The sequence below is a fragment of the Indicator indicator genome, chromosome 13, assembly GCF_027791375.1.
Source record: "Indicator indicator isolate 239-I01 chromosome 13, UM_Iind_1.1, whole genome shotgun sequence".
NCBI lineage: Eukaryota > Metazoa > Chordata > Aves > Piciformes > Indicatoridae > Indicator > Indicator indicator.
The window spans coordinates 20,937,748-21,081,926 of NC_072022.1; the positions used below are offsets into that span (position 1 = coordinate 20,937,748).

Sequence of the window (144,179 nt, forward strand, 5' to 3'; positions counted from 1 at the left end):
TGTGAAGTTCTTCGTGCTCTTAAATACTTGTAACACCAGGCCTTAATTTATTATTAATTTAATCTAATCTAAAACTCATTTGATAAGAGCCATGCTGACTTCAGTATCTTTTTCGTAAGGACCTAAACAAGAAAAAGTTAAAAACTGATTTATGTTTAGTACTTTATTCAGTGAACAAAAGCAGCAAAATGAAAGAAATACTTTTCCAACATTAAGTTAAAGAATTTTATGAAGAACATTTAAAAAGAATAGGTAAAGCTAAACACAAACACAGTGTGCCCCACAAACACATGCCCCAACAGACCTTGCATTACAGAAATTCAGACATTAGGGAAGAACAAGCCTCTTGAAAAATCCCATCTCTGTCCTGTGGAATCCACTCGATTCAAGGTAATCTCTCAGGTTATTGTTACATGTTGCAGTACTTCTCAATAAGGGCTAAACTGTGTCTTCAGGTTGCAGAAGGGCTGTCACGCCATGTTACTGTCATGGCAGTTAGCTAATTCTATGAAAAGAGATTTTTTTCAGTTTTGGCTTTGTCTCTTCCTGCCATGGTTCATATGAACTAAGCTTGGGTGCAGTGTTCATGATTTTCTGTACTGACCACTCTGAAGCTGTCCTCGATTTCAAAACCATACTTTTCAGCAGGATTCAAGGTATCCAGGCATTTAGCGTCTCAAGACTTAGATATACTTAATATCAAGTATACATACTTATATATACTTAATATCAAGACAGTTCTTAATTTTACTGTTTCAGAACACCAGCACAACTGGACACTTCACAGGACAAGCCTGATTCTCCTCTCCAAATACCACTTTAACTCCTCACACTGCATCTAAGCTTAGCTCTGATTTTCAGTGAAACAAAAGTGAGACATGATCCAGAACCCTTTCTCTAAAAAACATATATATAAACTCTGGACATCCATCACGAAGAATGGCTTTCTGAAGTCTTAATTTCCTTGTGGTGTGTGCAGTCACACCGGTCATGTAGAACAAATACAGAAGCTTTCTTAATAGCTCCCAGCTCAGCAGGAGATAAGAGAACAAAAATCAGATCTTGAACCTTTGTCCTTCAAACTACTAGTTTGCCACCACTGTGAGTTTTACCAGAAAATGTTCTGCTTTCCTAAACCTCAGCTGCCAAAAGTCTGCAGTAGGTAGAGTAAGCTTTCATGGGAAAAAACAACTGTCTGGGATACTGTTACAAACTGTGATTTAACCCTTACAGGTTCTTTTGCTAGTACGTCTATAATATTGTAGAAAAGGCCAGATTTGTCGACACCTGCTGGGAAGCAAAAGCTCCCCAAAGGGGATCGCAACCTCTAGCAGGAAAACCTCACAAGCGTGGAAATGGTCCCGTACGGAAATGCCTGTAAAACTGCTCCCCTGAGCCTTCACCTTCCCCAGGTTTCCGTGGCTGCTCAGCGAAAAGTCTTCTGCCTCCTTTGCGAATCCATCCTGAAAAGCCCAAGGGCTTTTTCCATCTCGCCTCTCTGCGCGCTTGCCTGCCCTCGACAAGCACCGCGGAACCCCTGCGAGCCTGACGTAGCAGGGAAAGGTTGTTCCACCGCACGTGTTCACACCGAGCCCTCGCCAAGCGTTCGCAATTGGGGTATTTAAGAACATTCAGTTTTCCCGACAGAAAAGCGGGCGCGGGGTGACCACGGGTCCCGGGGTAAGAAGGAGATGGGGTGAAGGAGAGGGGGTGTGTGAAGAAATCGGGCAGAACCGCGGGCGGCCCGCGCTCCTCAGAGGGCGGCAAGACCCCACCGCACCTGGCAACTCCCACAGCAGCGCCTCGTCTCGCCCCAACCCGCAGTAACACGGAGGACAGCGGGGCACCATTCCCCTCCCTCGGGCCGAGTCCTCCCCCCGCACCCCCATGCGGCTCCCCCGACCTGGGCTGCGTGGGACGACATTCGCGCCGCAGCCCCAACCACCGCGCTGCGGTCGCCGGCCGCGCCCGGGGAAACCCGGCCGGGATAGGAGCCGCCCCCGGTGCAGGCTCCCGCCCGTCGCGCCGCTGCCGCGCAGCGTCGGCACCCCGCGCGGGGGATGAGCCGCACTGCGCATGAGCGGGAGGCGGCGGAAGGGCCCGTGAGGAGCCGGGAGCTGCTGCCGCCGGAGGAAGCCGTTGCCGCTGCCGCCGCCCTCAGTCTCCGCCTGAGCCGGGAGGGAAGAGGCCTGCACAGCCCTCAACATGGTGAGTGTCCTGTCGGGTCGCCTTGTGGCCCGGCTCGGCCTCTCGGGGCCGGCCCGGCACGGCGGCGCCGCAGGGGCAGCTGGGGCCTAGTCGTGGCAGGCTGGGGTGTCCGGGAGGGGCAAAAGGGCCAGTCCCGGGGACCCCCGCCATCCGAGGCGTGATGTCCTGGGGCCATGGGCTCCTCCGTTCTCCTACCGAGCATGGTGTGTGGGGCCCGTGAAGGGTGGTGCGGCTGGCCGGGGCCGCCGGCCGCGGGGCAGACAGGCAGGAGGCTGTTCTTGTGTAGGGGCGAGCGCCGGGGCCTAGGTGGGGAACGCTGAGATCCCACAGAGGCCTTCGGCCCGCGGGGGTCTGTCTGGCCTCCTCACGATGAGGAGGTGCTGTCTTGCACTTTGTATGAGTGGTCAGGCACCTTTGTACGGGACAGGCGTAACAGAGGTGTTCCGTGGGCAGCTTGGTCTGTGCCCTGTGCAGGGTCAGCAGCAGCTGTAACTAGAGAGAGTGCAGGGGGCTGCCAGAAACCAGGGGCTACTTGAAGTTTTTGTTGGGATTTCAGGCGGCTCAGGGCCAATTAAGTGCCGTCAGTTCACTGGGAAACTTGGATATGTTGATCTTTCATGAATTGGGCTTATGTTGGAGTAAATCTGGTCTTGGTAAGGCTCCTATTCATGTAAGTGTTGTAAAGGAGGACCTATCTGTCTGGCATTTTCTCCATGATGGTTTTTTTCCTTATATCTGAGGATTTGCTGTGCACTGAGTTCAGCTGACTTTATCCCTTCTAGAGGGACGCAGCACTGGTTGGAACAAAATTTGCCCTTTTTTTGTGCACCTGAACAAATGAAAAAGGCATTCTTTAGCCTTAAATGAGGAGAGTCTTTACTGGTCTCTTGCACAGTGTTGCAAGCACCCAGGGCAACATGTTTGTAGTCATACTTCCAGGCCTTCTCGATACAAAAGTTGTACAGCTTTAGCTACAGCTCTACAATTTGAAGCTGTACTTCTACATAGCAGCTATATTGCTTTAGGAAGGGTGGGAGGGAGTCTAAGATCTGCTGGTGTAGAAATGTTGGTATATAGATATCTTATACCCGTGGTTAATATTATTCTGGAAAGCAGTGTTAAAAGCATATTAAAAAAAAAAATCACCTTTAACTGATGGAGTTATATTGGCATAAAAATGTATTCAGGATTTAAATTAGTGGTGCTTTATGCAGACCTCTCATAAACTTATCACTATGTTACTAGCATAATTTTTATTTGAATACTTTTAAGTGGATCTTCACTTCAATTTTTTTTTTATGGGTGGTTAAAACTAAACTCTGGGTGAAGCTCAGACTGTAGATGTGTAATCTGCAGTTCCAGGACTGTTTGAAGTAGCACTTTGGCAGTAACATTACACAACTTTATAAAAAGACTTTTTTCCGTAAAAATCAGCTAGGGCTGCCACGCAGTATATCTAGTGTAGGTATGCAAAATAAATATACATGCATATATGTGCATACATATGTTCTTGGCTGGCTGAGTGGTTAGAAATTTAAATTGAACAATACCATAGTAAGTGTCAGCGTAACATAAATAATGAGGCACGTTATTGTGAGAATAGCTTTTTGTGAGAAACAGCAGAATCTTCCTTGCTTAGTTTTCTTGGAAATGCTCAACTGAAGAACTAGCAGATGCAGCCTGTGAACAAAACTCTACTGATGGCTTGGGAGTTACTAGATTGGAGAGAGTATCTGAATACTCTATAGTCATGGCCCCAAGCGTAGTTGTTAGGCTCCATGCAAACAACTCTTTTCCAGGTTGTGCTCTAGCACTCAGGTGAAAGGATGACATAGACACTGAAGTGGGACGAAATGACAGGCTGCAGCTTTTGTAAGAAGTAAATACAGGTTTGAATTGTTTCGGGCACCCAGTATAGGATTCTGTACCTATGCCTTTAGCATGTCAAAATCTAGGGGAGGTTTATGTTGGATATTAGGAAAAGTTTCGTTGCTGAAAGAGTGGTCAAGCATTGGAATAGACAACCCAGGGAAGTGATGGAATGACTGTCTCTGGAAGGGTTCCAAAAATATGTAGGCACTTAATGGCCACAGTGGCGTAAGGGTGACGGTTGGATTTGATTATCTTAAAGGTCTTTTCCAACTGAAATGGTTATGTGATTATACATGATATATGCCCCCTGTTTAGATAAGGGAAAGAATAGGGAGACTTCTTCACAGAGATCTGAAGATGGCGATCCAGAAACACAGGATTCAACATCCCATTTTCCTGCTTGTATGCACTACTGCTCTGGCAAGTACTTCAGTGGCTATGGCAGGTTCTTGGGGCCGGGTTGGTTGTCCAGCACAGCAAATGCTACAGTAGAGGCTCCTGCAGCTGGGGCCTGGCTCCTGCTCACTCACATTGCACTGCCAGTAAGAGCATTTCTGGCATTGACTCTCAGGCAGTGGTTTAAGGACAAAGGTTTCCAGGCTTTGAACTGTCTTTGTCTGATACCTGGAAGGGAGGCCATTACAGCAGCCTGTTATGCTCAGTGGCCATTTAGCTAGCTTGAAAAGTGTTTTCTATCCAGTGCTCAGGTACACCACCCTGGCACCGTTCCTTGGATCGCTGATAGCAATCTGCCTTTCTTATGCTTTCGTTTGAGCTGAGCAGCAGCTATAGAAGTGGTCTCCTTCACCTTATCTGTTAGTATATTACTGCTTCATCTCATCACAAGGACAAGTAGTGTGCCTGTAAATCAAGACAGAGCAGCAGACTGGTCCATTACACTCTAAGCCATCTTCTCTGAGGAGAAGAGCTACTTACCTGTATTATTCTGAATGACTTAATGAATCTAGGACTTTGTGTAATAAGACAAGCGTGTGAGTAGCCATATCTTTATCCAGAACTAATTGCTAACTAGATCTCTACTTACACTATTACGTTATCCAGTTTGAGTTCTCTGAGGAATATTTCTATGGTGATAAATATGTAATTTATTACTGCAAACCTCAGGTGACAGGAAGTCATAAAAATTTAGTGTTACAAGAATTTCACGTCTGACGCCGTCTTCTGTAATGTTATTGTACTTCATGACATTGTTATGTGGTGTTTAACTCAATAAGCTGTTGTGCAAGGCTGTTTGGTATGGTGGGTATTCATGCTTGTAGCAGTTTGTTGATATTAAATGGTTTGGGGTTTGGTTCTCCTATAGTAAATCTTGCAGATTCTTGGCGTTAGGACGGAGTAGTCTGAGTGCTAGACAAGATGGTGCATGATCTTGTTTCCTTTCCTAGTGTGCTAGAGAACCCTTTGAACTTACACTGTAAAATCACTTTTAACTAGAGCCATGAAAACATTATTCAGGAATATGAACTACTCTGAGAACAAGGTGTGAAATTTATTATGTAGCTCTTGATATTTTACTCATGTTTCATGGTGCCAATGCAAATATAAGGTATGAATGCAGCTTCTAATGGCTGAATAGAGCTTCTGCTTCAGACCAGAGCTAAGAGTCATAAACAACTGACAGCTTTATTTTGTCCTTTTTTAATTGGAAGAGCTTAATTTTGGTGCTTCCTTCACCTCTAAAGTTAACATGAATTATCTTAAAAAAACCCTACTGCAACTGCTTCGTTCTTCTGAGTAACTATATATTCTACAAAGGACTTTCAGCCCACGTGCAAGTGCTAAAATGATTTTATCCACTAAAAGAACATTAGGAGTGTAAAAAGCAACTTTGATTTTATGTTGCTTAGATTTTTTTTTTTTTCCCCCTCCTGGATTTTATATCTCAACAGACCTTTCACGTTTCGGAGTTTTATTCTGTTTCACTGCAGACGAGTGGATTCACAGTTTGAAACAGAAGCTTAAGAATGAACTGGCAATTGTACTTAGTGTGCCCTCTTTTCAAGAAACTGTTGTGGAAAATAAAATACAGCTGCAGAGCGTGTTTGTTTACATTACACAGAAACAGTGGCTATTTGCTTTAATTGTTTTTGTCTTTACCTTGAATTTTACGAGTTTTTTTTTTGGTGGTATGTATGCATGCCATCACAGTTAGTGGATTAAAATCTAATTCGGTGTGTTCATAGGCTTCTATTGTTTTGATTAACTTCTGTTTTCTTATTTTAAAAAAATGGCCACGATTTTGCCTTCTAAACTTTAACTGTGTATTTTTTGCATACAAGCAGTAAAGAAGATTATGTGCAGGTGTCTTATCCATTCTTTTAATGGATACAGCCTAGTGTGGAATGATTCAAACATTGTAATGGAGCAGCATTCTCTTGACCATTAGTTTCACACAAAGGTACAACGAAACAGACAGTAAAGATCTCTGAGGTTATTGCATGTGAAACCCCTTCTGTGTGCAGGCTGAAGTCACTCTGTATGAACTGATGTCACTGGGGTCCTTTGAAAGTGTGAGGATGCTTCCTGCAGCTGGATCTCTTGCTCGAGTTTAAGTACAGCTAGCGTAAAAGCCAGATGTCACAGTGTTCAAATTCCTCTAGTTAGCAGTGAAACTAGCAGGAACCAGATCATCTCTAATCAGTTGCTGGGAAGGGAAAGGTGAAAAGCAGTTATTCATTACTCTGCAGTGATGAGTAGAAAAGAAAGTGAACTAGTTCTTTGGGAACCATAAAGAGTTTTGGGCAGTGATACTTCCAACTGACTGTGCACTGCTTGTCTAACTGGCAGCTGCATATAACCTTTGAGCAAGGTCCAAGAGCAGGGTTTTGGTTGGAATCCTCAGCTCTCTGCTCCAGGCAGTGAGGGATGAAGGTTGTTACTGTTTCTCATGGGCATTATTCAAGAGAGTGGAACCCTCATATGGTTATCAGCTCTGCAGAAAATGTTGATGACCAGTATGCAGAGCTGATCTTTGAATCTGAGGCGACTAAACGTTGAATGTGGAAGATAAGGGAAAACCACCATGAAGTCCAAGTTGGCAGATCATTTTTAGCACTTTTTATCCCTACATTGGGAAAGCTTACTCCCCTAATCAGGGAGAATGTCATTCTGAGGCCAAGAAAAAAAAAATATTTAGGGAAAAAAGCCCATGTTGCCTTTTTTGTTTCTTTTGTTTGTCTGGCTTGTTGTTTGGGTTTTTTTGTGTGATTATGTGTGTGTTTGTTTGAATTAAATTTTCAAGCTTTCACTGAAGTATCTCATCAAAGATGGGCTAATGAAATAGAAATATCAAATTTGGTACTTCATAGGGAGACACAAATTTTCATTTAAAAATCAATGTTATAGCACCAGATGCTCATTGCAATGATGTAATTGTTGTAGTTTTATGAATCCATATAGTGTAGCTTTTAATTTGGAGAAGTTATTCTCTGTTCTAAAAGTAAGGTTTTTTCCTTTTATCCAAGGGTTAAGACTTACTAGAGAATCTGTTGCATTTGTTTTTAATTTATTTTCCATTGGTTTTCACTTGTATATTTTATCAAGACAAGTATCTGTTAAATAAAATTCTATCTTCCTTTTTAACTTGTGTTAAAGTTGGGCTATTTTAAATGGATTGCATTGCATTACAGGTCATGCAATTGCAGTGTAAGGTATTTGTTGCCTGATGACTAGAGGATTAAAGGTTGTAGGGTGCTCTGGCTTCTGTATTGCACACTTAAAACAATAATAGACTGTTAGAGCTTGGCTTCTAGAAATAGCCCTTAAAAGTGCAGAAGGCTTGGAACCTGCTAGTGCTTGAAGTGTGGGTTTTTAATGTGATGAAAGAAGAGCTATAATAGGATAATAAAAACTCAGCAGTAATTTCATCTCTTGCTGTCCTGTAGTAGGCCTTCAAAGAGTTGTCCAGTCACTTTGGATGTAGAGTGTCTCCCCCATGTTGGCAAGGTTCTGTGGAAACATTCATCAAATATAAAGAAAGGGCTTTGGCATTTCTTCACTTAAAAAAAAAACACATATTTGACCAGTAAAAATGGAGTTATTGCAGAAAAAGATTGTCTGAACAGTGTGATTTACTGCAGCTTCTGCATTACCAAGTGCTATATTGATGAGTGCTATTAGCTGCTTGACTCTTGACAAATTCAATGTACTGTTTAAAAAGGTTTTACATTGTTACTGTCACTTAGTCCCAAGCATAGAAGTTTTCATGTGATTTTTTTTTTTTCCATCTGATAAACTGCCTTCTTTTATGTGATAAGACACAAAACACTATGATTTGTGGGCTTGGGCATCCATCCTGAAGTAAACCTGTTCCTTGACTTTATGTTGTATGTCATTGCTTTTAGAGTTTACTCTTGTAGGAGTAGGGCAGACCAAAGCCACTTAAGGTTTTATAGAATACTCACTAAGAAAGGGCTATGCATACTTATGTGTTCATGTTTAAACAAACCAAACAAAGCTCCTAATGATTAAAGGCATCAGTTTTGTCAGAAAAAAAAAAAGGGCAAAGCTAAGTTCACAAATGTGACTGCCCTACAGTGCCCCTGAGTCTGTGGTGATGCAGCAGTAAAAATGAGTGAAAATCCATTAGTAATTTCTGGAAGTTGTTCCACCTGGCTTTGTCAGTGATTTTTGTAGAAATTTGAGCTCAGTGTTGTAGGGTGCTGGATGTCTGCTGGTGAACTCGAAGCACGCACAAATTGTCAGCAACAAGGCTTTGCAGAACCTGCCCTAATGGCTTGACTTTCACCTGGAACCACTTATGAAGATCTGACTTTCAGAAACATGTTTGTAGCAGAAGATCTAATATTCAAAAGACAGTTGTAACTTTAAATGTAGTATAGCCTAACTAACATCAGTGTTTAAGTCTGCAGCTTGTACTAAAGTTTTGGCTTTAGCGAAGTGGTGTATAAAGAGCATTGTTTTGGTTTGAGGGTTTATTTATTTATTTAAAGAATCTTAAAGGATATTCATCTGTTTAATATATTATGTGGGATAATATCAGTTTAAGTCAAATGTGATGCCCTCGTATATGTTTTTTAAAAATGTGTAACTGAGGCTGACAGCTTAACTACCATTACAAATAATGGTGTTCATGTTCACTGCCACAAGCAGCAGAAAACTTTGATTTTGACTTTTAGGGCTGGTGAATTTGTGTTCTGTAGCATTAGTTCTTTTTTTTTTCTAATGACAATGTGATTGGACACTAATTGTCCTTTGGAATGAAGAGTTTGATCCCATGCTGCTCCAAAACCGTTTGTTCTTTGGCTGAGGAGAGTTTATTAGGTTTAGAGACTTCTTTGGCCTTTTTCCCCCCCCATATTCCCTGAGAAGGAGCCCTGCACATGGAAAATAGAATATAGAAGTTTTGATTGGAATGCAAAGTAATCTACAAATGAAATATACACCACATAAGAAATCCAGTCCTGACTTAAAAGTCAGAACTATGTTGTAACATTAGGAGTCTTTTTTGCTTTGAATGTATTGAATAAACTGTAGACCTGAATTTGGATTTTGTGTAGGAGCTGTGCGTGTGGTTACTTTCTTGTCATCATCACTAATACCTTTGAAATAATGAGCGTGCTTCTCCTCATTGAAATATCCTTGGGTATCCCTCTACGCTGATAAATTACTGGCAGCAAGTTCTCCATTCAGTTTTGCACTAGAGCAGAGAGGGCTGTCTCTCAGTCTGGGTAAGAGGCCTGAAATTCCAAGCTCTCACCTTGGCTATTCACTCCCCTGCCTGCCTCTGGCAAAATTACTTTTTTTTTTTTTTTTTTAAACCTTCAGTTGCTGCACCTGTGAAATGGAGACAATGCCTCCTCACAGGAATGTTTTGCAACTTATGTAGGTGGAGTTCAAAGTGAAAAAAAATCTCTAAAAGAAAATGGAAGAAAAAAATAAAAGCCTTTTAAGCTATTTTTGAGTTTATCTCCCTGAAATGGATGACCCAGCCTGGAGCCTCGCTGCCACAGGAGGCACATGGAGAGATCCTGTTCCTGGCAGCATGGTCTCCCCTGCACTAGCTGGCATGTCTGTTAGTTTGGTCAGCTGGGGCTAAATGACTGCCAGCCTCTCCTTCAGGGATGGTGATTAAACCAGCTGTCCTGTTGCATCTGTTAAATCAGTCTGTCAAATATTTTGATAGCCATGGGCTCCATTTAGGCATCTCAACTGTTCTTTTTTTGTAGGTGTAGCATTGCATCTCCTTTATTAAGAGGAGAATGTGGGGGTTTTGTTCATTTTAAAAAACCAATTGGTTTAAATAAAACTATGTCCCCAACTTACAGCTGTATATGAATTTGCTATGACCTTCAGCTCTCTTTCCAAAGGTGCAGTAAGAACACCCATTTTCTATTGCTTTGCTAGCATGATTTTTGTGATTATTTAACTCAGTTTTGTTAAAAGGTTTGGTATGGTATTTGGTATGTAGAATGAAGGTACTTTAAATAAAAATTATTTTAAAAATTTTAAGTTATTGATTTAAAAATATCTTACTAATACTGATGGTTTGGTGCCTTTTTTCTCCCCCCCCCCCCAGTTAAACATACCTAGTTACAGTATTGTCTGCTTTTTACTAGAACAAGTTGAAATCATCACAGAAGGATAAAGTGCGTCAGTTTATGGTCTTCACACAATCTAGTGAAAAGACAGCAGTGAGCTGTCTGTCTCAAAATGACTGGAAGTTAGATGTTGCAACAGACAACTTTTTCCAAAATCCTGAACTGTATATACGAGAGAGTGTTAAAGGATCATTGGACAGAAAGAAGTTAGAACAGTTATATAACAGATACAAAGGTGAGTACCCTGAATTTTAAGGCTTATTTCCTAGTTGCGTGTATATGTTCTTAATTATAGTGTAGCACTGCAACTGTGCTCCTCTGCTGGCAAATCTTAACCCAGTCTTTCAGATTTGTTTTTGTGTTTACTAACAAAACAAGTTAGAAGAGGAATGTAAGTAGGTTTCTTTGTGTGCTCTAAATACATGTACGTTTCTATGAGAGTAGGGCCTGGAAGTAGAGTTGAGTGTGCAGTGAGTAACTGTAATGGTTAACATGGGGTTTAGGGTGTTGTTTTGGGGAAAGCATATCAGGATTTGCTCCTGGAAGGCTGCATTCTAAGGATGGATTTTACCTTATTTTTATTCACCTTCTGCTTATTATCAGGTAGCTAAAAACCAAACAGAAAAGAAAAAGTCTCTTCATCTGTTACATCGTCGGTGTTGAACTGATGATGTCCTACCACAAATAGTAAAATGGATTCAGTACAGTAGAACAAATTGCGTTTTAGCACTTAAAGGAAATAAATCTGAGTGCTACGTTTTCTGTCAGATTTCACATGTGTATATAATCCAAATACCATTTTCCTGAGGTCTTTGTTGGCTTACGTTAGTAGATCTTTGTTAGTGCACTTGAAATGTGAGCATCTCACTTCCAGACCAGATGTTGATTCCTTTCACGGAAAGAGGAGTGTGCCTGGCTGACTTGGAATCGGTAATGGGGCAACGTAACTTTCCTCTTGGAGGTTACCATGTCCAATTTCATGCATGCTGGTGATGCCAGAAAATGCATAAAACTAATGCTGATTTAGTAGTTGATGGGCAGATTTGAATATTTTATCAGTCCAGCTTGCAAATGGACATTGCAGAATTGTTTATAATGGTGCACAGATCACAGTCTTACCAAAGATGCCAATAATTAAGTGTGTTGGTGGGAAAAGGACCACTGTTCTCTGTACAGAATGAGTCAGAATGTCATGTGTATTATTAGACAGAAAACAAATGTTTGTGGTGCTTTTGTCTCTCAATGAAAATAACATAATCTGCATTGTGTGGGAGGCTTTATTGTAGTAACTGCCTCAATTGTTAAAGCCTAACCATTGAAAATACTAATTTAATTTTGTTTTCAAAATATCCACTTAAAAGGGCTGATCCCCAAAATGGCTTTGTTAAAATGTTTGCCTATCTTAAATACACTTGTTGTATAAATGAGGTCTTCCAGAAATCTGCTTTTCTTGATACTTACTTTTATATCTTAAAGATCCTCAAGATGAAAATAAAATTGGTATAGATGGCATACAGCAGTTTTGTGATGATTTAGCTCTTGACCCAGCCAGCATTACTGTACTCATCATTGCATGGAAATTCCGAGCTGCAACACAGTGTGAATTTTCAAAGCTGGAGTTCATGGATGGAATGACTGAGCTGGGGTAAGTGTGTAGTAAGTGTTAGACACTGACATTGCAATCCAGTGCCAGAAACTGGAATGTATGTTGAAACAGCCCTGTTTTGGGGAATTGCAATCACCTCATCCTTTTAATGCTTCAGAGACTTTTCAGAGTCTAGTGTTGCTTGTCTGTTTCTAAAACCATATCTTTCTGTGTGCCAGATGCTTAATGACTAAGAAGAGGGAGGCAAATTTGAGTGCCACTTGCTCTGGCTGATTTCAGTTAGTTGCCATAGAGCTACTCTGATAGGTAAGACAAGGATGTCCAGATGCAGTCTGGCATACCTGGGCTTTTCTCTGCCTGGTGACAATGTAGTGGTCTTCATCACATTTGTCTGAAATCTCATGGATTTTAGAATTTGATGTATCAGGTAGTTTGTGCAAGCATCAACGTAAAAGAGGTGACAACAAAGAAATGAAATTGTTGTGTAGGTGCTGATTAATTAAAAACTTCCTGAATTTTGTTTTCATAATTGTACTGTGTAAATTGTATAAGTTCTTGTTAAAGTTATAATGCATATTTTGTAGCAAAATGAATGATACACAAATGAACATGCTTTTTTAAAATGCAGATGCGACAGCATAGAAAAACTGAAGGCCCAGATTCCTAAAATGGAACAAGAATTGAAAGAGCCAGGAAGATTTAAGGATTTTTATCAATTTACTTTCAACTTTGCAAAGAATCCAGGACAGAAAGGTTTAGGTATGTATTCTGAATTGTTTGTTTGTTTGTAAATGTGGGAAGTGACTGATTAAAGCAGTATTATTGTGATCCAATGAATCTGAAAGATAACCACCCTTAGGAATAGAAACATATTTCTGTTGTGAAGGACAGATGTCAATTTAAGGTGTTCAATCTGAGAGAAAAATCTGCATCATTAATACAGACAACAAAATTGAATGAGAGAGGGTTTACTCTTTTACTAATTGTATGCAACCCTAAGTAAGCACAGTGGATTATGTTCTTAGGTTAAAGGCATGGTGATACCACTTAGAATTTGCAGCACTGAACAGCTTGCTTGAATTTTCACTTTTAGGATGAACTTAAGCTGTAAAACTGGTTTCCCTGTAAGCACACTGGTACAATCTGTTATAACATCTAAAATGCTTGCAAATGTCTTGGCAAAATAGAGTTGGAAGAGTACAAATGGAATTCTGTATTGTGGGCTGGATGCCTGTTGTTGTGCCATTGGTAATAGGTGCCTAGGTGCCTTTTTGCAGCCTTTATTGGTTTTTCCACAGCTCACTGAATGTTTTGTTGCTTTTTTTTCATTATGTCAGAGCACTTTGGTTGATTGTGCTTTGGATTAGTGCAGCAGGTGAAATACAAGAATCAGTTATTGAAAATAACGACAGAACACCACCGCAGTTCTGATGAAACAGGCTGCCCAGGGGAGTTGTGGAGTCTTCCTCTGGAGATATTCAAGACCCATCTGGATGTGTTCCAGTGTGATCTGATATAGGTGATCCTGCTGGCAAGGGGGTTGGACAAAAGAATCTTTTGAGGTCCCTTCCAGCTCCTAACATTCTGTGATTCTGGGAACATGCTGAACAAACTGTAGATATCTTTAGTCAAAATAGCAAAAATAATAGAACAAAAATTTCTTTCAAGAAATTGCATTAGTTAACCAGAATGTATATTCATTTATATACAGTATAGTTGAGAAATTAGCCATAACCAGTGCATTATGACTCTGTTAATTTCTCAAAAGTAGAAGAGTTAACTTAAGAAGAAATAAAATATTGAATGGCCACTAAATTCTTCTGTGGCAACTTGTGAATTAATTTTTCTCAGCAATGGAAATGCCTTAAACAGACTGCCACAGACCAGCTTTGCATTCTTATGCTGTGAAAAGATGAGCATTCTGCTCTGGTTTTATTGTCTTTTATATGTGGATCGACCTCTGACTTAAAATATTTAAAAATAAATAAGCAGAAGCTTATTAATTCATTTTGTTTTTTAGGTTGTTACAATAAAGAAAATGTCAACAGTTACTGAATGGTGAGAAGGTAGAAGTTAGGTCATGGAGAATGTCAATGTGGAATCAGTTCTGCAGTGTGAATGATTGCAGGATTTAGTTTGGAGGGTTTTTTATGGTTCCTATTGTAACATTGTAGCGTTTAACAAAAATCTTCAAACAGTTTTACAAAAGGAATATTTTGCAGAATCTCTGTAAGGTGGTAAAAGTGAAATAACAAATTACAGTGATACCATAATTACACGATCATTTTTAATTAATTTTCTCAAAGCTTCACAATAACAGAACTGTTTGATGGAGTATTTGCCTCCTTGTTTTCTTCTCCATATTTCTAAGGTATAAGGAAAAGTTGCATTATTTTTCTGAATATCTTCCCCCTCCCCTCCAAAAAACATATCTTCTTGGGCATCCCAGATAGAACAGACTTCAGTAAAAACAGAAAACTAAGTCCCTTGCTGTATTTCTCATTCATCTAGAAGCTGCTTTACCCAGGTTATGCTCTAGCAAAGTATAGTTTTCTCAATTCCATATAGGATATATGTAGTATAAGAGTTGGTTAGATTTTCGTTTGTGTTTTTGACTTTGGGTCTGGAAATGATGTAGAACTGGTCTTAGAATCTGGATGCTTCCCAGTCCTTTTGATTGCAGTAAATACACAATTCTAGGCATGAATTTACAATAGGGCAGAATAATTCTGGTAAACCCTGAAGCAAAAAAATATTGGGAGAAGTTCAGGACAGAAAAGTAAGTGCTCCTAGTTAGGCAATTAATTTTGGAGTTTCTAAGTAGCTGCTTGTAAGAACTTGCAAATTGATTTTAATGTATATTGGCTTAATCTTCCAAACATTGTGTAGCAGTTCAGGCACAATTCTGGAAACACATTTCCTCTGCATAATTCCTTACTGCTGTGGATGTCTTAAGTTCTTGTGATATTTACATGTCATTTGGGAATACCTTTCGACTGATGTTCATCTCAAACACTGTTTGCTTCTCTTGCATCTCTCTGGACAAAACTCAGAATGGAGCATATATTTTCTGACTTTCATATTTGATCCATGAGGACCTTTCTGAGCGTCCTTTCTAAAAGGATATCTTGTGTGATTTCATAAAACTTCTTTTAAAACACATAGTTAGTCCTAAGGCCTTCGTGCTTTTACATGTTGTGACTTACATAATGAATTTGAGGTAGCTGCTTCCTGAGACCTTTTTTCAAAGGGTTTGGTCACCCACAAGAATAATCCCCAGGTCCTACAAGTGTGTCCAAGTGCACAGTTTGTGTATAAACTGCTGTAAATATGCAGCGAATTGGTAACTATGCATTTTCATGTGTGCCTGCTATTAATGCATCCCAGGTAAATAAAACTTACTTTTCTAATCTGTTTCCTCGAGGAAATCAGATCAGCTTAATCTGAAGTTTGTATCTGATCAGGTTTAGAAGACTGCACTTGTAAGCTGAAGTGCATACTTTTTTTGTATCTGAATCCTCTGTCGAAGAGTGATACCTAAGCTTAACACTCTTGAACAAGTTGTCATTTTCACATACAGCTTATTTACTGAGGAGTGGTGACAGAACTATAAAATGTCTCTGCTTCTCAAAACCCCTTTGCAACTGCTGGAAAATCCTCCACAAATTTTGTTCTTTGGTCCCATCACTGTTTTCCCTCCAGCAATGCAGAGTTCTTGCTTTGTTTTGCTTGGAGTTGATTGCACCTCTAAGATTTTGTTGTCTGGGGGAAGGGAGTGGTTTTATTGGGTCGTAGGTTTTTGTTTTTTTTTTTTTTCCCTTTCTCCTGAGGTGCAGTTATGTGCTGCTTCTCTCTGCTCTCACAAGATGTTTGTTGTTGAATGACATTTTGCTATACTGCAGAATTTGAGAGGAGGTCACTTAACTAAGCATTTTGGGGTCACTGTGTGTACTCCATGCTGGATCCTGAACTCTGTAAGGTCACTGTTAGCATTTTGCTGTCCAGTACAGAGGTCCTTGGTAGCTCGTGGTAATGGAGACAACGCTAGGGAGAGATTTGGAACTCAGAGACATGGCTTTCTGTGATCAGCTAACACATTGCCATATGCCACTAATAAAGAGTCAATGCATGTCAGTTTAGCCTTTGGCAGATAGCAGGGGGCCACTTGCTCTCTCCCTACATGCTGGACTAACCAGTCTGTTCTAACTGCAGCACTGCAACAGCACCCAGCACCTGCTGCTGACAGCAGCATACAGTTGCCTGACAAGGCATTAAGCTGTCCTCCTTCCTCAAGGGTGTTTTCCTGAGAAACAGATTCAAACCAAGCAAGAACTTAATGGGAGTCTTTGGAAGGAAAACAAAACCTGAAACAAACCCAAGAAATGCACACTAAACCAACCAAAAACACCCCTCAAAACTTCACCCAACTGAAGAAAGACCAACGACTAACAAACCGACTATCAACCATCTGCTTGTGCAGTACTTAAAAAGAGTTTTTCAAAAGGAAACCTTCTTAATAAAATGAGCACTTGCCAAAATCGTTACAAAACTAGCACCTGTATCAAGGTTGCTTCAAAAATGAAATCCTAAAATGCTAGCTTTGTATAAATTGTGTTTTATATATAAAAAAAATACAGCAGATCTTGCTACAAAATTCTCCAGATTTTCAGATCAATAGCATTCTAAGACAAATATTTCACTACATTTTAACTAAAGGATTGTTAGCAAAGGACGTGAAATATCTTTGAGTTTTGGATACTGTAGAAACTAAGATGGGCAATTTTCAACTCTATATTTGAGTGATGATACTAAAATCTACAAAATACTTGCATGGAACTTGGTTTCTGGTTGCCTTTATGGATCCATGAGTATGTTTACATTAGCTTAATCTTTTCACCTTTATGAATATATGGTTCACCTAGTGTTAGATACCTGTGGAGTTGCTGTGTTTGAACTGTAATCTCTAAAAGTAATATATTTTAATATTACAGATTTAGAAATGGCCATTGCCTACTGGAATTTAGTACTTAATGGAAGATTTAAATTTCTAGACTTGTGGAACAAATTTTTGTTGGTAAGTTAAAATCTTTACATAAACTGGACTGCAGCATTTCAAAAGTTGGAAGGTTAAATGTGTTTAAATTTATGGAGTAGATGAAATAGACTATTTTGACCCAGATACTGCACGCCATAATGTGTATAAGAGAAACTTGTTTTGGGGCTATGGACGTGTCCAAGACAGTAAAACCAAATGTCTATAAGAGTCTTATTTATTTCATTAAAATATAAATTTTCCACCCTCCAAACAGGAACATCATAAAAGATCTATTCCTAAGGATACCTGGAACCTTCTTCTAGACTTTAGTACAATGATAGCAGATGATATGTCTAACTATGATGAGGAAGGTAAACATTTCCATTTTCTTTCATTAACTTCTGTGTTTTATGCTACATTTATTACTGTGTATCTGCTTTGGCACAGCTGGCTAATAGCAGCTTAATTAGAATGTCACTGGTGATCGAAAGCTCAGCGAGAGCTGCTCTAGTGCATGTTGTTGTCATCTGCTTGGTACTGCACCTTTCAAAGAGAAATGCTGAAACTGTCTTAAATCCATTTCCATTCTTTTCGTCTGTCTGAGCTCAAGTGCTGATTCTTTATTGGACAAACCCCAGTATTTGTCTGTTTAAAAACCACAGGTGTTCTCTCAGTGCAGTTCTTGACATCTTCAACTAAGTAATTGATTTCATGGCCGGTACAATTCTTTGTAGGGTCCCTTGGTTATTGGATTTCTTAGCTGAGAATGTTTTTGGTTGCTTCCTTTTGTGAAAGGTGGACATGGAGTAATATGAAAATGAAGCTGGCAGCGTAGAGGAATTGCTAGGCATAAGCAATAATCTATCCAATGTGTTTCTTGTAAACTTCTGTATTGATCTTTCCTCTTCCAGTCCATCTGTAGCCAAGAACAGCTAATTATCTTCAGTTGTTGGCAGCAGATCAGTTCAGTGAGTGGAGGAAACTCTAAACTCCTGATACTTCCAGAGCGGAGGGAAGCAAACTTCTACAACTTTAATAATTAAGGACAGTTCTTATTCCCTTATCATCAGGCTGCCCACAAGAAATAAACGCAGTTTAGAAAGATGAAAGGCAGAAAACATGATTTAATGATAATTTAAGGGCAGAAAACATGATTTAACGATAATTTAAGGGAGGAAGGAAAAACCAACTCGGCCCAAAATTGTTTTTAACCTTCATGTACCATCATGCACCTGACTGGGGACTTCTTTGGATTTGTCTGCCTGTAATATGTAAACCACTGATGTACGTTTTGACTATCTCTTGGTGAGGAATGAAGGATTCTTATCTAGTGTTGCAGATTAAGCCTTCTAGGGCCTTGTGCTGTGTTGGTGGTGAGCGGAGCACACGGTGCTATTTGGGTAGCACCGAGGATGCTGAGCACTGCATTCATGTGAACTCAGAGGGTGAGCAGTAAATGCTGTACTGTGTTAAGATATGGTGCTGCTCAGGGCGTAGAAGGCTACATCCAACATTCAGCATTTTTAAAGCAGCTGTTGCTGTGCTGGAAGTCAAGTTCTGGTATTATAACCAGGATGGATTTAAGTTAGAATTTTTGTCAGCTTTTCCACCCCCCCCCCCCCTTCTTTTGTCAGTGCCTTTCTCTCCCTCCCCCCCCCCCCCTCCCTCTCCCCCCCCCCCCCCCCCCCCCCCCCATTTTCTTTTTATTTGTCAGAAAGTTGAAGGTAGTATGACCTCTGAAAGGGATGTGTATTAACTGGGTTTAAAGGAAGTAGAAATTTGTCACCAGCTCTTAAATTTCAAGCAAGAAAAGCAAATTAATTTTGTGTGTGTGTGTGTGAAACTATGCCTAGTTAAGACTGGAAAGCGAATCCCTTGTTTAGATCTGAAGCTTTAACAGAAATGCTGTGTTGAACTGAGTTCTTACGTTCTTTTCCTTTTGGGTTTTCCCTTTCAGGAGCATGGCCAGTTCTTATTGATGACTTTGTGGAATTTGCACGCCCTCAAATTGCTGGGACAAAAAGTACGACAGTGTAGCACTAAAGGACCCTTCTAGAGTGTACATAGTCTGTACAAATACCTGAAATGGAAAATTGCACAGTCAATTTCTGCTGGCTGGACTGAACTGAAGATCAATCCTCACAATTATGGCTGAGGGTTGAGACAAACCTTTAAGGATACATCTTGGACCATATCATATTTCATTCTTCTACTGGTGGTTTGGGCTTTTCTTCTAGTCTGGACCACTCTTGCCCGTTAAAATTCCAACATTATGGATTTCATCATGGATTTTGGTTTTTGGGTTTTGTTTTGGTTTTTTTGGTGGACCACCCTTTAGTTTCATCTCCCATAAGTCCCATAATAATAATTATTTTGAGGTTTCTGGTTTTACATAAAGCACAATGCTGGTCATCATCAGACAACTGTTGTGTGGCATATGAATTATACAGATCAACAGCAAACCAATTTTTAAAAGAACCCTTAAATATACACTTGGGGCTAGTTGCAAAGACTGTATTGATAGCACTTCCTGTAAGAGTGATATATTTAAGTGTACTGGGTCCGATATTCTTCTTTCTTTTCTGGAGAAGTACAGGTAATGTCTAAGTGAGTTTGAGTATCTGGTTAAAAACAATTGCAGAAATAACCAAGCAAACCCGAGGTGGTTGATACTGGGATATCTAGGTGCCTATCTGAATGGTTTGATTGTACATCAGCTGGCTGCAAGAATGGTTGAAGTACGACATAACTACTGTGCACTTAAAGCACCCATGTGTGATGTTCTAGCTGGCCTTCAGTGAGCCTCATTGAGATAAGCTGTGTGTGTCATGATAGACTCTAATATTCTCTAGGTTATTCTCTTAAGAATGCAGATTTCATTACAGTTTTGAAATGCTTATGTCTGTCCAAGAAAGGTTTTTCATTTCTGTGGAAATCTCAGACTTGAATATAATGAATTTGTCTTAAATGTTTGCTACGCAGTACAGTATTTTAAATCAAGACATGTAAATGTTTATGGTTGAGGTATGGTGAAACAAATGGCCCTGTTGTACCCAAAGCTGGTGAGTTTGTGAGTCTAGGTTTTGAAACCATTATCCTGAGAAGAGAGTTAAATCTGTATAACATAGAGGTACTGCCATTATGAATGACACCCGTTTTTAAAAATTATTTTCATGAGCTTTCCTTAAATTGACATATCGCTGTGGTTGCCAAATACAGAAATGAAGAGTAAAGCCTTCCCCAGCCAGCACAGATCAGACATGAAATAGTGCACTGGCTTTGTCTGCTTAAATGATTTTGTGGATCATCACTACTTCTTAACTCAGTAACTGCATTTAACTCAATCAAGTTCATTTGTTCAAAACAAGTTTTATCAGACACAGTTCTCCATTATTTTTAATATTACAAGAGCTCTTGAGCTGCTTTCGTGCTAAACGTGGTCTTTTGCTCCTCAGTTACTTGTGAAGAGCTCTGGTAAATACCTGCTCTGTAAAACAAGCTGGAAAACACCAAGCTCCAGGAGAAAAGACAGACTATAGTTACAAGTATGGATAGAGGCTTAAGTCCATGCTCTAAATAATCCCATGATAAAGTCAGAGTTCTTTTTGCAGTGTGAGTAATTGGTGCTTGCACTAGAGAACACTTTTATGCAGATGCAAAAGGTATTTTAGAATTATTGACTATTAAAACTGCTAAAAATTGTAATTTGTGCTCTCTGAAGTTGCCCCTAAGGCCAGCGCCCCTCAGATCAGAGCCCTTGGAAGAAAATCCCCTTGTGCATTTATTTTCAAGGACACCGTTCCATAAAAACATTGCAGACTTCCTCCAGCTACTGGAATTGGCTATGCCAAAAAAGGTGTGTTTTGCTGCTTTCAGTATTTCCTTTTCTCAACTTTCTGTAAATATAAATAGGGACTTGAAATTATGGGGGAGGGGGATGTGGACAAAAGCTCTACACGCTATCTCTCTCCGTGTGCTGTTTTCTGTCTTGAGGGTTTTGGTCCAGTTTCAGATTGATTAGTTCAAGGGTGGGGTGCTTTTGGAGAGGAGAGCTGACTTGCTTTTTATCCCACTACAGACTTGGCCCTCCAAAAAGCCTGAGATTGGGTAGCAGCCTAAGGCCGTGGTGTTTTAAAGAATATTCCTTTTGAATGCAAGATCTTTTCAACAGACTTAAGTGTTGTCATCAGTTTGGTACTACATGCTTATAATTACTGTGTAATTATAAAGAAATACATAAACCTTTGACTAATTATGTTGCAGAAAAGGGTTATTTGTGCTATGATGGCATCTGAAGAGTTTGTCAAAACAAGTGACTGAAGTTGAAAGCAGCATTGATTAACAGGGTGTTGTTCTAAGGACAAAATGCCTGGTTACAGGACATATTTTGTATTGAAACGTGCTCAGATGTGGCCATGTGTTTTTTCTTTTATATATTTGTGTGGTTTTTCTTTTTTTTTTTTTTTTTTCCCCTTTTTTTTTTTTTAAGAGAGAATGCAGACAGCTGCTTACTTGGATTGCTTTAAGTTGTTAAGTGCTTATGTCTTCAATTTGATGATCTCCCCTTAAATGGATCGGTTTAATTTTGCCAAACGTCAAGAGAGAGGCAGTGAACACCAAGTTTGTAACCTGTTTTTATACATTAAACATGTACAAAATTAGAAGTGCCCTGATTATAAAACACTTAATCTCGAGATTATATTTAGTAAAAAACCATCATTTGCATATCTCTGTAAGTTCAAATGTAACTTCTTACAATCCCTCTCATTACCCACAGAGGCAATAAAGCTCCAGTGAAATTGCCATGACTAAGTCTTCTCATGCATTGTTTCAGTCTATTCTTTGGAAGATGGCTGTAGAGTGTGCTTTTATAAAAGCAAGGGGGGGGAAAAAAGGAGTATGGAATACTTGTCTTTGCATTAAATACCTTATTGGCAAGTAGTTTTTTTGGGGGGGAAAGGTGTCAGAACTGCTCCAACCCCTTGCCTAAATTTTACTCAGTGTTTACAAATCCCAAATGGAGCTGATCTTTCCCAGTGATGCTGCATTGCCATGACCTAGCATATGAAGGAAGATACCACACACACTGCATTGTTTCAATATGCATCAGTAACGTGACTTTTTTTAATTGCTCAGACTGTTAATAAGTAACTTATGACTTGCTTCAAAACTGTTTTGACAATGAAATCCGTACTGGGAAATCCTTATTTAAGAAAGATATAATTTTTTAAGAATGCATTTAATAAACTTTTGTCACTCACACTTTATTTAAACCATGTTGCCAGAAGTCTCTGTAGATTTTATTTGAATACAGTACACTGATGACATTTGGTGCCAGTCCAGTCCTCTGAGCTCTCCCAAGAGCAGACCACAGGTAAATAATTAAATTCTTAGTCTTATTCATCAGAACTAGGCCTTGTCTTTGCAGTACTTAGTAGACTGGTTTAGTACTGCATGTAGCAGTAGCCACCTGAGCTAAGCAGAGTTTTGCTCCTGGCTATTAAGACACAGCTGTAACTGAAACTCCAATCTGGATGTTTAAACTGGGGCAGAAATCAACACCCTGCTTCTGGATGTTCTTCCATTATCAACAAAAGCTGCCTAACTAATTGCAGTGTGCATGTTTTACATGAAATTAATGACTGCTGTTTCTAAGAGCAATGCTGTGTCTGCAGAGTATAACATTTTAAGCCCTCCTTCCTTGAAGAGCTGAAAGGAGGACTGGTGGGAGTCAGGATAAGCCTCTAAGTCATGTTAGGAACAGGATGCCTGAGAGGTGGGTGAGGAAGGGCTGTGGCTGGGTAACCAAGTGCAAGCTCAGGTACTTCTGCTGTTGAAGGAACTAGAATGAAGCCCATGCTGGAATTCATCAGTAAGTAAATCCCATGGTAGGCTCCATGGTGAACTGGAGCTACTGCAGTACCTGGCTGAGCTCAGCTGCTCTTCCCCTTACACATGCATATGTGTGTGTATAAAGGTGGTTGGTTGGGGTTGGTTTTTGATTTTTAATGCCTTTTTTTTCAGTCCTTGGGGCAGGGAGACGGCTCTGCAACCACAGAGGGCAGCAGGGTGAGGGCACAGGTGCTTGTCATGCTCATCAGTGACCTGGCTAGGTGGCTGTGCACATAGGGATGTAGGTACTGTATATGTGTGCCTACAGGGACTATGTCCTTAACCTTGCTACTGCATGAGTCTGGAGCCATGGAGCAACATCCTTGCTTTACTGGGGCATATTTTTCTCTAATACATAATTGAAACAATGACTCAGCTAGAAGTGAAAGTTTTATTTAATAAATATAGTTTTCATAAACCATTTTTAAAACAACTTCTACTGACCAAGCTGTACAAGGAGCAAGCACACAGACTCACTGTCAAAGATCAAAAAGAACATGAGGCAGCCACAGTGTCAGAGGTCCAGAATTCTTTGTACTAATTATTGCTAGCTTCCAGCCAGTGCCCCTTTTTTGCCTAAATTAGGGAACAACATCTTTAGAAAGGTACTTGCATCAATGAGCTCATTCAAGTTGAGGGGTGGGGGAGGGAGGATGTTCTTCAAAAAAAGCAGAACTTGAGTGAAAATACAGGACTCGAGTTATTTTTGTATGCATAGGACCTGAAATCCCTCATGGGACCAGAACTAGGAATTATAAAAAATTTAGTCTTTACTGCCACAATGAGATCTTATTTATACCTGCAAGAAAGTCTCATTTTTAGCCATCTTCCCCTTCCTAACCTCTATGCCCCATGGGTTAACTTTTGATTAACTTTTGGCCCACTGCCAAAACGTAAAAAGGGTTTGAACCTGCTGCTGTATGAAATAATTTCCTGCTGAGGAAAAATTTAATATACACCACAGGCCACTTAGGTGCTCTTCAGGGTTTCTTTCAGCCCAGTCCCACCTTGTGTATTTCATTTCTTCCCCATTCACGTTACACACAGCAGCCTTTAGCCCACAGCCCTCACATTTTATTCACGCCTGCATTTATACAAACTGGCAACAACAAGAAGTTGGAGCTACAGTGCTGACAATTGTATGTACTGATTGCAATACAACATCAGAGCGTGGCAAGAGCGAGAGCAAGGCGAATGCTTCAGAGTGATGAGAACATTCCTCTTAACGAAAGCCACGGAAGCTTGAGCAGCGGACAAGGTCTCTCTACTGTGTTATTTCAGATGCCTCTACAAGCAGAATTTAGCTGAAGGAAAAAAAAAAAATCTATGGAAAGCAGAAGCCTTGCAAATACCGACGCGAATGTGCTCCTAAGACGACTGATGGCAAGAGCTGACACAGCCATGAGCATCCCATCTTTCCTCCTCCTGTTATAAATTAAGTCACTCCAATAGAGAGCAGAAACCGGACAAAATCAGGCCACTGGAAGCAAACAACAGAAGCAAAGAACATACAAAACAACCAACAATAAAATCGTTCACAAAAAAGAAAAGAAAAAACAACAAACCCAGATCTGCAAGGAGGAAAAGTCTATCTGGGAACTAATTCAGGTACAGAAAAAAGGCCAAAATGCGTCCATAAGGAAGGGTTCACCCAGCTCTAGGAGTAACTCTAACCCAACGCTGTCCCTGTAACAAGACAGTGATGGCGGCGTGAGAGTTACTGAGCGTTCTACACCAACAAACCCAGAAGCTCAGATGGTGCAGATGCACACTGATGACTGGACACTTTTGAACACTGCATTTCACCAAAAAAAATCACTAATATTTAGAAGCACAAGAGTATCAGATAAAACTATTAAAAATAAAGTGGACTACAGCTTTGAGACATTTCTAGCACTAGAAAAATGAGATTTTTTTTTCTTCCCAATATAGAAGTTATACTGTCATAAAAAACACGTCTGAAAGTATTACCAAAGGTTTCCAGTATGAAATTATAGTAGTCTACTATGCACTCTAAATTGCATAAATCTTTTCTCACATCATCTTTTGCACCAGAAATCATTCTGAAAAGGTAAAGCCAAAGATTTCAGCATTCCTTCCTTTTTTTTTTTTGTTCGCCCTCCCCCAGAACCTTAAAAAAATATACAGAATATTTATTTTAAGCAGAATATTTACACTTTAGCTTGCAAAACAACTCAGAGCGTCTTCTCACTTAATTTTTCCACTGCACCCTTTAAAAAGTCTAAGTTTGGCAACTAGAACTATTTTATTTTAAATAACAAAAAGCCAAGCCCCTATTTTTCACAGAACAAGAACTAAAAGTCTGCTGAGAACTCAATCCTGCCTTTGAAAGTGGCTACAGAGAAGGTGCTTCTTCAGAGACACTGCATAGTAGAGTGGCCACACACCACCCTTGCTTTTAACTACAAACATCCACTATAGGCTCTTCTGCCATATGTTATGGATTTCAAGGCTTAAGAGGTAATTCTAAAGCATTTCCTCTCTGTGGCAATTTCTCCCTCAACCCATTCATACTCTAAACAGCGAGATGAATGCTGGTGTTAAAATGGAATTGGCTGTAATCTGTTCAGTCTTCTTCATGAAGAATTCTACGCTGTGCCCAACGCACAGTGAATGGTTTCACACACTTCAGCTGTCAAAGAAATACACAAAAATCTTTCATCCTTGAATAGAAGCAATTTTAAAAGCCTTTGTGAGATCAGTACGCAAGCACAGTCACTCCTTCCATCCAAAATGCTTGTCAGACCAAAAAAATCTGGTCTTAGGCAAAGCAATTCTACATTCTTACTAAATGAGAAATTACTGATTTAGATTTACTGCAAATAGAAAAATATACCTTGGCAGACAGATGGACTCTTAAGTTCTTCCTGAATTGTTTAAATGCATGTTTCTTCGGTAACCTTACAAACACTGAGAAAAGGGAAAGCAGGGGGGAAAGGAGAAGAGGAGATGGAAGGTTTTAAAGAAACACATAATGAAGGTAAAATTATTCTTCAAATATAGGACTGTGCTGCTTTTGTGCAAATATAAGTAACATATTTGGGTGGTAAAAGCCCAAACACACGTACAGAGCTGAACCATCCTAAATGCTTGGAGTGGGGCTGTGTATCAAAGCTTCTGCCTCCGACTGTAGCAAAGTTAAGCACACATCTTATGCTTCAATACATGATACGCCAACCACACAGACTAATGAGGTCACACAAAACTGACTAGATGATTACAGTGCCATGGCTGATGTGGACAAACGAGTACTTCTGGAACATGAAAAACACTGATTTAGACACCAAGGATACAGCTAAACAGCAGATGTCTGATTAGAGTACTTAGAAAAGTCTTTATTTGCTAGGTGGCTGTGGCAGTACGAAGGCTCTTAGAATGACAAACTACTAAAAAGAACATAATTATTGTAAAAATAGACTTTATATTTTATCTATCTATCTGCTACATAAAGGAAGCTACAGGAGTAGGTGAAATCCAAGTCTATTTTGTTACTACCACATACCTGGAAAAAGAGTTTTCCTGGGGCCTAGAGAGCTGACAATCAGTTTATTGCATCTCTGCAATCTCAAACCCTATGCAGTCAGACAAGTTACACACATTAATACCCATGGCACATGCAGAACTTGATTTTCAGTAATTCTTGATCATCTTAATCATCCCAAGGAGGCCCTGCTTTATGGTGAGGATGATGGGGCACTGGGACAGGCAGCCCAGAAATGTCGTGGAGTCTCCTTCTCTGGAGGCTTTCAAAACCTGCCTAGATGTGTTCCTGTGTGACCTGCCCTTGGGCACCCTGCTTTGGCAGAGGGTTTGGACTCAATGACCTGTGGAGGTCCCTTCCAACCCCCAATATTCTGTGATTCTGTGATCTAGACACTCAGTGTGGGGATCAAGGTGTGCAATTGAAATCCTCAAGCTTAGGCTTCACCGCACTTAGGCATTTGAAGGCATTGTTCATAGGTAGGTAAGGAACATCCAAAGCATTTGGTACAAGTTGGATCCCTAGAACACTTCTCCTGCAGCTCTTGAACTTGGGACTATCTGAGATGACCACAACAAGAAGGATATGCTCCTCTGTCAGCAGCCCAGGCCCCACTGAGATGCCACACCAGAAGGGCAAGATTTATCTGCCTGAATCATAAAATAAAAGCATCTGCCCTGTAATTTGCTGGGGACATAGCACTTCCCTGGAAACTTGTGCAAGCAGAGTGAACACAGCTACTGTTTGTCCAAGTACGGTTTGTCCAAGTCCTGTGTTTAGCCACATCCTTATTACAGGAGTTCTTGTACTGTTATTTACAGTCTGTGCTCAATTTAGAGTTAATCCCTCTAGAGATAAATTTTTATATGCAGCTTTACATCCTTTCGTGTCTGACAGAAAGATTCTTCCAACTATTGATGGGACTTCAATGTCAGAAATTGAATATCCAAACAAGGGTTCAAAAGAAGCAACATTTTTACCATAAACCCTTCCATACCTAAGGCAATGATCTATGGATGCTCCTCTGTTTCATCTCCCACATCTAAAGATCAACCAACAACAGGTTCATTCATCCCACCTGAATGAACAGACAAACGTTGCCACCCAGCCCCAAACACTCAGCCACGTTACTCCTGGGGCAATGGATGTACCTGCAAGATGTACCAATCGAAGCTCCATCTCTGCAATGTGTTTTATTGGCATACTTGGGTATCAAAACATTGCCATCAATGTCTTGGATCCTTCAGATATATGAAGACAAGCATAATTGTATCTTCAAAGTACAACATAACCAAATATAAATACATGAAGAAGAAGAATAAAACATGCAAAAATTCCTCAACTTTGATAATTAAAAAAAAATAAAATTATGCTAGTGAGACTTCTGCACAATCCACTGATTTGGACACATTTTTCCATGTCAGGATGAAGAGCTGGTAATAAAACACACAGGGCACAATAAAAGATGACTGCCTGCTGAATGATACTTTAAGAGGACTGGTCTATCCCTTATTATTCCAAACTGCTGATTTGTCAAAGGTCACAATGTTTTTCTAAGCAATGACTACTATATTGCCATTCATACACCAGCATAAATAGTTGCATTTTAGTTAACTCTCAAAAATTACTAAAGTGATTGCTTATAGAATACAGTAACTGTCCACAGAGATAACAATTGACTTGCAAACTGCTAAGACATCACCTGTAGGAGCAAAAAAAATGAATGTGTGTGTGTGTCTGAAGTGAAAGGGCAGCATGAAAAACGCAACTTTGGAAAGTTTCCTTGTGCAAATTCAGTTCTGTTGGAGCACTCAAATTTGGGGGGAGGAAGATTTTGTCACTGTGCTACAGTGACGTCTCGAGTATCAAATGCAGCGTTCCAATCTGCTCACAATGGTTAACACAAAAGGTTAAATGGTCACAAGTAAAAGGGTTCCTTACAAAAAAAAAAAAAAAAAAAAAAGAAAAAAAGGAAAAAGAAAGAAAAAAAGAAAGAAAAAAAGGAAATAAAAATTATTTAGCAATTTGTGGATATAGTTAGAAAAAAAAAAATAGGGCAAGCGATTACTGTCCAGATGGCTTATGCTAGGCCACAAGACAAGCCACAGTTTGTATCTGCAAGCCATGCTAGTCCTTTTCTAGGGCAGGGATGTAGCACTGAACTCACTTCAGAACCTGCTATAGGTGTGAGCACCACATGGCTTCCACAAGGCATTTACAAATGTCCCTGTTAACAAGTGGCTGAGTCCATTGTGGAGAGAGTCAAGATGCTTCTGTCGTTGGCATAGAAGGGATCCGAGGAACTCCATGATCTAAAGTAACAATAAAAGAAAAGTTTGGCTGACTGGGAATTTACAATCTAGAGGTGAGGAATAAAGTCTATAAAAGTGAAAGATTAAAAAGTGTTAGGAGATTAGGCAAATATCACTCTTCAAAAGACTGATCTGTTAATTTTATGGAGGCACCTGCAATTTGTGCAAACCTTTCAAAACAGACTGCAATTAATCATGTCAGCTAACAGTTCTGTGTCTTCCTTTCTGGCAAAGTTTGCTCACAGCTCCAGGTATTTTCATCACTAAAATGACCATATGCCAGTTTTACAATCAAAGCTTTAGTTTTGTGCCTCAAGGAGAATCTGTTGCATGTGCAAGCTGAGGCACTGCAAGTGCTGTGATTTGATACAGCCCAAGGTCATTCTAGTAAAAGCCTTGTGGTACACACAGCTAACCTGGTAATGCAGGATTCTGCTGCTCTAATGTTAAACATCCAGACAGCCAGGAAGCCATTATTTCACCCTTTACTGTTAAAGGTAAGTTAAAATTTAAGGCATCAGGAAAACTACCTAACATGTCACAGCTTTTGAGTCAGATGGGATCTCACATTGTCTTTCTCTTAAGGGCGTCACTTATGAGGATGAAATACTGTTCTGGGTGGAACAATATTATAGGAGTGAATGTGCAAAGCTGAAAAAGAGAAGGTTGGAAGGAAGCAGGAAATCAAAACATAACAAACTTATCCTCTGAATTTGCCTCTGTCAGAAATCTGCTGTTTCTTTAGAACTTTTACATGCGGTGCTTTGACACGAGTACCACTAATGGGAGATCCAAACAACTCAGTAATGAATCCTACTGTACAAGAAATGGATGTGATCAAGCATTCTTAGTATTTTAGTGACTGACAAATTGACAGACAATTTAATGGAACAGACAGACAAAAATGCATTTTACTATACCACACCACACATTTGATATCCTAACTGCTGAACGACGCTATAGAAAATACTTCTCAAATACATTTTTACAAGCAGTAAATTAAGTACAAGAGACTCTATTCCTGTGTCCCGTTACTCCAAGCATTTATACACCTTTGATTCAAAGTTTCCACTGAAATTTGATATCTGACTTCATGTTCCATTACTGTATTTGACAGAATATCATATTTGACAGAATATCAGGAGCACTGAATGAAGCACAAGCTAGCGACATTCCGCAGCGCTCACACAGAAGACGTTTATCAGCATCACTTCATTCAACAAAAATCATTTGCAGCTACCTCCTGGTTGAATAAGAAGCTGGTTTATAAAGCACAAGTACTCAAAACACCATCCTGTTTGGGACTGTGCAATCTTTTGAATATACCAGCTTTCGGTTTAAAAAAAAAAAATAAAAATTCAGAGCAGCTCCAGCTTGTGAACAAATGCTAAATAATCGTACAAGCATTTTAAAATCACCAGATAGATTTCTTAACTGTACCTTCAGCATTTCACAACTTGCAACTGCCTCATGATTTTAGCAATCACAAACACTGACTTCCACATACTGGCAGGAAAGTAGTCTTATACCTTGACTTTTAGGTGAGGTTTTTAATGTCAGTGCTGAGTGGGAGGAACTGAAGGCATTGAAGAAAGCATGCAAGACTAAAATTCAACAACAAAAAGAGTCTTTTCTACTTGCACTGTATATAAATTTAAGTGAAACCAGAAGATGGTTCAGGATAATTTCAACCAGAGGCAGAAACAAAATCTACAAAACTTCAAGCCCTTATTGTAGCACCAACAGTTTTGCATATTCATTAAACATAATACTAACATCTGCGTTCTAATAACTCCAGAATTGCTCAGCTAGATGGAACTTTGTCTGAAAATTACACGAGGTAAGCAGAAAAGAAACCTGAGGGAGGAAAAAAAAAACAAAAAAAGCAGTCTTCAGTTTAATATTCTGTCAAATATGAGTTATCTTCAATAAATATTTGTAAGTAATAAAAGAAAGAAAATTGAGTGGGGGAAAAAAGAGGAAATTGTAAAAATGTAAATGCATAAAGACAGAATACCTACCTTACAAGACTACACTTTGGTAAGGCAAATGTTACCTAAAAACCTGCCTTATTTAGATAACAGTAAATGAAAAAAGTAGAATGAGAATCTCTCATTTGGAAAGCACAGTTTTACAGAGAAGTGGAAAAAAACCCACATCAAAAAAAACTTAAGAGTAACTGCTACCAAAATGCTGATTTTTAGACCAATTAAATGCTCACCTTATAGATTAAAAAGTCTATTAAATTGTTTATTTTATACACCATGCCCGCTTTCTATACAGCAAGAGTTTGAATTAAAAAGGTCCTTAATGATCATAACAGTTCATTTTTCATGTGGAATGAAACATTTTTGCATAATTGTACCCTAGATCTGTAGAAACATCGAATCATTTCATAAGCAAAGCCAGAAAAGAGAAACTGAGACCACAGACAGTGTTCGACACAAGAGTTCAGACCAGAGATGTACTACACACCAAGTCAATACCTAAAGGCAGAATCAGAACTGACAGAGCTTGTCAGTGAAAATTACCCACAGGAGATTTGTACTGAATGAATGATATCACAGCCTTTAACCAAGAGAGACAAAGTTCTTCAAACACAAAATGAGCTTCCTCGCGAATGTGTTCCTTGCCACTTTTTCAGGTTTGCCTTTTGACCACTGAAAGACCATGATATCATCCAGGGACTGAGAGACTGTGATGTACAAAAGACTATTTTTATTTCTACCCCCAAATATTTCCCTGTTTGTTAGCTATCCCTCTACCTGGCAATGGGGAGATGGCACATTAGCAGGTTTAAGTAAGAGCTTTTCTCACAGTTACGTTGACTGCAAGAGCAGTGTTGCTCCTCAGACATATTTGCTTACTCTAACGTTCTTTTATCCCACTGAGGGTTGTTTCACACCTGGTTTGTGAAGGAAAAAGATTTATTTAGCACATACTTTGGAATGGCACACATGATTTGGACAATATACCTTCTAGAACCAAAAACATGTTTAAAATTCTTAGGCTCTGCTCTGTCAATTACTCTGATTTTAGAAATAGATTATAAAAGTTATACTACAAAAATATTTCATCTTCATATCAATCAATGGCTGAAAGATTTAAGGACTCTCCTTCTGGCAATGAAATTATATTTAAGGAGGGGTGGGGAAGGAGTGTAGGCCTTTTGTATGTCTTCAGGAGTAATGCAAGCTCCAAGGTAAATCAAGAACGAAAGGGAAAAGTCTTTCGACTTTACAAACAACTCCTGATTTGTGAAGGTAAAAAAAAAAAAAATCATAAAAAGGAGAAAAAAAACAGCAGCAAGGCTTGATTTTCTAAGGAGGAGAATGTACAAATCAAGAGAAATTATGGAAGATACAACACAAGAACTTGGAGAGAGCCAAACTGAACATTTAAACAGGAACCATTTGGAAACCGTTTTTCCCCCCTCTGCATCCTGAAAGAAAAGCACCCAAAAAGAAACAAGAAACTAATCTTTCAGGATGAAAAAAAAAAGTACAATAAAGAGTTGCATTTTCTACTTAAAAAGAAGCAAAACCTGCAGCCAGTTTGCTACACATCTATTGCTGCAGGTTCATCAGGTTCCAGTTTATAGGAGACTCGTCTGCAGCAAAGGCTATTGAGAGAAATGCCACACCTGTTGACCCGGCTGGGACTACATCTTCCTATTAGTCGTTCCAGCATTCTTCTAACAGATGTGCATGCTGTTTCCCCATCTGAGAAGCAGCACATGGAGTCCAAGCAGTTGATACCTGAACCTGCCTCAGTAAGCTGGAAAGAGGAGATAAAAAAACAGACAAATAAATAAAGTCAGTACGCACAGATTCCAGCACTGAAGACGCTGTCAGAGAACGCTCAGGAAGAGCAGGTTTTCTTAAAGTTAGAGTGTTGAATATTTTTCAATTTTAAAGAATGACAATGATGAATAACATTACCAGATTCCTTCCTAAGGTGCATACACACTGAAATTTGATGTGCCCAAGGTTTGAATACAGCCTTGGTGAGCATAGGGAATTCCTTTAGCATCACCTCTGCTTCATGTTGTAAATAAACCGGTTAGCAGTTCTCTGCCTTTACAGCTGTAATGAATCTCTGGAGCAGAGTGTCATGCAGTTTAAGCTGTGATGCCTTGATTAACTTCAGTGGAGGTGTTGCAGGGAAATCCATCAAGAGAAAGCTTCAGACCAGGGCTGGAGAATACAATGCAGCAACCTGACTAAGTAACAATTTTTCCTCAACAAATGTGAAAGCAATCTCCTATAATAATTCACATTATACCATGAGCATAGATACCCTTAGCTTGGTAAGGAACAAAAACACATTCCTGATTTTATGAATACCTTTCATCTAAAAGCAAACAAGGCTGATGTTAGAAAGGTTTAGTCATGTTCATGCCAGCATGAAGAATAATTCAACATTAGCACAATAAACTTCCTATACTGTTCACTCCATAGGTGAGAAAAAGACCCAAAGAAAATGAAAGCAATAATACAGAGATGTATGGATTTGTGTTGTGTCATCTATCACTGTTTTATTTTTGCACACTAGTCAATCACAGCATAACTAAAATCTAACTGAAATCTAGTACTGATCGAGAGAGAATATCCAAAATTGACTTCAGTATCCTTTTAAAAAGGAAATAAGAATGTGGAATGCTGGGACTCTATTTTAATTTTCAACTCTCCACAACAGCTTCCTGTCAAACAAATGCCAAACACAGTGGGTAAATTTAAACATCCATTATCCTTATCTCAGTCTTAAAACCAGTGAATGACGAAATCTGGGAGGAGGCATCTTAATCTAGGACAGGCCACAGCTCACTTAAGAGATTCCCCCAGCTTTTCACCATGCGACCAAAGGTCACTGACTGTTTTTAAAGACTTAGTTTCCAACCCCAGTTTCTTCCATGCTACCCACACTTGCCCAACACTGCAAGGAAAGCAAAGAATCTGAGTTTCCCATGGGAATGGATTACTAGGAGTGGGTGCATTCCTTCTTAATCCCTCAAAACAGACAGCTGGACAGCTATAGCTGCATAACAGAACAATTTCTGTAGTACAAAGAAGTAGGTAACAGAAACAAGGGCATTTGGAAATCCAAGAGAAAAATTCCAATGGGTAGGACAAGGAGGAAGCAGCACACAGGCAGGAGCTTCCCCGCATCTCTTCCTATGCCTGCTCCTTCCTCAACTCTGTTGTGCATTCCCCATGCTGCCTCCAGATCTTCCCACTTAACGTGGATTGTCAGCTCACAGCTGTATGACCTTACAGAAAGCATCACAAACTGAAACCCTTGGAGGCCATGAATGAGTGCAGCAAGAAGACATGCTCCTGACCAACTTGCACTCATTTGGTAGGTCTTCTGGACACAAAATAAACATTTACTACGGCAATGAACTTCTGTAAATACCTAAGAGACAGGAACAGAAGCATTGCAACTGACAGGGGGTTGGTAAAATTAAAACAAAACACACCTTAAGAGAGCTTGAGTCCCTGAAGGCCCTTACTTGATGACCATCACATCTGGTCACAACTGTACTGTCACAGAATATATCATAATCTGTAACAGCACATTTGCAGCAGTGCAGTGCTAGCAAATATGACCTTCACACAGTTACTTCACACTGCACTCAGGGTATCAGAAAAGAAGCAACAATTCCTGCTAGGAGGTCAGAGAGCAAGCTGCCTGCTGCACATGCAGTGATCTTCACCATTGTGTCCACAGCAATATAAAACAAACTCTTGCAATTAGAATTTCAGAAAGAATATTTAGCCCATCCATTACCTTGAAGCAGACCATATACTATCTTTAAAGTCACTGTAAAAGCTCCTATTACAGTGGTTGTATGTAGGATCAGATGGACTAGACATTTTCTTAACCTAGAATCTGCTGACCTGAGAGCTAGCAGTCCTGGATATTACCCCAAGATTGGCAGAAAGAGCAAGTAAGAGTAACCCAAACTAGCTTCCAAGGAGTGAATCTCCAGCTCTGGGTTTTGGAGGGCTGGTGTCTTTTCTTCAATAGAATCTCCTTTGCTCTTTTCAAGTTACATACTCACAAAAGGCTAGAGACATACCTGAACACCAGTTTACGGAAAGTTAATACTACCCCTTTAAAAAAAGAACTGCAAATGTGAACTTACATAAGCCTGGAAACAACATTTATGTTTTATAAAATTCAACAGTTAAGTGTAAAGCAATACTGGGAAAGCATTAAAGGACAACATATAAATAAATTCCATTTTATGTGTAGATGTATCACTGCCTAGTGAACATGGATTTTTATATTTATAGCCACCAGCTGGAAGAAAGATACTTGGGATTATGCTAGAGAGTCCCTGTTCTCACTTTTCTCTCTGTACCAGCAATTATGATCACAAATTTGATATCAAAGTAAAACCTGACACAGCATAAAGCTCTCTAAAGACCTGAAACAAACCCTCAGGAAACAAAAAGCAGGAGAGTTAATGTTTTGAAATTTAAAAAAAAAAAATATATGGAGAAATATCTGAAACCATTCATATTTAGCCTGCAAATAAAATGTTTCATGAGGTAAGACCTGGGATCACAATAAATGTAATACTTTATATGACAATGGCCCATTTCATGTAGTAAAGCAAAAGCAACTGAAGTGCAGAATTAAAGAATGATTCAGCTTGATAAGGAAAAAAAAATATTAAAAAAAAAAATCAAACCCACATACTATGATGCAAATTTTCTGGTAAACAGCAAAAGTATGGGTGTTTTGGAGATGGCTCCATGACTGTCTAGATTTGATCTATGTATAAATATGATATATAGAAAACACACATTAGGGTAGAGTGGGAGTACTACCTAGTGAACGTAAGAACTGTCGGGTAGGCTAGATGGGTCTAGCAGTTGCCTATTGTCCTCCCCTCTGTGCCTGCTTTCAGCAAAGTCACATGCTGAGCTGACTGAACCCTTATCTTCTTCCATCTAGAAGGACAGAAAAGCAACAAATCTTATAAAGCACCATGCTTGCATTGCTTTAAAACAGTTACCATTTTTACATGAACTTTCACTTTACAGCTGTGTTCCCGAGAGAACAAGACATATTTCCATGGCAAAGAGGCAATTTTGAAAAGTTAATTGGTGGGTCAAACACAGTTTTGTCAGTGCACTAGAAGTGTTTGGGCTTTTTGCACAGCTCAGACTACAAAAGGGGAAACCCCATCAAATCTGAGAGCTATTCCAAGTTTTCAGATTTTGGAGGTTTATTTGTTTTCTCCCCTTCTAACAGAAAGGACCATTTCAGTCTGGTTGCCTTATTACAGGGTATTCTATATGCCACAAGACAGACATTTCAACTAAACATTGAAATCAAACTGCAATATACAGTTGGGATTTTGCTGGACAGGAAACACATCTAAGCCTGAGAGCACTGCAGCAGATTTCCCTGAGCCCAGGACCTAGCTGCCAACATGTCTGATGCCACACAGATGTTTCAGAAAGTATCTATGAGATGGTTATTACTATTCCACAATTAAACATGCTCCCTACTGTAAGGCTGACTTTCTTTAACCCTTAATATACTGTGTGTACCAAAATTACAAACAGTTAAAATTAAAATTTTAAAAGAAAACATAAGAAGGCTGACATGGAACAACTTCACTGGCACTTAATGCTTTCAACACTTTTCTAGTCTTTCTACTCCTCTTTGAGTCAAAGAAACTTCCAAATGCCAAATTACTTTGTAATTGCAAAGTCATCAGACAGGAGTACCTTCAGGTAAGTAAATATATGCACTTTTGTGACTGAAGGTAAATAGAAAGTAGTGTTTTTTCCCTTTTTTGGTGATAGATTCTATGGATTAGCTAACAGATCAGCACCACTCTTCTAACCATACAAAGCTGTAAAGGAAGAGATTACCCTTGGACAAAGCTTAGCACACTAAGATGTTCTAGTGTACTTCACCTGTGCAAATGCACATTTGCATCTGAATAGTCTACTTGGAAATGGTAGGTTGCTTATGCTGTAAAAGACACAGTAGTCTGTCCTTGACTTCTACACAGCTGGGTTGGGTCAGGTATGGCAGTTACCAAAAGGGGACTCCTATGAAACAGTAATAACAGCAAAATATACAGACAAGTAATGAAGGCCATAAAACCACGGCCTGGAGGTCTGTACACAGCTGAAGGAGGCAAATCAGTACAGAGGTGAAGGGAAAACAAGGCAGCAACAGACTCATGGCCCTGTGGATGGGGAAAGAACAGGGTCTTGGCTAAGCTAAAGCAAATGCTACAGCTTCAGAGTCTCAGATAGAACATTGTACATTGACAGCCTTCACTGTAAAATAAAACCCCTTTCTGTGTTTTACACTGCCCTAGTACTGTGCACAGTTGTATCACACTGTTCAAAGGTAAAAACATAGTTAATGCCAGCAGAATGTAGAGTTAAAACATCTGTTCAAGCAACACTTCTCACATATGGCTTAAGATTTCTAACAGTTCTTATGAAGCACAGACATGTATACACACATATGACCACACACAACATTGTTTACAAAGGCAAAACTGAAATGAGATACAATGGAGCCCAGTTAGTAACCTAAGACAGGTATTTCATATGTTCCAAGAACAGGAGAGACAGCTAGAGAGGAAAGAAGTAGCACTCAGTCAGTCTCCAGTTAAGCATGAAGCCTGTGCCTGACCTGTGCTGTCTGATTCCCTCTTCATCCCAAGTGACAGAGGCAACAGACAAGTTCAGAGGCATGAGTTTAACAGGCACACACAAGACTGCATTTCTGACTTACAGGAATGACATGGACATTAAAATAACCTAACCCAACCCTCAGAGCCCTGAACTGTACATCACAAATGTACTTGAACATTTTTTGCACACTGTGAAGGCTATAGACAGAAAAGTTCATCGTAACACCAAACTTGTCTTTAAATTTGCATTCATAAAGGTGTTCTCCTTTTGTCTATCACCAGAAGAGTAAGCACATGTGTGGAAGGAGGCACAATCAGCTTAAGGTGGTGCTACACTCACCTTGAGGTTTTTTAATAGACATATAACAAGCAACCAAAATCTGCCAAAGTCTTTTCATCAGTCTACATGCATTATGCAGTCACAAAGGATGCACTTGCTGGGTGGGCATGTACAAATCAGGTGTGACTGAACTGGCTGCCTACAGGTGCAGCTGTTTTGTTTCATGTTCCTACAGTCTTCCTTGCTTTCTCTGCTCTACTGCTTCTGGAAAATAGCTGCCCTGGACACCACAGAAACCAATCCATAATCCTTATTCCAAATTAGTTTCTATTTAGTACAGTGAAGTGAGAGTTTCCATCTACTAACTGATTTTCCTTTTTACTCTTTTGGGTCACGTATCCAGAGGATAGCCTCTGAACTTCATTGGAAGACTACAAATAAAGAAGAGAAATTCAAATATTTGTTTCTTCTTTACAATTTCAATGCACAGCAATAAAGCACTCAAGTGCTTGCACTTCAGGTACCTTACTATCTGATACACACAGAGTAAATATTCTGACATACTAGAGAATTGGATTTGCATAACCATTTGTTAGTCATAGGAAAAACAAATTTCTTGTTTTTGTCAGCTTCTTCCCTAAGTATAATATGAAGGCAATCCCCTCAAGTTAGCAGTCATTTTCCTGTTTTTAGTAACTACAGTGCTGCATTGCTAGACAGCTTTATTTTTCTTTCACCATCCAGTTGCATAACCCTTAAAACTTCTGGAAAGAAATCTTTTGTTATAAAACTTTTGGTGCAGACAATGATAATGCATCAAGCAGTTTACTACAATAATTCAGTGAGAAAACAAAGGTTTACTAAATTGCATTCATCCAAAGTTTTTAAAAGCTAACTTATTTACATGAACCTGATAAACCAAGAATTTTAAAGGCTAACTTTTAAGAGCTTTGGCACTGGAATCTCCCCAATATATTGCTACCTTTACTAAAATTCAAGAGGCATACTGCAGCTTGCCTGTTTTAAAGCTAGCAAGTGCTGAATTTAAAACAGAGCAAAACAAGAATGTCCCAACACTACCTCCCTGGGGTGTCTGGAAATCTAAGCTGCTATGTTTCACAGTGGGACAATTAACAGCTAAACACAACAGTCATTCCAAATTTCGCCTTGCTGTGCACTCTCACTGGCAATACAAAGCTTTTCTCCTCCTCCTTTAAAAGGACTTGGATCATCTGTTTCAATTAACCACTAACCATTCTCTGCTAGTCCTTTACCATGTCAGCTTCCCATCAGCCACTTTCTCCCAGTTAAAGAACAATTAAGTCCCCTAAATGCAGGTTGGTTTCTACTCCTTGCATCTATTTGCACGTTTTTGAACAACAGTCGTTCAAAAATATATATCTAAAAGGAATCAGTTCTTTGCAGTTATTCCTGCTGTAGAACATAGAAGTAGATTAAGAGTGGGATAAAACATCAAACAGGTTGAGACATTATTGATGCATATGAATGTTTTAGTCTTACAAAAGAGAATCAGCATTTGATAGCATTTCAGGTACTGAACTCAGTGCGTTTGAAGCGTTTCAGAATCATAATGGTTCTCCTACACAGACCCCATGTAAGCTTTGATCTTTTTTTTTTTTTGAACAATTTTCTAGGACTTTGTAGCCAAATGCCTGTAGGAATATGTATCTATAACACATTGAAAACAAACAACACTCACTTTATAGATGCACAAAACAAACACAAAAAGCTTTAGCTGCACAAGTGGATGTGCACGCCCAAACTTAAAACATTTTCTGCTCTTTCAACACAAGTAAAGCAAATTAAAATGGGCAAAGAACTTGCAGGAAATTGCTGCCTGAAATACATGGATCTTCCTGGCACAGCCTTATGAAGCTGAAATTATCCAGCATGCAAAAAGCACTGTTAATTTGGATCATAAAGAAATTAAAAGCATCATAACCATGCTAGAAACTGTGATTAATTAAAGAATGGATGCAAGAAGAGCTAGATCTGTATTCTGAAAAGTTGAGCATCATGCTAGGGATGTTTTTGTCCTAAAAGCAGCACATCCAACACATGCTACTTAGGAGAAGCATTTGGCTCAAAAACACAGAGCAAAGCCAAGAAATAACCAAACTGAATGTATCTGCACTGCAGGTATTGCCCTCTCAACCCACTAATAGTCATGCCTCTTCCATCTCTCTCAGCACTGGTTAGTTCACCTTCAGCATGCAAAGAGTTGATGAGGAACTGTCCCCTCCTACTCTACCTAATTTTGCTCAGCTGATTCCTTGCCCTGGACAATGGCTGCAGTGCGATGAACTCGTCACTTAAAGCAACTCTGTTGGAGTACATCTACAATTGGACAGAGAAGGGATGGAACATACATGTCAGTAAGTAGCAGCAGTCATTTTCTGAGAGAAAGACACAGGACAAGACATTGTTATTTAAGTGGAATACACATCATATACAGAACATAAGCCTGGTACCTTCAGGACAGCTCCTGGGATCATCACAGCCAGTTCTTGTTTGGCAGTATACCTTCTTAAGTATACCTTAGCTTTCAGACTGAGGAAAAGGATCTGTACACTTCTGCACCTAAACTATAACAGACACCTTTACTCAGGATTACCTTTCTCCCTTCAGTAGTGCTGTGATTTATATTTACCCAAAGATTTACATTTTGACTCAGCTTTACCTTATTGGCCACTTCCTCCTATATATTTCTGTAGCAGATCTATAGTCAGAAATTGCTAGAAGCTACTTCAGGGCAACAGACCTAAGTCAAACACAGTAAGATAGATTTACTAGAAATTTTAAACAAATCTAATGAGGTATAATCACAAAATAAGCATTCTGTCACTTCTTGGCAACAAATGTTCTGAACTGGTCATATGTTCATCTTCACTTAAGTCTACTTCCTCACAAGAAGAGTAGCCAATGAAATTCCCTTGGGCTGATTGTCCCATTAAAAACAAGAGTGGGGAAATCTCAACAGATCAATCTCAAGAAAGGAACAAACTCATGCTTTCTTTTCACAAATATGTTGTTAACTATGACTTTACTATCAGACACACAAGAGAAACTACTGAATGGCTGCTGAGGCATTTCTGGTCAAATCAGGTTTTGGATCCCTCAACTTTGCAGTATCAGGAATGAAGTTGTTAAAAAAAAAACAAAAACCTTTACATTTTGGTAAACACAGATCCTAATGCTGACACTGTCAAATGGCAAAACAGAATGTGAACAGGAAAAAAGATGACTGCTAGAAAAATACAAAGCAAAATCCCCATGGCTATGAATCAAGCTGCAGCCACAGGAAAGGTGTCAGACATTCATCAAGATTCCTTCTTAAAAATAAGAAGTCCAACTGTGACCTTGGCAACACAACTAATGGAAGCAAACTGAACCCAGAAATTCTTTAGAATTGATTCAGAAATCAAGAGAATGCAAGAACTAGTATATGGATAAAGCTAGGGAAAAATGATGTAGCCTTTTTGTTTTCTAATTCATGTACTTTAGGAACATGAGAAACCTCAACAACCACATCAACACACTGCCAAATAGGAATAGCTAATGTAAGGGAAAGAAGGAAAGGGAAGTGTTTGATAAATATTGCTTCTAGTTTTCATATAAAAAAGTAAATAAGTATCACTACCTATAGAATTCTTCCTGTACTGAGATTCCCTAATCCAAAAAGTGCAGTAACATGCAATTAAGAGTCTTATCAGGTCTAGCTGAATAGCTTTGTGAAAGCTAGTGGCTACTTAACTTGGTTTTTAGCTATCAAATTCCAAGACTGGAAAAAGCAGCTACTGTTCTAGTTTTGAAAAGGGACTAAGGAGTCATTTTGGGTAGCAATAAGTTTGTCAGCATTGATGTTGATCCTAGGAAAATTAAGAGAATATTTCACATGTTTTGTTTTGATTTTTTTTTTTAATACACAAATTAGAAGGGTAATACAATTTATGTAAGTCAACATTCACTTACATGAAAAATAATTACAAGGGTAGATGCTAAAAGTACCAGTATTGACGTAATGGAGTTAAAGAGTAGAGCACACAGCTCCGTGCAATTTGGATTAAGCAACTAGGACAGCACAAAATCAATGTGGCACACAAATGGGCTAAAAATCACTAACATATTTTAGAACACAGCTGCATGTGGGGATATCTTTGTCAGCTGGGTTCTTCATTCACTTTCACATTGTTTTTAGCCCTAAGCTATCCGACCTCACATCAAGGACCTGGAAGAAACTAATATAATCACTTTCAGATGAGAAAAGGATGCAGAAGATAAGGAGTTATTGATGTGTAATATTCTGTACACTGAATCCAGCTTGGGGTTTTTATTATTTGCATGCTTGGAACGGATATATTCTGTGCTGGAATACTGTGTCCACTGCTGAAATCCAGAACTTAAGATGAGGTTGAAAAAACGTGAAGATTAGAAGAGAAATAAGAATCACTACAAGACTGGAAAATAACCCTTTTGACAAAAGATTTAAGGCTATCCTACTATCAGTGACAAAATTAACTTGATCAAACCTAACTGTGAATTAAACAAGCAACTGTTAAAAGAAGGCTTTTCAGTTTGGCAGAAAAAGTATAAAGAGAAAAAATGCTGGGAAGTGAAACTAGGGACAGTAACTATTAGACCAGGGTCTAATGGGTCAGGATGAAAAAGTATAAAGAGAAAAAATGCTGAAAAGTGAAACCAGGGACAGTAACTATTAGACCAGGGTCTAATGGGTCAGGATGAAAAAGTATAAAGAGAAAAAATGCTGAAAAGTGAAATCAGGGACAGTAACTATTAGACCAGGGTCTATGGGTCAGGATGATATCTTTGTAACTGTCACTAAAAAGAAAAAAAAATCCTGCCCAACACAGATGAGATATTTACCTAAAAGAGAGCCTAGTTTCAACAGGATGGTTGCACATGGGTTTTACAGCCTTTGTCAGGCAAAAGGGAGCTTCTATTCTCACAGTGTATCTTCAGACCTCTTCTATGAATTTATGAAAATGCCACATGGGTAATTCTCTTTCAGTACCTAATCAACAACCAAATACACAGCATATGACACAAACAAGATTGAAGAGACACTAATTAAAACATGTCCTACTAAAGTAATTTCTTATATTATTGTTTTTGTCACATTTTAAGAACTATTCAGTGCCAACTGCAGTTGAAAAGAGAGCTTCTAGTATCTAGAAATTCTTTATAGAACCTTTACAGTGGTACAAAAAGAGGTAGCATGATCCACTCATACAGTTGCAAGTCAAGGTGCGAAAGACTAAGTGGCCCCTTTATAATTAATGCTACTATTTCTAACATCAATTACTTAAACATAAATGTTATTTCCTTGTTAAATGGTGTCTTTTTTTTCTTTTTAATTTAAATGAACAATTATCTTTTGAAATGGCAACGCTTTTGTGCATTAAACATGACAGTAATGGAAGAGGGTAATTAAAAATCACAGGAAAATGATTAGCTTATGAGATATATTTTTAACAAATATGTTCTTTTAGCTATTGATCAAGTTGGATACAAAAGCATAACATTACCTGAGCTTTCTCAGTACTTGTTGGTTGTAGATGTCTGTACAGCACTTTCTTCACAACATCAATAAACAAACAAGCAACTACTATGAGGATTATGGCAAACCAAGCAGAACCACTTGACAACAGTTGAACAAATACAAAGTACATGTCCTGGGTATGTAAAAATGGCCTGAAATTTTAAAAGAAGTGACAATTATTGAAAGGATCTTCCAGACACAAAAGTACAGCTGGCTCAAGTGCCTGTTATGTTCATCAAGTAGCAAATCCCTCAGGACATAGTTACAACCGCATCTGTCCATGAGGAAGTCTAACAATTCGTGGACCTGACCCGCAAAGAAACTCTGGGGAAGAAGGTTACCAAACTCTGGAGGGAAGCCTCCTGGTTTAGTTTTCAATCATTTTGCAGGAAATCATCCTATCCCTCCAAGAGCCCAAATACATTAAAGAAATACATCACTTTACTGATTCAAACGACAGCATTTTAATTTATTGCAAACGTTTACCTATCCAGCACATCTCAGAACCTATCTACTTAGCATTTATAGTTACAGGCTGCTGGAAACAAGCTGTCCTTGAGTAGAGGACAGCTTAGCAGCTTTGCTCAAAGTTCTAAAAGAACCACCAAAAATGAGTGGTCAATTTAGGTTTAAAAATTTATTTTCTGACGCCTGTCACAAAATTAAGAGCAAGATGGTAGAACATAATACTACTATTTTTTCATAGGTGCTGTAGAAAGGAGTGAGGGAAAAAAGTTAATAAATAAATCACTCACCAGATAATTCCTCCATAAAACAAGGAGAATATGAAATAAAATACAATGGATCCCCAAGTAACAAAATGGTTTATCCATGTCCAGAAGTGAGTTTCTAGTGCCATCTAAAACAAAGATAACTTCAATTAACTTTTTACTCCTACTCCAACAGAAAACTATAAATACTGGTCTGAATGTACTTAGGAACTTTCAGCTCAAACACTAAACATTATTGTAACATGCAAAAAGTGTGAAGATAAATTTCAAACACCGTTGAAACTAAATATTAAAAACACTTATCTGGAATCCTCAAGAATCAACTACTTCTGTATAACTTTTGGATTGATTTTAAGGTATTATTCTATTATATATTTGCTTACATTTCCAAATACAGAATTAATTAGTATAATTTCATACCTTCATTGTAACGGTGATAACCATAACAGTGAAGACCAAAGTACCAAATGTCCAGTTCCCAAACATCTAAGAAAATGGCAAGGCAAAAATCATGGCAGAGAAAAACAACAACAACAAAAAAAACTGTTAAGAGCATTTACAGTAAGCTAGATCCTTCTCAAGTCAGCTACACTAATGAAACAAGTCTGTGGACATAAGCTTGTGACAACTAATCATTGTCAAAAAGCAAGAAGAATACAACACAAACTACTAGGAAAAAAAAAAAAGCTTATGTAATAGCAAAATTCACAACCCACAAGTCATCTTTCTTCTTGGTTTAAAACAAATTGCCATAAAAGCTGAACATGAAGCATGAATGAAGTCCAGAATAGTAACATAAAATGATAGGAAAATTAAGATCTCCATTTGAACAATTAAGTATAAGCATCCAAATGAAAGCAAGTATTGAGTAGAATGTATTCACTTTAATGTAAGTGCAAAAAACACTTTGAATTTAAATATTTCCAGATTCAACATGCAGCATCATCTGAAAGTTTACTTTTTACCTCAAGCACAATTTCACGATTCAAAAATAATGGTGCCATTGCATTTTTCAAATAAAACTCTAAAGAAAAGACACTTTGTTTCAAGGCTAATAAACACAAAATCAAGCTTCAATTAAAAAAAAATGCTCTATGTGGTCACTTTTGTATTCTCTTTTCTATGTAAATTAGGCTATCAAAACTCTGAACAAGCTCTACAACAACAAAATCTCAGCTCTGACAACCAAGCAGGGTTGCTGAGTTTGTAATCTATCTACACACGTGCTACTCAAAACACACACTGCCATTCTACAATAGGTCTGACTGCTCTGCTCTTGTAAGCAGTCTGGGTGCTGAAACTGAAGGCATTGCTGGTTTGTAGCTATTTTTGCCAGGGACATACTGAACAACGAGGACATCCTCAACTCTCTATTTAACAGTAGCAAACTAAGCAAGCAAGGAGAAAGGTACTACATGCAGACAGGCAAAGTCATCCTAGAGCTGATTTGTTCATAACAGCACAGGGGCATGGAACTGGGATTCACACAGTTGTAGTCCTTGTTACAGAGCTCTGACCCAAAAAAAAAAAAAAAAAAAAATAAAAATCCCAATGGCCTGGTGATAGATCTCACAACTGCTTTTCTCATCTTTACACAAGGTGTAAAACTGAGGCAGCCATCAGTCTGGATTTACCGATCGTTTGAAGTATCTGTTATAACACAGCTTCTGAAGCCTTCTATTTGCTTTTCATACTGATGGCAATCTTTAACAAGACATATGCTTGCTATTAACTGCTACAGTAATAACCTCACAATAAAATTAGCAGACTAACTGCTCCTGAGTGACCTGTGAAAGAAAGTGTCTTTGCTAACGCTGCTCTCAATGGCCAGAGTTAGAATGCAAAACGTCAACAGGTTCTTGCCACCATTTCATTTTTGAACACATTGACACTAGTGATGCTGCATCCTTTAATCCTGTGAAGTAACAGATACAATATTTTGTATCTCCTCCTCTTCTAAACTCTTACCATTTGCCTGTTAGGTTTCAATATCTGACGACATGCACAGCATGAAAAAGGTGGGGAGAAAAAAAGAACTAAAAGATCAAGTTGTTGCACAATGCATTGAGGTAAGCCTAACAAACCACCAGCATTAAGAAATCATTTACAATCCTTTCCATTCTGTTTCATTCCAAACTGAAAGCTTGGAACTAAAATGCAACGTCTTGCACTAACACTACCCTCGTTGAGGACTTCATACACAAAAGCACTTCTTCAAACTTCTCTTGCTCTTAACTTTGGCTTTTCCAGGCACATATTAAATTTGCAACATTACTTTATGCACCACATATATTTTACTGCAATACACAATGCTACCAGTTCCAATAACTATTTCTTAGCAAACACAGATAGATGAAGAGTTATTCCAAATAAAAACTTTGAAGTCACATCACAGAAAACATGAGAAGCCCAAGAGAATCTAAAAGCTTTATTTGCAGTACGCTCATTCACTACGTATATGTAAAAAACCTTGAGGATAATTTATACAAGAAACCATTGAAAGGACCTTCTCCATAAAGTCTACATTAACATACTGTTCTAGACTTATACTATATAACCTGCTCCTCAAAATAAGCATTCATTACCTAATATTTTTTAAAGCCTGTGTCTGCCTTGTGGACCTTTAGTAAGCAATACTGAAGTGAGGTGCTTTGATAAAGAAGACAGATGCACATAAATGCACCTGCTTCACAGTGTGGAATCACATTTAGAAGAGTACTGAAGGTCCTTTACCAAAGTCACACAGCTTGTAACAAATGACAAGAGGACACTCTTACAACTCATGCTCAGTGGTAAGAGAAACACAACTATTTTAAAGTTCTTATGTTTCAATGTCATGATGAAATAGGTACCTCCCCTAGCTGCACCATTCTCCCTTTATTGCTTTTCTCTGCAGGGATGCTGATCACTAACTCACATGCTCTCTGATTTTAGTCACTCAAGACAATCCTGATCGTTGTACAGTGTTACAAGCAAAACCTTTCTTTGGCTAAAGTTCCTGAGCTCCTGAGTACTCCCCATCACCAGGTGACCACTGAATACTCCATGATGCTATTTTTGCACCTTGTGTCAAAACTTGCAACACTGCCAAGCACTACCCAAGAATCAGCACCCTTCATTCAGCAGTGAGAAAGGCATGAGAGAAGCAAATGTATTTTTCCACTGGCACATGTAACAGTTGTGTAAGAGAAAAATCAGTATCTAATTGTTCTAAAGTGGGTTGACTAACTCAGAACCAGGGAAAATGAGGGAGAAAACTTGCATGGGTTTTATCCACACTTCAGAGGTTTTTTGTATAAGGTTTTAAGGTCTTTAAAATAGTCAAATTAGTATTTCATTAAAGTTATTGTCTTTAAAGGATTTATTGAATAAAAGCATCTTGTATAATTTTTTTTTTTTAAATTCTGAGTAATTAAAGCAACACATTTTTGGGAAAAGCTTCAAGAATTTTGGCAACTTTCAGATTTAAGCCTAATTTTGTAACTGATGCTAAAGAGAAGCCATTGTTTGACACTACAATTAAGTCTAATTCATAATGACTTTTGAATGAATGAATCAATTCTCATTTACTGAAGTAATAACACAGGATTTTGACAAAAATGGCATACAAAATAAAACCACATTTAAGCAACCATAACACATGTATTGTCTAGAAAACATGCTCTTTATGGACATATACTTCCTCACAACATGTCTTTATAGTTTCCAAACTAAGAAATGTTACTTTGAGAGCACACATGAATACGAATACTGGCAAAGCATCTTTGGTAATTATGTGATTCATTAAAAAAAAAACAAAAAAAACCAAACCACAAACCAAAAAAAAACACCACCACCAAAACCAAATAAAAGATCTTAAGATTTTTCTTACATAAGAGGATAAAAAAAACCCAAAAATTAAGAAATAACACTAAAAAAATACAGTGGCAGAATAATTCTTATGATGTACCTGGCCATTTCCCAGCAGAGAGGTGTCTTCTCCCATTAGTAGATAAGAGCCATAAAAGAAAACAAATGCATGGAAAAAGCCCAAGATGGTCCAGTAAAGAAATGGTTTAAACCCCAGATGGGCATTTTTACTGATGTCTCTGCAGAAATAAAACAGATTTGGGATTTCAGATTGTCTTTACATAAGCCATCAGCTGTTCACATTGCATGCCTGCTACTGCTTTGAATAAATATAACTTTCAGCTGCACCAAGATACACTTAACAAATGCTGACATATATAAAAAAAAAAACTCCCCCAAAAGATAAATCATTAAAAAAAAAGAAAAAAAAAAACTCAGAGAGCTCTCATGATTTGCCTCTGTTTTATGCAGGCATCACCAATGGCAAGGGTCTCTAATGAGTCAAATTCAGAATAGTACAAACTAGAAATCTTCTCCCTTGAGGTGGAATTGTAAGAGGATGGAAAAGCCAGATCTGATACTTGCCCCTTGTTCTGTTTAAAAGACCTTTAGGGAAAGAGAAACATCTCTTTTTAACAAAAATATTTACATTTCTCAAAAAAAGTAGTATGCGTTACCACTGGAAAGACATTTAACAATATAGGAAATGACTTCCCTTCTTAGTAAAGCATTTTTTGTGATGACTGCCCTAATCACAGTGCCCTAGTTCTTCATTTGCATGTCTGAGTGATTTTCACCTCCTACATAGGAGAGGACAGAAGAGAAGGCTCCCAATCATGGAAGCTGACCACATGCTTAGTTCTCTTCTAGTCTTAACATGACTGATATAAGATGTTTCTCTTCAAATACTCATGTTAATTTATAGGATGAAAAATATACAGCTGCAGTTCCTTCTCATGAAGTGTTACTAAAAACTGTAGAAATTACTGTTACAGTTTTAAGACTGATATCTTAATTGTAAAGAAGTTTTCCCGAGAGTTTGAGTGCTAGGGATGGGCAGCTTTTAGAGACTGGACACAGAATAATGCAAGATAAGTTTATTTCATTCCATTGGCCTGCTAAATATCTTGTATTTTGAGCACAAGCTTGTTTTTCTCTCTTCTGGGTTGGCTCTGCTTGGCTTCTGGCTTCTCTGTCCTTACATGCTGCCTGACCAATCTGCTGTTTGGGCTATAAGATACTGCAGATAGAGAGATAGCTGGGGTTAGCTGCAATACGCAGCCCTCTGAGCCCTTTTGTATCCAGAGAGAGCTGGTGAGAGAGCTGAATTTTGTATAAGGGAGGGTATTGTGGTGTTGTTAAACTGTAAATTTACATGGTTTTCTTTTTTTGTATATGTTTATTGCCTTTTATACTTTTATATTTAGTCTGCTTTTTGTAAACACAATTTCATTTTACTTCCAAAATTCTGAGTCTGGTAAATTTGCTCCTCGGGCTACATTTCCAAACTGTTGGGGGAGGGTCTAACCCAACCCACCACAATTATAGATTAAAAAAAAGATACAGTAGGAATGCATAATAGCAAGTTCAGACTTGTGTAGGTGCCATGATTGTGGTAAAGGACACAGCCCTGTGGCTACAGGTAAGCTATACGTACCGATAGAGCACAGGTTTGCTCTGCAGTACATGCGGATGCACATGCTGTTCAAAAAGACTGTAGATGAGGACAGGCAAGGAAGTGAAACAAATATTGTACAAAGTCAGGTATACACTGTCATAGAGCGTCTGAAAGTGGAAACAGAAAGCATTTTTTGAGTCTTGCAAAGAAAAAAAAAAGTTCGTTGTATTTCGTATCAAAAGTTATTTAGCCTGCTAATAGCGGCAACAAACCCCATTAATTAGGTGAATTTGCTAGTTACTAAAAACCTATCCTCACATAACCATCTAGCAACATCAAGCCATCAAATACAGAAAATGAAGCAGGGTATGTATTAAGGGCAAAATCCGGTGTAGCTTCATAGATTCATAGAATGGTTTGGGTTAGGAGGGACCTTAAATCAGATCATCTAGTTCCAACCCCTCTGTCATGGTCAGGGATACCCTCCACTAGACTAGGTTGCTAAAGGCCTCATCCAACCTGGCCTTGAACATCTCCAAGGAGGGGGCATCCATGACCTCCCCAGGCAACCTGTTCCAGCATCTCACTACCCTTACTGCAAAGATTTTGTTTCTCATATCTAGTCTAAACTTGCCCTCCTCAAGCTTCAATCCATTCTCACTCATCCTATCACAACAAGCCCTTGTAAGAAGTCCCTTCCTGGCTTTCTCAAAGGCCCCCTTCAGGTACTGGAAGGCCACTGTAAGATCTCCCCAGAGCCTTTAGCCCAGAGTTCTTTACCTTTTCTTTCAGTTATTTACCCTGTATATTTCATATGCATGCATTTAGCATGGCATCAAATACTTACTTGTTGTGAAAACAAACAGAAGAACTGATATAAAAATTGTGGTGTAATAAAGCACACATTCTGAAAAAAAAATAAAAGTGAAGGAAACAGTTAATCCTCAGTATATGGCTCACAACCCTCAAAGACATTACTAACTCTGGCAAGCTGGTAAGAATACACATGGAGAGCATAAAGCATTTCAGCACTGTTTGCATTTGGCAAAGCAAAGCAATAAACTTTGCTTGAGAGTTGATTTTGTTTCTCCTTTGGGACAATAGACCTGAAAATTATAAACATAATTATATGTGTTTGTTGAACAGATCTCCTTATGGAAGTACAAATAGTGTTAAATGAGAGAAATCCATCCGTTTCCCACTCAGTCTCTTTTCAGGAATTTATTTGCAAAATAACTTCCACATCTCATTCAAGAAAGCCTGTGCCCTGCTCACGTCAGATTTTTGCATGGGAATAGACAAAAACTAAAACTTAACACCATCTTTAAATGGAAATAAACAGAAGAAGATAAAAAGTGTCTTGGTGGCCAGTGATAGATGTCAGATAAATTTCAAGATAGATAGTGAATGTTGACTTTTTATCAAAACTGACAACCAAGTTAAAAAAACAAAACAAACCCCAGACACTTTAACATTTAATACCCAACCTAGGATTGAGATCCCTGGCCCATGCTCCCACTTCTCCTCCTAGCTGCTGTTCCATGCCTATAGCTTCTTGATGGGTGTCCAGATATAACTCAGTCCCTGGCGCTTACTTCCCTTGCAGTGTTTCACCTCAGAATTTTTTAAATCAAGGCTGGGAATACATTCTGATTTGAGTTACAACAGAACAAATTCTGTTCAGGGATTTTACTTTTCAGCTCAGTATCTTCTAAGCAGCTGCACTTTCTGAAGTTAATGGCATATTTTGACAGACAGTGTCTGCTTCTAGCAGTGAAAATGCTCAATGTTCATAGTCAGTACCAAGGACTGGTGTGCAGACCAAGGCCACTGCTACCTCTTGTGTGTCACTTTGAGGGTGTAAAAGGCTGCACCTGTAGGGAGAAGCAGACAGGACAGATGGCCCTAAATTGACCAACAAGGTATTCCATTCCCTCTGCAACATCTTTGGTATATGAGCTGAGGGACTAGAGTCAAGCTCTTCTTCTTCAACTGTCTGTTCTGCCTTTGATTCTGATCCATGAGTTCCTGAATTTAGTTCCTATCTGTCCCTGAATCCTGTCTGGGACTTCTGCCACAGCATCAGTGGTGATGGTGAGTAACTTCCACCAGGGGGGTTTGATTTAATATTGGTTTTATATATATTTCTTATTTTCATTAGTTTTTGTTTTCATTTCTAATACACAAGTCTTTCTCCCTTATTCCTTTACTTTTCTCTTTAGGAAAAGAAAGGGGATAGTGGAGACCTTCTGTCACTCATTTAATAGCTGGCCCAGATATAATCCTTGACAGACTTGAGTTTTCCTAAGGTAAAGAGCACGCTCTCTCCTCACACACTTGCTGCAGGCCCTTCCCTCCCTCACCTACTTCCTGGGCTCCTTTTTTTCTTTTAATAAAGATGAAAGAATTTGGTTCATATTAAAGTAATGAACACAAAATGTTATACTTCTACAACTTGCTGTAGAATGGATTCAACTTTGTGCCAGTAATATTGTGTTCAGAGAGCAAGCACATCTGCCTTCAGCCTGGGCACACTCATTTTGGTATTTAACACCTATTTCTAGGTGGAAGTACTAAATGTCACAATTAAACTGCTGCATTTGGTTGTAAAACATATTAAAAAAATAAAACAAAGAAGAAAATGTTTTGACTATAGATATTTAACAACCTAAAACTTAGAACTGCAACAAACTTCTTGCTGGGAAAAAGTTACTTATTCAATGTGAACTTCATTGGCACTCTTTGAAGACTTACCTTATAAAAAAAGTACTGTACAAGGGTTGCTATTCTAATATAGTAAAAGTGTCCATGAACAAAAAGCAACTTGGAGAGGAATTTAAACCTTGCTATTGCATAGTCACTGTTTCTTACAGCTTGTCTTCCTTCCTTGCCCATGATTCCTGTAACATTTGGGAAACAAAACAGAAAACAAGTTAAACATTATAAAAAATGAAGTTTAAAACAAAAACACAACAACGCAGACCTGCAGCTACATGTTCCGTTTTCCCACACTTAACAACATTATAAAGACTTCAGCCACTTTCAGTTCCAAAAGATGATGTTAGTTCTGACACTTAACAACTAAAGGAAACTGCTCATTTGATGCTGGTTCAATTAAAAAAAAGGCATGCTTAAGAAAAGATTTATGAAAGGACATACAAATAGTAACATTTGTACAAAAGCAAAATTCCCAAACCAAGCAAGCCATCACCAATCCATGATTAATTTACTTAGTATGGTTTGCTTCAGAGAGGTTTTTCTTACAGTACTTCCTGGGAGTAACATGTGGTCTATACTCAGCAGTAGAATAAAAGAAATGTTGCTCTTACAATAATGATTTCCTTAATCTGATGGGCTGACAATTCTTGTCACAGCTGAACACAGATTCATTTCTAAAAACTATTATTAAGATTAGGGTAAGCATACATGGGGAATACAAAAACCTCTTTTACAGAAGAGAAGTGGCCCAGATATCTGAAAACCTCATACTTAGAAGTGCTGGTTGTTTTGGGTTAAAAAAAAGAATAGTCTAAAGGTCCTATCACCCTTGATTGCAAAGACTTACTAGTTCTGGGCAGTAGACATGTAATGTCTTAATACAAATTACAATAAAAACTTCATTTTATTTTTATAAACTACAGTTAGTTGATAAACCAGATGTAGAATAAAGCATCATTTCCTATTGGCTTGTAACCTTTTCAAGCAGTCTATGCTCATTGTCTTAAAAATTATGGCCATAAGACTTACAGGATAAACATTACACATATCTTTTTACTCACAAAGGGTGACAGACTGAATATTCTGATGTACAACACCTTTTGTAAGAACCTCCAGCATTTACTATTATACCAAAACCCATCCATAGTTAGTAAAAGAAATACCAGAACACTATGTGATGGGTACCAATTCAGTTGGTATATTCTACACTACACAGCAGAAAAAGTTTAAAGGTCCTGGCCAGATAACAATAAACAGAAAACTGTCAAGCTTAGCTGAGAATGAGTAACAGTCTCTCAAGACATATAATGAATGCCTTCTTGAAGAGAAACCAGACACAAATAGCCTTTCTAGAATGATGCAGGTGTGGTGCAAATAGTGACAGTTTAGTGCAAAGAAAGGTTTAAAGGTCAAATTTACACAGGAACTTAAAATCTACAATGTCTAAAGTTACAGATAGCCACTTCCAATATCTGAAGCTGAGTACTTATGAGATTCTATTTACAAAGAAATCCTTGCTGTTAAGGCAGCATTGAGCAGAACTTCTGATTATTGTTAAACTACATGACAAACCTAAGATTTAGGAAGGCAAACAGCCTTAAATTTTACATTTCACTAGAACTGCTACAACAGATGACTTGTATTAAGACCCTGTCATGCACAAGTGCAAAAATTTTATGAGTTTAGGTGTTTATCAACACTATCCTCTAGTAAAATTTGCATCTCCTCTCTGACAAAAGAAAGTTACCTATGCCAACATGTGCTTCTTGTATCATGCTCACGTCATTAGCACCATCACCGATTGCTAATGTTATAGGTTTCTCTGGAGATGTTTTTAACAGTCGCACTACCTGGAAAGGAAAAAAAACCCAAAAGAGGTAGAAACTGGTCAGATTAGACATACAGTCTGCCTACAAACCATGCCACTAATTCCCAAGCATCTTAGTTAGTTACCTGCTTGTAAATATAATTAGTATGCTTTATGAATGCGCACGCTCGAGTGAAAAACATTTCTGGCATACCACATGTGCAAACTCATTGTTCCTTTAGAAAAGCTGCTGGCTTTGGGCCACAAGTCTTCTTTAAATATGCCTGCTTTGAGCTTATTTGGCTGGCTTTATTTAGATGATCTTTTACAACTCCTAATTTGGTCCTTTCATACAGAACAGTCAAGTACAAATTTACTTAGGGAGTAATCCAGACTTAATGCTCTTTATTGCCCAGATTCTTCACATTTTCAATTAATGGAACTAGTCAGTGTTAAACAGACATCCCAAAACCCAATGTATCAGCTCAAAGATCAATATATGCTGTTATTACTGAAAACAGTTTGTATTTCAAGCAATTTCATTATCACTAATGGGTATTCTCAGTTAGAAAAGTCACAAAACAAGATATGATAAAGGGAAAAAAATTTGTTTAGATACAATGCTCTAAAGTCCTCAAAAGAAGAGCAGTGATATCCAGCTCTTGACAGAAAGTAAGCAGATCATTAATGTAAGTACCCACAATACCTAAATACAGAGGAATTAGTTAGATGAGGCTTTTCTGTTAAGTAGAATTAGTAATTCATTAACCTTCCAGACAGCTATGACTAAAAGTAGAAGCTTCAGGCTGCAGAGGTAAAGGTGTGAATGCAGATCCAAAAGGCTTTCTAAAAAAACAAAAAATAATTATCTAGGAAGAAATAATGCATTTCTCTCCCTGAAGTTCTAGAAAACCCAAAGTGGAAATATGAACAGAGCAACAACGACATGAGGTAGTTGACACAACCAATTGCATTCAAAAAATTGAGTTCTAGCTGGCAGTGTCAGAGCATTGGTTCATATGAGCAGTAATTCACACCAGAAACACAATGGGGATTAAATACAGTCCAGAGTTCAGAGAAATTCACCTGATTATGGGGATATATTCCAAAATTGCAGGTATTAACATTCATGCTTGGAAGTTTCCCATTCCTAAAGGGTAATTACTTCCAAGTACATTTAGCATTAGATCTTAACAAGAAGCCTTAAAGAGGAAACAAGGCTGCAGTATGTCACCCAGATCACTCCTCACAAGATACTGAAGCCTGTGGTAACCTGGACAGACAAACATCTACGTGAAAAGGTCAAGACAAATCCTCTGGCAAATTTTAACAAGAACAGTCATCAGGAGCTCTGAATGGCTGACATGAAGGATGTTTAAAAAGCTTTCTAAGCCATAAAATATACAAAAAGAAGCAGTAAGACCACTAGCCATATATTAACAAGCATTAAAATTAACAGAAGAGAGGCAGAAAATACCAAGATGAGTTCCAGTTAACCCTGGAATAAACCTGACAGAAAGGGTGTCTAGAGAAGAAAACCAAATGCAAGGCCAGACTAACTGCCATATACTTCCTTCTCTCCCACGTTAATGGCATTTGTCTCAGGCTTTTCTGTACTTCAGTGTTTCAAATTAAAGAGTCACTGCCATCAAAATTAGGCTTTGCTGTACTTCATGACAAAACACAGGAAATAAAAAGGAGATTATCAGCTGGACAGGATCCGAATTAAGCAAAGCATTATTGGCTGCTATCTGCCGAATTTGGCAGTACAAAAAGCACATTATAAATCAAGTTAAGTAACAAAATAAGAACACAGGCAAATAACTACATTTTAAAGGGAGGGGATGCCAAAAATTTCAGCTAAAAACATGTACATCAAGTGGACACATCCAAAAAGTTGTTTTTCACCTATTAGTTACAACCAACTTGCTTTTAACATTTTATTGAATCTAATACTACACCAAGTTTTATTCATGGGTGAACAGTTTTATAACAAAGGAGAAATCTGGCTACATGTTGGAAACATGAAGAGTGACCTCAAAACAAGTCACTCACGATATAGTAAACCAGCCTGCTCTCTTCTGCACATCTAGTACCTCACATGAGGGTTTCCTAGAGCTTCAAGGGGAAAAGAGGTTTATTTCCTTTCCTTTTTGATGAGGTGTAAAATCAAAGTGTTTTTTAAAATCTTTAGAGGCACACTTTTTTTTTCCCCCTACAGCTTCATGAATTATCATGAAGCTTTTTTGGTTTGGAGAAGTGATGGAACTGACAATGAAAAAGCATGCAGGTGTTCCTTACAGAATGCTCAAAAGGCTGAATAAAGATTATTAGCCTTTTCTTGCACAGTGCCAGTGTTTTGACTCCCTCCTACACACACTTGCAAATTTTTACTAACACATGTAGAAACTTCTGAGCAAACTACTCCAGACTAACTGAATTTAACAAGGATTGAAAAGTCAGACGCGAATAAGGTCAGGCAAGCAAACAAAGCAGTCCCAGAAATCCTTGCCTCCTCTAAGCATGATAAAAATACTTAAATGACAAAGCTGGTTAATATTCTTCCTTACCTTTGCTTTCTGAAGGGGTGCCATGCGACAGCACAACACTGCAGAGCAGTTTTTGCAAACTTCCATGAACAGTTTTTCATGTTCCCTGAGAGCAAGAGAAAGGCTGGTCCCATCCACAACCAATCCATGCTGGATAACATGGTCTTCCTTTATTCTATTCAGGGACAAAGCAGTTGGCTTTGTATCAGTGCAATGTACAAATTTTTATTTTGTTATGAACTATACACTTATCCATACAATAAATTAAGAAGTTAGCCTGAGAGACAGACTACTTCTGCAAGCCTCTTATTATATTAATTATTTTTTTAAAGGCAACTTCATGTATTTGGCACATACATCACAGAGATCAGCATAGCATTTGAAAATAAAAGATCTCCCCTGAGATAATGGGGTCTCAGGTGTTTTACCTCTTGGCTAGCTGCCTCAGTTGTTCTGCACATGTGCTGTCTGACTTGTGTTGCACAAGCTCAAGGATGTTCATGGTTCTGTGAAAGTGTCCACATGATAAACTGACACTAACAGCTGTTTCATGCTTATCTCCAGTGAGTACCCACACTTTGATACCAGCCAACCTGAGTGCTTCTATAGTTTCTTGGACTTTCTCTTGCAGTCTAGAAACAAGAAAAATCTTAAATAACCAATCAAACACTTCATAAAAAAAAAAAAAGAGCTTACACTGTAACTCCATTTTATTCCTGTAACCCCACCACCATGATGATTTAGGACTGCATGTCCAATGTTATGTGTATTTTAAGAGATTCACAGTCTGTCAGATGACACTATTCTACCAGCAATAAAACAATGGCCTTGATGAAACAAAAACTGAACTTCAATCCTGGTAAGTGATCAAAAATTTGTAATAAGCATATCTTAATTTAAATTAGGCATCACTGCTGCCTTTGAGAATCTTCAAAACAGTCCACAACAATTACTATCTATTATGCTGCATAAAAAGTTTCTAAGTGATCCCACTGTACCCTCCAGTGTGCAACAGATTCTCTGATGTACAGAACAGACATCACACAAAGAGAATGCTTTGTAAAGTAGGAATGTGTATTAGTTTTCCCAACAAATCAGCCACTACACTAAATACTGGCTGCAACTACTCCATTTCACGTATATTAAATCTCTCCTGATGAAGCACAATGAGTGTCATTGTTAGGCCAAAATCAGTTGGTACAACATGTGTTTTGAATGCTCCTCAATCCAAACAACGGTAACAAGACAGAACTTTTGGTTGTGGCAGGAAATTTTTCCATATCATATTTCAGTTATAAATCCTAAACTCATTGTGGTTTTGAGCGTAGTTAGCAGAAACTCCATGCATACTTGTCTTCTACTCCTGTAGCCCCAAGTAATTCCAGATCCCTTTCTATGAAGTTGAATACATCTGCTAATCTTTCCTCCCGTTGCTGTAAGGCAGTCCTGGCCTCATGAAGGCGTTTGCTGATTTCTTGATACTCCTCCGGTGTGAATCTTCTGTAGGCTATGCACAAAGTTCTCAGTCCTTTCTGTGAGACAATAAATGATTACATTCAGAGCAGACATAATTCTAATCTAACAAGATGATGTCACTTGCAATTTGTTCACTTCCAGTCACATAATTTTCTATCAGAACAATTTTGTTCCCATCAGCTGAGCAAGCTTATATGCTTACCAAAGCAAATTCATCCACATGTATCCTTGTTTTGTCTATTTCTCCACTGTTACTACGAGGAAGAATGGAGGATTCTGCTCCCTTTGTGAATAAAAGCTTTTCCCCTGAAAATTCAAATAGAACAGCAGTTAAGAATACATACTACTTCAGAAGTTCTCAGCTGTGGCTTACTAGCTTTCATCACTTACCTGAGGGACTCTCTACAATGACACTCATTCGTCTGCGATTTGGATCAAACTCCAAAACATGAAGCAATTTATACCTGTATTTTGTAGTTTAATGGAAGAGGGAAAGGGGAGAAAACAGTTTTAGAAACAAATTTTTAGAAATAAATTTCCAAAGACAATTACTCTTACACCACAGAGCTATCCCCAACATGTTGTTTTTATACAGAAACCTAAAAGTAACGCTACTGCAAAAGGCAACAATAACTCTTATCAGTGTTTGTGCAATGGATTTCTTTCCATAACTTTATGTATATTTAACTCCATTTTATAAGAATATTTTTTCTATGTATAGAAATAGTTTCCTGAACATTAGGTTTACATTTGGAGATTACAATCATCTCCTATCTATTCTTTTATCCTTCTATCCCTACTTCAAGTGGAACTTTGAAAACTACAGTTTCTCACATTTGTAAACAACCTACACAGTCAAGAGTGTTATGTTCCCTGCTAACTGGTTATCTGTTGATATGTTACCACTACTTTAAATGTCTGAAATTAGCTTTCTAAAGTACTGCCAACTAAGTGACACAGATCAAAACGATAAAAGGTGTTATGACATAGCACAGATATACAGTTATTGATAATGTTTCTACTCATTTGGGGAAAGTTTAAAATATGTTTTTAGATTATGCATACATGGGACTGATTCTGGGTGCTTCTAAACCTGAAAGTGACAACCTTAACAGTTGAATAAGCAATCCAGTCACCCAACTTTACTACAGCCTCAACCTTTGAGGAATGGGCAAAGATACAAACTGCCATAATACACATCTGCATAGAGTAACTCACACAAAATTCTTGCATCTCAGTTTCAATGAGTAAGGAGTAAGATGCAAGCTGTCTTGAAGACATTAAAGGAAAAGCATTACAAAGGGCATGCTTTGTAAAGGCAAGGTATGCCTTATGAACAGAGAGGATTAATTTGTATCAATCTTCATTACTGCTTTGTCCTTCAAAAGAAACAAGGAATAACAATGAATACCTCTCTGGTTTTCCAAGACTTTTTACTTCCATACTGTCCCCACTAATTCCAGTAAATACTACTCCAACCCTAAGAGGAAAAGAAAATATGCATTTAATCACTTTAGACATAATGCTGTTGATTATGAGGGAAGGAGGCACAGAGGGAAGGAGGCACAGAGGGAAGGAGGCACAGAGGGAAGGAGGCACAGAGGGAAGGAGGCACAGAGGGAAGGAGGGCCAGGCCCTCAGCATTACAAATCTGAGTCATTTTTAAGGCTACTTTTACCATGAATTGCCTGCCCTAAGAGGCAATCGCTACATTAGATAGCTTTGGCAGTACAACTCACCGGCTTGCAGCTTCAACTAAAGCTTTCTCATCTGGTGAAGAAGCATAATATTCCAACTGGGGTGCTATTCCATTGGCATGCCAGGGGCCATCAGCACCGTCTGTTTGATCTGCATTGATCTGCACTGTATGACAAAGACAAACTGCTTTCAAGAAGAGTTCTTCCTCTTTCATCTGCAATAAAGAAAAAACTTTATTTGTAACATTTCCATTTCAACCCAGGTTTTGAACATACTTAATAAAAAAAGTTTTTGTTTAAAAATCTGTCAAATACTCCATGTTAATCACATCTCAATATCTTCAGTACATGTTCTTTTTCAGTAGCACTTAATAGTTTCAATCTACTCAGAGATTCTGATTTTTTTTATTAAATTTTAATACTAGAAGATTATTTTTCTGATGTAAAACATTTTCTATCTAAGATGCCTCAGGACAGGGAGTTAGGAGGGGAAGGTCTTACCAAATCATGCCTATTTCCATCTGGAGAATCTTCAGAAAAACCCTCTGGTGTTAGTTTACCATTGACCTCTTGGTACTTTATGCCATTAATGGAACACTCCCGAAACTGCATCTCATTTTCAGTTAATGTACCGGTTTTGTCTGTAAACACATACTCTACCTTTCATAAAATAAAGCAAAAAACAAAAAGAGACTTGAAGTTACATCCATTTGTTAGAAGAAAAAAGAAATTAAATAAATAAGCTCACACTCTCTTCCACACCTTTTTTGATCATGTAAAAATTTTAATTTCTGCCATCAGATACTTCTACTTTATTTTAAAATAATCACTCAGAAATCAAAGCACAACCAAAAAAACCTGTTTGCAGTAATGAATTTTAATTTGGAAAATGAAGTAGAAAATTGATAGTTTAAAAAAAAAAAAAAAAGGAATAAACAACATATCTTTTACTCTACCTGTCCCAGCTCCTCATTGAGGTCTGAAGTATTTACTTGTGCTCTCTGGTTTGTTTCCTTGTGGTAGAGGTCAAGATCCCAGCCAATAAAAAAAGATCCAAGAAATTTCTGCATCTCAACAGTCACATAAAGTGAGATAGGTATGATAAAGTTGTAAAGTACCAGAAAAGCAAGAAAATCTGAAATAAATCTCAGAATCTACAAGAGAAAAAGAGAACATGTAAAGATTAATGCAGTGATCAGGAGAAGCATGGTTACTTAGTTGCTGCAATATACTTGAAAAAAAGACAAACTGACAGAGCCAGAGACCAAGTCCCACCGAGGTATGAGAGGGAAACGACACACAGCGGCAGTGATTGCCCCACTGATGAAGCTTCACAGTGATGCAAAAAACTACCTTAAGATGGATGCTTCAGTTCTCAAGTTCGTTCATTTTTGTCCTTTCTACTGTCTGCCTGGAGGGCTGCCAATTAGTATTAACTGTTGTGATTCTGTTTTCAAACCAGTCTCTTGAAAGAGTTGGGTCTGAAAAAGCTAATCTGTTGCCCACTTCATCAAGCAGCACCATTCATAGGTGTTTCTAAGGAACCACAAATGGTGAAGGCAAACAACTCACATTCCATGTTGTCAGAGCAATCTGCAAGTATTCTGTCCTGGTTTAGGACAGCAGAGTGACAAGAGGTCTCTTATCTACTAGCATTCCTCAATGATCCAAACTACATGACAAAAAACAGAACACATGGATTTCAAGGCACAGACTTCTTTGGTGCCTCTTCCAATCACTGTGTTGGGCACATACATTTCAGATAAACAGCTATGTAACAGGATAGAGAAATCTCTTTATGAGGTATAACAATTTTAGCAAACTCTGAAATGCCATATTACAGTCTCCATTTGCACAACAAATTCAGTATTGAGATGGTAGTTTGGAAAGAATCCTATCAACACATGAATACTGAGCAAGGGAGATCAGAGATGAGAAAAACTGGGATCTCTCAATTCTACCAGGTGCTGTGTAGATGAACATTTTGAAGAATAAGAGTATGAAAGCAGACAACAGTTTGCAAAGCCCTATAATGTCTGTTCTTCCCAATTATGGACTGTTGCTGTAATTACTTAATAAAAGTCTGTGCCAATAATTAAGGTGTCTGACAAAAACTCAGGAAGTGCTGTGCCTTAAGAGATCTTCCAAACTAAACCAGAAGAGACAGTTAAAGCCTGAGAGTAGTAATTCACATAATGGAACATATAATGAAAAGAAGTGACAATAACTAAGGTTAGTGAGTTTCTTCAAGCACTGTCTATTAAATTACAATCTGCACAACTCAGGACTGATGAACAGTGAAAGCACTCCAAGTAAGGATGTCAGCATATTGAGAAACACAAAAGTAGACTGTGGAAGTTAATAAAGAAAGAGAAGAATAAAGACATGATAGAAGGAGAATGTTATGGCAGAAACAGATGGCTCTGTATGCTCCTGAAGGCAAAAGTCAAGGAAGGGAAAGACTGAGTAAATACTTAACCTGATTCTATTTGGAACTGAGCAGCCTCCTCAGGCTGGTCTAACTTACATAGGAGCTGCTTCAAACTAGGAGGAGCCAAGAGTTTACTTAACTGACCACTTCAAAGAGTGGAAAGTGCACACAGTAAGTGCAAGCACTAAAAAGAAGTCACTAAACAATTTGAAAACTTTTAAATTACTTTAGTACTTTTCAACAGTGATACTTTCAGGCAAGAGTGCTTTAGAATACATTGAAAAGTTTTTGAACTGTAGTGATAACCTCAACTAATATTTTTAAACAAAACACAGCCCTGAGATAAAAGGTGTTTTTCCAGTTAAACCACAAAAAAACCCACTTTGTATGACAAGCTTCTGAGAAAGCTTCATGTTCTACTGGAATGCCAGTAAATTAATTCTCCTTGAATAGAAGACTTTCTCAAATTACTTCTGGCTTTCTTCCTGAACCTCCAGGTTTACTAATTGTAAATTTCACTCTATTGCTGAAGCAGAAAAGAACTCTCCTGACCTGGATGTGGACCTTCCTGCACACATGGCACCTAGTGAGCGCATTCAATTTTCAACTCTCTGGGAGGTGGGGAGGGTGTGGGTGTTAAGCATCTGACACCAAATGTGGAAACTGGATTTCCAGTTCCTCTGTCTTTTGAAAACCCTCTCTACTTCTTAGTGTCAGCTTCAGCCAGCTCCTGAATTGTTTTGGAAGAAGGGAGACATATAGAAATCAAAAACTGAAACAGAAAAATACAAAATTATTGAAATAGGACACTTCTCAGAACCACAGACTTCAGGAACACTTCAAAATATTCCTCCAATCTCTACAGAAAGGTGAGAAGGCAAGCAGGAGCTTGAGCAAAATTACAGCCTTACAAAATGGTCTGAACAATCTCAGCATCACAGAGCATCCAAAATGCCTGAACTGTGAAATCACTGCAATGGAACGTGCACGAGAACGGGCTGCGCTGCCCTCCTCCTCTTTTCATTTAAGGAATGACAAAAGACACTCAGAAGAGTAAGAACTGTAATAAGAACACAGAACATCAGAAAAACATCCTAACAAACCCCAACATTTTCAAAAAGCATAGTCTTCATAAAGGAAGAAAAAGTCCAACTAGTAACAGAGGTAAGATATTTTTACCCAAGGGTGAGGCTACACAGGACTAACTCTCCCAAAAATAGTGAGACAATAGCACACAGGCTTGCAAGTGGATCATGTGGCATTTACACCTGTATCCAAGAACAGAGACATGATAAATATCACATTCAGTGTATAGTGGTTGAAGGCTCCCCAGATATGTAAACTAAGCAGAACTACATTACCTTACTGCTGTTTCTTTCATGCTCTGTTTTTCCATTATACCAAGGCTCATCCCATTTTTCTTCAGCTTGCCATGCATACTTTAAAATAGTGCTCAAAATGGCTTCAAAGAGGAGGATTATTAGATAAATAATCAAAAAGGAATTCATGGACCTACAGAGGCAAAAAAAAAAAAGAAAAGCAGCAACTTCAGTTTATTTTCTCTTTTAGCACACTGAGGTTAGATGAATCATTCAAAACTTTACTGGATTTTTTTTTTTTATGTATGCTGTGTTATGGGTCTAAAGTTTCTATGTGACAAGCAGGCAACAGAAGTTAAATAAATCCTACATCTGACTAACACATATACTCTACATATAGCAACATGAAGACTAGGTAAAGGTGCAGGAATACCCCAACATCTGACTTGTGCCACACTTGCTGTCCATGATTATGGGGACTGACTTATTCTTCTCTTCCACAAGGATCTACCAAGGTTGTGAAGGCTGTACAACCAATCACAAGGAAATCCAAGGCTGCACCTTCTTCTTCAGTTAGAAGAACACAACCATGTGCAATGATTGTTTAACCCAGGCCATGATCTTGCCTCTATGTTTTCTAATCCTAGCCAGACCATCTTTGCTCTCCTTGCTTTGATGGCTGAACTTCTCTTGTTCACTCTAGGGTTCTGTTTGTATCTGGCTATAGAAGAACAATCAACCCTACTTTTGCAAACAAGTACCAGGAGCCTATCCCAGATTTTTAATAACTGGAATAAAGTCACCGTATCAGAACTTCTTTTACTTTTTAAATAATTCACAAGGTTCTACATATAAATCCCTATTATAGTAGCACCTATCCTATAAACTGTGAGCAAAGATTTTTTTTCTTTAAAAAGTGCCCCTGCAACTTGTGCTAGAAGCCAGATTCATTGCAAAACCTATTAGCATCAGCTAGATCCTTTAAACTATATAAAACAAAGATATTTTCCATTATACCAAATACTATGATTCAGGAGCAAGACTTATAAGAGCTTACAACTTCATTTCACTCCATCCTCTTTAAAGGCATGATGCAGTTTTACAGTAAAGGATGCAGAGAACAAGCTGGGACTAGCTCTGAGCATCTGGTTCTAGCAGCATTTCACCTATCATTAAATGATTTCCACATCCTAAAAACAAATGTCCCAAAGTAACCTTTTCTGCTTCAGATCTTTTAAAGCTTGGGTATTTCAACTTTGCACACTACTGAAAGAATCAATAAAGGATGAAATATCAAGAAACAGATTTTACATGGATATCTTCTTTCTGAAAGCAAAGCAAATACACTCTCTTCCCTTGCTTATGACCCAATGACGAGACCATCAGGGTTTTAAAGTTAGAGGGAAAACTAAGTCAAAACTCTACAAATAAGAAAGATAGTAGAAAATAAACATACTTTTCTACTGCTGACCGTTTCTGAGATTTACTCTTGTAATTTAATGCCATCTTTGTCTCCATACCTGTATACACTGCAACACCTGGGAAGGGGGAAGAAAAATTACACTGTATTTTCTGCATTTGTAGAATTTTTCATTTTAAGAGACATGGGCTAAAATCAAGAGGAAATATTACTTTTGTGTTTACTTCAGTACAATAGTGAGATAGTATTTTTAAAGTATGTGCAATATTCTGCTACAGTAAAACAGTACTACTGAAGTAATTTTAACACCTACTAAAGCACTGTTCATTATTATGACTGTACTGCTCTTCAATATGTATTTTATGGAAATCAGATTGGTAAATCTCAGGAGAAAAATCTTGAATAATGTGTAACAGTAAAAACAGTCATTTACCCATTGAAGTTAACTTATTCCTTTATCAAACCACTTCAAATATGTTCACAGAACAGAGCTGGAACTTTTATATCCTTAGAAATTCTTCAGCATAATACCATTGCTTTCATCTATAGTCACATCCCCTTAGGTTACAGCCAGCATGATTATTACAATTTCTTCAGTGTAAGTAGAATTAAACCACAGTTCATCAACATGTTTTAAGAGGAGAATACTCTTTAAATATTTAGGTGTCTACAAACCAAATATTTCTTTAGTGTTTTTTAATCTCGCTCCACGAAGTAAGAGACTTTCGGGCCCAAGAGGTCTAAAAAGAAACAGACATATCAGCATTTAAAAATTAGTTCTGTAGGACAAAAGAAATTCAGTTTCCTATGCAAAGCTATCCTAGATCCCCTATGAATTCCCACCAACTCCAACCCCACTCTCATTTCAGTTGATCTTCAATCCTCTTACCTCTTTTACCACACTTCACCCACACATCTCCAGAAAGCTCTCAGTTTCCTTTGGTCACTTCCATACTCTCCTGCCACTGTTCAGTTTTCCATGATTAGCAACTGAGCTAAACATACCAAATGGCTGGTTCAGAGACACCAGTAAATCACTTGAGAAGCCAGCAGGCTAAAAAGCCTGACAAGCTTACAGTGCAACAGAAGTGCTAGTTTAGGTTTGGCTATTTTACCTATGTTATTTCTAACCCTCTCCCAAACTGAAATGATCTAGAAAGTTTAAAAGCTACTCAGGCCAGAGAAACAAACAACTACACGGACACACCACGAACACAACAGTGCATGTTTTGCTTCCTAACAACCAGAGTAAAATTTAGGGGTTTTTTCCCCCCTCACACCTTCACTGGCTAAGTTAACTGTGAAAGTAAAGGCTCAGTTAGAAGCAAGGTTAGGGCCATATATTCTACTCCAGCAGATGCATCATCTTTAGAAACTGCCAGCAGAGTTGCTTGGTTTGAAATAAAATCTAAAACAAACCCAAAGGGGTACATTCACTACTTCTGTCCATGTTTCAAACAAAAGCAAAAATTGAACAACTGCAGTGGCCTAGTTACATACTGGGTGCAAACAAAAGAACTGAAGATCATATACCAAGTGTTACTCAGGTACATGCCCTTGGGTTTGTCTTATTTTTCCATTAGCTGAACCACAAGCAGTCCATGCTCACTATTATATAAACAAAGCTCTTCTGTTTGAAGTTCCTTTGAAAGCATAACCTGGAGTTACTCAAAAAACCCATCCCCAAGCCCATCCCCAACTTCCCACAGCTAAACATTTAACTTAAATGTTACTCCAGTTGTGGCAGTTACCATCCCAAATACCATTATTATACACACAGATTATGACAGGTTCTTCAAATGATGCATATATGTGTTCAAAATTTTAGGTTAGACTCAAACCTTAACTGAAAATTTGAACTAGAAGTGACTAGGTGACTGAGCATTTAACCTTCTCTTTTAATAAACCTAGTGGATATTTCTGGATTCAAATAGCTTTTGCAGTTTGTAAAACCAGAATTTGGCAGACATTGAAAATACAGAATCCAAATCAGTGCAACACAGACCAGACAAGTTTATCTTTGGCTTTCAAAAGATACAGGTCCACCAGCAGTCAGAACTTAGTTATTTGTCATGCTCCCTTTAAACTGTCTCTGTTATATGTTGTCAATTAAAATTACTTTGATAGATTATCTCAAAACTGAACCTGTCAAGCTTGGCAGTAATGAATTCTGCAAAGCTCTAAGTGAAGTAGCAACCTTAGAAAACAATGAGTGGGTTTCTGGGGAGGGTTGAACAGGGGGTTTATTCTGGGGGCAGCTAAGGCATTGGAGTTGGGGCCCTCTACATTTCCATATTTCTTGCAAAACCATTGACACTGTTGATTCACTCTGAACTCCACGTTACTCCTATCTAACTTGACCGATGTCTGTGAGCCTCACAGGAGGCTCTCAGATTCAAGACTTGAAGCTCTTCAGGCTACATGGAAAATAATACTGCTTTAGTATTTGATTTAAGTAGAAACTTGGAAGAAAAATGTAAAAGGATAACATTTTTGACATTGGAAGAATGAAAGAATCACACACAGTTATACATCGTAATACAGCATTTCACATTTTGAGAAGAGGTAATCAAGTATTTTGAAAGTTTGATTATCAACAACGTTGATGAAAACAATTAAATAACTTGCATGCTAAATATTCCTTAAAATCTGGCGGTTTCTTCTGAGTTATTTCCCTGTCTCTTTTTTCAAACAATGGCCTTTCTCACATTTTTTTCCTGTCTTGAGGTGGTGGTAAGTGAATGAGCAGCTGTTGCTGTTAGCTTGGGCTAACTCACTGCAATTAGCAATCTTTTGATGAAGTTCACATAAAGGTCTGTAAGTGGCTTCACATCTTTATTTTCACGTATGTTTAGGCATATCCTACTTGCTATGACCACACAGGAAATGGTTGCCAGCACACCACTATGTGTATGCATGGTTTACATACACAAAATCAAGTGCTGACTATTATAGATGCAGACACTTATTTTTACAGTCCAGGTAGTACAATAGTTAGGAATACATAGTAAAAGCTGCAAATTTTTTTAGCAGAGGCTTTATTAAAACAGATCAATAGCTTATAGGAATTTCATCTGCAAAAACACCTGCCTGCTGCCTCAGATAAACAGATGACAAGGGATCTGTCATCTGCATATTATCTAGTCTACATAATACGCCACTGGAAAACGTTTAAGATCAATAAGGCTTCAAATAGCAAAAAGCAACAAAGTTTCCAGCTAATTACCAGTGCCTGAAAATTTGTCCTTTCAGAACAGTTAAGCTTTCCAGAACCATCATATTAAATCTGGAAACCTGGGTAGTAAATGAGCTTTCTTCCACTAGATTTTTCTCATCTCCATCTGAACTACACAGCTACGACTGACACTTTCAGTAGAAATACCTCTCCCTTTTCGTATATTCAACAGTAACTCTTCTGTGATGGTGATGATTTTAACCACTTCCATCAGTTCTAAACTTTAATCTTATAAAAATTTCACTTACCGTACAATTTCTTCGGCTTGTTGACTTACAGTTATTCTTCCAACAAATCTATGAAAGATGGCCACGTGTTAGAAAGATCTCCAAAAACACTGAACAATTTCAAAAAACTGTCTATATTTCCCCCAAAAAAGTCATGAATGGCTTACAAGTACAAAATAACCCACTTTTTTTATCAAACTAAATTACCGTGGGAACACGGGAAATAATTTTACAAGAAATATTTAACAACAGAAATATTTCTCCAGAAGAAGAAGAGCCTTTTGAGAAAGCCTGTTAGAGTTCACTAACAAAAACCACAAAAGACTGTATTCTTTACTCAGTTAAAATGGACAGTCACTTTTTCGTGTTTCAGGAATAAATAATTCCTCAACAAATAAAAATTCAGTATGTGATCCACAAGAACTAGTAATTTTTCATTTAGTAAAGCAAATTTACTCTGCTTTTAAAATCTGACGCCTGCATACTTGGCATGACCTCAGCTACAAACTGGGGAAATAAACTACTACAGAAACTGTACCTTAACCCAATGATCTCTACAAACTGAACACTTCATTTGGATTTAATTTCAAAATATTTAGTAGCAAAGTGATACCTGTATAGATCTGCTTCTGGCTGCTGACATTCTATAACAGCCACAAGTTTGTCCAGGTTGGCAACAGACTGTAACACTGCTGTTTCTGGGACCGCAACATGTGTCTGTAAAACAGTGTCTGTTAGGTTAACCATACAGAACCCCTAGGAGATAATGTGGGGGGGTGTATTTCAATGGACTGAAATAAAAAAAGGCATGGCAAAATCACAAGTCTTAATTTCACAGCAGTAACCCAGACCTTAAGATTGGTCTCTCCATCCAAACTTGCTGTAGTAACATGGCATGAACCGTCAGCTCGATCAGATGACAGGAGAACCAGATCAACAGGAAAAGTCTCATCTTTGGCTACCCTGACAATGTCTCCCACCTAATGAAGTGGAAAACAAATGAGAAGTGTACACAAAGAGTTTGAAAAGAGAATAAATAATTTCAGCATTGTTACCAAATCATGATGAAACAGGCCACAATGTTTAGTAATGAAACAAAAGCTTTAGCAATGGACAGAAGCACAATTGTCCGTTTGCCCTTTAGCACATACCCGGATGTTTTTAGATCTAGTTTTTACAAGGCCACCACTTCGAACAACATAAACTGGAGCACCATTTACTTCGTTGTCTGCTTTATGTCGTAGCCAGTCTTCATAACCCTGTGGAAGACACACACAAATTTACTTTTAAAGTAAGAAACTCATAGAGCATAACAAATCTCTTCTAAGCCAGTGCACTTCAGATTACTCACTGCATAGCCTGAATACAGTTATGAACTTCTCCTGAGTTTCTACTGCAGCTGTTACTCAAAAACTTGGGAAACTAATTTTAATTCACTTTACACAAAGTGGCAAAAGTTGAGAAGAAAATTAATAGTCTTGTGTTCTGTTAAACAGGCAGGGACATTTTCTGCAAACAAGATGAACAAACACTAAGTCTTTTATATATATGGATTAAAATACCATGAAACTTGAATAGTCACTTCCAGTCTCTTACAGATTCCTCTAAGAGAAGTGGCAGACTGAAATTACTTCCTTATGTCATGCCCTATAACACTTCCTATAGTTCCTGCCATAGCCTATGTGTGAAATCTTAAGATTTCTTAATTGTGCATGACATGCTGTTTACACATCAGCTCTGTACAGCAAGAGAAGATGACTGAGAAGATTTTAGTTTACGTATGCAACAGTTCAGAGAAACTGAGTTTTTAAAAGGGTAAAATAAAGCAGTTTTCCTTAACCTGATATTCAGCACCTCTTTAAACACTCTTTATCTGATGCAGACACCCTTTATCTGTGCAAATATTCATGAGAGTGAATCCAGGTGTGTTATCCTTCTCCTATTTTTCCTCAACTCTTCATACACTGCTTAATCTCACAGCATGACTGTCAATAGTACGATCTCTGATCTCCACGTCCAGGTACTGTTTGGAAAGCCCCATGAGCAAGCATAAGAAATGGGTTAGTCCTTGCACGAAGTCTGATTGCCTCTTACATCCTGGCAAGACTCCTAATAACTGATTTCAGTAATAGAGACGTTCCCCAAAACATTCTTCTGTAGGTATAAAAAACATGAAAGGGTTAAAACCACTTCCTTGGAAGTTTGCAGACTGAAGAAGAGGTTCCTCTGAAACAGCAGGCATAATCTTAATTCATCCTAGAATGCTACAAACATTAGATGAATGTCATAATACAAAGAGTAGTACTGCAGATGGAATTTAGCGAATTCTGAAGTAGACTAATCTTGGAGGAAAGTTCTATGATGAATTTGGCATTTTAGAAGTATAGTTTTGCATTTCTACCTTCATGCACCTCCACTGTTACTAGCACAAATGCAGAAAGACAGCACAACTGCACTTCCTAGGTTTAAAAAAAGAAAAGATGGAAGCTTTATATGCCAACTGCTTAAAAATAAATGATTAAGAGGTGTGTGGTAAAAGTGGCCACACAGAGAGATACTGTGAAATCTTAATCCTATGTAAGAGTCTTTATGAATCCTCCCTAATCAGTATGAAAAGGGAAAATGAAAAAGTCAATGAGTACAGCTCCTTGTTAAAAGTGACTGACAGAAGAACACAAGGATTTAACTAACACCCAGTAACCTTGGGGCATTTGTCTCATAAACCTGAGCAGCTGAGCAATATGGGCATTTGGCAAAGAACTGACATTTACCTTCTTTAGAAAGTACAGATTTCAGCACTTTCTCCATCTGATACCTACTGCCTACAACACAAGGGCAACACCTCACACCAGGGAATTCTAAAGAGCAAACTCACTGTGGTCAGTTCAAATTCCCCCCAAATCCACCCAATGCGGCATTTTTGAGAGAGCTCCTTAGCCTCACTTGTAAATGCTCCTAAAATAGCCCTTAAAAGATGTAATAGAATACAGAGAATGCTGCTTAACTGCAAGAGCAGAAAATAAAGATTAAAATCCTTCAAATACTCTTAAGTCCATCTTAAATAATTGCATCAGTGTACCTGAGGAAGGAACAAAATTAAAACAGGCTTGTATATTACATTACTTTTTCTTTTCATTCTCAGTTTAAGGTTATGTTTAATCAAAACCTGCAAAGAAGTCGTTTCTGATTTACCTGGCAGTCATGTAAACATGTGTCAAATCAGCCTGTTTGCTAAACAGCTATGAACTTCTCTAAATGCATCAAGTTCCTTGGGAAATACCTTTATTTAGTTGTGTTTTGGGGTCTTTTTTGATTTTTGGTTTTATCTGTTTTCTGGTTTTGGACTCCTCCAAGGACTGCATATGCACCTTCCCAGGCATAAGAAGGAAAGCGTTCTGGCTAACAAGACACAAAATGACACAGCATGAGTTGCATCACTTTGCAGTCTTGTTTGTCCTTCTTCTGACCTAGGTGCAATTACAATTCTAAGAAGAAAAAAGTTCTGTCTCCTTGGCTGAGATTGAAATAAAGATGAGTTTGAGGTCTGCTAGAGGTGCCATGTTAACTGGCCTTCTGGAAGAAGGGGAGAGTTTATCCACCCACTGCCAAGCTTCTCAAACCCACATATGGTTACTGGATCCATTTTGCCCCTTCCTCATTTTAAAGATTCTGATGTGACTTTGTACAAACTGGTGCCCTGCAGCTTTCAAAGGGGGCTTCTTCCTCTAAAATTTGCTTCCCATTCCACGTCTGGTTTGACAGAAAACAGGATCTGGTTTTGAGACCACACTGGGCATTTTCCCCTCTGCATTCCAACAGATTTATCTTTCTTCCTTGTCCAAGAGCAACACTCTGAATTATCTTCCCAAGACATCTTGTGAATACTTTTTGCCTGCTTTCCAGCAGGTAGGATAAACAGAGGATCCATTAGAACAGTTTAGGTGGTTCCAATAGTCTTTTCAGAGATAGTGAGTGGAAAACTTTTGATGCTTAACAAGTCATGAATGATTTGAAACTTCCAAAATGAATGCCAGGATCACCATTCCTTGCAATTGGTGGCAAGATACTTGTATTTCCCAATATAAGATTGGACATCTCAAAACAAATTGGTAATAGATTCTTTTGGACTTAACACTTACACAAGCCCAACCTCTGTCAGGAAAAAAAACCCAAACACCTAAGAACTAAGTCTCTTCCAGGTCACACAGCTTTAAGGGCTATTTTCCACTCCTTACTTACAGCTTTTGAACACATGATTTTTGAGGGGTGATGATAACAACTATAATTGAATAGGACTGGGGCACTCTACATATACAAACTGCACAGCAACAAGATCACAGAATCAACCAGGTTGGAAAATACCTCAGAGATCATCAAGTCTAACCTATTATCTAATACCTAACACCACCTGACAACTAAACTGACACATTAGTTTGGATATTACTCCATCATTTAAATGCCCTCTGCCTCAAACACCATTCTATCCACTTGAAAGCTAGAGTTATTTTTACTTTTGCCCTGTTTCTGGGTGTCTCTGGGTCTTACTGCCAAAGAAGGCAAATTGAAATTCCAACTGTAGCTCCATAACAGTCTCCTGATTACTTTTTAGTTGCTATGACTGCATCTCTTCCCCAGACAGCACTGTCAAACCCTTTGAAGGGGACAGCTCCTGAAAATTACATCCCAGCAGAAGAGATTACTGTTTCTATTCACGTCAGCTCTTTATTTATGTGTTTGGTTTTCACCCCTCTTGCTTAAAGGGTTTAAAGAAAACAGAAGATTGTTTCTTCTTTATTTCTCTCTTTTTTCTTTTTCTCCTGTCTTTTTAACATTCTCCTTCCAGGAGCTGTAGGTCTTAGCAGTCTGTAGTATGGTGTTTGAACAAGATTCCTATCAAACTCAGAAGATTCTTCTTATTTCAAGTGCTGTAAAGCACTTCTAAGTCTTTTATGCAACCAAAGGAAAAAGAAACCAGAAGCCTTCTAAACTGGACCTGGTACAGGATTACAGTTAATATATATTTTACAGCATGAAACATCCTCCTTGGGGCAAAGTTTGCCTTTTAACTACTACCAAACATGGATTGCACCATTGCTTCATCTACCCAAGCTCCTTTCTCAGTGTGTCATGTGGGAGGATTGGTTTTAATATGCAGTGAGGTATGCCAAAGGAATAAGTGAGAAGCTTTCAGAAAAGGTCTTATAACAAGTGACATGCAATGCTTAGACAAAAATGCTGTCTGACAGTCATTCACTGTCCATTTAAGGGTATCACAGTGAGTCACTGAGCTCTTGATAACTAACCAAAAAGCTCAAGTTCAAGCATCTAACAAGAAACATGAATACAAAATCCCTTCTAAAAAGAAGCTTCCTAAAATATATTTTTAGTATCTAAAGATTATCTTGGTCACACTTTATTGAGTAACTTTACCTTAGAAGGACTTCATGCTATAAGATTTTTCCCCCTTACCTGTTTTATGGCTGTCACAGTTATGACAAAAAATAATGGCAATCCGCTGGTAATAGGACTGGTAGGGGTGTCTATCATGAGCTAAAAGAGAAGAAAATATGAAAATTACCACAAATAGTACTTTCACAATTGTACTTACAAAAAAAAAAAAAAAACCATGAAGCAAGATGACACCTATTTTCCAAACTTGCCATTATAACTTAGGAGTATTTTTACTGCAGTATTTCTGGAGTCTAAATAGCAATAATCCTGACACCTAAATAATACATATAAATAATGATGCAAACAAAGGTTCTAGGGCATGGAGCAGCCTTAATCACATTTATAATGCTAATTTAAAGAGTCCCTAGTAAAAGGAACATATATGTTTTCATCTTAGAAAGATGAATTCACAAGTCCACTAAAAGGAAGGAAGCCTACCTTGTGAAGCTGTTTCAATACCCTATGCAATCTACTGCTTAACAGCAATGTAGAACATCCACTTTAGAAGGGGAAATAAAGCTAAAAACCATAATTCCTGGCCATTTAGATATTAGAGCACACTCTTTCTTAGGCTGCTCCTTCCTGTCTCCCCCAAGTTAACATGCAGATTTTACAGTTGGTGCTATTATTATTGGCATGCCAAAAGTGCAGTGTATACACCAAAATTCTGGAGGTGTGGGGGGGTACATTTGTGGTTCTCCTCTGCTGCATGGAAAAAAACAACACAGTCAAGTGCTGTAAAGAAATTATACACAAGAACTATTCAAAACCAGAGATACTGATTTGATCTACTTTACCTGAGACTTATGGCATTGCTTTGGGAACCATTAAAAAAAGAAAAAAATAAAAGTAATCATATACAAAGTTTACATTGTTGAGAGGCAAGAGCCTCACAGAGAAAACTGACTATGCCACCTTACAACATGTGCACAAACTTTTTTTTTTTTTCCCCCACTGAAACACAGAACACAAAACTCAAATCCAGCCTGCAGTGTTGTCTGCTCTTCACCTGTAGCATTGCACCTTCATCTTGGCAGCATGTTGTTCAAGAAAACCCATGCCAAAAGCATCTGAATTATGTCTGGATAGGGTTAACCATGACATTTCTGCCATCTACACTCTCTCCTCCTTTCTTAGGAGGGGCATGTGAAATGGAAGCAAATTTTGTACTGGTGGAATTATCATGGCAGCCTGATCCTTTTGCCTCTGACCAGATCACCATGGTCCTTTGCCTGTTACACAGCTGGACACATGTCCTTCACACAACTGTTGTGGAGTCTCATGTGAATGAAATGCAGTCTGTCACCATGTTGCTGGCATGCATATGTGCAGTGAACAACGTGGACTGGATTGTGCTGCATGTTTAAATCACACAATGAGAACTTGCCCCAGCTCTGTTATCCCCAGTGGAATAAGGTGGTAATGACAGACACTGCATCTTGGTCACATGAGATTCACATGACAAAGAAGATACCACGGTGATCAACTTTAAAAGGCACCTTTGCCTTATAAAAAGAAAAAATAAACTAAATTAATGGATTTCCAAATGGGATCTGAATAAAACCAGATTCCACTCTAACAAATGAACTAAAATGTCTGCAGCTTTTGTCCTGTTCAGTTTCCAAGAAGATACACACATAGACAAGATACTTCCCATACAAACTGGGACACCCTCTTGAGTCACAAAGTGAAAGAACAGAGTTACACTCTGAATAGAAGATCTGTCTTTGGATCCGTATTTGTTCATGGACATCACATTTAAATGTTACACTGAATTCTAGCAGTTTGAAAGGAATGTGACTCAAAATGTAACTAAAGAGATAAATTTGCATTACAAAAAAAACCCCAACACCAACAACAAAAGCTTTAAAAACGCAGTATAATGGTTACTTTAAGTCACATTTATATTCCATCTCCAACATATTCTCAGCTTCCTCCTGCTACAATATGTTAAACAGCATGAAACATCATAACAGGAATGACAAAGTCAATATTTTTAACTAGGAAGACAGGATGGGTACCACATTGTTAGTCTATGTTAGACCTATATGACCTCAGTATCTCCCAACACAGGAAACTCCAGCCTATTAGAAAGTTCACTCCTTCCAAACTTCCAAGAACAAGGGACACAGGAGGCAATGGATTAAAAATTGCAGAACTGGCTCTGCTATTGACATCTTGCAGGCAAATCTTGAAGGACTCTCCACTGTTCCTGTTTTTGCCAAATGAGGCAACCATCTGTTTTGGATGCATACTGTAAATGCTGGTTAATCACTGTGGAGGGCTGTATATGTTCAAAACATTCTATTTTATAATGAAAGAAGAGCTTGTATACCCTAAAATACTGTCTTTGTCTCGGATATTAATTGGTATGTCAAAATACAATATCTCTCTTTACAGTCTTTCTCCCACTTCATCTGCTAAGTCTCCAATAGCTCAACAAAATTCAAGTGGAATTAGATTTGGTGGTGCAAAGATCACAGAAAATGTAGACTGCCATAATATACTTGGGGATGTTCTTAATTAGAATATACTCTGCCACAAAAGCCGTGGGAATATTTCTGACCTACAGTGTATCAAAATCAGGACTAACTGATGTCTTCAAAGCTGATAAAACATCAGTCCTAGCTCAAATTCTTTTCTGTGTGCATTTTATCCAGAAAATTGAATTTGAGGATCTTAGAACTGTGTGACAATAGTTTGTTGACTTAGGAAAGCCAGATTCCACCTACAATGAGAATATACACTGATCTGTCCTCAGCTCAGGAGCAAGCATCCTGCCCAGTCTGATATGTTTGATTTGAATTTCTGCATTTTGGCACACTAATGGCCGAGAAGCACTTCAAAACACACAGATTAAAACTCTTGGTCTACTGAAACGTCACTAATTTCCACAAAAAATAATAATTAAAAAAAAGAATGCCTGGAATTTTGTTACTAACCTAACAGATTTAAGATTGTATTCTGAAATAGACAACTGAGTCCCTGTGCTGGCAGTGCAACGGACTTTGAAGTTGCACACTTAAATATATTACGAATCACGAAGACAGAAACCTGAAGGATAGTACTTAAAATTTGGACACAATACTTGAAGGTTATGTTATTTTCCCAGAGAAACTGAAATGTGTTGGTTTTCTAGACAGAATACATAAACAAAGAAGTTCACAGAATCAGTGGCAGAATTTACAATATAAACTGCAATTTCCTGAATATAATTCAACTTACCTGAACCAAAAAAATAATCAGAAAATAGAAGTTGGCTACTCTTCTGAACTGCTCAAATAGGTTTTTTGGAACAAAATTCCACACTGTATACTGAAAGTAAAAAAGAGAGACAAAGAGAACAGTTATGACACAGCGAAGAATTTTTCAGTGAAATTCAGTTCCACTCCCATTAAACTCTCTTAACCTACATCTTTACATTTTCCATCTCCCTTCTCCCAAGCCTTCTTCTGGTGGTGTTCTGCTTCCACACAGAAATGCAGCATTCAATTTGCTGAATTTTTATTTGGAGTTTTTTGGTTGGTTTTATCGTTTGGTTGGTTTTGTGTGTTTGGTTGGTTGTGTTTTGGGGTTGTTTTTTTGTTGTTGTTGTTGGTTTATTTTTTTTTTTTAAGTACAGCTAGCAGGGAATCAGAGGTAGTAACCTCTTACCTCTACAGTCAAAGTTTTAAATGTTCTCCTACCAATGGGGACAGAAGCAGCTGGAGTCATCTGGCTGCTTGCATCCTAGGTAGCAGAGAAGAAATTAATTCCTGCAGCTGTAACTTTCTCTCCTACACTACAGCAACAAGACATTCCCACCATCAGTTCTATTGATTCCCATCCAAGGTCACACCAGGAGGGAATCTGCAATTGCAGTTCATTGCTGATTTATTTTATGCAGAGCACTAGCTTACAGCCTAGTTATTTTATAAATCCTCATAACCAGTTTCATCCTTCCTTTGAAGTGGTTCTGTGCATCATACACCCAGGCACAGGCAACGCTGGTTTTAAACCTACTTTTCTCCAGCAGTTCTGACCAACGTGCTTAATTTTCTGTGCTTAGGTTCTGAAGAAAATGGGATGAGTAGGAAAACAACTACATAGGAAGCAACCTTTTTCCTCTAAAAAGCTGAGAGTTTGCTTCATTTTCAATAGTGTATATGCACCATTAGACACAACTAACACTTGCACATTCACCACACAAATTCTTAAGTAACACATCAAGTGGTTTCCCCATGACAAACTGATTCCTTACCTTGGATGATATGATTCTGTTGTCTGCAAACTTCTGAGGAACATAATGGCCATGCTGGGGAAAACGGTTTGCTATATAAATAGTTCTTGTATCGCTTTGATGCGGTGGGTCAAAACCCTAAAACACAAAATGAAGATTATCAAGAAAGACTGTTTTATTAACAGTAGTTTTGTAAAAGTGTTCTCTTTCTGCTGGAAAGTAATATCCAGATACTGAGCAGCAGTTTCAGAATGGCAGCATTTGAACAGGAAACAAAATTAACATGTAAACTAAAGTCTGCTGTGTCCAAACAATTTTCAAAAACTGGGAAAATATCCTCAGTTTTGAGGTTGTGGGCTCATTCTAGAATATGAAAGAAAAAATTGTTAAGTCTCAAAAAGGATAAAGAATGCTTGCTATCATGCCAGCCTCAAGTCCTATGAAACTTGAAAAAGAAGAAAGAGAAAAAGAGATGAAAACATATATAAATTCCAAAACCTCAGAGGCACCCTCAAGATAACCCTCAAGATTGAGACAAATAAAAGGTCTAAACAAATAAGGCATGCTAATATGCTGTGAAAAGTGGCCTTTGAGAAGATTCTCACTGGCTTAAATAAAAGAGCATATGCATTTGACTGAAGAACACTATTTCCAACCAAGTTCTGTCTTCAAGAACTAACAGTTTGCCTAAGCTCAGATGAGACTTCCTGCCATTACCACCAATTCACACACAAGTGCTTCAGGTCTAACGGTTGATACTTTCATCAACTGCCACTGCCAGGGCAAAGGGGATAGAGGGGTTGAATGGGCAGAGAAACCCACCTCAGGAGTGCAAGAACACCAAATGACAAGAAACATTCAAAATCATCTCAAGCAACCCTACACACCTGAGACTGAAAGACAGAGCAGTTGAGACACAATTAACTGCATCTACAAAAAGAGAATAAAAGCCTCTTATAGGAGAGCTGTAGAAAAGAATCAAAAGGCTGTGGCTGACCACAGGCTGAATGTGAGTCAGTAATGTCACCCCACTGAGAAAAAGGCCTTCAGTACTAAGGAGACTGGAGGAGGAGTGGGAGCCACAGTCGAAGCACTGTGAACCAACTGGACAACATCCAGAGGAGTGGAACATGAGCCACCAGAGATCCTGGAAACATGACATAATGCAAGGCTGAACAATCTAAAAAGCAAAAAGCAAATAAATTAGAGTAATTTAGCCTAAAGGAGAGGAAGCTTGTGATACACTAGTACATCTTCTGATACATAGAAGACTATTCCACTGAGGAATGGGGTAATCTGAAGGACAAAAAGCAGAAGTAGGCTTAAATTGCAGCTAGGAAAACACAGTTTGGATATTGGAAAAACAAACAAAAAATCTTTTTATAGAAAGAAATAGTAATAAAATTTTTAAAATATCAAAATAAGTCACATGGGAAGGTTGCAATGTCTCTGTAACTTATATCTAGGTCATTCAAGTCTATCTTTAATTGAGCCTTTCCTGGGGCTACATGACTCACCAGAAACCTTCCTAGCTCTAAAGTTCTGACCTGCAGAAGCAGGAGATGGCAAAAGACAACAAACAAGACTGCAAACTGTAATAATTCAGCTAACAGGCCAAGAAAATTACCAAAATAAAACAAACAAACAGAAGTTTTAAGACACAAAACAAAATAGTGAAATTAAACGGTAACGGTCAAGTCAACCAATACGGATTCAACGATTGTTTGGGAAGCAGTGAATTTCAGCATCACACATCCCTAATCTTAAAACCAACTTTACACTGCATACAGTCTCCTTGCTCTTTGAAGCCAAGTAAAAAGACAACTGATTAAAGAGCTAGAAAGGGCATTAACAATTCCATTACTGGAGGTGAGGAAACCACTTTTGCTGCTGTGTGAAACCATGCTCAGACCTCGATTTGCGTCAAATAAAAACTGAAATTTCACAGTACACCAACAGAAGATACTTTTCCACTGTTTAACTACAGAGGGTGATGAACAGTGAGCATGATAGCTACATTAAAAACGGTTGGTATAACCAGTCAAAAAATTTATTTAATCTGTTTATATCTCTGACATGGGGCACTATGTATGTTCACATTTTAAAGTAAAGGAATAATTAAAAAATCCTCCCCAAAAGACAAATATTTGTATTTGACACTATTGCTACTGAAACATTCTGCTTCAGGAAGAAAGAAGTCTAGAAGAAAGAAAGAAAGAAAGGAAAGGGGAATTTTCAAAGACATTTGAAGGAGAACAAACTTTAGATGACAAGAAGTGGAAGGCTGCTCTAGTCACATGCTCCAGTGTAAAAGCTTGTTTAAAGATAAGAGTGGAGCAGTGAGACCAGAAGTAGTTAGGGGAAAGGACAGGAAAAAACATACAGGATGCCAGAAGCAAAAAGAAGGGAACTGTTCACAACTTTAGAAAAATGAAATGTAAGTACGAAAGGAAGATGAAAAAAACCCAGAAAATTTAAAAGGAGAAAAATATTGGTAGAAGCACTTTTGCTATCTGACATTAGTGACATGCTACCTGTAAAACAATCCAGAAGATGCCACATTGGAAGTGTTTTGCAAGCAAGAAAAAAGAAAAAGTGCTTAATTAGTAAGACTAAGTTCTTCTCTATCTCAGAAAACATCCTCACTTTGAAAAGTGATATTCTACATCCTGAAAAAATTCCACTGTAAACCAAACAGATGCAAAGCAGGGAAAAGAAAAAAAAAAAAAGGGGGGGGGGAGGATGCAAAGAAAGCAAATGGCAACCTTCTGATGGCAACAAATGCTAATCTCCATGACACTTGCTAAAATTTATTAAAAGATAAATGAAAATTTTCAGGGAGACTAGAGTATCACTAAATTTTTTCAAAAAAATATTTCTAAGCCTTTTTCAGGCCACTACCTGAGCACCAAAAAGTTAAGGAGCTTAAAGATACTTTTACTGTGAAAAGCAAAGACTTCCATACAACTCAAGCCTAACTGCACAAGCACTTCCCTCAGAGCAGAACACCACCACAGCTTCATCTGATTCAAAGAAGGTAATCTACCATCCAAATCAGAATCTCAGGCCAAACAAGTCTAGGGGTGCAGTTAAAACAGCTTAAAATTGCAGTCTGTACACACACAGCTCTGTTTTGTTGACATTTAACACAGAGAAAGTGCAGAAGGTGTACAGTCAGCAGATCTATGGAGATGGCAATGCACAAGCAAGGCAGGCTGGGGGCAGGCTGGGGATGAGAATCTCTTCTGCTGTCAGAGCTATGGTTGGAAAAGGACATATCCTTGACAACCCGACTTGCTTGACTGTAGTCACAACAGGAAGTTAAGTGCCAAAGCTGGAAACAGAACCAAGATTTCCCAAGTTTCATGTCTGCAGCTACGGAAGATCATTTGAAATTACCCAACAACCCTGTCATCACATCATTAGCTGGTGAGACCACAACCAGGCAGATCTTCCCGTGAAATTTTAATTACACATCTCTCCAAGGAAAATTCTGCACAGATGTTGAGCTTAATTGTTCAAGAACTGAAAAGTCTTTAACTTTTCTGTAACCATGGGGCTGGTCACAGATCCTGCTTCTGACACAAAAGTGATTTGCAGTCCAAATTTCTGCCCAGCAAGTGGATTTTGCATTGTATCTATAAGCAAGCCAGCAAAGAGGTACAGAAAGCACATTGTTCCCTAATTCCACTTATTAGACAGTTCTCTTTCTAATGTCATTATTAAATTCAGGGTAAAACTAGGGTAACATGACCTTGTCAAAGGATTTCTGCAGCTAAAGAGCATGAGCAGAGAATCCCTAAATTACATTTTGAGCCTTGCAAAAAGATTCAGTTGTCATCAGCATCTTTCAACAAAAGTTAGTTCTTCTGCAGTTATCCAGTGAAGTGATTTCTAGATAACTGCACAGATCATTGACTAAGTTTATTATAAAATCTGGTGCTCAAGGCTTCTTAATCAGGTGGTATTACATGCATAAACTCTAAACACAATAAAATTTAACCATAAGATTAAGTGACTTAAGAAAAAAAAAAAAAAAAAGCTAAAGTTCAACCACTCATAAACATAAACCAGGCATTATCTGCCCCTGGAACGCAGGTCTCATTTTAAATCCCTGACACATGCTTTCCCAGATGCACCCAGATAAACCTGAGAAGTTTCTTTTTGCAGATAATCTATTAATTTATGGCAGTATGCACTGTGCCCTCCCCAGGCTACAGCACTGTCAAGTGAGGCAGCAGAAATCCACAGATCTTTCAGCTAGGATTAGCAACAGGAGACCAGCACACAACAAATCAATTGCTGTATCAAGCCTTGCAGTATGTGCACTGATGACTACAAACCATCTGACACGTAATTTCTGCTTATGATTTGCATAAAGCTAGTACACTTCAAGATGACCAGCTAGTGTTTCTTACTCATAATTCACAGATTCTACAGGGAAACAAAAACAAAATGATGTTGCTAGAGCTTCTGCTCTGTGACCAATTTTTAGTGAAAGGGGTTTGAAAGAAGGAAGTCTCAATTAAAGCCTCTTCCTCCTTTCAAAAACCACACTGAAAACTGCTAACGGAAGTAGTACCTCCCCCCACAAGCCCCCTGGACATCATGTACTAGTTAAATAAACAGAATAAAACTCAGTGGCAGAAAGCTTTTTTTCCTAGGGAGGTGACTGACTAGCCATGCTGCAGAAACAGAACACCACATTTGCTGGCAGATAGACCAAAGCCTGCTGCCAAGACATTGTGATTAAAGGTGTTTTGAGGAAATGGATTTTCTTGCTTTGGATTTAATTTTTTTCCTCTGAACATACAAGGAATGGTTTTTCTCCTTGTCAGAGAAGATAATCTATTCACACTCCATGCACATTTTCAGAAGTCTGTGTAAATCTGTACTCAAACCAGTCAACCAATAATTCTTTCAGTCATATAACTGGGCAGTAGTCAAACTGAATTTGCCATATCAAAGGTTAATATGAAGAAAGAAACAGCCTCTCACAGCAATTTTAAACACTGCTTTAACAACTCAAGTAGTGAATCAGCTGAAGCACCCTGGGGTTTACATAGTGCCTTGTAATTTGTTCCTCCTCTTTTAAATACCACTGCAGTAAAGAAATAAAACGGTATTAAAAGTCATGCACTATTCATGCAACTTCCTCTTCCTGCTTACTATATCTGCAGTTGTTTAAAATATCTGATAACAAATCATGTTGTAACCTCCTAAATGGCCTATAACCAGGCTATACTTCTTTGTGAAAATACTCTAGGACACAAGGCCTGAGAAATCAAGAAGTAATAACCTTTCCTTTCACAAAGTTTAAAAAACCCCTAGTGCTGTACTTAGAAACGTTCTACTGGTGCTGGGAACAAAGTCCTGGTTGCATACAGCTCAGGTTATTCTTATTTTACTTTATTTTGTCAAAATGGCCACAAAAATAACTTGGAAAAAATCCCTACTTAAAATTTAAAAATGTATCTATCTTCATTTATCTGCAAAAATAAAAAGCAAGCTAAACTGGCCTCATTCACTGCTAGCATACTTCTCTGCGCCAGTTTCTCCACTCATGTGACTGATGCCAAACATACTGGTCTTATAACATCAATAAAATCACAGAAAGAAAAGCAAGCTGAGTAGGCAGGCTAGGCTTTCCAACTTAGTGTTCTCAAAGACTGCTATGATGTGTCCAGCAAAGAATTTCAACAGATATTTAGGTATACTGCATCAATTAAGGAAGTGGCTCTCTTATCCTCTCCAACAATCCAAATCACAGTGCTTACAATGCATAGCCCATTTAGGGCTTTCTATGATAGAACAAACCTAACACTTTGTAACAAATACTCTTTTGGGACTGTCTTCACCAGAATTCTAAACTTTGTATTTTTTGATGAGGGATTATTAGAATTCTTATCCTCTTGCATTCAATGTATTTAACCAAATGCCTGTAAAACATTCCTCGTTCATTGGTTTATTTTAGGATGTTCTGTCTCATACTCAGACACACAGATTAAGAAAATTATGAATAATGAACAGATCCAGTAATACTTTTGATCATATTGTTTTCGATGGAAAACAGACTTTACAGTAAATTTGTCTTCAACTCTTCACAAAGAAAGCAATTCAGTTAACATTCAGATTCTGAGAAGAAAGCCTCTATTTAAAGGAAATGGCTAGTGGCTCCCAAACTACTTTTAGGAGCCAATTCAGTGCTTCTAATTTTTTTTTTCCTTTAAAAAATGTATTATGATAAAGTCCAAGAGTCTAAGAGAAGTTGAGGCTTGACAGTATCTGTAGTCCAAAGTGTTCAGTCTTTTGCTATATTTCCCAAAACAGGCCACTGCTCTAAAGAAGTGGGAATGAGGATGCCTTTGAAGTTCCAACTACACAGTTTTAATCTCAGAACACTTTTCCTCTGTGAGGCTCAGCAGCCAGTTGCCCTTATCTGCAATACCATCCCCCTTTCAGACAGGTACAAACATAGAATAGGCAAGATTTTCAAAGCTGAAGTGTGGCTTTAGACACCCACCAGGAGGCAACTACAGGGCATCATATTAAATAAAGGAATGGATATCTCAAAAAAAAAAAAAAAAAAACAAACAAAAAAAAACCCCAATAGCCACTTTTAAAAACACTGCTCAAAATAAAGTACTTTGAACATGGAAAGTGCTAAAATTTTGTAATAATCAATCATACAGAAATGGCAGTTACTAAACTAAGAAACACAGAACCAGTACATAAATGAAACTCATACAAATCCTTCATATACATTGAATAACTCCAGTATCTCAAACAAACAACATCGAATTGCATCCTTTCTGCATAGTTCCTGCTTTCATTTAAGTCATTTTAGAGTAGAAATACTTTTCTTGGATTTTCAGTATTAAATAAGGCATTGAAACCTGTGACAGGTTCTGAACTTGCATGTAAAATTAGAAAGCAGTTCCAATTTTGTAACTTGCAACTCCACGTCATACAACAATTTATCAAAAGTCCATGACGGGACAAATACAGAAGAACCAAACATTTGTTTACATACTTCATACTATGTGCACTATTATCTTAAAATGAAATGCTGTTTACCTGCTGCTTTAAAGAGTCATTTATAAAACTACTTTACTCAAGCATGAAGGCTCCTCTTTTGAGCTACTCCTGTGACTATTATCCCACATAAACACTGAAAGCAACCATTTCCAATATTTAGATTTGATCTAGTAAGCAACAGCTACTATGCCAAACAGCTCCTGAACTGCAAAATCAATTCATGTTCCTTCAGTATGAAAAAAACCAACCACTTTTCAAAAACTTCTTCCCCTAAAACCACCCCTAGATAATGTATGTTGAGGTTTCTGGAAAATGTGTGCCCAAATTATACTGAAAATTGCTTTGACAGTTGTTGTTCAAGGAATTTCAGAGGAAGAGAATTTAGTTCATAGCTTCAGCTGTCTAGCTCTTCCTATTAACAATCCTAGATAAAGTCTGTTCTGTTAAAGTTAACATTAGGAGTTTTGAGTCTATTCCATTCATTGAACACCAATTTAAGTTTTAATTCCATTTCAAAATCCATAAATGTGATTTATGACCTAAGTATCAGTTTAATGTCCTGCCTTCAGACATGTTTACAAACCAGTTTATCCTTAAAGCTTGCTAAATCTTAAGCTTCCTTTCTATTTGTAATTCTTTTTTCTAAACAGCTATGTAAACATCTGCAGAAATTATCACAGTCACCCATAAATCTAGCAAAAAAAAAAAAAGTGGAAAGGGAGTAACAAAATGTGACAACATTTAACAAAATAACACATTTTGGTATAAACTACATAAAACGTCTTTCCCTAGTAAAATATTTCAGGATGAAAACAAACAGCTTGCCTTTTGTTTCCATCAATATCTCTCCTTCCCATTTACAGGAAAATTCCCTTTTCTCATGCTTATTTTTACTCAAAGTAAACAAGGAAAAAACCCAAACCTTTTAAGCCACAGCATGTGGGAGGGCAAGGAATTACAGGGTTTTGTATCTTAAATCACAGTGTAGCTGTTGGTCCTACTTTCTATCTTTTCTGCCATGGTCTGTACTATTGCTAAGTGGTGGTGGTGGTTTTTTTTTAACAGCAGTTCAAAAGAGGTTTGTATTAAACAAAAAAGTCTAGCTGCAAATATGTCACCTGTGTTTTGCTGGAAGATATGACCTTGCATTTACAGACTCTGTCAGACCTATTTTGCTGCTTTTCTTATCTGCTGGCATACAAACAGACTTTGTGCTAAGAAATTAAAGGATCTCTTCGGAGGTATACTGTAGATACCTTCTTGAAGCCCAGTGAAATAGTTACAAAAACAGACATCACAGAACGTTAGGGGCTGGAAGGGATCTCAAAAGATCTAGTCCAACCCCCCTGACAGAGCAGGATCCCCTATGCCAAATCACACAGGAACGTCTCCAGGTGGGTTTTTAATATCTCCAGAGAGGGACCCCACAACTTCCCTGGGTTCATAACTACTGAGAACACCATAGCATAACAAAGAAAAACAGATGGCAGGTCACTACTGAAATGCACAAGTCATGAAGTATTTAATGAAATTTAAACACATTATTTTTCTCTTGTAACTCCACCTATCTCTCCACCCCAGAAAAAAAAAAAAAGTTTTAATTAATTTAGCCAGTCCATCTCAAACTAGAAAAACAGATACTAATGATATCCAAAACACATGTTGGAGGTTATTAAATTCAGTGCATTGACTTGCCTTAGATTTTGAATTTTACCTTCTGATACAACTTTAGAGGCAATGTCTTAGCAATAAACAGAGGCATCCACTCTTAGCATTCTCTCATCCCACCAGACACCATCTACTGACCAGAACACACAAAGCTTTTGCTCTTTGTCAACAAAATAACTTTCTTTTTCTCAGTCACATAAAACATAAATAGACAGTAGCTATTAAGGGAGCAGGACCCTGTTAGTGTAGGATTATCACACAGTCAATTAAATGGGCATATTACTGTGTGACAAGTGGAAATTTGCCACAATAAAAATTTGCTGCTTAAAAAGCTCATGGCTAGAAAAGAAAACAGAAGGCATAAGACAAGATACAGGTCAAACATCCAAGTCCCACACCAAAGCAGCACATCAGACAAACACTGATTTTCCATGTTTAAAACTGTCTGAAGAAAAAAAAGTGTCAAGCCTGTCTTGCTTAGGTTTGGGTAAGTAATTTTTAAGAGCTTCATTTCTATGGGACAAGATTCAAAAATTACACAGAGGACATAAGGGAGGCCTCCGTTTGGAACAGACAGCTGTCTGAAGACAGGGCCAGGTTCTGCACACTTTGGAACTCACTGTGCTGCAAATGCATTAGCCCTCAGCAGTCGCAGAATATAAAAAGAAAGTAAGGTTAAAAGACCCAAACACAATGGAAGGGTTATTCCAGCTGGTCACAGAAGACCTCCAACAATGAAAACAGGGCCACTTTTACTTCTGTGTAAAGATACAGGGAGCCATTAACCCCCAGTTCTGAAAATAACCACAGCAGCAGAACCTTTGGGCAGTTCCACTCTACATCTCATTGATCCTCTGTGCACAGTAACAACACAGAAGGTTAATACATTAGCTGAGCATTCTGAACAGAGCAACTCTTTCCAGCAATATACATTTACTTTGCTAGTATACAATAACAAACACCCAATTAATTTTAGCCAAAAAGGGAAACAGGCTTCAATGACAACTAAGAAGAGAGGGTGTACTTGTGCCCCAGAAAAGCAATGAGATTTCAGAAGCTAGGACAAGTTCAAAGGACTGCCAGCATTCAGAAAAGGCAGAGAATTCTTTGGGGAGTGGGGGGAGAGGGGGAAAGAGAGGGAGAAGTAACTGCATTGGATCAATCCTATAAAATGATTAAATGAAAAAAATATACATGTCAGTGCAAACAATGGGATCAAATTCTCCCCTCCTTGTTTTGAATGCAAATAACCACAAGTTCTCACAGAATACCATCTGTCTTCTCAGAACAACTTAATAGATACCAGCACCTGGAAGGAAAGGGAAGAATATACCAAACATGCAGTCCTCTGGTGCTAATCTAATTGGGGACATTTTCCTTATTTGTAGAAGAAACTTTTTATTAAAACTCCTCCAAAAGATAAGCAAGAACCTCCTAAAGATATTATCCACAGGGAGGTGGGAACATGGCATCTGACAGTCCAACACATTAAAGTCAAAAACATTCCCTGTGATCACCTGTCAATGAAAGTTACGTAGAACTTTTGGACTAGATGATATCCCTCCCGATCTGAACCTTCCTATAACCATGAAATAAAATAATCTGGTAACTAGGTTTTTCAGTTAAAAGACACTGATCCAAGGTATTAATCTATAACTGTAAGCCAAAGAGAAAACCTAAGTATCAAAGCTGCATTCACCTGAATGCTTTGCTCTGCCTGCTGTTACAGTTGTCAGTGCACAACAGCATTCAGGTTCTTAAATTGCTGGACGAAGACACTATCAAACAGAGGATAATTCTGCTTCTCTTGTTCTGGTATGTGTAAGGGACCAAGCAGGTAGCTCTTGGGTTTTCTCCAAGCAGTATCTTTTGTACATCATTGCACTGTTATCCAACAGATCAAAAAGCTCAAAATACCCCACAATAACAACTAGAAGGGAAAACCAGACACTCTTCTTCACTTGACAGGACTAATAGTCCAAAATTATGCACCTAAGATCATACATATAAGGGTATTCTGTCACAACTTCTGGTGACCTCCTGCCCAGACAACTGAAGTCATCACTTTCTGTTAATACCACTGCAACAGCCTCTACAGACACAGTCCAAATGTTGTCATAAATCTGTCAAGCTAGAAGTGGAGAAAGTCACCGAGCATTACGAATGCCACTTTGTGCTCTTGTTTGGGTTGGTACTGCACAAGTCTGACCAGGAGAGCCACAATAGTGCTCTGCCGTACACAGATCAGCTCTGTAGTCTAACCCATTATATTTGGAAATGCAAATAAAATGTAGTATGTTATTCCTGATTATCCATTTTCCTTACAACATTAAGGATACTTCCTATGAACTGTTTACCCAGTCGCTTTTTTCAAGCAGAGTTGGCTGTGCCTGTGGTGTTATGCAACCCTCAGCAAATCCACATGCCTAATGTCTTTCTGAGATCTCAAGGTAACAGAGCATCTTTCCTGCTCAAAGCTTCTCTTTGAAATACATCCAGACATTTTACCCAAAGCAATGAACTGTAACTCCATTTGTCTCTATATTTTTTTATTAGTAAAGCTTAAGGTACTTCCACCTACTAACTAGATAAAACTATAATATAATAATACTAGCTAGAAAGTTGTACACTGTTAATGACTTACTATGCAGTTTATTTAGTATGGGAGAGCACTAGATTAAGAAAAACTGGTAATGGTAGTGCAAATTGTTTCTGAGCAAACAAAGCAGGACTGAAGGCCAAGATATCAAATCAAACTGATGATTTGGAAGAGTCCCACATAGACATTAAAGACAGTATTACTGTCACCAATCTGCTATATAACAAATTACTGAAAAGACAAATAACACAGTTAGAAAACTGGATTTGGACTTGTAAGACCATAGTAAAGGTGAAAAAAGTCTTATATTCTCAGCACATCCCCTGTTCTCAGAGGCACAGTCATCCCTTTATGTACTTATACAGGCATACATAAGATCTTTCCAGACTAAATCACAGCAAAGTCACCACTTAAAGTACTTAGCTGATTTAATTCCATACCAGGTCCTCTCTAAGGCCAACTGCTTCATTTTCCCTGCCTCTTTTATGACTCTTGAGAACACAAGCTCTCAAGATGGTATACACTCAGAATGATCTCATTAATTAGTATATGAAACACTGTCTTCTTAAACAAGTTGCAAAACATTTGTTGCTTTTGTACAGAGAGTACTTAATAACTACCTAAAAGCACCTTCAGCAAAGTACCAGTTCCTCCCCCTTTCCCCAACCCTTCACTACTTTCCATCATTTCTGCACACCAACATTTTTCTTTTGTACTACTACAACATCCCACTTAAATCACTCCTACCTATTTTCCTGGTTCCAACTCCTTTGTATGGAAGAGAATACTTTTTTCAAAACCTATTGCCACCTCAGGCACAGGTACAAATACATGCTCTAAAGGCATCCAAACCCACACATTCTTCTCTTCTCCTATCAGAAATAAATCAGACACAGATTTTGCCACCCTTTGTTCAAGTACTTCTGCCACCCCACTCTTTCCACTCACTCTGATTATTTTCTCATCTTTTCCCAGCTTCTCAGCCCTTTGACATTCTTTCAAAACCTAAACATCACATACAAAGGTGCAAACTGGAAGCTATGTAAAACCAACGACTACAGACAGTTTGAGTTGCCCAAGTGTTCCTCAGAAGAAACTGCAGGGTGATACCTATGTTAGGCTTTTTTTCATCTTTATGAGCTCTGAAACAACCAAGTCATTAATGTCAAACAGCAGGGTCTATAGAAAAGAAAATACAAAATATGTATCATTGCAATAATTGTTTTCCTTATTCATCCTGACTTTTCATCATCTTGTTCTTATACTATACTATTCCTTCCCTGTCAAAATTAATACAAGTTTTAAACAGCAGTTATTTTCCCATCAAAATAAGAACAACAAGAAGAACAAAAGTCTCCTATTGCTAGGGTTATTGCTCACCTTGTTAGACTAAGCTTTTACTTTCTATTAAAGGCAAATATATTTCTGGAGAGCTGGTCAGTGCACACCCAGTGAGAAAAGCAACCACATTTGGTACTCGAATTCCTAGCACTGATAAAATCCTAATCTAAACTCCACAGATGACAATGTAATACTGCTTTAAAAACCACCACAAATCTCAAGCCATCTTCAAGAATAAAAAAATGCTAGCTATGTTACATCAACCGGGATTTATTCTAAAGAACATGTGTATGGCTGTAATGGAACAGAAGAGTGCAGTCAAAGCTCAGACACAGCAATTCATTTCCAGGTCAATAACTCTTGCTGTCAGACCAAACTAGTGAGGAGCACTGTCAAGCTGGCATTGAGAACATCACAAGAAAAGTGCCACAGACAGAGATCTGGGAAAATCTATGAGCCACAGGAATGGAGGTAGGGAAAGAAAAAATTCCAACCCAAAGCTTAATCTTTTTATGCCTTTTTTTTTTTTAATAAAGTGATGTAACGGATTAGACACATCATTAGTGAGACAAGATTTAACCACTAAAATATAAAAACCTAACTAATTGAAATACTTGTACTAACCTGGGCAACATATGTGATGCAAGGTAACTCCAAAGAATGGAAAACGTTTGTAAATATAGTTTTAAAAGGAATTCCTCCCTTTGAGAAATTGCAAGAGATATAATGCTGGAGGAGGCAGTAAGACAGTATCCCTTCAAATCAAAATAGACAATGTACTTCCCTGCTACAGTATCACAGACATTACAGTCACAGCCTCCTTACTCCCCTTGTAGGCTGCAACAGAAGAACAGCCCAGTAAGACCTATTTGGAGGGAGACAAGCTCTAACTACAGCCTTTTCCACGTGGCTTGCCCCACGAAGAGCCTTTCACGGATCTATTTCTTCCATTTCTCCTCACTTCCACAGCCTTAACACACGCAGCAGCAAGGGCTGCAAAGCTCTCAGGTACAGGGAAATCACTGAGCCGGACGCACACCGACCGAAACAGCCCTCGAAGATTTCGCAACATGAAGGAGGAAGAGAGGCCCATAAAGCTCCGAAGAGTCGGAGCGTCCACAGAAAAGGCATCGTTATTCCGCCGTGAAAAGTTCGGGGGCCCTTCCCAAAGTGGGGCACCGGTAAGGGAAAGCGCTGCCCTGCCTCAACACGGTTTCAAAAAAAGAAAAAAAAAAAAAAACAACAACTAAACAACCGAACATGCCAACTCCCTACAAGAAAACCCGAAACACCCCAAGACCCCCGGCTCACCTTAAAAAAAAAAAAAAAAATTAATTAAGAAAATTAAAATAATGACCAAGTGAAATCATCCCCAGCCCCTGCACCTCCCCGCTCCCGGCGCGGAGCAGGACTCTCCTCCACTCTCTGCCCGCTTGCCCACACCCCCCGCTTCCCCCGGGAACACCGCTGGGGAGCGGCCCGGGCAAAGGCGTCAGGATGGGGGTCCCCTAGAGGGCCGGACCGAGGCGAGGGACCACCGGGCCCGGGGGTGCGTGGGGTGCAAGGGGAAGCCCCCGTGCCGGCGCTGCGACCCCCCGGTCCGCGCTAGCGGGAAGTACTTACCAGCTGCTGCCGGACCCACCGCAACATCCCCGGCGGCGCGGGTCGCGGCCCCCCGCGGCGGGGCCCCCTCGGCTGTGCCGCGCCGTCCGCTGTCGCCGGCGCCTCAGGCCAGGCGTCCGCCGCGGCTCTTCCCCATGGCGCAGGGGCCCGAGGCCGAGTTAGGAGCGGCACAGCCCCCTCGGCGCTCCCAACCTGTGCGGCTGCCGGCGCCCCGCCGCCGCCATCACAGGGCCGCCGCTGACACCCCGCGGCTCGCAGCACTGCGGCCCTCCCCCTGGAAGTGACGTGCAATGGCGAGGGGAGGTGGGAGGGGGCGTTGGGTGGGGAGGATGGAAGGAAGGGATGGGGGAGTCAAGAGCCTGATGCACCCCAGGCCTTGTCTGCAAGGGTTCAGGCCCTGGTCCGAATTTCTTCACTGGACCGAAGTGCCCCTTCTGGATCATAAGGGCCACGCGCAGGCCCGAGTGACCCGAGTGCAAGCAGCCTCCTACAGGCAATTGGGCAAGGGTGGCCTGGACAAAATCCCACCCTCACCTTGCGGGAACTCCGGCCCGCAGCCTACCGGGTCCTCGGCATCGCTGAGACTCCCCTTGTCTAGTAAAGCTACTTCATAACTTCACTGTTCTAATCTCTATTTTCACGTAAAAAATTGCACGTGTTGATTTTGGAGAAAGGCCTTATAACAGGGGGTTTAAACTTAAAGCAAGTGTAGTCCATAGGTACCCCAAAGTGCAAGTGCTGTGAGGATCTTACACCTTTCTCTTCAGCTGCTGCTGGCATTGCTGTGCAAACCTGCTGTTTGGTTAAAATTGGGGATTGAAATGTGTCAGTGTCGGGCAGTAATACCTTTGACATCTTCTGTTTTGCTCTGAAAACAGCTGCTACTTACGAACCCAAAATGCTGTTCAGCTTCAAACACCACAGTGACACAAGTGTGCAGCTTAGGTTCTAGTTCCCCTAAGAACTAAAGGAGATTATTATAAGCAGTAAAGACCTAGGTATTTGTGACCAAATACTGTTGTCAGCAGAGTCAATGACAACTTTGACTTAAAAAGAAGTCTTTCTGCATTTAAAGATCAGAGTACTGTTCTGCCATTCCCATTTGTTCCTAGGTAATTGTGAGATATAGCAACAAATCATGTCTGCCATAGAGCTGACGTAGTGTCTAGTGTTCAGTTAAAAATTTAGAACAAAACTCAAGATTTAAGATCATGTCTGAACAACTGAATCTTGTGGTAAATGATGATAGTTTAAGCATCTGCATTTAATTAGACAAATAACCTTGAAACAGCAGGGAAGAATAATATATTTATCAGGCACTTAGGAAAGCTAATGTTAGCAAAACTCTGTATTAAATGCTAGGCATTATTTCAAAACATTTAAATACATCTAAGCTGAGTTTCAAACAGCTTGCACTACCCTATTCATCTAATGTGAAGTCTAAAATAACAGAGTGATTTCATAGCTATGGCTCATTGCCTGGAGAGTGGCCTTAAGCCAGAAGCTTAACTAATACGCTCAATATTCTTATGCTCCTCCTTTATCCTCAGATGTAGAACAGGGTCCTGACTGACCACTCCATGCTAAACATCATATGCCATTTCTCTGAAGTGTAAGGGTATTTGGTCACTCTGTCCTTGCCAAATCCAAGTATGCGTTGCACTTTCTGCAAGCCTTTATTTCCATTGCTTGCAGTTGTTACATAAAGCTACTTTGCGCTTCCTGTTCCACGTTGCTGAGATGATACTATGTCACCAGATAAAACATGGTAGCAATTCACCTGTGATTTGAACCCTGCTGTTCACATTTTTCACTTTTAAAAGTATGTATTTTTGTGGATGAAAGTATATTGATAGGATGAAATTATTTTCAGAATGCTGTGACCACTCTGACAACAGAAGGCTCTGACTGCAGTCCTCTTCCAATATAGAGCAAAATTCCACCAGAATAACATACTTGCCTATTATCCAAACTAGTGAAACTTTGAACCTTTAAAATTGCTCAAAACCCTACACTAGACATTTATGAAGTTTCATCTCACCCTTGAGAGGTAAATCGTTTTCAGGAGAGAAAAATTGAAGCAGAGCAGCCAAGTCAGATATTGATTAGCCAATAACGCTGCAGCACTTCTGAAATCAAAGGTCAATTGTATTAAGAATGAAGATTCCCACATCAGAGATCCCACTTCAATATTTTGCCCTGAGGCCTCACCTGAATTCACACAGCTCTCTTATACAGAAAAAAATGCAACTGCTGAAGAAAAAAGTCACCTTCTGATATGAAATTAGATTTAACCTGTCACCCAGGCTTTCTTGATGAGACTCCAAGCTTTCTAGTTAAGTATCCATGAAAACAATAATTTTAGATGTTTGTTTAGCAAGGACACAAATGTTGTCTGATATAAAAATGCATGCACAAACATAAAAGCACACAAATGCTAGGTCCAGTGAGCTTTTAATTATATGTTGTACTGGGTTTGGCATTAGTAATTCTTGTGTAATCAATGGCACTACTTTTAGGTTTATAAAACTAAACATTGCTAACCACAGAACCATTGCCTGAACATGCAGCCATCCAGCAGACACCGGGGCTGCCAGTGTTACTCCCTGAGCTTGTTCTTGTGCAAGACATTGGTGCATTTCCAGTATTCCTGACTGGTGTTTTGGGGCCATTCTTCAGTGGGAGCTGCTGAAATGTTGGCATGCTGTATGGCTGTGGCCAATTCTGATATATGATGAGATGAAATGTAAGGGCAGCACTAATGCCAGAGGATGAGCTGTCTCCAGCACTCCTGCCTTTGAAAATTTTGAAAGGCTTGGGAGCTATACCCACTCACCTACCACATTCCAGGTTGCTGCTGCAGTGCAAATGAGGCACGGGATAGCAAAGGGGCAGCCCAGGTCTTGTGCTGCAGCTAATGAACACCACTGTCCTTTGGGGCCAAAAAGAAAAACAGCAAAGCCTAAGAGGAGGGGAGGGGGGGGGGTGTGTGTATGCTCACGTAGCAAAGGACAAAGATCCTTCTGGTACACTGTTTTCCTGGTGGAGAATTGCTCTCACTCATTATTTTGTTTTTAATTAAATAGTCTGTAATTTCTTTAAGCAAGTGTTTTAATCTATGCATTATTTACTTAGGTAACTATGGTGCTAATTAAAAACATACACTATCTACAAAAATGCTCGTTTGGTTCCTCATCCATAGAGGGAAAGAGCTGCCAGAGAGAGAATTTCTTCAAGGCATCTTTATTCCACAGGCATTCAATTACTGGCTGAAGCACCAATTATAGATAGATAATCAGTGGTTGATTTTCAGTCACAAGGCCCTTCATCTAAGTACACATGTGGATTCTTGCCTAGAGCAACCACTCTTTGGGAAAAAAGTAAGAGCTAGAAAATGAACTGAGCTTTTTGAAGGAAAGCCTTGTGTGTAGTTTGTTATTCCCTTTTTTTTTTTTTTTGTGCCCAGAAAGAAATAAGATCAGATTAAATTACAGAATGCACAAGGGGACGTTTCCAAGACACTCACTGGATCTATGCAAAGGTGTGTTATTTTGGTATTTCTTCTGACCCATTCTCTCAACTGCTAAAATGTGGATCCTGACTTAAAACTTGCTTTTCTCTTTTTTCTTTTTCTCTCTTTTCTTTCTTTTTTCTCTTCACTTGAAAGCTTTGTTTACAGTGAGAGCTTCAACCTCTACCCAACATATTAAGCTCAACAGAGCTGGATCCCAGAGTACCAGGTTAGGGGCTCCATGTGGCATGCAGAAGGTCAAAACTGTCAGGTTCCCTGCACACACATAGAGGACTTGGCACTGCACCATAGTCCACAAAATGATGCTCTGCACTTATGTCATCTTCTGGCTGTGTGGAATAGCCTGGGCAGCTTAATGCAAGTCAAAGAGTTTAGGGTCAGGGCTCAGCAGTTTACAAGGCCCCAGGATAACAGTGAGCTGTGGAAAAGATTAGAATTCCTCTTCCTTTCAGCCTCACTGTTAACTTTTTAATTATGTGTTGCCTGTAAGCCATAATGTTTGGCTTATGCCTTTCTCTAGAGCTGGTTGTTTGCTTTTAGTTTTGTTTCTGTTAAGGGACAGCTACATTTTGAGAGAGCTCTAATGTCTGGAACACGTCCAGTGGCTTTGTCTAATCATCTTGCAAAACAGGATTTTATGAGGAAATGTGTTAACATTAGTGAGATATTACTATTATATCCTGGACAGTAACATAATTTTGCTGTTTTATGTTATAGACATGGATATCCCTGAAAAATGCAAATTTTTCTCCAGACTCTATTTAATGATTTATAAAAATACACTCTTCCAACTATTTCTTTCTTTTACTCACCTGGTTACAAAAAATTACTTTTTTAATTTACACACTGAAGTGATTATTTGACACATTCACAAATCACCTCATGGCTAGCTCTTGTTAAAAAAAAAAAAAAGCCAGGCAGAAAAGCATCTGAATAATCTGAATATTGGGATTTCTTTATAAACACTCATCTCAATATATTCTACAGGGAGATTTTTCTGCTTTGTAGCATCTTGGTTAAGGCCACTGAGTGGATAATGAGAGATTGCATTCTGAAGAATAAACACAGGGACTAGTACCTAGATCTCTTGACACTATTCTCCAGGGCACTACCATGACAACTGTAATGCAAACACACATCTAGGTATGTTTCTTTGGAGAGAAGTTTGAGATCTTTACAAGAAAAGAACATAGTAAACCTGTTCATGGCTGTACACACTCTCTCTTGGTTTAATAGCTTACTTCAAAATCATGTAACACCTACCATAGGTACCTTCTGCAAGTAGTGGGAGGTAGGATTTCAAACACCCTCACATAGAACATCTGTTTCCCATGTCTTGGAGAACAAATTACTGAACTTGATAGAAGTTTTCTGAGAGCATTTTCTGGTTCAGAACTTAAAAGTCATCTAAGCAGGAAAAAGCTTTGTTTCTAAATCACCATGGAATTTAGATGTGAAGTAAGTTGTCATAACCAATATCTGAAGTTCTTGGTTATGATTCTACAGGATCATACAAGGAGAGAAAGGGGTCCCACAGGAAAGTTGAAGAGGGACTTTTTGTAAGGGTGGCTAGTGACAGGATAAGAGGGAATGGTTGGAAGCTGGGAGAGAGTAGGTTTAGACTGGATCTTAAGAACAACTTCTTTGGTGTGAGTGGTGGTAATCTGGAACAGGCTGCCCAGGGAGGTTGTGGATGCTTCCTCTCTGGGAGTGTTCAAAGCCAGGATGGATTAAGTCTTGAGCAGTGGAGTGAAGTTGAGGCATCTCTGACCATAGCAGGGAGGTTAGACTAGAGGATCTCTAAGGTCCCTCCCAAGCTAAGCCATTCTATATTTCTTTTTTTATGTTTCCAGGGCTCAGCTTTTCTAATAGTTGAGCTAGCTCATATAACATTAGCTTAAATGTCCCTATAATGGACTTATACTACCAAGCAGATATTCCTCAAAGTATTCCCTGCTGTGTGGTTGGCTGTGATTACATAGGCTCCTCTTCAAGGCTCTTCTCTCAACTCATCCAAGGATAAAAGCAAAACAATTTAGGAGTGCCTTAATTCAGTGCATTCCATCAACTCCCCACCATTTCAGCATGTGCTTCAATTGCAACTGACAGGATATTACCCAGTATCAGTGATTTCCTCTCTGTGTGAGAGATTGAACTGGTGGGCTGTGACTCTAACTCTGTACCTGCTTTGTAACACCCCTGATAAAGGCATCTTAAAGGGTAATGATCACTCTCTTGCTCAAGCATGGCCATGACAAAGAACACGGCTCCAGTGTGTCTGGGTTATGCAAATGCCTCAGCAAACAAGACAGAGACACCTTGGAGAGGTAAAGTAAATTTCAGTGTCTCATCTAAAACTGATAGAGTCACCTTGGGCTAGAAAGGACAAAACAGAAGAGCTTTGCCAATGCTGGCCATGAACACAGGATTCAGATATACCAGCGGGTGCAAGATCTAGACAAAAATCACTTAACACTTACTCAACACTGGAGGCTGTTCATTAAGTATAGCTGTAAAAGCAATTATTTTCTAACAGAGGTGAGTTTTATACAGCAATAAATTTTAGTAAATGTACTTGCCAAACAGAATAAGATGGCTAAAACTTCTCCCTTCCAATGTAGTGTTTACAGTAATGTTTTTGGCACTTCAGAAATTGTAAATTAATCACATCCCCAGCTGATATTTGCTATGGGACTTATCAGCATCTTAGAATGAATATCTTCAGTTTCTTACCACTGTCCTTTCTACCTAAGCCAAATGCTAAACTGTGCTAGTAACACACTCTGTATCTCCAGGCACATTTCCAAAGAAGTGCCAGGTGTGTCCACCAGCAATGCCATGCTGTTTCCAAACAGCTGCTCACCTCCCTCACCCTGTCAGGGCCCTGAGGATGCTAATGGAAGTTTGTGGACCTCAGCAATCTTGTCTATACCCTCCTTCCATCCTGCACTTCTTAAATTCAAGCTTTACAAGTCTAAAAGTAGATACTCAAAATGTGAGGGTGCACAGGTATGTTCATTTATTTGAATATGCATTTATTTATGTATTTTATTTTTAAAAAATCCATACTGACCCACTATTCTAGAAGTAGAGTGCAATAGTCTACCATGCAGGAATGTCTGGAGGCTCTGCAGATGAAAAAAATAGCTGTGAACATGACAGATGATGTTGCTGCAGCCATATGAGACAAAGAAACATATGGCTGCTCCATCTGAAGTTCCTACAATGCTTTATATCTTCAAAGTGTGGCAAAACATTGGCTGATTAACATAATTAAAGCATTTCACAAATGATTCCTAATTATTTTTGCAAATGTAAACGATGATGCTGACATGTGAAGTATTTTGCTGTGCATGAGAAATACTCAGTTCTCATTTTACTGAGTACTGTAATCAAATTTGGAACAAACGTTATATAAGTGTATAAGCAATCCTAATCCTAATCCCTTTTCTGCTGTCTCACTTTCTCCATCTAGGCCTGCTGCAGCTGTAAATCTGTAAATCTCCCCTATTTCATGATTTCCTGACATATTTTTATTTCACAACCTCCTGTCCTTTTCCAAAAGCATACATTTTTAGTTGATAATGATTCAAATGCAAGGAGAGGTCTGGGTTTTATCTTACTATCAGCTTCTTCACGGTACTATATGTTTGATCACTGCAAAGGTACTTTCCGGATGGTATTGCTCTACTGGTGCCCAATCCCATAAAATATTAAGCATCACCCTGTTGAAGCACCTATTGGAACAAATCTAGATGTCTTTAAACAATTTTTACTCTGGCCTTAGATGAAGGTCTATTGGTGTCAATGTTTTATTAATATCAGTAGAGGCTGGCTGAGGGTGTGTCAACAATGCTTAATTCGAAGTAGCCAGAAGATACCAAAGATGGCTATAAAGAAACTAGCTGGTAATAAATCAGTTCTACTAAATTCTCCCATTTCTGATTTTACCCTAGGATTTGTGCCATTTGTATAATATGTAATTATTTCAGTGGCTCAGTGAAAAATGGCCAGGAGGGACAGGATCCTGTGAAGATATAAATGCTAGGCTCAGAACAAGAAGAGAGAGAGCACCAGTGTACTTTGTGATACATTTCCAGGAGATGTTTCAGAATTTATCAGCTTCATATAATTCTCAAATCCTTTATAAAATAACCCATGTATCAACTGAATAATTTTATGGCCATCAATATTGTTAATTTTTATGAAAAAACCTTTTTTGTCAAGATGTATCTTTTATTTGGAATATTTGTAAGGGTTCACAATAATAAAGGATAAGTATTACAGCTGAGTGGTTCACAGTATATCATTTATCTGGTTAATTTCTTTGTATTTGTCTACAAATTGCTTATCATTTTATGTAATTAATTCATGACATGGACTGAATTGCTAAAATACCTGTGATCATCCAGCTGAAATAAATAGCAGTTTTTTTATTGATTCAACTGCGAACAATACTAGGCTGCTGGAATTTTATCCCTATTCTGTAAAAGTCACCAACATTACTCTTAAAGAGTACTGAAAGGATAAGCTGTTTCACATTTAGCATATTCTTCCTTCTATTTCTTGCTTGCCAAGAGAAAAAATAATTCTTAAAGAGAGAATATTCATATTTATAAATTGGTGATTCCTGCAAATGTTCTTTTTTTAACATCATGCCTCCCCATTAGACTGTTTGCTAAAATATATATGGAAGAAACCCAACACAATCCCTGTAAATGTATTTACAAACTGAAAAATATTTACAGGAATTATTTCTATGGAATCCACACACATATTAACTAAGGTCTGCTTTGCATAACTAACCTTTGGTGATGTGATATATAATATTTTCTGCTCAGAGGCTAGAAGGCCACATGCAGTCAAAACATTAGTGCCTCTCACTAGAAACAAGACCTCAGGTGTCTTTTTTTCCTCTAGTTATATCAATTGATTTAATTATTTCTATTGCACTTCCACACAAGTCAGGCCTCTTTCAGAACTAGGACTTCAGCATCGTAGTGATGCTGACGGTGACATGATCACTCATGTTAATTACATGAAGCCTACAAATCTAATGTGAGATTATAATCAACAGCAAAGCTGCTTGAATGATGATAATTTACAGATTTCATGGCAAGTATTACAGTCCTGTGCTAAAATATAAGGCTGTGGCCTCAGTATATAGTACTCGAGCATATGTGATTAGATGACAAGCAATAGCAAACAAAACAACAGCAATTTGTGTGTTTTAAGTAACTTCCTTCTGCTTTGCACATCCTCAGTTTTGCTGGTTCCACAAAAACATATTTAAATCCTTAAATATCATTGACACTTGTGGTGAATTAAGCAGCTGCCTTCTAAAAAATAAAGGGTGCAGTGATTTTCCAGCCCCACACTCCTGTCCAAGACAGGACCTGCTCCTTGTAATCCAGCTGCTTCTAAAAATGTATTACGAAGGCTCAACATCCACCCCCCAAAAATAAGTTCTTCTGAACCTCTAACCTAGATCTTCTTCACCAGAAGGTGGTTTTTTTTTTTTTGCTTGCTGTATTGGCCTAAATATGAGGAACAATACTGAGCAATAGCTGTGTGCTATCTGAAAACAGTCCTTCTTCCTCAACCTGAAGAACACCCAGTTTACTCAAGTTTGCTCATAAAATATATTAATTTTGTTGCTCTCATGTGTACTTCTATCAGCTTGCCACCTCCTTTCCAAATTGACAAGTACCAAACAGGGCCAGTACTTTAACTGAGGCCTTATCTGGGCTACAGAGTGGAAAAATAATTTCACTTATCACATATATATTTGTATGACCTGTAAAAAGATCTGGTGTTCTTTCCTCCATAGCTATTATACTGTTGACTACTGGCCACTGTATGCTTTGCTATGACATTTAAAGCTTTTGTCCTGCAGGCTAAACCAGTCACTTCATATATAGTGTTCCTACAATTTGTGATTTATAAGTAATTTCTATTTTTTAATTGATAATTTTTTTTCTGCACCATCCATAGTATTTATCTAGTTTACCAAGATTATTTCAAATGTGATTCCTCTCCTTCCAAGTGCCTTCCAGCTTGGTATCATCTATAAATTTAACAGCACAGTATTCCCTAGTCTAAATGCTTAATGAAAATGCTGATTAGCATTGGACTCAGGACAGATTTCTGCAAGATTCACCCTTCCATTTCCACAATGAAAATGGATTTGATCAGCACTAGCTCTTATCATTAACCTGGATGTGAGTTATCCTTCGGAAACAGACAGTTGCCAGTATATTCAATTTGCGTGGCTACCCTGGAGCCTTTCTTGTGATAAACAAGATTGAGTTGGTCAAAGAATTCATTACAGAGCATGCACATGGCTAAAACAATTGTTATTGAATTGTGTCAGCCCTTTGGAGAAATGCCACCTGAAAGTACCTGAAAGTGATACAGACAAAAGTGCACTGGCCAACTTGTACATTTTTAATGATATTCTGCAAGGTAAATGTCTGCAGTGCCAGCTGAGTTAGCCTTTCTGAATATTGCCAAAAAGATGCTGCAGGTGACCCAGCAAGTACAGCAGTTAACAGCTGATGTTAGATCATCTACACAATCACTAAGCTTCCTTACGTTCCTTTTTAATTTCTCTTTTTCTTGCCTTTCCAGGTGTGGCATTGGATTGATGCTGCCCTTGGGAATCCAAATCCTGGCTGTAAAACCACCATGAAAGACAACCCAATGAGATGTGCTCTTGTATATGGTCAGATCAGCAGGCATTTCTCATAATGTTTTGGGAGAAAACCAGAGAAATTCTCAGACTCATGGACATGTTCAAAATTATCAAAACCATTTCAAATTAGGTTTATTCTTAATAGACTTTTCTTTCTTGAACTTGCCTATCATTCTATTCGAATGCAAGTATCTTTGAGCTGAATAAGGAACTGGGGATTTGCCTGTGTAAAAGGACACATAAATTAAAGAAAAAAATCCTTCGTTTGATAAAAAGGCTGTTGCTCAGGAAAGAATCTGTAAAGAAATATTGTTAACTCTTTTATTTCAGATTTGAGGATCTGATTTTCCTTCTGAGCTTGAAGGCCACTGTTAACAGTATAAATTAGATATCAGATTTACGTGTTCTCTTCTGCTGCCAGCCTGTATTTCGTTTCAGGGTTCTAATGTTGACTATTAACCTATTTAAATATTCACCAACAACCTTCTGCCAAGGTAGATTAATTCACCATCTTGTGTCCTTGTCAAGTTGTCAATTTGTCAGGTATTTTTCAATTGCCATTGGCCTTTATAGTGACAATGGTGGCATCCAGCCGAGTAACAGTTTTTCTGTTTTTTGTTATAGAAAAGCTCTGCAATATTTGAGTACCTAAAGCTTTCTGTCTTGGCAGGTTTGAAAAATAGTCTTTTAACCAAAAAGCAATGAGTGCATACAGAAAGGAACTGATGGACCATCTTACTTGATTTACGATGGCAAGGGCCTGTAACACCAACACTGAAGCTACCTTTAAAGCTAAAAACACACTGTCAGTTTTTATACCCACTTTATCTTTCATCCAGCACCATAAAGAAGAGATCAATACTAATCAGGGGAGGATTCTGACTCTCCCTCCAGTGATTTAACCCTATGCCAGCATTTGCTATGATATGGAGTCATTAATTTATTTACTGAATCAATAATTAATAATCAATTAATTATCACTAATGTTATTTTTATTGAATATAACACTATTTATGTTATAATTCATGCCAGCACCTAAAAAAACCAAAAACACCACAAGGATTTATTATGGCTACCTCAACTTTTAGAACAGTTTTTGGGGGGCACTTTAATCAGAAACACCAAGACATGCTCCTGCAACTGAGGATAAATACATTTTTCGTGATAGAAAACAAGTCAGCTGCATCAAGTGCCCAAAATTCCTTTTAAAGCTCAAGTGCTGCCAGCTTCCAAGTGAGTATTAAATACAGAAGTTAAATAAAACAGTTTTCCAAAGCAAGAAGACTATGTAAGTGTATAGAGACAAATGTTTATCTATGTATTTTGGAGGTATTTAAGAGTGGTAGTCATTCAGGAAGAAGTCTAAGCCAGCCAGGGGAATTACAACAGGGATGCAAGTGGGATGAAAATGAGACACTTGTGTTCCCAGACATGCTTTCCTCCCCCAAGGTCAACATACCACTGAGGAAAGAGATTTTCTCTCTCCTAGGCATGTGCCCAAAGACATGTCTGATGTAGAGGGTGAGCAGAATGCAGTAGACAGTAGGTTAGAGCCCATGATACCTCACCGCAGCCATAAGCACTCGAGAAAGCCATTACCAAAAAGTGATAACCCTTTTCAAGCTCAAACTTCTCTAAATCCATCTCCAAGGACATGCACTCAGAGACTTAGAAGAAACTTTAGCTTTAGCTGGAGCTCTATGTGTAAACTTAATTTTCTCCCTAATTATGTAGCAGCCCTGGCTCCTGACCCACTGATTTCCCAGCAGTTTGGTTCCAGGTCCAGAGAGGACACCAGTTTTCATTTAACTAAACACAGTAGAAACAGAAAAAAAGAAAAACATTTAACATGCATCCAGAAAGTCTTACAGTCAAGATTGTTAACTATGTTAAAAAAAGATGACTGAACACACACTGATAGGCTTAGTTAAAACTGTACTCAACTGTCTGACTAAGAATAAGCTGGGCAGATGTCCCATCCCATTTGCTAGAAGCAGTTTGCATATGGTGATTGATTTCCATGTAGTCTGCAATTCTGTTTAGCAGGTGCTGTATTAGCAAATCTATCATTAAATAAATATGACACAAATGTAATTCTACACGTGGGGATGCTTTCACAAGGCTTTGGACATGTTACAAATTGGTACACAGGTAGCTTGTGCTATGTAAGATCAGATAGCTAAGGCTGCAGCCTGTACTGTATACATTTACACTCTGGTAGCAACATAATGATGCTACTAGGTTAAAACTAATATACAGAATAAGTCCCACAAGAGATTCCCATTTCCTGGAAAATATTTTCCCCCCAGTTTTAATAAAGCCTGAATAACATTCACTTAATGACTTAAAATGAGGAAGAGCCCAGCCTTCCCTCAAGAAGCTGTTGCAGTGTCCAATCTCCTCTGTCAAAAAAACAGAGGCAAGACTTTACCTTGAATCTGACTGAAGTCATTGGGGTTTAGGAGTCCCTTGTACTTTGAACTGTAGGGAACCCAATACTACTGGATATCTTATTGTTGTAAATATTTGCAAGCTACTGTCTAGGCACCACTTCACCTTCCTGTTAATCCACTAAATGGATTAAGTTTGCCATAATTTTCAATGGGAGCATTGTTTATTTTCCAGAGCTCAGTTTACTCCTCCAGCTTGGTTTGCAGACAGGCAGTGCTTCATGAGAAATCAGATGGCCAGAAGCAGAATGAATAAAATATTACTGATCAAAACCAGGAAGAAAGAAGCAAAGGGAAAACAATGTTTGAGCATAATTGCTTGGTGTGAGATGATAGCTTTGCTGCCTGATACATTCCAGCAAAACCAGGGATTTCATGCTGCCAAGACCCAGCTCCTGTGTGGTGCATGCTGTTGAGGGGCATTTGCAAAGACTTCACACCACAACACTTCAGAGGTGAAATACACTTAAGGGTGCTACATGGTATAGGGAGAGAGGCTCCTCTCAAAATGCTTGAGGTGCTGTGAGCTGAACCCCTGAGGATGAAGGCAACGTGGCGCTTTTGCAGCTGAGTTAAGATGGCAAGAGCTGTCCTGACCCATTGCTGCTCTGCTCACACCTTACACCGAGTGAGGACTCAGACACTCATTAGGCTTACACCTTCTTAATTTACTAATTCCCACACCAGTTTTCCGTGGAGTTTCCCAATAGCTGGGCCAGTATTGAGAACTTCGAGCAGGTCTGGGACTTGACTTTGTTCAGAGGTGCAGCCCACCATTGCAGCTGAGCTGGGGCAAAACCTCACCCCCTGCACCTTTTTACAGGAAGCAGTAAAAGGCTGTCACACCCTAAACCAGCCCCATTCAGCAGCCTCCTGACACAGATAGAAATGCAACCTCAGCAGCCCTGGATGCACGGTGGTGAATTGGGCTTCTCCCTCCCACTCCCTGTGAGCTCATTAGAAAAATATTGCTGCCAGGAAGCAGTAATTCAGAGTGGAGAGGTTTATGGGCACGACTGTTTCTCCAGACCTGCTCCATCATGTTCAGGCTGGGGGGGGGGGGGGGCGCGCTCATGCTCCCAGGCTTGTTCCAGTGCAGCCCAGAATTTTGAAAGGGAATGGATAAGCAACACGATTTTTAAGGGGCAGAGAAGTAATCAGGGAATTGCTCTCATGGTTACATGCTCAGCTTTCCACTGTTTGCACAAATGAGTCATAGACAGGAAGACTGATACCACTGGAAACCTTGAGCTACCTCTTGAGGCAGAGATAATCCTTCATCACATGCTTAGGCAGTCAGTAAACAAACAACAGCATTTTACACTTCATTTGTCAGCTTATGAGGTACAGGTTGGATTCATGTTTTATCTCTACACCTGTCTTACACAGTGCTGTCATGCAATTTGTGCCTTTTTTTTTAAATTAGCAATAATTATTAGTAGAGATACACCACTGAGTAAATTATACAGTCACTTGCCATTTCCCCAAGAAGCAGACTGCTGCTCTCTGTTTCAGTTCTTGTACACATCTGCACCTGCTATGGGGAAAAATCAAAAGTGGATGGAAAAATATAAATCCAAAGAAGCCGAACTATTCCAGAGAAGAGTGGCCAATATTTGTAAAGCACAAATATTCCTGTACTATAAGATGGACTAAACATCCTACTCAGTATTTCTGAAGCTATATTTGTAACAAGTATCTGAAAATGTATGAAGCATATTGCAAGAAGGAGAAAAGAAAAAAGGCAAGGAAAAAGCCAGTCCTATGCATTTTTTGGAAGAGCATTGATTTCTATTTGCTTGCCCCAGCAAGGTCCCAAGAGCCCCCAGGTCATTTCTAGGAACTCAGAAACATCATGGGAGGACAGACCACTTCCTGGGTGCAGCAGGGACGGTTGCTTGGTGGCATCCAGCATCTAAAGAGGATGATGCAATATTTGGCTTTGGGGGAAAGTGAAACCCAAAGAGACATTGGTTCTCAGTTTGACAGTCACTGGTCCTTCTCTGTGGCCCATTCTCACTAGCACCGTGTGATTCATGGCACTCAGTGGCACAGAGAGAAGTGAGTATGAATCTTAATGACATCAACCTGCCCAAGGACACCTCAGGACTCAAGTGATGAATCTCTGTTCTTATCAAGTCATAAACAAGTGGGGCATAATGATTTTCTCTGCAACACCTGAAATAATTCAGGAAGCTCTTCCAGCCATTTATAGACAGCTTTAAACTTCCAGCCATTATGGTCACAAGAAACTGCTTTTACTCTGCCTGCCTGTCCTTTGTTTCTGGTCCCTGAACAGCCATTTCCACTTAAACACAGTCCCAGCTGCAAAGCTTATAGAGAACACAGTTCCTGAAAAATCTCCACAAAGAATCTGTAAGCCACAAACTATTCATAGATTTCAGTGTTGGTATGTAGCTTGGAAGCCAACACAGGTGTTAAACAGAGGATGCTTTTATAGGCATAAGCTTATAATAATTTACAACCTGAATACATAACTGAACAATGGAGCAACTAAAACTCTGATCTGCACCATATTTTTTCAACCCAGACCCAAGTAAGCACAGTCAAAAATCATATCAATAAAGTGTGAGATTAATGAAAAATAGTTATCCAGTGCTGCTTTTTGTCAGCCAGTACAGTAGGGAAAATATTTAACATCAGGCAAGGAAGAACTCATGCAGGGACAGCAGGAACTACTCTATCAGTACATCTTCAGCTCAGCCTGTAGGAACAGAAATCTTGGGTACATCTACACTATGGCAGGATTTCCTTTTCCTGGTCTGGTCTTGTGTCTCACACCACCTCTCACACAATTCTGCAAGGAAGACTCTGTCTTAAAGATATCTGTAAAGCAGTTCCAGCTGTTTGTCACAAAAGTCAATGTAATAGAAACATTTGTCTGTCTGGGAATTTGCTTTAAAGGGCTTTGGCACCGTGGAAAGCGATTCATTTCTTCAAATAATAGATGATAGACTCTGAAGAGTCCTGCTCATCTGTTACTCTGCCATCAGCATCACTTCCAGTACCTATGCCCATTTATTTCCTATACTCTAATGCTCCAAAACTTGTTGGCAAGCTCTATAAAACTGATAGGTGCACATCAGTTTATATACCATAAATAGATGTATGCCTCTATCTCATAAAAGTGCCATATTCCATCATCTCAGAGGCAAGGTAGTTTAATATGGTCTTTCCACTGAGTCTCCCACTTCAAGTCACATCTTGTCACTTGCCCCGATTCCTGTACTACCCTCTCTTTTGCATATGGTGCTTTTGTCCTGCTGTGCAGCTTCAGACTGGGGGTGGTCCTTTCCTATGCCACCTCTCTTGTCAGGCCCCTTCCTGAGCTGGAGAACTCAATGTGAATGGTTCTTTCACATGAAATGGTTTTGCACTGCAGGGCGAAAGGCACCACCAATGAATGACATCAGCCATGAGATCAGAATCCCCTCTGGTTCTACTGGAATTCAGGAGTTCCAGTAAAACTTACAGATCCCACTAAAACTTAGAGGGTTCTCCTGTTATGAGCAATAAAGAGGCACAAGAAGGCTCAAGTGGAGGACCTTTGCTTATAAGGCTCTTCTATAAAATAATCATTCTGCTGACAGGCTTCAGTAAACTCAGTCTCTTATTACAATGGGCTCTTCTACAGTCTCCTTTGCTTTCTGACCATTCCTTATTGCTCTCTCTCATTACTTGGCTCATTAGCCTGCCATTTTAAGAGAAGTCCATTTGAATTTAGTTTATTTACTGGTTATTAATAGGCTTTGTCTTAAAGTGACATCTATTTGTCTGCGTTTGCAAAAGTCTGGAAGGTAATGGGAGTGAGGAAATCCATCAGGGCTTTTAAAGACTTTAATCATTCACATAAACAACCAGATGACTGCAGTCATTCAGAATAAAAATAAAATCAAACACACAGACTTCCCACAGCAAGTGGATAGCTCTTAAAATGACTAATGAGAGAAAGGAACAAGCTAGTTAAAAGAACATTGACTGAACCATACTGTTTTTAGAAACTCTGATAATGTGAGAGAGCACAGAATAAAATAGAAAGATTTTCCAAGTATTCCACTTGCACTGAGATAAAACAAAGCAGATTGCTTCCACTAAGGAGGCTTCAGCTCATACTGCTTTTCTTAAAGGGGTTGTGTCACCAGGATTTATTATTCATGTGGACATAAGCTTGCCAAGACACTCAGCTTTATGTTAAGAGGCCTCAGTGCAGATTTAAGGTGCCAATTCGGTATCATGCATGGCTTCAAGTAGATGCTTAACTTCAAGCTGTGTTATTCCCACTGCTGATCCAACAGAAATCATCCACTTAGATTGCCTACACTGGTACTGCAGCATGAACTGGAGCCTCTGAATGAGAGCCTTATGCCCTACTTGCCATGTATGGTATCTTCTGTCTGAAAGGCCACATCAGCATGTAGGCAATTGCATCTTAAACCATTGCAGATGGGTTCAAAGCACATGTTAAAAAGAGCTATGTCTAGGCAGTCTGATTTGAAAACCGTGGCCTAAACAAGTTGTTTAAAGGAGTAGTAAGGTCAAGTTTTCCACCTTAAATCTTGTACTGTGAGTATCTATGTTGGGACCAGCAACAGGGCAAGTTCAGTGGAGGGGGGGGGAAAAAAAAAGTATCCCTAAACTGCAGCCAGTTCCAGGAATGGAGCTGGGAGAAAGAAAAGGCTGTTTGTCACATGGTAAGAACTTCAGGCAGCCACAGCTTTGCAAACCTCCTGGTGCAGAGGGCTTGGAAAATGGTTCTCCAGGACAGAGATGTGCCCTTATACCAGAGACAGCTAAAACCACAAATTATGATCTTGGTCAGCACTGAGTTTCACATCAACTGTTTCAACACAAAAACCCACATGATCATATGATTACCCAGAATTTCATATGGTAAGCTGAATACTGCAGATGGAAATGCTAGCTCCTACCTGATAACTCTTCTTAGATTTCTCTTGTTACACAAGGTGTTGCTTTATAGATTCTGCTGTGTAGTTGCACATCCTATTGAATTACTTTATCAAAGTGCTCTTAACAAAATGACAATGCAGCTAGGTCAGGATAAACTAAAAATAACTTCTAGAACAAGCTATTGGAAAATTAATTAGTTTTGGGTCTAACCCAGTACTCTGTGCACTCCATGGAAAACCATCACTGGTAAGCATAAGAATGGCTGACCAACCATTTGCATGATTCTCTAACCCTGGCCAAATTATTACATAAATAATATGTAATACCCAGGATAGCACCCCTAAGTAAAGAGCTGAGGATCAGAGACTGGATCTGTCTCTAGCAGGTTATTTTCATACACTTGTTCTCCTGCTTCTCAAGCAAAACCAAGTTATTTATTTTACACTTGTGCTGTACACTGCCAGAGGCGAAACGTGAGTTAAGTTTGCTGCTGTGTCCTTAGAGTACTCTGCTGTGTCATGAAGGCATCTTTCCAGCTCAGGGCAAGTTAAGGACAATGTCAACATTTTCTGTGAACTTTGTTGCTTTTGCTGCTTTGTTTCACAACCTTAATATTACTTAGACTGGAAAGGAGAGAGTAGTAAAATACACATCCAAGTAAGGCAAAGAAAGAACGTGAATGACTTCCTGAGCTTTAATAAACTCTAAATCCTTCTATACTCTTCCTGCAACTTTCTCCTTCTGTACTTGTGCTAAACAGCCCCAGACCTCACAGCTATGGAGTGCTTGCCTCCATTTTAAAGGATGTAGATGTCAGCTACAGTATTGAATTTTAGAACTTAATCACAATGCTTTGGTAAAACTCTGCTAGGGAAGGAATACAGTAAATATCAACTACTGCTATAAAACAGTGGTGCTGTGCTGATCTACATCCACTCTGGATTTGCTTTCACCAACTCATTCCCTCAGTTACATCAATGCAAGTGAAAGGAGAACCCAGGTATAAATACCAGCTACCAATGATGATTAGCATGCACAAATGTTTGTAAACTTTTAAGGCAACATAATAAGAAGAATACATAAAAATAATGCAGTTACATTCCCTGGGAACCAATATAAATAGAAAATAGCTTGGTAGCTCACAGAACACTGGGTTACTATAAAGTTGCTTGACATACTCCAATTTCTTTCTTACTCATTTCCATGCCTCAATCCAAGGTCTCTCTTCTAAGCAGAAGAAAGCAACCTGAGTCAGGAATGAAATGTATACTAGGAAAAAGCTCTGACTTATCAAGCAACAGTCTCTTGTGGGAAGAAGCCTGCCTACTGAAACAGTTCTTCAGTGAGTGAAAAAAATTATCACTAGGACAGAAATAGAGGTTGGTTTATATTGCCTCGTGGTTAGGACACTCACTTGGGATGTGTGTCCAGATCCTTGTTCCATAAAAGTGTTGGACCATCTCTTCATTCTCTAAACAAAAGAGAGGTTTAGAAAGATTCCCTCTAAATAGCCCACAGCCCAGTGACTACATGCCTCTAAGTACTTCTGCAGTATAAAACAGTAATTGTGGTTACAGCAACAATATTACAAAAATTAAGACTTTTGCATGGAAGCTACACTTTTTATATGTAATACAGTTCAGATTAGGTATCATTGAAGCCATTTAGTTTCTTGTTCTTTCATCTGTGTGAGTCTTTGTGCAAATGAGACTGGTGACTGACTTCCTAACAATCAAAATGTAATTATTCCCCTACTTCAGACTGTAGAACTGAAACTTTTTATTCTGTCAATATAAATGATTAAGTGGTAACATCAATGAGGAGCAGCTATGTATCAGCTGAGCTATAAGTGACCTACATCAGTAATTGATCTTGCTTCTTGATTAGTGTAAGCTCTAAAGCTCATAAGCTGTATTCTGCACTAAGACAGACATTTAATGAGAGTGATAATTAGCTAGTGGCTTGCAGTTTTCTAGTACTAAATCCTAAGAACACCACAAACCTTTACTTCTCTATACATTATATTAACCACGAATTTTGAGCCACTCTGAAATTACATGTCTGCGTACATCACAGTATCTCAGAGGTTGGAAGGGACCTCAAGAGATCATCAGGTCCAACCCCCCTGCCAGAGCAGGATCACTTAGGGTAGTCAGCACAGGAATGCATCCAGGTGGGTTTGGAAAGTCTCCAGAGAAGGAGACTCCACAACTCCCTTGGGGAGCCTGTTCCAGTGCTCTGTCACCCTCGCTGTAAAGAAGTTTCTCCTCATGTTGAGGTGAAATCTTCCATGTTCAAGTTTGAACCCACTGTTCCTTGTCCTATCACTGTGAATCACCAAAAACAGCCTGGCCCCCTCCACTTGACACCCACCCCTCATGAACCTTAGGTACAATTCTCTCCTCATTAATATATACTATTAACAGTTATGCTATCTAACCAAAATTGTTAATTTAAAAACCTTAAAAAAATAAACCTTGTCTGAGGTTAATGACTTTCTTGAATCCACCAAGGATGGCCATAAAGCAATTCCACATGAAAATATGCATGTATATAAATACAGACATATGAACAACTGGCCTGAATCAGTCTTCAAAAATAGCAGCAGATTACAGAAGGAGGCTAAGATCAGGGAGCCCTCCTTGTAATCTGGTGGCAGTTTTAGTCAGTGTATTTGGACAATGTAGTTGCTGTCAGTCTTGGGTATTCTGCTGGGCACTGTTTTTGACACTGATCTTGGCTAGATGGGAGTGAAAGGAATCTTTCTGTTTTATAACCATCCGTTCCAGTACAGATACACTCCTATGTTACTGCCACATACTTCCTTTGCTCGTGGCTAGAGTCTGTCTGCAATGGCAACGGCAAAGGTGAAGTGGCTGCAGATGAAGTGGGAGGAGAAATAAAACCCATGACTCCAGGGCAGAATCCCCTGCATCATGTTATTCACATGCCTTCACACCCAGAGTGCTGGCTGGGTGCCCAAGTGGAATGAAGTTGCTTGATGGAACAGGGTCAAGCACTGGGGGGGATAGATTTTGGAACTATTTAAATGGCTAATGGTGCAGACAGGCAATTAGTGGGACTTTCAAATTGCATTTTCTAATTGCATAGCTAAATACTTGAATACACTTCATAAACTTTAGTCTTTATTCCTTCTAAGATCAAAGTGAAGGGAAGAGCAGGACAAATTACAAGCCAGCATGTAATCAGACAGCCTAATTTTGTGTGCCTTAATAAGATGTCCGTGTGAGAAGTGCAGTTTCTCTCATCTTCCCCAGAATTACCAGTGCTGCCTAGCTTTGCAGTCCTGAATGGAAGGCTCAGCTGGACTGGAGTTCACTCACAACCCATCCCAGCTTCCAAGCAGCACGGACAGGCAGGCAGGTAGACAGTTGGCAACCCCACCAGCTGTCCTGGACTAAGCTAGTCCTACCTCTAAATCAGATCCTTAACTCCACCTCTGGAGGCAAATTTGAGCCACTAAGCAGGACTATGGGTAGTGAGCCTAGGGAGGCTTATTTTGAGACAGTTATCATGATTTCTTCTCCATTTTTCACAGATTCAATTAATATTCCAGGTTGGATATAGTGGCAACGCATAGGCTGCCTCCAAACCTGGAGGTAAGAGCGGAACCTTGAGGGCAAGCAGAGATGGGGAGGTAATACTAAGACCTACCACACATTCAAAAATCAAAGCCCTTCGGTGGTTCAGCACAGTTTTTCTGGCTAGTTGAAATACCTGTGCCAGCCACTGGCTGTTACATGATGTGAACAACCCGTCAGAGACAATCATTTTGCTGATTTGTTCTTGTGACAGCTCAGTTACACACCAGGACTTACAGAGAATAACAGAACAAAAAAACAACTTATAGCATAGCCTGAAGTGAAGTGACAGGAGAAATTCATCTCTGGGGAAAATAATAAAGAAGCACACTTGAGAACAGGAGCATCAGAGGGTTCAGAAAGTCACTGCTAAGTGTGGAAGGGCAGGGTGTGAAGGCAGGTGACAAACTAACAGACTTCCCTCAGAGGAGATGGCAGTCTGAAGAAACACAGCCCAAGAACCTGCTACATGGCTTTGGCTATAAGCTTTGCACTGGCTTTCTCTGACCTCCACATTCCTCCTTAGCACTGCTGTTCCCTGTAGCTGGACCCTTATCCCCAAGAGCAAATTGCTCCCTACCTTGTAACTCTTTGAATCAACACCATCAGCCTGTGCTTCCCTAAGCCTGGCAGTTGCATTTATGGTATTTTCTGAAAAGGTGTGCCTCCCACCAACTCCCCATGCTTGGAGGTCTTCTGCTGCTCCAGCTGAAATGTGCAAAACCCTGTGGGTATAACCATTACTGTAGGTAGGCAGATGGAAAGATGGAAGATAAAAAGGGCTTGGGAGCAGATGACATGCTCTTCTACTCTCTTGTTCCAGTCTCATTTGAAAACAGAAGCTCCCTTCTCTGTCCCTCTCCATGCATACAAATAGGAAGAAAGAAAAAAAAACCCACACAAACCCCCAAAACAAACAACAACAAAAAACTAACCAGGAATGGGAGAATGCTTTAAATAGATTGGAGATGCCTTTCTGACAGCTCTTGTGCTTTGAAGAGAGGATGTGTTCTGGGTATGTAATAGACTTCTTACCTCTCTGAACAAATCTTATACTTTTTCCTGACTTCAGTCCTAAATGTGCTTGTCTCCAACTTTCAAACAGGGCTTACAGATGCTTAACTCACAGCCAGCCTCAGTCTTGTTGATCTGGCATGGAAGCTACTGAAATGCCTTTGGAAACACCAAAGCTGAGTAATATTACCCAAGCACTTTTCCCTTCAGAAATGATGACTCTGAAAAGGTGATGTTTGTTTGTGAGCATTCCTAGGATAACCTTTCCCTTCCTTTTCCAGTGCAACAGCTGACTGTTCAAGTGATCTTGACAAACCTGCCATAGTAGCATAAATCAAAACATCAGGTGGATTATGATGTTGCAGGTTGCCAGTCAACTTTTTTTCCCACCCCTGCTGCAGCCACAGACCATTTTAAAAAGCAACCCTCCTGCAACACCGAGTAACATTTCTCACTGCCCTTGTCTGTTTGAGTCCTGTTGTAAAGTTAATTTTTTTCCAGAAGAGTTAAAGAGAATTAGTTTAAATCCCTGTGGTTTGAAAGAACAATGGCCAGTCAGCTGATGGGCAAGCAAACAATGTCACCATTAGCTTTGGAAACCAGACACACTTTCAAAATAACCAGAGAACAAGAGGATAAAAAAGGCAATGCCTTTTGTCACTGAAACCTGCAATAGAAGCAGGCTCTAAAAAGCTCACCCATCACTTTGGTTGAGTCCCCAGCACACAGTGTGTTGGGGGAGCTAGTGTAACAGGAGCCATTCCGGAGGACCCCCTTTGCTGGGGAGGACAGTGCACAATAGGCTGATCGTTCTGGGGGCTCAATCACAGTTAAGCACTTTGCCAGTAGAATCAGAAAACTGACACCCACGTCAAGCCCTGCAAGTGCCAGTGGAAGGTTCAAGAGGTGAGCAGCTTGTCAATCTCACAGACGTGCCCAGGCTTTCAAGGCTGTCTGCTGCAGCTTGGCAGAAACCTTCACTTGCAGCAGAATGACCTCTATGGCAAGAGCAAGTTTCTAAATCTCCTGTTCAGGAAAAAGGGAAAACACCTCTTCCACAGAGTTTAGTGATGGTCAGTAAAGTTTAGCTTGCATTTTTAAGCTGATAAATTTCCTGCAGCTAAAGGTTCAGCCTAGATCAGAATAGTTTGCAAGTAATATCTATGACCTGGTATTTCCCTAAGTATTCCCTGGTATTTCCCTACATTCCCTAAGGAATGTACCCCAAAGATATGCACACCTCCCCTTGGCATTATAGTGATTTACAAGATGTTTCAGTCTCTTCAGGCTGAGCTAGATGCTGTGCAGACTCACAGGAACCACCCAGGTGGGCTCAGTCTTGCTGAGGGTGTTCAATCCTGTTGTTGGAATTGTGGAAAAGTACAGAAGAATCACTTCCCCTTAAGTATCCTGTTCCAGATTTAATACAGATAAATAACACAGTTTTTCCTAACTATATGTAGGGGGAACAATGCTTAGGAGAAGACCAATTCAGTTAGATAAACAAATTCTCAGCTATTACCTATATAGGAAGGAAGCAGTCATATTTTTTTCACCTGTGTGAGCTTGTCTATAAGATTGATTTATTATTCCCTCAGCAATGTAGAGAGGCTCAGGTCTGGAAAAATGAGGAGCTTTAAGCTTGACTTCCTTGAGCACTGAATTCCTTCTGCAGATGGTAATTCCCTCCTTCCTTGCTAACGGAAACTCTTTTCCCTTTCAGAGAGAGGTAAGATTTCACTCATGGAAGTCCAAATACACAGCATAAAAAGCAGCTGAAATTAGCATATGCCAAGGTTGAGAAGGACACATACAGGATGAAAAACTCAGAAAAATACCCAGGAGGTTTATCGTTGATGAAAATCTTCTGAAAAGAAGGCACTAGGAAAGGGCTAATTCTTATTTTTTCTTTGAGGGCAATAAAATCAGGGTGGATTGTTGTTGTTGTGGGTTTTTTGTTTGTTTGGATTTTTTTTTGGCCTTTTTTTCCCCATGAAACAGTTAAATTTCTTATTCCCCTCAGGCTCCAGCAAGACAACAATGACTATCTGATCTTCACAGAGCAGTTTTCATATCTGTCTGAAATAAGTTGCAGTGACTTTTAACACTGATATGAACTATCCTGTAACTGAGCTTCAGAGCTAACATACACCACAGCCTGACCAGCAGGCACAGCTCCATCTCCCAGTGCTATCACTGCTGCAGGTCTGGGGATTCAGACAATCTGCTGCCACATGGCATTGGACCAGAATGGAGTCCAGCCATATTTTGGAAGTTAGTTTCCCAAACCATTGAGTCCAGAGCTTATGCTATAACACAGCTACACTGCAGACATCCAAAATAAAAACATTCAAAGATGTGGAAATTGCTTCATTATATGTACAACATCACAGTGCTCTGCAAATATGTCTGTGACTTCAGGAATCCTCTCATAGGGGATTAGTTGACAGGGTCTCTGGCTTTCCACTAAGCAATAATTTGTTGCCACTGCTGTTTCCAAGAGGAAAAGAAATGTATTATTAATGCTATGGCCTGGCAAGCACCATGCCAACGGTGCAGGCCAAGAGCCAAACCCGCACTGCTGGATGCTTCTGCTTCCACAGCCCTGAGCTGAGCTCCCTGGGCAGGGCAGAGCTGCGGCTGAAGGGGTGCGGTGAGGAGATGTTCCAGCACCATCTAGTGGGAAAAAAAAAAAAAAAAATCTCTGTTAAATCTGACAGACCCACGGATTGCTGGGCACTAAGGGGAAAGCCGAACGAACCCGGTGATGGGCTTAATTCCCGGGGAGTAAGTGTTCTCTCTTCTCTTTGGGAGGGAGTCAGGGTGTAAACAGAACCGAGAAAAGTTGGGACAAGAAATAAAGGGCAAAGGTGACTGCCTACTGAGATTTAAACTCACTGCACACACATATATATATATTACTCTACATTGCTCCTGCCATATTCACCTTGAGCTTCTCATATGCTTTCACTGCTGTTTAGGGTCCTCCCTCTTCAGAGACCATATGCTGGCTGGCACAAGCTGACCAGGCAAGCAGGACCAAGGGACTTTAAGGAAAAGCTTCTGATCATTTTGCTCCATACTACCTTATCAGATCTGGGTGGTAAACCCTCCTTTTCACATGCAGGGTCCATTTCTGCACACCTGGTTCTCCTGACAGGGTCCAACAGCACAGGGGTCCTGCTAGCTCTTTGACTGTCTCCCTTTACAGCCAGGATTCTCCCAGCAAGGGCAACATCAATTGAGCAGTCCTCCTCCTGAGGCTCATGCAAAGGTCTGTAAGCAAGGGCTGGGGTTTCAAGCAGACACAGCCATGAAGGCAGCTAGCATCTTGCTTGGCTGGCACAGCAGAGACATCTCAGATGGAGATCTCGGAGGCTGCTACCAGGTGGTATTATTAGCACCCATCTGTGCTGTACTGCAGGGATGTGGGGAGTCAACCCAGCACAGTTACAGCCAAATTCCAGTCCCTGTTTATTCATCTACTGCCATTTTTACTTACTTCTGTGCTATTTATCTTGCTGGGCTCAGAGCCCAGAGCCAAGATCCTCAATTACATGTCACACTTCAAAAAAGTCTTCTGTTGAAAAATCCAACCAAACAAGGATTTTTCCCCCGAAATTTTCCTTATTGGTTCCTTTGTACAGAGAACACCTATGTACCAGGCTACAAATCAATGATTAATACAAGATTAATCTGTAGGAGATTGTATTTGAGCTTCATAAAAGTACGACATATCTTGAATCCCTGAAGTCAGAGCAGCTGTCTTCAGCATTGGGTCATGAAACTGGAGTCTTTAAACACATTTCTCTCACTTTGCCTACAGTTTTTGCCTGAGTACCAGTAATCAGGGTAAGTCTTACCATGACCATGGAGAGCAGCACCCCAGTGTACTCCAGTACTTATGCCTTTCTAGTGCCATTGCCAGAGTTGGTTTTTGTTAAAAAGTAGTGATCCCTGAAGAGTTGTGGAAGGGAAAGAGTCACACACTGCAAGTGCCACAGCTAAGGTGATTTTTTGAGACAAAGGTCTTTTCTTCTGGCCCCTCTACTGATGTCAGGCTGATTTTTTTCCAGTTTTGACCTTGCAGCAACAAAAGAATAAACTGTGTCTGCTTTTCTACATTCTACTTGGTCAAAAGGGAGAAATGCATGTGCTAGACACACAGATCCAGGCTACCTTGACACTTGAGGGCTAGAAGCCAAAACAGAAGAATGATTTCTAACAGGGGCATGGCCCAGCCTGTACCCTGCACCTGTGTAATAAGAACCACTAAGTTTGGGCCTGGCTTGTCTCAAGATGCCCAGAGTTTCTGCGTGGCTTCCAGATTCCATTAATAGATGAAACATGTGTGTAAATCCTCTCTATGACTCAAAAAAACCTTGGCACACAGCTTTAGAAAAAGCAGATAAAAACTTAATACCTTAGGTTATTAAAATCTCAGCACTTCTCTGGCTGCAGTGGTTTTTTGCAATATCTACTAATCCTTTTCCTCCATAAAACTCCATATCCTATCTCACAATATAATTTTCTGTGTTATTGCTAATCTTTAATTTTTTGCATGTTCTTCAGTAGGTGGACATTAACATGTGTACTCTGAGAGCATTACACTTAAAGCATGCTGGATATGTTGGCTTCAGCAGCAAAGTCAGGGTGAGATGCATCTCCTTCACCCATGCCTACCCCACTAGCACTGTCAGCATCATGGGAAGTAAAAAGATGAAACAGGTTGTGTAGGGAAGGGGAATTTTTAGCAGGGCTTTTCTGCCACAGCCAAGGTGTTACAGATGCAGAAACCAGCTCAACCTGCAAATTGTGGGATGTTCTTTTCATACTGAGACTGGTCTGCTGTCTTGTGCTTTGCAAGAATGAAACAAGGAAAAAGATCTGTAAGGGCTGGTGTAAGAAAGCCTCAGGTGGTGTTTACAACACTTAGAGGTTCAGCAGTGTCAGCTTGGGGTTTTGTTCATGACTCTATCAGCAAAGATAAAGAGAAACTTGCACTTATTTTCCTGAAAAAGTCCTTACATCTGTCCTCTTCAAGGATTTCTTTAAGAGTTTGAATTAAACTGTATTTGCCTATGGAAATATCTTTTCCTATAAGCTTTGTGGTTGGCCATGTACAAAACAAATTTGTGCTAAGTAATGTACATGACCCTGAAGAACCAGAACACTGTTCTGCTAAGTTGCATAGAGAACCTCTCTATAATGCATTTTCCTATACATTCATTTAACAATAGAAGCAAAATGCTTGTAACAGTAAAAATGCAGCATCTGATCATGTCCTAAACTCAAAGAAGTGGAAAAGGAACACATTAAACCACAGCTCACATTTAAAAATGCAGTTAACTAGAAAGAATACAGAATACAAATATAGAATTTGGGTGGAATAAGAAATAAACCCACCAAATATCATAACACACCACTGTACAATACACACTAGTGGCTACAAGCAAACAGACATAGGCTGTGGCATGGCCAGATCTATGTAGGACATAGTAAGAGTTAACTGTGAAGTTTAGGTGTGATCATATCTTTAAATCATCTGTATCTTTCCTCTTGTCTGTCTGGGCCCATTCTGTCTACTGCTGAAATAAGAAGCACAGGAGATGCTGGTACAGCCAGAACAGTGTCCTTCAGTGTTTCGGTGCTGCTCTTTTCTGCTTCAAATGCAGCTGCAATCTCCTCTGCCTGTGTTTCACTTCATCAGTAGCTCAGAATCATAGAATCAACAAGGTTGGAAAAGACCTCAGAGATCATCAAGTCTAGCCTATCACCCAGCACCTCATGACTAACTAAACCATGGCACCAAGTGCCACGTCCAATCCTTGTTTGAACACCTCCAGGGACGGTGACTCTGCCACCTCCCTGGGCAGCACATTCCAATGGCAGATCACTTTTTCTGTGAAGAACTTTCTCCTCACCTCGAGCCTAAACTTCCCCTGGTGCAGCTTGAGACTGTGCCCTCTTGTTCTGGTGCTGGTTGCATGGGAGAAGAGACCAACCCCCTCCTGGCTACAACCTCCTTTCAGGTAGTTGTAGAGAGCAATAAGGTCAGCCCTCAGCCTCCTCTTCTCCAGGCTAAAGCTTGCCTCCTCAACCAACTCAGAGCTTGTCCTGCCTTTCGTGCCACTGGCCTATGATTGGAACTGTGAGAGAAGGCCTTCAAAATGCTTGTCCAGCACTTTCATTTGTTGTGCTGTAATGTGGCTTCTGTAGTCGCTGAATATGTAGATTCAGAAGTTTTGGTTTTTTTTTTTTTTTTTTTTTTTCAAGCAGTGCTCGGGAGGTATGCCTGTTAATCCCATTATCTGATAAATGGATTTGTGAACACACCTCCCACCATCCTGCATTAATAGCCTGCCCCTCAATGTCACTAGCAAATGCAATTTAAATGTTGGAGAGGAGTTGATAGACCATGTGTTCAAACCCATGGAATTAAACAAAGCGAGTTTAGGAAAAGTTGCAGCGTTGCCAAGATCTTATCCTCTGCTCTCTCCTGCCAGCTCTCCCCTTCTTGAAAGTCACCAATGAGACTTGCTACTGATTTTCTGCACACTTAGTCCGTGTGCTACCATGGTTGCTCAACTTGTCTTCCTCAAAGCGCACTGGAAGCGGAGAGCTCTGACACGAGACCAAACCACTCCTGGAACTTAGGAAACAGATTCTCCTCCAAAGCCACATGCTGGGTCTTGCTCCCAAGAAAGCCTTTACATCTTTATCACTACAAATTCTATAACATGAAGGGTTCAGTTTTGTATGTTTACCCCAATATGCCTGCATGCAATCAGTATTTTTGTCATGTCACAGTGAAAGGATGGTACTGAAAAATTTTTGGGGCTCAGTCACTTGAAGCAGTTGATACTGAAATTGAACATATATATTGCATATAGCTCACCAGTCCAAACTCAGTACAGGCTGCCAGCAACACAAACTATTGGTTTTCCTTTATGTGTACTGAGTGGAGATGGAGAACAGACTTACATTCTTTTTATCAAAATACACTTGCAGGGAAGAGAGGCTTATCAGTGACCTTTGAATATTTACTCTCAGCGGTAGAGATTACTTCCTTCAAAATCTGTGATTCCATACATTGCAGTGTGAACTTCAATGGTTAATGAGAAATCTAAACTTTGTCAAGGGCCAAGTGCTTTTGGCATGCATGACTCAAGAGACTGGAAAGGGGTGTGTAAAAATAAGAATAAACTATTCCTCAAAGAAACAAAAGCAAGAAAGGCATGTAAGTAATACTCATCACCCAGAAGTTCAGGCCAAGTACTAGCTTTTATACAAAGATATCTTCACTTACATAGCAAATACCAAAACAAAACAGTTCCTACAAACAGTGGATGCAAATCTAAAATTATATGGGATATATGGGGGGAGACAGGGGTGGTGCTGGTGGTAAGAAAACAGAGAAAGATATTTCTTGTCATAACCTGAAAAAGTCAATACATATTTTGAAATCCAAGCTTTGTATCTGCAGAAACATAACTCGGCCAGGTTTGCCTTGTTAGTGTTTCTGTTTACAGTTGCTCTGTTCATTCACATAGCTCTTAATGAGCACTTTGGATCCCAGAACTTTGTAATGGTTTGTAAGTTGTACGCCAAGGTTTTGCAGCAGCAAACCTTTGGTGGTTCTAAGTGCCCTCAGTAAGGAGGGTAACTTGTAAAGAATCAGGCTTGTAACAATCTCATCTCCCCCCTCCAGTATTCAGATATGTAAACTAAAGCACTCTACATCATCAGCTCAAGGAGCTGACAATGACAAAATTGCTGGTAATAGGCTGGAGTACAAAGTGGCTGTCTGTGCTACCTCACCACATAGACAGCTGTGGTGTACAGGAGAAGCTTGAGTAACAATCCACCCCCAAAACATGGGGCTCAGGTAAGCAGAGGTCACATGCCAGAGTTGGCCCATCAATTTCCAAGGGCTTATCACTGACATTACTGCCCTACATCCTATCCTGCTTTTCCAGAGAAGTCGGCGCAGTCTGCTGACGGGGTTGAGAAGGGAGAGAGAAACCCTATGTTACAGTGCTCCAGATGCCCAAGATGGAGCCATTGCAGCAAGTGGGGAGAGAGAAGGTGAAAAAAAACAAGTCACACACTCAGCACTTGAGCTGCAGAGGCCTACAGTGTGTCCTTGTAGTGACAGGGTAACTCACACCCAGTGCAGAGAGGAGACAATTCCTTCCCTTCCACCCATCATTCCTTCCCTTCCACCCATCACCTCCTTGGGTGGCCTCTTTTACTCTCTACAGATAAATACTTGGGTCTTGAGGTCTTCCATTTTCCTGGGCTGGAGGCACAGGGTAACAGAGCACATTTGGTTTTGTAACCCACTTGACCAAAGAAGACAAAGATCTGTTTCAGTTCCCAGCAGTCCCAACCCTATGAGCTTAGCATTAAGGAGACACTTGCTTTCCAAGCCAAGCAGGAGAGCCAGCTCAGCTAGGGGTTCAGCTTTTTGCTCAGCAGACTGTTGCAAATGAAGGAAAAGTTGGTCTTTTGGGTACCAAGTGGGAATTGGGAGAGCTGTCCCTATCTTTAACAGACGCTGCATTTTAAGATTCATGCCAACACTGCTGAAAACCAGGATCTGCGCTGACAGTTCTGCCCCAATAGGGAAATGGGTCAGCTAGTCCCCTTTCGTGTTCTCCAAGCTGCTGCGATTTGAAGTCCCCAGGAGCCAGACCATGAGGTGCAGTGCACTACACATCATAGTCCGCTAGAGGGAGCTCCAGGCTCAGAGCTCAGCGCTGGCTCCCGTTTAAGCGAGCGCCACCAAACCCTTTTCTTTCCTCTTGCAGTAACCAGGTACAGAGAATCAATGGTGCATCTACAGGGACACTTGAGACATGTAAAATCTGGCCCTTAACTTTGGGTTTCCAATACAGCACCTACAAGTTTGCACACCTTGAAGAAGCCTAAGGCTTACACAGAGTTTCACTAGGCTTTTCCTGGGAACACCTTCAAGATAGATTTTGAAGCCAAACAGTCATAGGGTATTAGAAAATACTTAAGCTTGTCAATACAGACTCAATAAAGCTCCCAATCCCATTCATTTCTTTTTGAAAAAAAAAAAAGAAAAAAAAAAAAGCTATGCAACACATACCACAATATTTATAACAGGAATGTGTGAGTCTGAAATCAAGCACATCTTTACTGATTAAATGTGAACAACATTGAAGGGGGAACATATAACTCTGGAATATTTTAGTGTTCCAAAGCCAGTTTCTACTGAGTTGCACATTAAATGCTCACACAAGGCAGTCTCAGATGCCTGTTAGCATTGTTGGTGCAACAGGTAAGCAGAACAATTCAAGCAGAAACAACTACAGAACACTTGTGACCAGGAAAACAACACCAAAAGATGAATTAATTGGTTTGCAACAGCAGCATGATTTAAAACCCAAGCAGCTAAACTGCTATCTGTGGCAAGCACAGCCTCATAATTTAAGAGTCTCTGAGGTAAAACAAAACAAAAATCAAAATATCTAACAGGCAAGAAGGGCTGCTCCCAGTGCTGGGGACCAGGCAGGAAAGTATTTATTTTATTTAAGTGTTTCTAGAGGGTGATGGAGCTACAAAAGGAGCTACTCTCTTGGCATAAGCAGTGGTGTTCTTCCCAATTTTTTCAGCCCTCCTGAGGGAGCTCTGATTAGCCAGTTTTGTTCAGTCACTGCTGGAATCAGCTGTTTATTAATAAGTGAAACTGTCAGCTTTCTACATTCTGTTTCTAAAAAAAAAAAAAAAATATAATCCTTGGGCTTCTCTGAGGGGCTGGTTGGGAACAGGTGACCTTGAGGTATTTTTTGTATGTTCTTTGCCTTAAGGAAACTCAAGAGGTGATGGTATTTGTATCATTATTATTCATTCAATGCAAAGCAGTACATAGAGTACAGAAAGCAACAGACACAAGCAGCAACAGCTAAGAAACGTCTGAGAAAGCAAATCCTACCCCCAGCCTGTCTGTCACACCAAGCTTGTGCCTCCATAGATGCAAAGCTGTGGGTATGCCACATGATTCATGATTCACTTAATTACTGTGGACATTTGCAGGAAACCAGGGGCTTTGTTTTCCTTAAGGGAATTTACTCCTCACCTCCGGAGCCATGTTACAGCTATGGTGGAGCTAAGGGACAGTTTCTGGGCCAGTTCTGAAAAAAATCCCACCCAACTCTATCCAGGTTAGTGGCCTGCAGGTTTCTCATCCCCCTGTTACCAGGAATAAAATCATCCAATCACAGGCCAAGAAGAACTCTCCAAATCACACCCTACACATGGTAAGACAGGGTTATCTGCTGCTAACCCTGACTGACTGCTCTCCGCAGGGCACAGGTAGATGCAGCATCAGGAGGGAGGTGGGAAAAGAAAAAAACCTCCCTTAGTTCACACTAGAGCAGCAGAGCTCATTATGTGCCCTGCTGTCTATTGCTGTGAGAGGTTAGAAATGCTTCTTTATTTCCCCTGCCCTAATGCACTTGCTGCCTTCCCCATTCTGTTTATTTTGTGCCACCAAAGGGGCAGTGACAATCAGCTGTGTGAAGCATTATTCCCCAGCCTCCTTTCCGAGGTGAGCACGGTTCTGAAAACAGGAGCAAATTCCACAAAAAAAAAAAAAAAAAAGGAAAAAATTACTGCCACATCAATTCCTATTCAAATGGCTTGGCAGATTTCTCCAGCTCCTTTGCTGCAGACCAAGGTTCACTTCCAGCTCCCCAGCCTTCAATACCTGAGGACAGTGAGTGCTGGCACAAAATGAAACCTGGTGACCTTCCTTTGAGAATATTAAGTCTTACTGGAGTTTCTGTGAGGTTAATCGATTCCACTCAATCCTCTGTTGTGAAATCCTCAGACAGGAAAGCATGAGAGAAAAAACCAAGGGAGATTTTCATACAAGCCTTATAGCTTCAGGATTGCTTCACTTTTTAGTGGTAGTTGTCTCAGTCTCATCCACCTTGGAAAATATGCTTCTAGATACTTAGAATCATAGAATCAGTCAGGGTTGGAAGGGACCACAAGGATCATCTAGTTCCAACCCCCCTGCCATGGGCAGGGACACCTCACACTTAGTCTTTTAAATTAAAACACCCTGAACACTGAGTGGCACCTTTAATTTGCCAAAAGCATGCAGCCTCTACCACATTTAAAACAGCATATAGCAAGCTACAGTGCAACATTGTGCCATCAGAACTGCTGGAGATGCTCTCTCACCTAGAGCTTCCCAAACTCTGTGAAGAGATTTACCCTGTGTAGCCCAGCATCCAAAAACATCAGGTGCAAGGAAGCTAGTTCAAGTGTCTGCAGTCACATGGAGGTTGACCTGATGTCATCCAGGCAGACACAAGCCTAATCAACTTGCCAAGCCCTCTTTCCTCTTTGCCACAGTTGCCAACACAATTTATGCTAAGTGGGTGCTCACAAATGCAATTTTGTTACTGAAAGACCCAAACTCCTCATCAGTTTGCAGCAGCTGGAGCTCACTGACACCTCTGCGTTTCTCTGTTCCTGATGAAAGTCAGGCCTCCAGGCTTTTCTGATGCTCTCTCACCATGACCTGCACCACACTGGGGCTGTGGTAGACTTTTGTCTAACGTTAGCACTTCACTTGCTGCAAAAACAAAACACTCCATCAGCTGAAATACTGAAGGAAGCAAAGAATGAACATCTCCTTAACTCCCCACAGGGTAAACTCATCTCCAAAAGGTTGTCCTATCGAAGGCATTGATCTTACATCAAAGATTGGCCACACTTTGTGTTGTGTGCAATATTTGGTACATGAGCACTTGAGTTGTGTGTACACTGTTGGGCTGAAAATTGTTGACTGGCCTGCTCAGGACCAGCAAGGACCAGCACTGCCCTCAGGAACCCAGCATATACGGAGCTGCAGAACATGAGACACCATCAAGCACAGCAGATCTGACCAAAAGGATTTTCCTGCTGCCAAAACATCCCCATTCCAATGTCTGTGCCTTGCCTTCTGTGATCAATGCTGTCTTCAATTTGAACAGCATCACTCTGTTCTACAAGTCCCCTGCCAAATCAGCTGGCAGCATCAGGAGAGTCCATGTGGGATAACTGGGCTCATACTGCTGGCACAGACTAGCTCCACACAACTCTCAAACCTCTGAATAGCTTTATCCCTGATAAAAATAGTTCAGTTTGGACATCTAGAAACCAAAACATGGCTAGGAATACATTGAAATAAAAAAGTAATTTCTAAGATGCAGAATGTTCCTTAGTTATTTGCTACTTTCCTCAAGGTTGGACTGAGATGCTACTTCACCTCATCACTGTCAGCTCTCTGAAATGCTACACAAGCAGCTGAAATTTGGAGATCTGGAATCTTGGAAATTTGAAGTGGAATCTTCCCATTCATTCAACTTAAAAAAAAAAAAATCTTTGTTTTTGTTCTACGTTACAGAGACTGATCAAGAGTGCTATTTAATCGTGGAATTCATCTGTCCAACAATCATCTAATTAATTAATCATTGATAATTAACATGACCTCATTTTGACTGATACCTGATCTCAGAAAGGTTCAGAAGAAACTTGACACATGTTGTTTTATGTTCCAGCATATCCCACTACAGGCATGTTATCATGTTGTGCCACATCTGGTTTCCAGAGAACAAAATGAACTGAGGAGCAAATTAAAGAGTGAAGCAGTTGCACAGGCATTGGATCTAACCAGTTCAAATATCTGGCAACACACAGGAGCAGGTGAACTTCCAGCATACTTGTAGGACCACCAACCCCAGAAATGGCATGAGTTTGAATGTCTGAACAGGGACATCTGAGAACATCATAGTATTTGTGCAACCCCTGTTACACTTAGGTGCCAGAAGAATCCTTTTAAGAGAAAATCTGACTAAAAATCGCAGCCTGACAAGAGGGCAAAGCATTCCTCATATTTTGCCTGCATGAGCTCTGAAAGCCCATAGACATTGAGCCTGAGATGTGCAGACCACAAAGAAAAAGGAATGATTTTGGCATTCTACACCTCCTGTGGTTTTCTTAGGCAGCTCCCTATCTTCCATGAGAACTGGAGACTGACCTGCACCTCCCCTGCTGCCTGTTCTGCTCACCAGAGATTCAGAGATTGCATCGAGTTGGAAGAGACCCTCAAAGGTTATCCTTGTCCTATTCCCCTGCAGTCAGCAGGGATATCTCCAAATAGATCAGGTTGCCCAGGGCCACCTCAAGACTGATCTTGAATGTCTCCAGGGATGGGGTCTACAACCACATATCTGGGCAACGTTTTCCAGTATTTTACCACTCTCACTGTAAAGAACTTAAAATATTTTAAGTACTTATCACAGCTCCAGCCGATTAGCACTGCAGGCAGCTGGAACGCCCAGTTCCATCCCTGCAAACCCCTAAGTGTGCCCCTGTGAGAAGCACTGTTTCATTCAGTAGGAGCAGTATTCTGAATAACAATGTGTGTTTATATATGTTTGTGAGCTCATGTGGACAAAAAAAGGAGAGGGAAGAGCTATAAAAGCAACAAAGACAAGACTGTGAGGACTTCTGTGGAGTGACTCTCCTTTTTCCTTTATACACTTAGGCAGAGGAGTTAAAAATGGACTAAAGAGCAGATATTCATGGGAATAAGCTGCAGTCCCTATGATCTCTATGGGTCACTTGAGAGCTCATTCTGTTGTGGACATTTGGGACAGTTAGATTGAAGGAAAACGTTTGAGGCTCCCAGGTGTCTCAGATGAAATGTCACCATGAGAAGCTCAATTCTCCAACTACACTAAATATTGCTGTCTGGGGAAAGATGCTACCCCCCAGAGAGTGAAAATAACATTCCTTAAAGGTGCACAGCTCCCATCTGCTTTTTCTAGGCATTTTCTTCTCAGGAGTATCCACCTGTAAACGCAATACACAGCCCCAACTTCATCCTTTAAAGTCAGTGATAGAATTTACTTATCTCTTCACAGACATTTTGTCAATTGGAGGAGGAAAAATGTCAGCTAGAGTCGAAGTCCCACCCTGCTCACAGTAGCACAACTGAGGGCCATTTCCTCTGAGCTGAGCAAGTTGAGTGGTGGAAGCAGAAATAACCATTTACATTTATGCTGAGGCTAAAGCAGGAGCTTTTTAAAAAACCATGAAACACTTGTGGATGAAGGGGTTTGGGGCAGCTATGCAACTGCAATAAGTTGTGGGTCTCCTCCCATGGGATATTTGCTTTCAGTATATAATTAATAACAAGAAAACTGTATCCTGACTTTGGGGTCTGCATGAGCATCCTGGAACAAAAAGGGCCATAAATTAGCATCAATTATGTATTAAAGTTCCAATTAACCTGGCTGACACTGATACACTTTAACAAGGTGCACTTAGATAAAAGAAGTAACTCTCTAATTACTTGGAACAGGACCTCCTGACCCATTCTGCTCTTTTATCCCAATGCCAACCTAATGAGGAAGGAAGTGAGAGGTAGGAAACCGTGCATAAGGCAAAGCAGTAGCACCACAAGATGCCCCTTGAGAAATGCTTTTACCTTCTTAAAGCTGCCAATGATTAATATTTTATTGCTTTCAGTGCCTTTTAACTGTTTTCAGAGGTATTTTTGAGGCTGAAATGGATCATGTTCGTTTCATTGTGGAAATCTGCTGTCTAATGAAGGCCCTGGTCACCTGTTTGTGTTCTGCAACATACTTCATACACAATGTTTGTGGTGATAGCAGCTGGGGTCCCTGTACACAGATTTAAAGGGTGCTATTGGAGTGAGGCACCTTAGTCCAGGTGAAACAAAGAAAACCACAATTAATTTTACATTTTAGTGAGAAGAGTTGGTTTAAACATGTTTTTCAGCCCTGAAATTGTGCAAAGACCAAGGGCAAAAGGTAGACCTGTATAAAATCTGTAGTGCTAGTAGGAAGAGCAACAAAGTGAGAAGTGTAGGACCCAGTCAAGGAGGTATATACAGGGCATCTATAAGTTCCTTTTTATGTTGGCTGAAGTCAGATAAATCCTGGATACCCAGAGGTCCTGTCCCTTAGGAAAATCAAGTATCTGCAGAGAGTGTACAGACAAGCAGTCTGGTCTTGTTCAGTTCTGTTCAGTGCTTAACTCTGCTACTCTAGTCTGGCTGACCAGACTTTGAACATATGCAATTATACAAAGGGTAAAGAGGGCTGGCTTTTAATGGTGCTTAGGTTTCTTGCTTGTTTACCACTGAACAACAATTCTCCAGAATAAGGCAATTCCTGCAATAACAACTGCAGAAGAACTAACTTCTCCCTGCAGAACAATCCTCTCTCAGTACCAATCCTTTCTCTGTTGTCATGTTATCAGCACTGTAAATAGTTTTAAATTAATGATGAAACTGTCCAGTTCTTTATAGTTTCACAGTGCAATACAGCTTGAGTCTCTGCTTTCAGAATTCATCTCCCACTAGCCTGACTTACATCCTCTGGGAGAAGAGGTGTTAGTGGAATCCATCAAAGGCACCTCTTAATTGTAGTCACAGTGTTCAAAACTCAGAGGGAAGCAAACTCAGTGCTGGGATTTTGGCTGGATGACTCCTGCAGTGAGTGCTTTCCTGGGTCCTTGTAGTCAAAGGTTATCTTTCACATAAGCCATGTCCAATTTTAAACTTACACACACTCGATCGTGCTCTTCCTTAGATGGAATTTCACTGCAGCGGGAGGCAGATTTTCCCTGATGCTGTGAGAAGCTGAACATCTCCTGGGCCACAAATTGTGACTCCTTTCCCAACCTAGGGCTGTAATGTGCTTCATTAGCAAAAGCACCCAGCAAACAACTGCCCAAATTACAGCCCCTCCAACAAAATTTTCAGTATTTCTTCGCTTTAGTTGGGAATTTTGTCTTTATCATCTTCCTCATAACTTTGAGCTACTCTGCCAAAGCCAGCCAAGAATGAAGACAGAAATGTAAAAGAAACACTCATGTCTCTTTAGTCACTAAAAGGGTCAGAGTAAGGTCACCTGCAAGATTTGAACAGTTCATCGATGTCCTAAGCTAACGCTGCCACATGCATTATTCTCCTCCCCTGCATACCCTGCATTTTCTGGAGGAATATGTCTGGATCATTCAAATGGCTTGTGAAGATTGAAAGTGAACTCATACAATCAATTTTGGCCTTTTGTGACATCCCCAGTTACTTCAGTAAGCCCTTGTGGAAAAAGGCACATCCATAGTTCATACATGATGCATACCCCTTGATCCACCTCCATTTAAGCTGAGGTCTAGTTTAAACATCAGTGGGAATTGAATCAGACTGACAGACTATTATAGATACACCATAGGGGACTTGCTCATAAGTCTCCTGTGGCAAACATGCTACTTATACAGTATCCCATTCAGATAAGTGACCTACTTATTGGTTGTACATTGTAAGCTATTTTGACAAGAGCTATGTGATCCTTGCTGTTCTGCTTTGAGTAAACTTTTGCCTTTAGGTATAAGAGGAGGAAAAATTGACATCCATGTAATAGAGGACAGGCATATGTGTTCTGAGTGGGATTTTCAAAACCATTCATCCCTGGCCTGAAATCAAACATTGCTAGGACAACAGTGAGCTCTTTAAAAAAAAAAAAATTCTGCCCAAGGTATATTAATGCATAAAGTACTTTGTTGTGAAGCACTCGTGGGATTTGTAAAGCAACACAGCTGACAGAAAAAGAGAAGCAAAGCTAGGTGCACACATCCTCACCTCCACCCAAACACCCATCTTACCATTACCAGAGCTGTGTCACTCAGGCTACAAACCATGTCAGGGCACTTATTTTCTGGACTATGTACAGAAAGGGTTGTGAAGAACTGTAATGAAAGCCTGCAGGCAGAGTTAAGGTGGGAACTTGTGCCAGCACTGAGCTGCAGCGTGCTACATGTGCAATATTGATGCTATTCAAGGAATGAATGGTGAAAAGTAGCTTCAGAAAGGAGAAAGAAAAACTTCACAAAGCCCCCTTCTCCCAGGAACATGGTCACTTAATAAATATCTGTGTGGTTTTATTCTCTATCACACTATTTAGAAATGGGCTGAAGACCTAGGGAAATATGACAATTATTTGGTACTGGCTCAGCTGGTACAAGAACATTAAGGAGCACTGTCATCTTTCTTATCATTTGGAAGGAAGATGTTGTATTTCTACTGGAATATCACTAATGTGAAAAGATGGTAAGTGACAGGAATTCAGCTTTTTTTTTTTGCCAGTTTATGCTATCAGTTAGATAAGCCCATCATCTTCTCTGCAAGACTTTGCTTAGAAGCGAAAAGATGTGAAATCCACCACAGCGTACTCAAAGAAAATGATCCCTTTAAAATGACACAGAGGGGAGAAAAGTGAGTGTCCTCCTTGAGATCTTATCCTCTTTCCTTCCAGCTTTACCCTTCCATCATTTTATTCCAAGAAAAGTATCACCAAGCCCCAGAAAGATCTATCCTTATCAGCTAGGGCTGTCATAGTATGTGTGTCTCCATGCAGTATAAATACACACACCTACTGGTTCCCAATTGAGATGGCTCCATTCAATGGCAAATAGTAGATGGAAGCTCTTCAGTGAGCCAAGTATGACAATTTGCTCAACGTTTTGTGACTCTTCTGACCCTACCTTATCCAAAGGAAAGCTCTCCCCCCCCCCCCCTTTCCTTCTTCCTAATTCCCCCTACTCCCTCTCTTCGAGGAATGAGAGAAAATTTAAGTGCCCTGCTTTGACACTCAGCTTGCTGCTTGCATGCAGGCAGGCCAGCTGCCTCCCCAGATCTCCACTACACTGTCAATGTGTTCCTCTTGTGCCAAGACAAAATTTATAAATAGATTTGCCCAGTCAGTAAGCCCTTTCTCTTTAGAGAGACAGGGATTCAGGCAAAAAGAGGATTATTGATAACATGCAACATCTTTATTATGGCACAGACTGTTACTGCTACTATAGTTAAGGACCTGTCAGCATTTCCATTGTAAGTGTGGTTGGTTTTCTTTTTTTTTTTTTTTGTGCAAGGATTTAACTTGGCAGTAAAAATTTAAATATATTGAGGTTGGAGTTTTTCTTCCAAGAATTTAGCAAAAGGGTTAGATATAGGGCTCTCTTCCCTACTGCTTCCTACTACAAAATGAAATCAGTGAGTTTTAGAGCTTCTCCTGTGAATGTGCTTCTCCTGTTTTCTAAACAGTGGGGACTAACACCTGTGCAAAGAGCATGGGACAAACTCACAGGGACAAATGCTGCTCTTACTAGTAATGGTGTTTGAATAATATTTGGCCTTTACAGGAATGCATAGTTTCGGCTAACAGCCTGTATTTTCCTCTACCAAAAAAAAACAGCTGAGGGAGAAGCTAAAAAAAAAAGTCCTTTCAAAATCATCTCATTTAGGTAGTTAATTTTCCTTGCAGTGCATGCTGGTAGGACAGCACAAGCTGCCAAGTGATGCATACATCTCAGGAGTCACCAGCCCCACCTCTTCCCCCTTGCAGTTTGTGCCTCTCTGTTCAGCCTCTGGCAAATCACTGAATTTCTGCTCTGCCTCAGTTTCATCATTCAGGAATGAAAACAGCAAAATTCATGCAAATGATTTTGCACACAGATTTCATTTTGCTGCAGCTCGAGCACTTTCGGGCAGGAAATAATCTGGCTCCCTTTGACTTCAGCAGTAATTAGCCTGAGCACAGAGCCCTGGCTTGTTACTGCAGAATTCCTGGCATCCATAGACTTGTGTAACTTCAGGGAGTCTCACTAGTCCTGAGAGAGGACTGCTAAAATACTGCAGTGGAGCATATACGAGCTTCATCAAAATACAGCCACCTTTACCTTCAGCCATACTCACAAACACATGGAAGTAAGCAGTGGTGTGTCACTGGATACTTTCTCCTCTTCAGGTTTTTAAAACAATGGGGAAGTATCAATGGGTTTCATAGCTTTCCTCCTCCTCCCTCCCTTTTTTTTTTTTTGAGGGGAAAAGAAAAAAAAAGATAGGTATGTTGAAATACAGCCACTGATTTTTAGTTGGTGAGAAAAGGGTGCTAAACTGAGGGCTGAATGGGGGAATGGTAGATATATTTTCCTCTGCCCTGCCTCTCAGTGGGATGCTGCATGTATTTTCCATACAACTGACACAGGAGAATGTTTTGTTTTCAGGATCTGAATAGATTTGCTCCCTCAGTCTGAAGTCAAGTCCTCAATATTAGGAGAATGTGGGCCTTTTCTGGGGTGCTTTAAGCCCAGTGTATGTTACATAAAGTCCTTCACACACAGTACAAAATCTTCTTTGGCTTGTACCTCTCAAGATTCATATTTGTGGTCAACTGAGTATTATCTTCTGTGCACTGAATCCTACAAAAGGAAAACACTTCTGTTTTGTCTGTTGACAGGATCTTCAAACCTGACTGTCCCTCTGACAACCAACATTTAAAACAGCACATTTCTGTGTGCTTTTATTTTTATGATACAAGGCTTTAGCTAAGACTTTGACACCATGGAAACTAGACAGAGGACACAATCCTGTTCTGTCTAAATATATCCCCCAACTTTCAATCATGCTTGTCTCTTATATTGCATGGAAACTGCTCTTTACCTTCTCTGTCTATGCAACTTTTTTGGCCAGCAGGATCACCTTGCGCCCATCTCTTATCACCACTTCAGGAGAGTTACATGCATTGAGTACAGGGGAGGTGATTCAAGAAACCAGGCCCTTATGAAGCTTTGATGTAGTGTATCATTAGGGTAATTCTCAAAATAAAAAAGAAATGTGAAATGAAAAGCAAATTTTAACCCTAAGCACCAAATGCAGCTTTAGTCCTTGACTGCAACAAAATGTGCTGTCCATTTAAGCCATCAGCTCCACCATAGATATTTGTCATTTCTTGTTATTGTCTCTTTGGGCAGATGATTTTATGGCTTGTTATAGATCACACACTTCGTTTCTATGGGGCTAGGGCAGTGCTGCTAACATTTTAAAACCACCAAACTACCCCTTAGTTATAGTTCATACTGATCCTTCTTGAGTAAAAGAGATGTGAAGGACAAGTCAGCTGCATGCCTGGAGATAGAAAAGCTGTATCTGTCTCTTAAAACCAGCTTCAAGGGCTGATGTGGATTTTCCTACTACAGGACACAAAATTGAGGCCAGAATTAAGAAACTTGGTACAGTTATCAGGTAGCACTAGTGGAAGTGTGGCCAAATGCAGTCCTCAGTATGGAAGATGGGGCTGCCTTCCCATTCCCTTCTATCACAGGCAGCAAAGAGCCCCAGGGAGACTAAAAGAAAAATTTCCCTCTGGACAAACAAAACTCAGTATTTCTGCCCACCATGGGCTGCCTGGCTATTTTTAATCAGCTTGTTCTAAGTGCCAACATGTGTTATTTCACTTGCATGAGACAACTGAGCTGATAGCTGGACAAAGCAGGCAAGACTTTTGGGAGGAGTTGGAACAAATGTCTTAAATTTTTGAACCTATCTGTTTTGCCAGTGACCCATACAGTAAGTAGCTGTGTCAGCTAATCACTTAGCTGGCCATTGCTGACAGACAAATACCTTGTGATGACATCTGATGGAGTTGTTACAAAGCACCAACCTTTCAGGGACTTGCAGGCATTCAGAGGTGCAGGTTGTGCCAGCATACATTGTGTGTGCAGACGTCCAGCACAACCAGGGCAAGTGCTCAACTGCACACACACAAACCTAGAAGTGCTCACCTGAATTCTTTAAAGAGAAGGCTTCTGTGCTTACTTGGGCATTTTAATTTTAATCCAGTGATAATTAACTGATTAATAATATCATAGTCATCAAAAGTGACAGCATGTTTCCAGAGAGCACGCAACAATAGATAGCCACTTTTATGGCCGTAGTTGTAAAAGAAAATAATTACATCCCTTTGCAAGGCTTGAAGAGAACTGCTTTCAACTCTTGACTACAAAAAGAAAAGTCTCTGAAGTACCCATTTTTAAATGGCCACTTTTCCTAATAAATCAATCAATCTATGTTGTAACAGCTGTGTTTCAGGTGCATATTTTGGGAGTAATTACAGATAAGGACAGTACCCAGGCAATCAGATGAGGCTCTGCTCATCACCAGGATAGCTTCACCCAAGGATGGACTTGGCACATAATGTTTTGTTTTTGAATTTTTTCTTAATCCCTACAGGGCTCCACATGCAATGCTAACCTCCAGACTGAGAGTTGCTCTCTACAAACCACTGCAATGGCTGGTTCCTATTTCTTCTTTGCAGTTCCCATCCCAGAACCTGACAAATACCACACTGTCTGTGCATAGGGAAATACAGACTCATTGCAAACTCTGGATGCAAATGATAGAGGAAAGCAAAGTATGAATATTTGTCTGTTTGCCACAAACCTTATTCTTTTTGTTCTGATTGAATTTGGTGCCTGTGACTGATCTATCTATGAGCCACGTGACCATAAGAGGGAGGTCACCAAGGACTACCCAGCAACAAACCTGATTACCTGTAGCTTCCACCTGACCCACTCAGTCAGCAGGGTTTTTAATCTCTTCTACTCTGACTTCTTTGGGGTCTAATCCAATCCCCCTGAAGTGGCAGCTTGAACTATCAGATATAACAGGACTAGAGTTGGATAGAGCTTTGCAAACAAGTGATACTCCACTCAGTAAAAATAAGTTTGGTCTCAAAACTCAAGGGCTCTAAAAGCCCATTATTAGATCCCTGCACAGGAACAGGCTTGCCAACCTTTATGTGAAGTATGAAGTGTATGTAGAGTATGGAACAAGACCAAAAGTCCTTTTCACATAGGCAATCTTAAGCACTTAGCACTGAGCATTGTTGCTTTGAATGTTTCCAGCTCCTGAAGCAACTCCAGGCAGACATGCTGACAAAAGAATAATTTTATCAGCATATGGCTGATCACAGCATCCAATTCCACCAGTGTGGAACTGCCCCATAGCACACACCAGCATTCCTGCATACAAGTGGAACAGATGCTGTAGAGATCGACGTAATAACAGTTTAATTTTAGTGTTGAAGTCAAATGCTTCCCTATTTCCAGTTGACACATCCCTAATTTCCTGGCTGTCTCTGTAAATTTTGAAATTTGATTCCAGAGTTAAATGCTGCATAAAGGCCTAATGAAACACCAGAGAAGGACTTCTCTGTTTCTGTAATTTTTATAATCTTGAAGTCATAATATTGTTCACTGTCCACACTTTGCTATAAGGTTTTACAGATCCCTTCCTCTCATACTGTGAAGAGTCCTCTTGCATAAATATGTAGTAGCACAGTGGAGCTCCAAGCCTAGAACAAGATCCCGTTGCAGGTGATATACTGGACCAGGAGACCAAGAGCCTTGGCTCTAGTGCTCACCCTGCAAGCGATGTTTTCTGTCAGAAAAAGTTAGACCCATTGATTTTCAGGAGGTTCAATTTACCACCAAAAATGTTGTTGTATTAGGGTGAGATCTCATACCCCCCAGCACTAGATGAATGATCAACATTGTACAAGTCCTCCACCAGAATGCTAATGGCATTCAGCAGCTGAGCTGGAGAGGTGAATGGGAGGAAAAGTATGGACTTGGAGAAGTCATTTTATATTTCAGCTCACTGAGAGCACCAAGCACTATCTGCATATTACACTAATGGAAAGGCTAAGCATCCCATATCTGCCTTTAGTGCCCCACTCCCCAGCTTGATGGAACAGATGGGGAAAAAAAAAAACAGCGTAAACTCAATGTATTCCACAAGCAAATATTGCACCCTGACTTCTGGTCAAGGGAAGTGAAGTTGAGGAACTTATTAGTAAAGTGGTTCTGGGAGAGATTGACATGGTTGTGGTCTAGGGGGCATTTGGATTGTCACAACAGTGAGAAGAGGCAGAGGGCGGTGAGCGATTGCCTGCTGCACAAAGTGTTATTATGCCAAAGTGTGTTCAGCAAATGTTTATTCCACTGGCAGGAACTGCTAGAGCCTGTAGTGGTCACTTAGGCCTGAAACCCAAGATTTCAGTAATTTCATCTGAATGCATTTGCCAAGCACTAGGTGACACTCACCAACACTGGCAGCTTCTCAGGTTTCAGCAGGAACTAATCTAGCAACCTCCCGCATCTGTCACTTCCAGTGACCCAAACTAAAGAGCATCATGCACAGCCCATCTGCTCTGACACTCGATGGGTTATCACCTCACAATTAGGACTCTTCCTCCCTATGTATTTCGTTAGCAAGGTGAGATGATGGCCGGGACACTGCACTCGGTGTCAAACAAAGTGTCCAGATGACAACAGGCACAGCCATAGAAAACCCCCACAACACCAGCAGCCTCTTCCCATCTTGAAACAAAGGCACATTAAGGGGAGAAGTGATGAGAACAGAAAGGGGGGGAACCCTTAGCAATGCTTAAGCAAACACATTTGGAATGAGGCTTGAGTTACTACATGTCAAGGATATTTTTTCCTCCTACTCCTTATGTTGGCAAACTGTTGATGACCACAGGCGTGGAAGCAGGGGACCAGAAGAGACCAGGGGCAAAATGATAGGGGATCCATTGTGCACAGGAGAGCATCTAAAAAAGCACATCCTCTGGGTGCTTTTGTTTAGGGCTATGCTTGACTAACAAATCCTGTTGCACTAAGATTACAGGCTGCAGATATCCTAACAAAAACAAAACCAGAGCACTGCCTGTACATCCAAATGATCTCGGGGAAGAGCTGTTAACAGCAGGATGACAAACACCACAGTCCTTGAGCTTATGAGTGCAAATCTGACACAACTCCTTGCGTTAGGATATCACACAGAAAAAATCCCACAAATCAAACACAGCAATACCAAGTGCTTGTATAGCATGTTTTACCTGCAGTTCTTGGAGCAATTACAAAGAGAAACGAAGAAAAAAGCCTCATTACCAGCATTTCACAGATAAGGAAACTGGCACAGAAAGGAAGTGATTTGTCCTGCAGCCCAGTGGAAGGACCGGGCAGTCAAGTCAAGCCTCTTAAGTCCCAGTCCAATGCCCTCTCTCCTGAACTATTGTAGCTAACTCTGACCCTGCAGGAACTTCACATTTGTCATTATGCTTTACACCTTGATCATGAGGCTGGGTATCTTCAAAGCACTGCCCTCAGCTCCTTGGCCAGGAGAGGAAAAAGCTCCCCTGTACCTAATCAAATATAATTGCCATTCCTGGAGAAAAGAGATTCCTTCTCAACTCCTCTGGATGATAATTCACCCTGTGTTCAGGTGTAAATGTAATGCTATATGTAAGCCAAGATAAAAGCAACTCCTCTGACCACTTTTAACTCAACATCCCTTATGCAGTAAATTTCATACATAGCTATTGAAATAGTACCAAGAAGCAGCTGTAATGTTGTTGTCTATTAATATAATTTTATATAGCAGTTTTAGGGTATTCTTACTGAAATGTAGGCTCCAGGGAAAGCTTATTTAACAATAAAAGATTTCCACCTTTAAACACACAGATAGCAGAAGATTAGTTTAACTACTGAACTGCAATTGGGATCCTAGTTTCCAAGAAGGCACTGGCCCAGCACACATCAGACATCCCTCAAAGCTCAGGCACAGCACTTCTCTATAACTGTAGTTATATTACATGGGAACAGAGAAATAGCCAGGACAGGAATATGGGTCAAAATCAGCACTTAAAAGTTAACCTGGAAAGCAGTAAATCACAAGTGGAGAATCCAGAACTTGGGCACAGAGTGGTTGAAACGAGGGATGCTGCTTAACAAGTCATCTGCAGAGTGTCACTTCCATGACAAACAGTGTGGGTTTAGGATGCACACATGAATACAATTTCATAAGGCAGATGAGAGCATCCTGGTGGGTAGATGGCAGGTTTCTTCCCTCTCCTGCTACCAAAAAGGTCATTATTGTGACCGAGTCAGACAGTTAAATTATCAGACATGAACAGTTGACAAACAGGGCCAGGAAGGAACAGGTATTTTCCCTTAGGTACCTTGTGTAAACTTGCAGCCTGCTACACACTGAAGGTGGTCATAGGTGACTTGTAATCCAGGCCAAAAGCAGAAAATCACAGGATTAAAAGTGGGTGGTCAGAGCATTCGACTTGTAGGGGGAAAAATCCCCATGGTATCTGCTTGTAGAAGACAAGCAGTTTTGCAGGGAACAAAGAGATTTCTCTCAGACAAAATTGGTCTGCCAGGAACCGAGCACATCTAGCTCCTCACCTCCCCACCACCCTCCCCATATCTTCCCCTCTAAAAGGATCTTTTCTGGGATTCAGGGAATGCGTGTTTATAAAATAGTTCCATTCAATTAGGGCACAGAGTACAGCAGCTTTATATCAGAGGCAACCCAGAGCGAGAGCTCTGTGGAAGTGCAGGTACACGGTAATGATGACAACCCTGCACTGGTTGTAGTGTCATCACCTCTTATTCTTAATCAAAAGGCTTCCAATCCCTTCTCCACGTGTGCACTTGGAAATGAAGGGACTGCTGGAGAATCATTTGAATGTGGCAGCCCTAGATAATGATGAAACGAATAAAAGGCTGACTTTTTTGTTTAGGTTTGAGGAAGAATTCAGGATTCCTCTCGTGAAAAGGCAGCAGTTTAATAGCAGTGAGGCAGAAGGGCTTCTCGTTATCCGCAGAGACCGCTGTCAGCACAGCGCTAATGGCCATGGCCTGGGCTTCCCCGGAGCACTCCCTGCACTGCAGCACCCCGAGGAAGCCACACGCCAGCGGGGTGAAAAGAGACTCAGCATGGGACTGGGAAACAGTACCAGGCTTGAGTCCATGGGCTTTCCTTTGTGGAAAGGGCAGAGGGCAGTTTTCCTGAGCTGCACTGAGCCATTCAAGCCCTGCAGACCCATGGCTGGCTGGCTGAGTGTGGCATGCTGGCAGTTCTGCCCCCTACTTTATCTTCTGCTGAGGTGGCAGCCGTGCAAGCAAATGTGATGCAGTGGAATGACCATGTAGATCAGCTATGGGGCTGGAATCACTTCCATGAAATAAGGACCTCAGGCAAGCACCTAACATGACTGAGCCTGGGAGCAGCCCACCCTGCATGACCAGTTTTGATACTGGATGTGGATGGATGGAAAGCAGCTCAGCACTTTGCTTCTTCCCATAGCTCATTCCTACCTCTCAATGCAATTTTATTAATATCTCTTGCTATATGCTTTTGCAACATCTTTTGTTTACTCCAGGAACAAGCCATCATAACTCATGGAACCTTTTGTCTGAGGGAGGTCAAGAGCAGTGCTGTGCTGCGTCACCTATTAGATGCTTGCTGGTTCCATTCAGGGAATAGCAACACCATGCTAAGCAAGAGCCAAAGTAAAGACTTTTTGTTGGCTTGGTTGATTTAAAAGAACATTATTTCAGAAAAAGAAGTTGATTAACAGAGACTTTTTCAGTGACTTAAGAACCCATGGAAATAATTTTTGATTTCATTATTGGCCTCTTTGCCCAAAAGTAAACTTTCCACCAAAAAAATTTCTGACATTTACAAAATTGCAGCTATCCATAGAATTTTGCCCAGCCCTTGTCAAGCATTCACATTTATCTATGTGAGAGCAAAACATGCAAAACAAAATTCAACACAGCTTCTGTTTAATGCTAAAGTTACTCTATTCACTGCAGTAACATTTGCCCCAAATGCAGAGCTAGCAAGGTCAATAGTTTGACTTTTTCTGCTTCAGCTACATCAATATAACAGTTTGCCATTCCTCTCTATTACTATATACTTTCAAAGCTTCATAAGCTATCATGAACAGCCTGATCTCTGACACACAAGACATGTTAACAACAGCTTTTTCCATTCAGAAAGCCAGCAAGAAAGAGAAGTCAGACCTTTCAATGTATGTTAAGTAACAAATATAAGATCTCCATGATGTCCTACATGATGAAACACCTTACAGCAGGTTAGAAAAGGAAGTATGTGGAATCAATACATTCCTTCTCACAGTTACATAGCTGCATACATCACCACTTTTAACTTCACTGTCTTCGATCCAGCCTACTGTGTCCACAAGTAATATCACAGGGACAAGGCTATAGAAAAGCCAAGGACATTATAAACGAACAATGTGGTTATTCAGTGCATACATCTTGGGTTAGGGCAGACTGACCAGTGATATAAAAAGCCCAGAACACTATGAGGAGATTTCAGTGCATAGCATTTCCTGCTCATATGAACATCTAATAAGAAAAGAAGCTGATAAAATGAGCTTATCAAAGAAAAAAAAAAACAAAAAACAAAAAAACAAGCAATAAACAAAGCCAAGTAGAAATACTGAACATGTATGTACATGGTTTCAGGATTTTTTTCCCACTCACAAAACCAAAACATAGCAATTCAGACAGCTATATTGGGTTTACGTGGCAAAGTTTCAGTAGTGGAGGATGGGGGAAAGCTGTAGCCCATGAAGAGCCCTCACAGGAGCAAGTTTTCCAGCAGTAACTATGACCCATGGGGGACCCATGTTGGAGCAGTCTGCTCTTAAAGGACTGGCTACACCTCATGAAAGGAGCTTGTGCTGGAGCTGTTCTAGGATAACTGCAGTCCATGGGAAAGTATCCCCTTTCTGAAGGACTCTATCCAGTGTGAGGGATCCCATGCTGGAGCAGGTGAAAAGCGCAAGGAAGGAGTAGCATTGACAAGGTGTCATAAACTGACCACACTCCTCGTGCCATTTCAGAGGAGGAAACAAATGAATGGGAGTCAGGAATGAAGGACTGAATTGGAGTCTGAGAAGAAGAGATGGAGAGGGGAAGGTGGACTTGCTTCTCAATAGCCTTTTCTTTTTTTTTTTCTCTAATTGGAAATACATAAAAGAAATTTCCCCAAAATTAGTTTAACTCTTTTGCTAGCGATGTTAATAGACATCTCCCTGTCTTTGTCTTGACCCATAAGCTTTTTTACATCTCATTTTCTCCCCCACCCTGCTGAAAGGGGAAAACAAGAAAGCAGCCAAGATTATCCCATCAGAACAGCATTGTCTCCTACATGATAAAGAACAAAACAAAGTTCCACAACTCCCTAGAAATCAAACTTCACTCCAGAAATGTCTCTCAGACCAAGAGAAGTAGAACTATTGTCAAGATAAAAAAAAAAAAGCAAGAACAGTTTGGAGAACTCCCATACTGACTTCTTTTCCCCCCCCTTTTTTTTCTTCCTCCAAATTGCAAAGCCAAGTGAACAAAAAAAAAAAAAAAAAACCCACCATAACTCTTACCTGCTATTTTTTTTGGTCTAAAATTACTCCTGCATGCTCACTTGTGACAAGACTGCCTTCTCCCTCTTTTTCTAGGTTTATAGCCTCCCCATCAACCTGATAGTCAGAAAGTTGCCTCACCTGTGGGTTAACAAGCTCAACGCCCTCTTTTTCTATTGGTTTTCTTCTTCCTCTGTCATTTTCAATGGCACAATTAAAAGGCTCAACCAGCTGAAGGTGTTCTCCACCTGATTTTCAGGTGTCATGGTGAAATATACAGCAAAAAGTCAGCACATGTGTGTACCTGTCAATCAACACAAATCACTGAGAAAATATTTTTGGAATAGCTGTTTTGGGTTGAGCTGAGACTGTTGCCAAAGAATTTTAAGCTTTATCAGTCATAAAAGTGCTTGTATAGACTTCTGTGTGTGTCTTGTGAAACCAACTTACGATCTGATAATAAACCTCTAACAAACTAATTGAGGATCAAGTTATGATTATGGGCACAGAAAAGATTGAGCAGATACGAGACATGAGAAAACAGACTATATTTTTTACTGTGCTTTAGCTATTAGATGGCCAGCTGAAGAAAAGTTGAGTCGAGAAAGACCATTTTAACTATACCTGGGCAAAGGAAAAGTGTCTCTTCCTATTGCAAAGGCATTAATGCCAATGAGATCAGATAGCATAAGAGAAGACCGAGCACCTACGCTTCTCTAAAGCGTGATGAAATCCTTCTCTCACAGAGCTGTCTGTGGATGTATATTCTTATCAGGGTAAACAAGCACCTTAGTTAACTATAAATTAGCAGTAGACAGGCAACCTGGTTAGCTGTAATCCCCTATTTGTGTTAATATATTGCTCCAATGAATGTCTCATTTTATGTGCTTCAACTGAATAAACATATTGTAATTAGCACTAACCTACCTTACTGGAACACTGTGGTCTCCTACAAATGCCAGCAGCTATTGCTGGTTGATAATGGCAGGCAAATGTTTTCACCACAAAACAGGAGCTTTATAGCACAGTCCTTACATTCTCTTTTGAGAAAGCTCAGTTGTCTTCACTGGCCTCTCACACAAAGGGTGCTCCATGGAGGCTCCATTGGAGCCCACTGGGACCCCTGGGGACTGGAGCAATGGAAAAAATATCTCTTACTGAGGAAGCCCAAAACTGACCAACAAAGGATGTTTCTGAGGTATTGAAATGACAAACTTGGGTGGAATTCAGTGAATTAAGCAGATTTAAAAATCTCAG

The 144,179-nt window shown here is 39.6% G+C and overlaps 2 protein-coding genes across 2 annotated transcripts; one reads left to right on the plus strand and one right to left on the minus strand.

Annotated features, from left to right (window-relative positions):
* Window positions 1-2,186: 2,186 nt before the first annotated feature.
* Window positions 2,187-19,507, plus strand: DCUN1D1 (defective in cullin neddylation 1 domain containing 1). The gene is made up of 7 exons (XM_054386003.1): window positions 2,187-2,208; window positions 10,680-10,896; window positions 12,138-12,306; window positions 12,896-13,026; window positions 17,259-17,341; window positions 17,577-17,673; window positions 19,260-19,507. Exons 1-7 carry the CDS (start codon window positions 2,206-2,208, stop codon window positions 19,337-19,339), a joined length of 780 nt encoding a protein of 259 aa, XP_054241978.1. The 5' UTR covers window positions 2,187-2,205; the 3' UTR covers window positions 19,340-19,507.
* Window positions 19,508-28,926: 9,419 nt separating this feature from the next.
* On the minus strand, window positions 28,927-92,011 carry ATP11B (ATPase phospholipid transporting 11B (putative)). Its single transcript, XM_054385752.1, has 30 exons — window positions 91,901-92,011; window positions 78,315-78,431; window positions 77,300-77,389; window positions 74,093-74,173; window positions 69,775-69,882; window positions 69,475-69,603; window positions 69,237-69,340; window positions 68,645-68,692; window positions 65,837-65,901; window positions 65,198-65,279; window positions 63,784-63,934; window positions 60,948-61,145; window positions 60,509-60,651; window positions 60,034-60,234; window positions 59,706-59,774; window positions 58,685-58,758; window positions 58,497-58,600; window positions 58,169-58,350; window positions 57,247-57,450; window positions 56,840-56,993; window positions 54,210-54,312; window positions 52,499-52,644; window positions 50,592-50,651; window positions 49,784-49,911; window positions 48,227-48,365; window positions 44,698-44,763; window positions 44,302-44,405; window positions 43,533-43,698; window positions 32,652-32,785; window positions 28,927-29,008 (listed from the first exon to the last, which is right to left on the minus strand). Exons 1-30 carry the CDS (start codon window positions 92,009-92,011, stop codon window positions 28,927-28,929), a joined length of 3,543 nt encoding a protein of 1,180 aa, XP_054241727.1.
* Window positions 92,012-144,179: the final 52,168 nt, after the last annotated feature.

What these genes read in the sequence shown, in the direction of transcription:
- DCUN1D1 (XM_054386003.1), top strand. An exon ending in GTTATATAACAGATACAAAG is followed by an intron (nt 10,897 to 12,137) that starts GTGAGTACCCTG and finishes TATATCTTAAAG; the next exon opens with ATCCTCAAGATGAAAATAAA. An exon ending in TCCAGGACAGAAAGGTTTAG is followed by an intron (nt 13,027 to 17,258) that starts GTATGTATTCTG and finishes TTAATATTACAG; the next exon opens with ATTTAGAAATGGCCATTGCC.
- ATP11B (XM_054385752.1), bottom strand. Translation starts at nt 92,011, where the DNA reads ATGTTGCGAAATCTTCGAGGGCTGTTTCGGTCGGTGTGCGTCCGGCTC. An exon ending in AAACACTAAAGAAATATTTG is followed by an intron (nt 65,280 to 65,836) that starts GTTTGTAGACAC and finishes CCCCCTTCCCAG; the next exon opens with GTGTTGCAGTGTATACAGGT. An exon ending in GCTACAGGAGTAGAAGACAA is followed by an intron (nt 57,451 to 58,168) that starts GTATGCATGGAG and finishes TCTTGTTTCTAG; the next exon opens with ACTGCAAGAGAAAGTCCAAG.